Genomic DNA, 144,179 nt, shown 5'->3' with positions numbered 1-144,179 from the left:
TGGGGGGGGGGGAATAATAATTAGTACCGACAAATACCATATAATTACAATTTTCTAAGCAATGCTACTCACAAATATTTTACTCTTAATCTAAATCATTATTCACTGCCTTTGAGTGTTTTGGCAACATCTGTGTGGAGTTTGTATGTTCTCCTCGTGTTTGCGTGGGTTTCCTCCGGGTGCTCCAGTTTCCTCTCACACTCCAAAAAACATACTAGTAGGTTAATTGGCTGCTATAAAAATTGCCCTAGTCTCTCTCTCTCTGTCTTTCTATGTGTGTGTGTGTGTGTGTGTGTGTGTGTGTGTGTGTGTGTATGTTCATCATCATCATCACAATTTATTTATATAGCGCCACTGATTCCGAAGCCCTGTACAGAGAACTCATTCACATCAGTCCCTGCCCCATTGGAGCTTACGGTCTAAATTCCCTAACATACACACAGACAGAGAGAGAGAGAGAGACTAGGGTCAATTTTGATAGTAGCCAATTAACCTACTAGTATGTTTTTGGAGTGTGGGAGGAAACCGGAGCACCCAGAGGAAACCCACGCAAACACAGGGAGAACATACAAACTCCACACAGATAAGGCCATGGTCGGGAATCAAACTCATGAAGTACTAAAAACTTAGCCACCGTGCTGCCCATAGGTAATTTAGACTGTAAGCTTCAATGGGGCAGGGACTGATGTGAATAAGTACTCTGTACAACCTTTCGGAATCAGTGGCACTATATAAATAAATGGTGATGATGATGATGATAATTTATGGAAATAGCACAGAAAATTTAAACACACCAGCTGAAAGTCACTGTGTTCTTCTGACATTATTCTATCTACATTTTTTACTGTCTTGTCTGTCCACTGAATCGTGCAGTGACGGACCAAACACTTCAACACTTGTTTTGCACCTATTCAAAAGCTTACAAGTAAGCAATGCAGACATTACATTTACAAATATACAACTTTTTCAATCTTGAAACATGTCTCTTTTAAAACAGTAAAGACAGCCAAACATGGATCTCCCTCACATGCAGTAAGATGGAGATAAAACTCACATACAGAGAAAGAAAAATTATCTTCCAGCCTACTGCTGTGGAACTACATGTCCCAGCATTAAATTAAATACAATATGCTATTATCACTCAGCACTCTGGACATATAAGCATACTTAAAGAACCTTTTTATCAATGTTACATACATTGCCAGATAACAAAATACAGTCCTTCTTATCTCAACACACTGAAATCTTTTACACAGAATAAGGGAGGGGCACACTTCACTCTTTCAGCTGCGCAGCATCAAACATACATTTTTAGTACACAACCTACTTGATTCATTATTTTAGTCATCATATCATTTAGCTTGTGATACATTTAGCCTATCCACATATATTGCGACTTTCCAGATCTCTTAACTTTTCTGTGCCACCTCAAACAATCTCTTCGGGTTTGGTCTCAATACCCCTTTGTTCTTGTCACATTACCACTTGCAACACCCTTGTTTCTCCATTAACACATATCAATTCCTTCTTTGGCTATCCCCACTTTCTTGAAAATTACTTGCAGACCTTCTACTCCCCACACATCCTAGAAATCTGCGCATCATTTCTTTGGGGGGGGCGGGTTGCTGTCATCTATCTGCTTACTGTCTATATTCCCCTATATTGACAGTACTTTTGAGTCCCAATAGAGAGTCTGTTCTAGTTTCTGTGGGTTGTCCCAATAGTGGACGTCCCGTTCTGTGGACACCTTGGGGTAGATGTCCGGTTCTGTGGGCTCCAAACATTGGATGCCCCTTTTGGACTCCTTACACTGGATGTCCGGTTCTTTGGGCTCTGTACACTAGATGCCCCTTTTGGGCTCCATACACTGGATGCCCCTTTTGGACTCCTTACACTGGATGTCCCCTTCTGTGGGCTCTGTGCACTGGATGCCCCTTTTGCAGAATAGCCTGACAGCATCTGGGACGAAGGTCTGAAGACTCTTTCTAAACTTCATGACAAAGTTCTGGGGATGGTGTTGGTGTATCACACATGCACTCAAAATTCACTCATCTTTCAGAAATCTAATTACCAATACAATTACAGTAAACAAATTGAGTTAGTAATTCCTGTATAAATCTGAGACTTACAGATCTGCGTGCCTGATACCTTAGACGGACATGAGGAAGCTCTAAACAGAGGAGCCTGACGAGTAGAAAACTCTACTCACCCAGGTTATAGTCAGAGTCCTGTGTCCAGGGCGACCTCCAGTTTTTCTGTCCTTGGCTCAGGTCAGCAGTCTCGGTGTGGACCTCCAATGCTGTCGAATCTAAATCAGATTGTTCACCTGTAAGTGTCAGTTTATCAGTTATGAGCTCATCAGCTGGAGAGAATTAAATACACTGCATGGTTTGTGTGTACAATTAGCTCTGCTTTATTAGTTACAAGTCCATATCTATATAAAAAAATCACGTATTACAGAAAACTACGCCCAAAAAGGTTTTAACCACTCATGCTCCCTTTACACACATGTTGCTACATTCTTTCATTTTCACACAGGAATACTCCCCAGGGGGAGTTGGTTTATCTCCTGTTTCTGCTATAGTCAAGGTCATGGGCACAGACTCCTGCAAACAATGAATAACTCCTATAAACTAGCTGTATCTAATCTGTCTTTAAGCCAGGGCCGGACTGGCCATCTGGCACTTCTGGCAGATGCCAGAAGGGCCGATGGCCAGATGGGCCGGTTACTAGCTGGCCGGCCCCATCGCTCAGCACACAGACTGTCATGCCAGAATTCAGCATGACAGTCTGTGTGCTGAGCAGTGGGGTCGGCACTACACTTACTTCCTGGTGTGGTCGCTCCTCCCCTCTCTTCTATGAATGGCTCTGGAGATGTCACATGGGACGAGCACCATGTGATAGGTGCCGTCCCATGTGTTAGGAGAGACTGTACAGCGCGCTGCGGAGCGCACAAGGTAAGAGGGAGGGGGTAGTTTGTGTGACAGGGGAGCTATATGTGTGACAGGGGAGCTATATGTGTGACAGGGAGCTATATGTGTGACAGGGGAGCTATATGTGGACAGGGGAGCTATATGTGTGACAGGGGAGATATATGTGTGACAGGGGAGCTATATGTGGACAGGGGAGCTATATGTGTGACAGGGGAGCTATATGTGTGACAGGGAAGCTATATGTGGACAGGGGAGCTATATGTGGACAGGGAAGCTATATGTGGACAGGGAAGCTATATGTGGACAGGGGAGCTATATGTGTGACAGGGGAGCTATATGTGTGACAGGGAAGCTATATGTGGACAGGGGATCTATATGTGTGACAGGGGAGCTATATGTGTGACAGGGGAGCTATATGTGTGACAGGGAAGCTATATGTGTGACAGGGGAGCTATATGTGGACAGGGAAGCTATATGTGTGACAGGGGAGCTATATGTGTGACAGGGGAGCTATATGTGTGACACGGGAGCTATATGTGTGACAGGGAAGCTATATGTGAACAGGGAAGCTATATGTGGACAGGGGAGCTATATGTGTGACAGGGGAGCTATATGTGTGACAGGGGAGCTATATGTGTGACAGGGGAGCTATATGTGTGACTGTGACTGGGGATCTATATGTGTGACAGGGTATCTATTTATTTGTGTGACAGGGTATCTATTTATTTGTGTGACAGGGTATCTATTTATTTGTGTGACAGGGTATCTATCTATTTGTGTGACAGGGTATGATTATAGTATAACAAAAAATAACACAGAATTTACTGACAGGCGCCAATAAAAATGGGATCGACAAAGTTAAAAAATATATAAATCAAGCTCTGAATGACAATGAATACAAATTACCCAAAAAATAACCCCCCAAAAAAATATCCAAAGAATGACCTTTATGATTATAGTGTGTATGTGTGTAACAGTATAACTATAGTATGTGTGTGTGTGTGTGTGTGTGTGTGTGTGTGTGTGTGTGTGTGTGTGTGTGTGTGTGACAGGTTATGATTATAGTGTGTATGTGTGTGACAGTATAACTATAGTATGTGTGTGTGGGCCGGTGTATGACCATAATGTGTGTATGGGTAGCTCTTAATATAATGTGGGAGGTAGGCTGTTAATCTAATAGGGAATTGCAGGTGGGGGCTAATTATTGGGTGCTATTCTATTTGTGGGGTGAAGATGGGGGCAATTTAATAGTAGGGCCTATCAATTTCAGATGGGGTGATTGGATTTTTAATTTAATGCTGGGATGCTTTGGAGAGAGGGAAATAGTTTTATTTATTAAATGGGAATACTATTTAATGTCAGGGCTAGTTGGAGGGAAATAGATGTATTTATCAAATGTGAATACTAGTACTTTAATGTTGTGGCTGCAGTGAGGCCTAATTTTAAAACATGGATGCTATATTGATTTAACACCAGGGCTAAATTTCATCTGCTCATTTTTTTCTTTCAAATAGGGCATCCAAAATTCCAGGATCCAGACAAGCAGCAACTGATCTAAAGACACCAGCAGCCACAAGTGGTGACCATGACAAGACAGGTAGGAGAGACCAGGACAGTCTGCCAACTGTTCTGAATTTGATGGGTGACTGTCCCACTTAGTCAGGATTTGGTCTGACTACAAGGACAGTTGGGAGATATGTCCTGCTTCACACTGTACTGCTTGTTAAGGCAGAACTGCGTGCACCTAACAGTAGTGCACACTGTATTGCCTTTGTCAAAAATTGGTCTAATAGCCAAATTGCATCATAGGAGCCCCCCTGACTTAAGTGCCCGGGCCCCCTGAGCCTTAATCCAGTTGGTCAGCAGGAGGATCTGTGCTCCGTCCCGGACAGGGCACAGCCTGCAGAGCAAGCAGCGGAGCTCTAAGTCTCACGAGATTTATTAATCTCATGAGACTAAGAGCTTCCCTGCTCACTCTACAGGAATGTCAGCAGCATCAGAAGCATAGATAAGTACAGTGGGCTGGGGGTGTCATAATGTATCTGGGGGGGTGGCGTAATGTGGATGGGGAGGGTCTGATAAATGTAATGTTTTATTATAATGTATGTATCAACGTACCATTTTGACCACGCCCCCAACATAATGTAGCTACGCCTTTGGTGGCACCGCCACTGCACTGCGGCACACATTTTTTTTTCCAGCTTATCAACAGAGGTGGGCCTGTGTGCTTTAAATGCCAGGGCTGAATTTTAGTCCCAGTCCGGCCCTGCTTTAAGCTATAAGAGAACAAAATGGCTATAAGGCAACAAGATGGTGTCAGCTTAGCAAAATCACATTTCTCATGGCATACTAATCGCAATCGCATTGGTAAAACAATATTAATCAATTTAGCCGACTTCATCCAATTTTTTGACTTCCACATAACATTTACCTGTTTGTTATTAACACTTTCTTTCCCTACTTTTAGATGAGGCACAGTTGGCGGGAAAGCATTGCAGCGACTAATACATAAGGTGCTTCCGCTGATTGGCTACAGGTCACTGCCCCATATGAAGCAGTGTGGCTCTTGGTCCTTTTGTGTGGAGGGCCCCTTGACCTACTTTGTGTCGGAACATCATTGTGAGTTGAGAGGGGGTGTAGTCACTCTGATGCCAGATTTATGTTGTGATATGTTTAGCTGACATGCTTTCTCCGCCACCATTCTTGTTTGTTTAAATTAAACTTATTTGCCAAGTTTGCCTTGGTGTCAATGTTTTTATTTCTCACTTACAGTAATAAGTCTTAACATGTGTAAGAGGTTAGTGTGCAATGAAAAAGAGGCATCAACAGTATGCAGTTTATATACTGTGTAACCTGTGTTGTGTATTGTGTTCTCTTATTGCTCAGCTTTCTATATTTTATGTACCTACATATTCAGCAAACAGGCCCCAACATTCCAGGATCCAGACAGGAAACCACCAACAGCCTTATCCTTTAGCCCTCCTAACTTTGTTACCTAACCTCTCTTGTTATCTCTCTCTTGTTCTTTTTCTCCTCCTATCCTTTGCTGTCCTCTTTTTCTTACCTTCTGCAATGTACAGTCCATCCACCTGCTGTGTTTCTACCTTCCATCTTACTCACCCCTTCCCTGCCATCTTCTTATCCAATCTTATCCTCTCTCCACAGACTTTCAGGACAGTAAAAAACAGCTTGAGGTACAACGAGCAGAGAGTAACCACTAATCTTCACGTAAGTGAACACTTTACATTCTTCCAGCTGATGTTTGTCATAGAATAAATATTGTTTTTTTCCAATTCAAATTGCCCCCACCTGCTGGCCACTCCCTCTCCCCTGGCGCACTTCAGTACTAGGGGAGGACACTGGTGTTTCGGCCTCCATACTTCACCTCTGCAACCACCGGACGCAAACAGGAGGGGGCTGCCTGTTTAATTTGTACTAGGCCCCACAGTTTCTGATGGTAGCCCTTGCCCATAGTGTACTACAGTCCAGTGCCCAAGATCATCTTAAGCCAAAACTGCTTTTACATTCCCTTCTTACTGCCCTAAGTAGGGTCAAGGTGTATGTGGGCAATGCCAGATGCATTGATGATTACTAGCACTATTTGTGTCAATGATCAAATCCAGGTAATAATTAAATTAGGACATTTTGGATCCTTGTACATAGCTCATCTTATTTCAACAATAAGCATTCTCTGACGCAAATTATTCTGAATAATCTTTTGCAAAATACAGCATTTATAAAAATTATTACTTTTCACATCTTATATCAAATATATTGTACTTCTGTTTAGTTATATATAACTATTGTGGCTATGCTCTCTCTTGATCATTTTTTATTTTATTGTTTCACAACTGCATATCTGGCTTTGTGGTCACATCAATTTCACAGAGAAATGTGACTATGGGCACGATTCCTTTAATGCCACAAACTTCTTGATTTCTGTTGAGAGACTGAAAATTGAGAAAAGGCTTTATTGAATTTCTGAGTTTCAATGGGACGTTGCTATATGACATCAGTCTTATGTGTTTCTGGAAATCTGTGTATAATTTGTATCAAACGTGTGAACCACATTTCATCTTCAAGTTTGAGGCTTTTCTGCATACTGTAAAAATGTGTATTAAGTTATCTTATCTTTCTGAAACATAAAGGGAAGGATAGATTAAAATATTTAGCTACTAATCAGAAAAAAACAGAAATGTATAACTAAGTACTTCTGAATGTTAAAAAGTAATATGTGTAATCGTCTGAGGTTATAGTCATCATCTCCTGTGGTAGGTGGGGCAGAGAAGCCACAGTCACACAAGAATTAAATTACAGCCCAGCAGATATAGTGCAACTGACCACGGCTTCTTTTATTATACGGGTTGCAGTGTTCACAGAACAAGTTAGAAAGCAAAAGGCCTAATCTATATCTGTCTCTAGTTAGTTGAGGGATGAACACTTAGCATCCTAATAATACAAAGCTTGGGGGCAAACAGTAAGACCTGATTGACACAGCTTAGCACCTTCCATTGGAGCCCTGGCTTGGGGTAGGAACACCTCCAAAGCACCACAAATTCTGCTATTAGGCCAACGGCCCACATCAGGCACACCTATCCTCTCCATAAGATATAAGTGCACCTACCTTCTGAAGTCCAGACAATCCAGGCATCCCAGAGACATCAATGTTGGTATCCTGCAGCCTAGCCTGTTTTGGCATGAAGTGACCTGCGGTTGCTAACCAGGACTTCTGTGACCTACTTGGATCTCCTGGTGTGCGATGTGAGTGAACCTCCACAACTACCAGAGGCTGTGACACACCCGCCACCTACTTGACCCTCGAGCCTACATAAAAGATACATAAACCCAGCTGACTTGGAAGTGCCCTGTACAATCCCCAACTGGGACTGACCAGCTGTCATGCTCCCGAAATCCTTATCCACCACCTCACAGCTGGGCTCTAACTCGTGGCAGTGGATATGCAGCTTTTCCCCAACCATATATAAAAAGAGAAAATCACAGCCTGCAAGTACCTTGAAGGCCCTGACAGTATTTTAGAAAGCCCCGCACTGTGGAACTTGAAGAATTCTGCAAATTCCTTATTTTCCTGGCTCTTCGTATATAACTCCTTATTCGCTAACCTGCCTTAATGCCATCTACCTTAAAAAGACACCAACACTTTTGACATTCTTATAAAACAAGTAGTGTTCCACATAACTTTATTATGATAGTCCTCCTAGAACATACCAATTTCCTATACTTTGGCTGCCCAACAGCTGAAGACAATGAACTGTCCAATAAGAAGTGGGATCCCGTATCGTTTCTCCAGAAAACAAGTATCCTTAACAAGCTCTTACAGTGAGCCAGAAGAAATGATAGCAGATCCTTTCAAAAGGTTTTAAAAGGTTGCAAGCAAATTCGTATATTACTTAATTTTATGCATTTCTTCATAGAAAATGAAAACATTTAATGATTGTATATTTACAACTTTCATACCCCAAATGAAGTCCTTTCTCCCCCAGAGCAGAGGCTATTTTTAACATGTGTGCTATTGCTCTCAGTCACTGACAGTGTTGCTTCTGAAGATAACATTTTTAGCTGCCAACTTCCGTGACACATGAAACTAGCCAGAACAATTTGTTAAATGCGCCTAGATTTGCATTGAACAGGAAAAACAAGATTTCGTTTTGCAGGATTATTTAAATGAGCTAGTGTGGGGGGAGCAGACACATTTAGGCAAGTATTCCCTGGTCTACCTTTAGATGCACAGCTATTTACTTTCAGCGGACAGTCTGAGATGCTGGGAGTCTACGCATTTTACATCTTCCAGTGCATTCTGCTGAAAAGTATACTTCTATGCACATGTCGACCTCAAAAGTGTAATAAAGGCAGTTCCAATGTCCTTGCACGCTCATGATTAACTTCAGACACACATGAGGCAAAACTGTTCAGTATTTTAGAAAAAAATACATAAGTTTAAATTAATGAGGGAGCAGGACTTTGTAGTGAGTTTTCTTTTTAACCATGAGCAGTTTCTGGAATATCTGGAAACCACAAAATCTATGTGAATGTAAGAGCAGATTGCCTTTATGGAGGTGATTTCAAAGACGGACAGATAGCTGCTAGCTGGACACGTAGGTAGACTCGCGTAAATAAAGCAGCGTCGGCCTGCATTTTTGGTGCTCCGAAAATGAGCCTCACTGTGTGGTATTAATTTCCATTCTGTTTTTTTGATTTGACAAAAATGAATACAGTTTGACCAGAAAACCTACTAAAAAAGATGGGGCAGTTTGATTCTTCTACAATAAGCTGTAAAATATTTTTTTTTGCTACACAGTCCCCTTGTAATGTCACTGATTGAATAAACATGTCTGTGGACATTATCATTAGTAAGATAGAAAGTTCAGTACTCTTAAAACATTAAACAGACGGGGGCGCTTCCATAGTGTGTTATCCAAGTAAGGTTTTTATTAAAATAGTAAAATTTCACGTACCAGAAAGGATAAAGTTTCAGACATAGATCACAAAAACAGCTAACTTCTAATTTCCAATCACAGACATCCTAAACGAGATAACTCTTTGTCAGAGTATATCCACAACCTCCTCTACGCGTTTCATCTCGTAAGACTTCGTCAGGAGGAGTGGATCTCAACACTGGTGATCACCTTTTAAAGGGTTATACTAATTTCTTCACAGGTGAGCAAAACATGCTCATTCATTACCTATCACTACATATATCACTTAATACATAATTTATATAATATGCACATATAGATCAACACTTTAAAATATACATTTGTTAATCTAATATCACATTCCATTAAAAACATGATAACACAACAATTAATAAAAAACATAGCGCTAAAAAGAAGCTTGATCATTTAAAAATAAAATAATTAAGATAATGACAGCTTCTTTTTAACGCTATGTTTTTTATTGATTGATATGTTTCCATGTTTTTAATGGAATGTGATATTAGATTAACAAATGTATATTTTAAAGTGTTGATCTATATGTGCATATTATATAAATGATGTATTAAGTGATATATGTAGTGATAGGTAATGAATGAGCATGTTTTGCTCACCTGTGAAGAAATGAGTATAACCCTTTAAAAGGTGATCACCAGTGTTGAGATCCACTCCTCCTGACGAAGTCTTACGAGATGAAACGCGTAGAGGAGGTTGTGGATATACTCTGACAAAGAGTTATCTCGTTTAGGATGTCTGTGATTGGAAACTAGAAATTAGCTGTTTTTGTGATCTATGCCTGAAACTTTATCCTTTCTGGTCTGTGCAATTTCACTATTTTAATAAAAACGTTACTTGGATAACACACTATGGAAGCGCCCCCGTCTGTTTAATGTTTTAGGAGTCTTGCTTTCCCCGAGGAGATCGGGTGGTGGAAGGGGAGAACGCGCAGATCAAACTCTGCTGGTGTTGACTTTTTTTGTGGAACAAAGATTTACCACGGACATTAATTATCACCATACCTGTTGGATTGTATGTTTACAAGTTTTTAGTATTGCAGCTGTGCGCACCGTGTTTTCTATTGTTAGTTCAGTACTCTTGTGCAACTAACCAGAGATCAAACTGTTGTAGGACATCTCCCTTTTGCTGTTAAAGAGAATCAAATAGAGCGTTGGTCTACTGGAAGTGCTTGCAGCACAATGAACCAAGGAGAAAACCGGACAGAAATGTTCCCTCAAACCCTTTGATGGATCAGCTTATAATTTATAAATCCAACAGATCTTGGTTTTCAATAGTGTTTTAGTTTAGACTGCTCCTTTAGGCAAAGGGAGTTAATAATTGATCAGAAAAATAACTTGAAGAGAAAGGGTGGTGCCCCAAGTTATAAAAATGTGCACTGGTTTATATGGACTCTGCTTCTCAAACATCAACCAACCGTAGTAAAAACTATTAAAAAACAAATATAACATCCAGTGAAGGTGTGTGCAATGTGAAGAGAACATAAAAATAAAAATAAAAGATCAAAAGAGAGTGCCAACTTAACTTTGATTTATGTTGCAAAAGTTATAAACACAATAGTTATTATATAAAATTCTCACACACATTTGTTTTTATCAACTGTTAAAATGTGATTTATTTATTTTTTTAAAACTAATTTTAGTTTATCCTAACTGAACTTTTTTTCACAGGCAAACAATAGAATGTACAATTATTTTGATAGAAATAAAACATCAAGAAAATCCCTACTTAGGTGGGCCAACAGAATTGAATGTTAAAAAAATAAGGCAGTCTCCACAAATTTCACATCAAAACTTGGTACAGAATGAGCTACCAGTCTGGTATAGTGTCCAGCAAAGTGGCACAGTGGTTAGCATTGCTGGGTTCATGGGTTCGATTCGGACCAGGGCTCTATCTGTGTGGAGTTTGTATGTTATCTCTGTGTTTGTGAGGCTTTTCCCCAGATACTCCGGTATTGTTCCATAATCCGAAAAAACATTGGTAGGTTAATTGGCATCTGACAAAATGGACCCCAATGTATGTGTGCGGTACAGACTTTAGACTGTAAGCTCCAATGGCGCAGGGATTGATGTGAATAATTACATATTCTTTGTACAGCATTGCGTAATAGGATTGGTGCTATATAAATAAAAAATAATTAGAATAATAGTTTAGCTAATAAACAAATTATTCTGATTTTTGTCTCTTTCTGCTCTAAGAAGTTTTGCAGAAATAATTTAAGTATGTAGCGAGTTTATAATACTCATTTTCATTTTCTTGTAATGTCTTGCTAAGACCTGATAAATATCTGTCCATAACTTAATAAATAAAATCACTAGGGCACAGCTGTTTAGTAAGTTATTGCAGTAATCAGCGATGGGTCACAATAGCAGTTACAATGGGTACTTAGTAAAAAGACATCTTACGTTTTTCAAAGTAGGAGAAACCTGCCAAAAAAGGAAGATTTGGACTCCAAAACCTATACAGTATATACCAAAGTATATTTTTCCTATTCTTCCAATTTATATATATATTCCAAAATAAGATTTTGCATTTCTACAATTAATTAATATCTACACATTTTCTAAAAAGATTCAGGGCTAGATTTACTAAGCTGCGGGTTTGAAAAAGTGGGGATGTTGCCTATAGCAACCAATCAGATTCTAGCTTTCATTTATTTAGTGCTCTCTACAAAATGACAGCTAGAATCTGATTGGTTGCTATAGGCAACATCCCCACTTTTTCAAACCCGCAGCTTAGTAAATCTAGCCCTCAAAGTTGATATTCCCATAATTGGTACCCGATTGGTTCACAGTCTCTGAAAAATCAGAGCTCAATTTAGAATTCTGAGGTTCTTCTGTGATATTGAGGAATCCATTTATTAACATTTATATAGTGCCAATAGTGCTTTACAATTAAACTAGTTTTTAAGTTTATGATCCACTCAAGATGAACATATTGTGCATTTTTTTTAAAAACGAACATAAATCCGTCATACGCACACCTAGACTCAATAGAAGCAGATCTGAAGAAATGTCTCCTGTTGAGTACGCGCTGCTTATAGAGACAGACACAATACACTGCAGAATATGTATAATACATATGTGGAAAATAAAGTCCTAGCAGAACGCAAAGAAAAAAGGGTATTTTTTCTCAACATTTTTTTTCCCATAAAATACATTATATTATCAGGATGTCATTAATGTCTACTGTACATAAAATGCATTATTATAGTTGCTCCTGATTGGAAACACATGTTCTAGCATGTACACACGACCGTTGTCACTATCAATCAACACTTACACCCGTCCTGTATCTGGTGCAAGTGACAGAGAAACACCTGAGAGATGCACAAAGCTTGCACGGACGCTGCTGCGAGCTTGGCGCGCACTTACTGTACAATGGTTTGTGCAGGCGCCACTTTCCCACCCCATTCCGTCCATTAAATCATAGCATGTAGTAAGTGTCCTTTATGCGCTCGAAGATGTATTGCATACACTTACTTTCCCTGGCTTATAGTTCATTTCTTGTTATGCACAGAGAAACATAACGCAGAACACGGCACATATCGCCACTTACGTTACTTAATGAATTAGAATTGTGTCTCAGAGAGGGTAAAATTATAACATGAAAAAAAATGTCCCCACAAAATTTAAAACACCAATCGGAAAGTACTGGAATCCCGAATGTAAAGAGGTTTTATATAAGGGTGGGGTATGCTTTCACTTGTCCATTTATACAGGAAAGACAATAAATGACGGAATCATGGAAAGAATCCAAAGATACATCTGAACAGTTGTATCAGTCTCAAAAGATTACATTACAAATAAAGCACTTACTTTTGTGATTTCACAATCTGTATTTCTCACATCAAAGTAATTATAACAAATTGAGAGTTGTAAGTCTACAGAAAATTGAAAACAGCATACTTGGCAGAAGTAACGACTTTTGCAACAGAAATAAAGATGGATCTACCACCTTGGATTTATTGCCTCCTTGGGGGATTAACAGAGAACTTTCCATATCATTTATACATTACATGTCTTCAATACATATTACAATAGAAGTTCCAAAAATGTTTTAATTCTCAACCTCTTTTTATGTATAGCCATTTTCACCATTCTGCCAATTTCAAAATGGAGTAGTTTAAAGAAATCGAGATTTTTTTTTTTTACTTTTTCCAAGTGGATCTTTGTCACTCTCAAATTAAAGACTGCTTGAAAAGTGATCCACGAGGGGCCTGAGTCATTAAGGAAAGTAAGGCAAAAAATGGAGTAAATGTTCTCAGGGATAAACCATGTTACAATTCAAAGGGGTGCAAATTACTTTATTATTTTGCACATAAGTTAAATACTGGCTGTTTTGTCATCTAGCACACAAATACTTGATAGGTTCAATTTTTACACTGAAATATAAAGTTGATCTGGAACATGCCCTACCCCATCTATAAATCTATCCCCACATTTTAAATTTACCTCCCCCTCCAATGCAACATGGTTTTGCCCAGGTGAAAAGTTACTTATGCTTTGCTCTCCTTAATGACTCAGGCCTGAAAGGTGGAATGTTGAAGCATTTGAGAGTTTTTTGCTTAAATTATGTTTCTTTTACAAATTTTGAGAATTGTAAGTGTGAAACAGTAGCATTGAAATCTAAAATGTCGGTGAAGAGAAGGTAGCATAAGACAGCTATGTAATCTTTTGCCACCTTGCCCTCATTTATTGTATAAAAAATGTATAAAACAAATCATGATGTCCTCTCTCTGCCCTCCTCCACCATGCAAAATCATTTAGATGCTCTCCTTTAACCTCCTGTGCTGTGGGATCCAAGGAATCATAATTCAAATCCCTTGGTTGCAACTTACACAGAACATATTTGACATAGCGTTGTGGAGAGTCTCTTTAGACTTAGTTCTGGTTGGATTTAACCAATCAGAGATTGGAATCTTTGAAATATTTCACCAATCAGAGCATAGAACATAGTCTATATAGAAGAATAGTTGCTGAGACTCTCTTAGGTTGTATCAGAATCGCCCTGAGGAAACAAGAAGGCAAATGTACAGAAGACTGAATAGAGAAGAAAAGCAAATGAGCAATAATAATAGTATGGCAAAAAAAAGAAGAAAGAGGAGAATGGGACGAAGAAATAATACTAGAAGTAAAAGAAAAAGTAAACAGATGAGGAGTGGGTTGTGGTCTTTTAGTCTTTTGGACCCACCGTGGAAAACACATGTGGCCTAGAGGGGTGGCATAAAGGAACTTAGAGGATGTTCTTGGTGTCAACATATTTCCTAGGCACTACTGTATCAGGATGTCCAAAAACAGGCTCCTTGCTTTCTTCTCAGCTGAAAGCAATCTGTCCAGTGCTGAGATGCTCAGAATTTCATAACCATGTTTGAGGGGTGTGTGATTTTTATTCCAAAAGAACTGATAGTTAGCCCAGGTTGGCAAGCTCATCCACTGCCATGTAAGACTGTCTGACACATAGGGCCCCCTATTGGTAGATATGTATTTAGCCAACACCCCACCAGGGTGGATATTAAAAGCCCCTATGCATTTTAGTCACACTGCTGGTTGTAAATAGTAGAGGGGAGCTGACCTTTACTGCATGAAATCAGCCCAGTAATGTAATCTTGGTAAATAGACCAGGGTGGATGAGCAGGGTCTACTGAGTAATGGACAAGGACTCTTGTGGACCACTCACTTTTACAAAGAGCCATAACAGATGTAATATAGTTGGTAGGAGATTGGGCACATGCAGAGGTAAGGGGGATGGATAATACTTTCATCCTCAGAGTGACCCTAACACCAGCCACTACTATGGACAAGTAGAGCATTGGAAAGCACAATGTCCAAACAGATCAACAACTGAACCCTAAAATGTTCAATCCCAATGTCTAGTTCCTGGATCCAGTGGCACAACCATTGCTTCATTTCCTTTAGCAGGTCCTTCAGTTACTTGTACTATACTAGGGCAATGGATTGAATGTTTGATAAACACAGGAGCCTGTATTGAAATCTTCAGCATTTGCTTCTGTACCACTCTCTTCTGAAACTATAAGTGTCATCTGTTATGGTCTATTGCTACAGCGATCCTTGTTTCTATGTTTTATAAACTCCTTCTAATTTCCTATGCGGTCAAAGTTAGTAAATATAAGGATTCATTAAACAACATGAAATTCCAACCAGGCCAAAAAACAAATCAAATCTCATAGAGATTATCTATGGCTCCCATATTGCCTAAGGACGTGTGTCTGTGAGACAATTCCTCTTCATTTGGAAATCTCTACAGGACATACAGAATAACCAGTTTGGATGTGGTCCAATCACCAAAGTTCCCTATCGGCCTTGGAATGCCATTGTTGGCTTAGCATAAACCTGCCAGACAAAATCCTTTATATCAGTTCACTGCACTCAAAAGTGCTTATAAATATTTAACTAGTTAACGGATATTGTTGATGCTTCAATTAGTTTGATGACTTACCTTGATCATGGCATCAATGAAAGAAGCAAGCCAAAGCCTTGCCATCTCATTGGACTTATGATTGTCTAGTTGACCTGTTGCCAAGAGCCCAGATTCCACTTGTGCATATTTACACATCGTTAGACTTACTATAACTCTAGGAATATATTGATGAAAACCTGCGTTGTCTATCTTTTTCATGGGCAAGAAGTAGAAAGGTCTTCTGCGATGTGACAATTATAGAATCCCAAATGCTATAACCCATTGTCACTGATACTTATTCAAATCCATCTGGGTGATGAAGAGAAAACAGCGTTTCTCACCAGATATAGGCAATTCAAATATCTAGACATTCCTTTTGGACTAGCTAATGCTTCAGTTGCTTTCCAACACTGTGTAAACTACCAATATGCGGTAGTCTAACTGGATGATATTCTTATCTATTCACAAAGTTTTTTGAAAGACAAAACACATCAGGTCAGAGTTGGAGCATCTAAGAACACATAGGCTCTATGTGAAGCTGAACAACTCCACATCAATTGAGCATAACGTACAAATGGAGCCTGCTAAGACAAGAGCCATTAAAGACTGTCTAACCCCTATAAACATGAAGGAAGTCCAGTGATTCATCATTATTTATTTACATAGCGCCAGTAAATTCCGTAAAGCTTTACACAGTAAAACAGAAACAGTAATAAAACATTAATGGGCAATAAAGATAGACAGAGAGGTAAGTAGGCCCTGCTCACAAGCGTACATTGGTTATTATTAAAGGTTTTTATACAACTTCTAATAATTTGCCGTGCCTAACACATAAAGGCGTACAGTTCTCATGGATGATTGCTGCCCAACAAGATTTCTCTCAATCAACCTATTCGCTACTAAGCCCATTTTTGCCCTTTTGGGGTTGGGCACATTCAAATCCCAATATCTGTGTTTTGTTTTGTTTGTGCAGTTCCCCCCCAAAAAATGTTTTTTCAGAAGACTTTGAATTTTTCTGAAAATACTATTAGTTTGTTTATACCTTCCGTCACTGCAAAACAAATCTACCTAAAATGACCACAAAAGTGTGTTATATTGAAATTGCAAGGAGGTGAACTAAAAGCAAATGTGTGCTTACAATCTCATTAGGATTCGTAAGGGAGACGAGTGGAAAATTGCTTTCAACACCAGAGGTCCCTATGAATACCTGGCTGTGCCATTTGGGCTGTGCAATGCCCCAGCGGTCTTTCAAAGTTTCGTGAAGTCTTTAGGTATCTCCTTCACTCCTCGGTTGTAGTGTATTTGGACAACATTTTAATTTTCTCTAAGGACCTTCCATCTTATCATCAGCATGTAGCTGTGGTCCAATCTAAATTTTGTGAGAAACAGTTGTTCTGCAAACTGGAGAAGTGTTCATTTAAAACCACCCAGATGTCCTCCCTAGGTTATGCTGTGTCCAAGGCGGGTTTACAAATGGATCCCGAGAAAGTTCAAGCTTTGCTTGAAGCCTACCAATATGCAGAAATAGTTCTTACTAACACTTGCACTTCTCCTTGTAATGCTGAGCATAAGATCCATCGCTGACAGGAGAGTAGTAAGGCTTTCCAGCCACAGATCCAAGCTCAACTGCCTAAAGAACTGGACAAAGTGCCACTCGACCTAGTTTGATGATTGTTTATATGTGAAGAAAATCCTCCTTGAAACACTAGTGGAAAAGGCTAATATTATGTTCTTTTAAGACAAGCTGGTAAAGAGAAATTGATACAGGTTTGTGCACTAGACTACATATTTTACACAATAAAGTTCCCATCCTATCTCGAGCTGTGGCCTTTGATGTCTTGAAGTCTAAAGAGGATCTTCAAAAATGTGTCGTCTGGATTTGCCACTGCAATTAAAATGCTGGTAATATTGGTCCACCAGGGTTTTTTTAGTCCATAGTTGCCCTGCAACCATGTGCCAAAACCCTTAACAAAACTAACTGTTGGATATGTGCTCACATGCCTTACCATTCCAAGGGAGGTACACCAATGATGTCTGCTCAGTTCACTTGCACAGAGTATTGGCAATACTCTTCCAGGGGAAGCAGCCCAACAGTTTGCAGTACCATGGGATAAACAGCAGGTAGGTTACAAAAATGATCATGGACTAGAGCTAAAGATTAAAAAACTGTGTTTCTCCAATCAGCCACTTCTGTTTCTGGCTTAATTTGCTCTGTTATAAAAGGAACTCGGCCAGTAGGAAATAGACAATTGAATTGTCTTCAATGTCTATATGAATAATGGACTATTATATTATAATATATATAGTGGCAATTGGGACACTTTGCCACCTTCTAATAGAGGCCTAAACGCACAGAGAGGGTTAAATCTACAAACACGCACACACTCACTTACACACACACACCAGGAGACCAGATGGAGCACCTGGTCTAATCAATTAAGGAGTCAGTCAGAGCAATGCCTGACAGGAAGCTTAAAAAGCTGGGTTTGAGCTCTGTGTGGGAAACTGCTGCTAAAAAGTGGCCAGTGACCAGTTAGGGACCTAACTGTGATAACCAGCGTTTAGGGCTATTGAACTGTTTATTTCTGTGAATGTTTCATTTGATTGTTGAAGACACTGCCAAGACTGTTTATCCATCCTGAAAAGTAAATAAACGTCAAAGTGCTTCAGAAAAACCTGTGTGAGGAGCCATCTGTTTGCACGCTTTTTCAAGTGGTGTCATTGTGGGATGTGCAAATAACAACTAGATCACTGCTGTCCCCCAAGCCAACAAATCCAGGGAGGTGAGTTATGCAAAACCCCCTGACTACAATGTTTGTTTGCTGCATGCAAGAGCTGTTGCAATCTCTGAACTCAAAAGCGAATGCATAAAGGTTTTTTTTTTGCTTGCTAGTACTGCAAAAGCCTGCTTATTTCAAATGTTTGTTCACAAATGTATAAAACTGTTGACTACAAAATCTTTGCTGCAAATGTATGGAGTTTATAGATGATTCAAACCTCAAACACAAAGCAGGTGTATGAAATTGATTGATGGTTGTCTGTTGTGAACTACAAGTGACATACAGCCTTTCCCACAAACAAATCTGTTTAATTTATGCTTAGGGAAGCAAAGTTTAATTTTCCCTCGCACCAAAATAACAATATGGAGGAACTCTTGAGGGCTCTGGTGAATGTGACCACTAGGCAGCAGGAACAGCAGGAGGCATTACTAGCTGTAGCTGCTACACAACAAGCACAGCAGGCCCATATGCTGCAGGTTGCAGAGGCCCAGTTAGAGAATACCAAGCTCTTGCGTAAAGAGCTAGCACACGTAAGGCAGGTGTATGATGTGGCTGAGGTGCCTGTTTTGTAGAAAATGACCGCCCCAGATGATGTGGAGGCATATCTCTTAGCCTTTGAGAAAGTCGCCACGAGATTAAAATGGCTGCCAGGGACCTGGGCGGAGAAGCTGGTGCCATGCTTGAGCGGTGAAGCTCAGCGTGCTTTGTTTTATCTGATGAGCAGGCTGCTGTCTATCAGGAAGTAAAGGCTGAAATCTTGGCCCAGATAGGTGTGTCTAAAGCAGGGAGAGCTCAGCTCTACCAAGACTGCCGTTATCTCCCAGGAAAAACGGTTCGCTCACAGATGACTGATCTCTCTAAAGTGATAAAGTGTTATGGACGTAGCTGTAATAGCCAGAGTTTAGGGCTATGGGACTATTTATTTATGTGAATGTGTCGTTTGATTGCTGAAGGCACTGCCAAGACTGTTTATTCATTCTGACAAGTAAATAAACGTCAAAGTGCATCAGAAAAACCTGTGTGAGGAGCCATCTGTTTGCACACCTTTCACTAAACATATATATATATATATATATATATATATATATATATATATATATATATTTATTTATTTATTATTGTGACAGAAGCACTGGGAAAGTCCCAGGTTGTCTGTCCTATATGATTTTACAGCCCAGCGATATTGCTTTGTCTGGGAACGAGCTTCTGTAAGGGTGTTCTGTTTTAGGTAAAAACTGGTAAGGGACCCTGGGGTTGTAAATGGTGATAGAAGGGTGGGCTCTGCTTACAAGGCCCAACTCTATTGTTTTGCCAGTATGACAACAGACTGATTAGTGGTTGCACCTGTGAGGAGCATTTAAAAAGGATGTCAGTTTGGTCAGTCTCTCTATTAGACCTGGAAAGGAGGCTGGATGCCTTCAGAGAGACACTGCAAATGGTGACCTGTAAGTTTTTTTTGTGTGTGGGACACAAGGTCCTTCACAGGAGAGAGGGTGTTCTTTTGTTAGTGCCTGGGCAACAGCCAGGACACTCCTGATCTATTTGCCGCATCCCAACACAGAGGTAGATTGCTGATGCACGTGCGTGGGGGCATAATTAATCTATTATTTGCTGACTGTGGCAAAGATTAGGTGCCCTCTGGCCCCACTCTGATTGGCTCTCTGTACTATTTAAGGCTGGGAAGGCTTAGCCTCCCTGCTGGTTATTATGTTCATCACTGTGGATTGCTGACCTGCTTCTGTATAGTCTTCCAACTCCTGAATGATTTACTGTTACTGACCCTTGGCTTGATCTGGACTGTATGCTGATTGCCCTGACCGCTGACTTGTTATTTTGATATTCCTGTTCGCTGCCAGCCCTGATCCTTTGCCTGTTTCTGACCACTCTATATGCTACGGACCCCTTACCTCGACCTGCTTCTGACTACCTGCTACCATCCTGTCAACTGCCTCCAATTTCCTTTCTGCAATATTGTTCATAATCTTACACTACGCAAGAGTTAAAGACCTGGAGGCATCTGAGTACCTGTGAATGCGACAAGCTCTACGGGAAAGGCAGCTGCTATTGACGAAGACCTCTATTCCTAGTTCTGCAGTCTTATGACAATAGCCGCTGGACCTAACACAATTTCCATGTTGCCTTGGAAGTATGTCAGTGGTCGCTTTCTATTTGATTAGTCATCAAAGTATATATGCTGTACAAAGTCACTTTGATAATCGTGTTGTTTATGGATTTGTACACTTGGATCAGTATTCTCCTGTGTCAGACGATTGACAGCTGTCTGAACTATATTTACAAAGATTTGACTTTATCGTTGACTAAAAATAAATTTTATAAGAATGTTGTTTTTACAAAATTGTTTTTCTTATTTACTTGGTGTTATAAAAGCTATTTGGACTTGAGATATAGGGCCTGATTCTTGAAGGCACGCAAAACGAATATAAATTGTGTGCCTTAATTCAGGCGTAAGCAGGTCTGTATTCAACAAGGAGTGGATCTGAAGAGATGTCTCTTGATGAATACGGGTCTAGGTACCCTCAGCTCTGACAGATACGTCAAATACGTATGTGGAATATATAGTCCCAACAGAACAGACAAGAAAAAAAATATTAAATTAATGTCATCTGTTAATAATATAGTCATTAATAAAAAAAAAAAATTTAAAGTTTTACATTTCTTTTTTTTCCATAAAATACATTTATTAGTATGTTGTTAATGTCTACTGTACATAAAATGGATTTTTATAGTTGCTCCTGATTGCAAACACATGTTCTAGCATGTATATATGACTGTCATCACTATCACTGGGCACTTACAGCTGGCTCAAATCATACAACAGAAAAACACAAAGCTTTTAGATGCCCACAGCTGCTGCGTGTACCTGAGCTTGGCACATCCTTACTGTACATTGACGATGTGCATTTGCCCAGTCACTTTCCCATTCCACCCATGAAATCGCAGGCTATCAATAAGGTCCTTTGAGCTTGAAGGTGAACTGGATGTTGCTGTGGACACTGGTGTATAGATATAGTCCTGTTCTGGGCATGCACATCGACATTACACAAAACACGGCACATATCAGCATTTACGTTTCTTAATTAATCAGGCCCGTAATATACACTATTTAGTGAGATCTGGATGTCTAAGTTGGACTGTCAATCACTGTGAATAGGTATATAACAGACTTCACGTTTGCCATGGTTTATATATGCCATTTAAATGTTATTCCGTATTTTATTAGTTTTTTAATACTAAATGTGATTATAATGCATACATGTTTTTTATTTTTCATTTTTTTTGTTTTGTTTATATTTTTGGAGTAGCTCTTTCATTGGATATGGTGGGGCTATGGGCCAATGTTGCGTGAATATGCAGGCTAGCATCATCGCCTAGCAATTTATCTTGCAACATTGTAGCGTCATGGTGTTGCATCTATAAAGAGCTTAGCGGAATCTCTACCGCTAAGATATTTATAGAAGTGCTATTAGTATTTTTGGTGATCCTGAGAAAGGTTTAGCTACACATACACATAAATATATACATAAACAGTGACATAAATATTTAAATAGCTGTTCTAATGCATTTAATTTGTTTGTATTGTTGTAGTCTTTTGCATTATTTTAAGCAGTTTAGGTATTTAAACTTGTTACAACTAATTAAGGTCAATTGGATCTCAATGGAAATCACTACAGTGAAGTACCGTAACTACGATTTGAAATGTCTCAGGAGAGACACTGCCCGTTGTTAATTAGCAAAGCTGGTATGTATTAAGGGTAAACATTCTAATCCATAAACACTCTTCACCCTACACTAGTTTGCATCATCAATATCACATTATATAATATCATATTTGAAAATAGTTTTCACAAGGGCAGCAAATTACAAATACATCAATGTACATTATTAAATGGTTGTTTTGTTTTGCAAGTTATAAAAAAACTAAATTGATATGGTCAGGATTCCACTGGGGATAAGGAAAACAAATAGCTAGTTATATAAGCTTAAATGCAAACAAAAGCAACACAAATATGCAAAAATATTTTGTGGATGCATTACAATAGTATATTCTGTGCATGCTGTACTTTATCTTGTGCATGTGCATGCTGTACTGCAACTGATCTTGAATTCAGATTTTCTTTCCAAGGTTGTCTCTAGCCCTGGGGGCGACCTCAGAGGTACCCTCCCACAATCAAAGGTGTCCCCACCCTCGCCCCTCATGCATTACTTAGCAGGCTCTAGGTGGGTGTGGCATCTTCTCCTCCTGGGACTGGCAGTGTGGTGTTTTACAGTGATATGTTAGCCAACTACCAGGGGCCGCCATCAGGGGGGTATGGGGGGTACTGTTGTACCGGGCCCGGGCTCACCAGGGGCTCGGTACAACAGCGCAGCACAGACTTACCTGGTGCCCCGGTGGTCTCCGCCACTCTGTCTTCAGCCTGACTGTCACAGGCAGATCACATGATCGCAGGGGGAATGATTCCTCCACCCCTGCGATCACATCCTGGTGCCTGGCTGTCACAAAGACAGAGTAGCGGAGACCACCAGGGCCCCAGGTAAGTATGTGTTGCTGTTGCTTATGGGGGGGCGCTCATTGGGAGGGGAGGGGGAGCACTCATGGGGCACTCATGGGGGTCCCGGGGGACAAGGGGGGCCCGTACTGGGCTCCATGATTGCTGAAGGCGGCCCTGCCAATTACCACACTCCAGCATAACAATCAAATGAAGGAGCAGCAGCTGCACATGTAAAAAGCTGCTTGATGTCACGGGCGGTGGTCCATGTGGGCAGGGGCTGGCTTTCAAATGTTAGCCCAGGGAACATTTTAAAGGGAAAAAAATGCAGGTGGCCCAGTTACCCAGCACAAAGTAGCCCACTATGGGACCCCCTGCCCCCAGCCCAGCCTGTTGCTGCATGTGGCAATAAAAACATTGGGTAAATTACATTATGTCACTCATTCATTGTCTTAGGTCCCCCCTAATTATTGGCACCTGTAGGAGGAGAGCCCTGGCGTGATGGATATACGTATTAGCCTGGTTTAGAGCTGGCCAAAACAGAGGCGCGGAGTCTAATAGGTCCCCCAGTCTTCACCAAGAACCGGCACAAGGCAGGATGGACTTTGCAGCTGGGAACATGCAGGTCGCGGCCCCCTTATACAGCGAAGAGAAAGGGAAATCCGAAAACAGGTCAGCTAGCCGAGGACTGGTACACTGGTGATAGCTAGGTATAAGATCAGAATGCAGAAGGGAAGTCCAATTTCAAGCCGAGATCTGGTACACAGACAGTAGTGCAGCAAAAAAGGCTCAGAGAGAGAGTGGGCAAAATGAGCAAGGACTGGTACACAAGGGGTTAACAGAGAGATAAGCCAAAGGAGAAGCACAAGTAAGCTCAGCTTCTCCAGCAAACAGGGAGTCAGACCGGCAGGTAAACCTACTACTCTGACACTGCTGCAGTGTCAGAGTAAGCTTTATATACTCTGCAGATTTTAATATGCCACCTTCCAGCCACGATCATGTGACCTCCTGAACCAGGAGGTGCTGACCTCTACACAGAGGCAGAGGAAATTGGCAACACAGGAGTGTGGAGCAGGTAAGTTTTGTGACAACACCATAGGCAATGTTCTAGTTTCACCTAATGGTGGTGGTGACATCCCTCATTATTTCTTGGGGGAAATAGTACAGCAAGGTCCTGGAAGGAAAGTGTATTTATTCCAGATTTCTGACCTCAATCGGAAATTAATTCAAAATAACCCATCGACAAGGTAATTAAGTATTATTATTATTACTACTACTATTATTATTATTTGTTAGAAAACTTACCTGCTCCACCTTCTCCCGATCACTCCCACCCACACTGTATATCCAAGCGGGTGACATGGCTCGCTGGGGTCATGTGACCATGGGCAGGGAATTTGAATTTTCCTCTGCTCTTTCAGACACACTGCCTGTGTCACAGCAACAGGTTTTCTGCCTAGCATCTGGTTCTCCTTGTGTTCCTGCTTTTGTGTATTCTCATGGTTCCCTGTGTATGATCTTTGTCTTATTTTGACCCTGCATCTGGATATCCCTTGTGCTGACTGTTCTCTAGTGTATGCGGCCCGGCTATCCATACTGACCATGGCTTCTGGATATTCCTTGTGCTGACCGTGCTCCAATGTATCCACCTTGGCTCCACTTTGGCTACGGTTTTGGACTCTCCTGTGTGCAGTGTTGCTTTAGTGCAGGGGTGTCCAACCTTTTAGCTTCCCTGGGCCACATTGGAAGACGACGAGTTGGTTTGGGCCGCACTTAAGATACACTAACAATAACGATAGCTGATCACCCAAAAAAACCATAGAAAACATAGTTAACATATATATATGAGAAAAAAAGTGAGATATATATATATATATATATATATATATATCACTTTTTTTTCAAAACCTCCTATACTTACCTTTCAATTGCCCTGTTCAAAAAATCCTCACTAGTTATTATACTATAATCACTTTTTGTATTGTTTCGATGCAATATCAATAAAGTGCATTTAAGCCATGCATTGTATATCAGGGTGCCCTGACCAGGCCTGCGGTACCTGACATATACATCACTGTGACCCCAAATTGTGACCTGTTTTGCTAATTACACCACTATGTTAGCTAAGGGATAACAACTTATAATGGGCCAAAGAGAATAATATATAATGCCCCATTAGTATTACAAGTAGAAGTATGTAGCAGGGAGATAAGGTCCATGATGCTCCAGGACCAGGTGACTTTTATTCACTGGTCAGCGTCCCTTGAAATAATAGAAAAAATCCCCCTTAATTTACCTTTTAATCGGCTTGTTCTCCTGTCCTCTTCTCTTCTTTTCTCCAATTCTGTGCTGCTGATTGTTCTTCTCGCGCGGGTGACTCCTCTGTGCTGCGCTCCGCAATGGATGTTGGGCGTGATGACATCACGCCCGAAATTCACTGCGAGCACCGCACGGAGGAGGAGACAAGCGAGGGAGCCGGAGTACCAGCTGACGTGACCGCGTGACCGCAAGGTAAGTATTTTCTTTTCTTTTTTTTGCAGGATTTTTTTTTTCCATTAACAGTGCTGCCCCCTTGCCACAACCAAAACTCCTTCTGGGCCACATTTACAGGCGTGCTGGGCAACCCTGCTTTAGTGTATAAGACCAGGAAATCCTGACTACGGCTTCGGATAATTCTGTGTGTGCTGTGTCGCTTCAGCATACTACAATCCGGCTTACCTGTACGGGTCTTGCCTGCCTTGCCTCGCTACACTACATTGCCGCTAACTTGAGTCTGTATTTCCCTGGGCCAGCCTTTAGTCTTCAACTACTACCAACCGTCTATCACCTATCACGTCAGTGGGCTAACCTAAGGACCGTGACCTGAGGGCCTCCGGAAGCAAAATCCATCCCACCGTGCGGGGGTTCTTGGTGAAGATCGGAGGGATCGTTAGACTCCGCACCTTAGGAAGGTCAGCGCTAACCCTGACTAACAGAAATGTGCAGTGACCGTAACAGTATTATTATTATTATTATTATTATTATCATTATTATTATTAACATTAGCTCTCACTGCTAATGTAGATTCCGTGTTCTGTCTTTCCTGATATCAGTTGTCATTGGACATTTTTTAAGTAGAAAGTAGTGTTCTCTCCCACAATGTTACTGAGAAAGCGCCAAAATTATTTTGCTATTGCTTAACCAGTCCATCCTTAAAATACTCTAAGGCTAAATCCTAACATGTTTCCATAACAATCAAAGGCTGTCACCATTTAGGGGAGATGTTGGTTCAATGAAAACAAAAAACATATTCTACAACTGTTATTATGTTTTCTGCTGCCTAACGGTTCAAATAACACATTTATCAATTTCTCTGAAGGAACAAGGCTTGTCCAATTCTATGGTGGCGAATTGGGGAAAAAAAACAGATGGATGTAAGAGCAGAAACCTTAGATTAATTATATCAAGTGGCCTAAACTGTAAGCCAAGCCTTAAAGTTGTCAACAGCACTAAATAAACTCAGAGCACTTCCCCCCGAGTGTAGTGATTTTTGGGGAAATAGAGTTTAATAGCTCTCATAGATTGGTCTCAAGAGACTGCTCACAGATTGGGAAATGGTAGATGCAAGTGAAAGGAATATGAAGGTGCAGATTACTAAGTATACTTATGTGAGGCCGCACGTCCTAGTGGGTTTTTGGAAATAACCTAGGCAGTTTGCTACAACCAAAATGCAGTTTATTCTGTAGAAGGAAATACAGACATGTGGATATACAATCACCAGACAGAAGCGGTTCTCCGCAGGTATAGCCTACACATGTGATGGAAGCACCGTTCCTAGTCACCAGTACATGAACACACTTAGTACAGTTAAAATACAGGTTATATCCCCTTCAATATTGCCAAGGTGGTGGAGCTAGTGGTTGGTGGACTAGGAGAGGCAGCCAGGCTATGATTGGTGGGCCAGTGATAAAGCATAACCCTGAGTTTTCCTCCCCCATGGTGATTGGGGACCGTTGGGTCCCTATGGAGGTGCCTAGGAGTCTAGGTATACTAGTATAAATATGACTTGGTTGACTAAACAGGAGAGATTTGCTAGCATTATACACCCATACACCAATTGTTTAACCCAGACATATCGTCCTCACTTATCCCTGATTTACATTCCACCTGGTATCATTTAATAATACACTGTCTGGCTTATGTAACCATGTTTCTATTAACATAAATATGCACGGCATACAAATACATATGTTAAACAAACACACTTGAACAATAAGTGCAAATAATCTGTAGCGCAGTGAGACGGTGAAAGTTCACAGTCTGCAGATAGAGCGATGGAGTGTGAGAGTCCCTCTGCTTTATTCGCACTAGTCCAAAAACCGCACTGCGCCCTTTCACAACTTGAGAACAAATAATACTATCACTAATCCAACTACATTTTAATGGTTACCTGTCCTTTAACAGCACAGTCAGGAGGGCTGGATGTATCTATCTATTCTGCTGTGATACTAAAAAAGGGTCTTCAGATAAGAGTCATTTGTTCTCCAATAACCTCCTTTTCACAGAGTGGTAGAATCAAGGGGATTCCGAGCCCATTACCACCAGTTCAATGCTATTCTTACCCATTTTCAAAGGCTGGCGGCTAAGACCGGTTAGAAAGTAAACCATGGGCAATGAGTAGTTGTAAATGAAGTTGAAGGAACAAACCACGGCACCGGACAATCTGCTTCCTCAACAACCATTCAATATATGTCATTTGCTTTCAAATGTATCCTGGCTGTTAGCCTTCTATGTGTTACTTCCCTTACTGGGGGGTCCTGGGCATGGATGGAGATAGCTACTTGTTTATAGGCTGAACTAATGTCAAAGAGAATTAGGACCCGCAGCTTTACGGTTTATGGAACGGAGTTTAATAGGAATAATGACTTTTACTTTAAGTTCTCCTCCTCCCCGAACCAGCTACGAATGTGTTAAAAACACTGGATGGAATCAGAGCCAGTACAGATACATTAATATATGCTTGTAGCTGGCTTAATTCTTCATGCGTTTCATAAGCCTGTTATTGCAGCGTAGTGATAAGAGTTAATTAGTGACACATTTCAGCAATAAATTAAACTTACGAGAAATTGTGATTATTCATCCTATGGGAAAAAAATATAGTTTGTAGCATTGTATACAGTCAGACTCGGATCTGATTAAAGAATTCTGAATTGGAACATATTGTATATTTTAAAAATATATGTGCGTGTGTTTTTGTAATCCTATCAATTTAACAAAGTCACAATGAGTAAATGTCAGCAGCAGAGAGATGGATGTATTTTGAATGTGTGTAACTATGATTGCAAAGTTCTGCAACTCCCAGCAGCTGAGGCTTCTACCAGCTGTCAAATTGGACTGATACCTCATCAATTCTGGATTGTGCAGAGCTTGTTGGCTGATCCCAGGAGGGACGAGAAGTGCATTGGATTGAGTAGAAAGGACATTAGCTCCCTAGAAATCATATTGCCTTCTGGGCTAGGTCAGAATTACCCAACAAGTCTACAGAATAGAAGGTAACTAACCAAAATTGCATAGGATCCCATTTATTTATTACTAGCCCTGTGAATTTTTCATGAATGCATCAGCTGGAGATGTTTTAGATGTCGGGGGCTTTACTGGAGCTCCGGGTGAAACTAGAAACTGTAACAGAGCTTAAATGTTGTGAATGTGAAACATTAAAATAATACTTGAATATTATAGTTGTATCTCGATAATAAGTAAGCAATGCTCCTAGGCATTTGGCCGCAAAAATTCAAGGGTGGTACTTGGCTTTTAGTGTTTCCAGTCCAACCCCACCCAAAACACCCAACAGAATGAATTGACCATCACAATACAAGTTGCATTCATACAGTATAATGTCCACCAATGTGGAATTGCAGGGCAGTGAAACAAAAGTGGAACCGAAATATTATATCGGCAGAACCTTGCACCTCTTCAAAATGCCCTGTTCCCCCCATAAATCTGAACATGAGCAAAAGTTATAAAACATTGTCTATTAGGGCCTGATTCATTAAGTAAAAAAATGACTAAGTATTCTCTTGGGCAAAACCATGTTATAATGCAAGGGGAGCAAATTAGTTTTCTATTTTGCACATAAATTAAATACTGTCTGTTTTTTCATGTAGCACACAAATACTTGATAACTTATTTGTACACTGACATTTTAAGTTGATATTTGTGTGCTACGGGAAAAACAGGCAGTATTTAACTTATGTAAAATAGAAAACTAATTTGCACCCCTTGCATTGCAACATGGTCTTGTCCAGGAGACTACTTACTCAATTTTTTTACTTAACTTCCCTTAATGAATCAGGCCCTTACATAGGGGAAAATAAATAAATATATATATATATATATATATATATATATATATATATATATATATAAAGTCATTTATCATCTGCACTCACCAAACTACCAAACTACAAACTGGGGTGCAAGAGGAGCGTGCCCTCACTGTCCATTGGCTGCTATTGCTTGGGGAGAGTTTGCCTTTAAAAACTATGTGCAGCTCCGCCTCTACCCAGAAAAATAGAATGGCAATGATCATTTTAAAGTTCAGAATTAATTCATGGTTATAGTTAGCATAGGATTGGCCAGATGGGGTCTACTTTGGCGGGAGTTGGTCAGCGTGAAATATATTGCAATATGTGGAACTAACATTCCCTGATTATACTACAGAAAGGAAATTAGAACAACATTAGTTCTGTGTACGTGTATATATATATATATATATATATATATATATATATATATATATATATTGCGGTCAAAGTGGGCTATATATGTATGGTAGTTAAGATCGTTAATCAATAAATTAATGAGACTGGTAGTTTCTGTTTAACATATATTTTATTTATTTTTTTATTTTTTTATTTATTTTGTTAAGTGTTTTTCTCTTTTTGTTTTTGCTTTTCCTTGTGTTGGTTGTGTTTAGATTTTAGTGGCAAATGTTTTCTCCTGTACTCTCTCAGCCCCCTCTCTTTCAATATCACTCAAAGAAATTATGGCAAGCGCATGATGTTCCTTTTAATGCATTGAAAAATGCAGATGGGTCTTTGTAGCCCACTTTGAAGTTGCACATGTTCTAATTTGTTTTTTAATCTGTTAAGAGAGGTTAAATATACTAGGGTCCTGAGCTGCATGCTGCATGATTGTATTGTTTTTTAGCTTTCCTATAGTTAGATAGTTAGATTCACACCAACAATAATAACAGCTGGTAATGTGAGCATTAAACCAAAGAGATTATCATATCCTTAGAAGTTCAGCCGCCAATGCCAACAACTTCTACAAGCCTTACTTTGAACTATTTTCAAATAGGAAACAGTTTCTTTTCTATTATTAAATCACAGTTTGAGATTGGGGTATACATGGCAAAATATTGCCCTCTAGTGGTGTGAGCTGTTTATCACAACTGAAAACTGGCAACTGCCTTTGCTTTCTGTTTACAGTCTCAGATTTTGAAGACCATTTTTGCTTGTTCTTTTAAGCCTGACCAGTAACACAGAGGCACTTGTTTTGCATAGTTTATACAATATTTAGGATAAATTATTGTTCTGTGTGCTGTACTTTGTTAAGTTGTTTTGAAGGAACATGTCAAATACAATATAGTTGTATTATAGTCATATTGAGATAGCAATTTATTATTCACTTAGACTGCACTGTATATCATGTGTCAATATATAGCTGCCTATTGGGCAATCTTTAAGGGACTCAAAAAAATATGCGATTGCTAAGAATACATGACAGAGTAGGTGAGACTTCACTTTTCTGCCTCAAAGAGCTTACAATCACTTGTAGCAAGTATTGTTCTATACAAGGGGCACTAAACACATCATCATCATCATTTATTTATATAGCGCCACTGATTCTGCAGCGCTGTACAGAGAACTCACTCACATCAGTCCCTGTCCCATTGGAGCTTAGTCTAAATTCCCTAATATAGACACACACACAGAGACTAGGGTCAATTTTTGATAGCAGCCAATTAACCTACCAGTATGTTTTTGGAGTGTGAGAGGAAACCGGAGCACCCGGAGGAAACCCACGCAAACATGGGGAGAACATACAAACTCCACACATATAAGGCCATGGTCGGGAATTGAACTCATGACCCCAGTGCTGTCAGGGAGAAGTGCTAACCACTAAACCACCATGCTGCCCCACCTAGTCCCTTCTTTCCTTTTCTCATTTGCCCTCATGAAGCTTTATGATCACAACCACTCACTGGGGGTCAATCAAGCAGTGTTAAAGATATTACAATGCAGCATGTTCTATTTGTCAAACGTTTAACATAGTGGTAAAGTTTACACTTCAATAGTGTAGCTATACCATTAAAGTGTATGTCTTCTTTTTTTTAACACTCTGTCATCTTATCAGAGATTTGTCAATAAGCCCTTTAGGCTGCAGGCCGACTGGCATCTATTTTATGCATTAATTTGAGTTTACTAGTGTTCTTAATGTAAGTACAACACAAGTAAGTGTTTCCAATGTCGCCTTATCCACCATATTTCTGGGGGCATTGCTATTGCGGTATCTAAATGCATCTTGTTCTATTCAATGCATTTACCACAAGCGTTGGGGAAGCCTACAGTGACTTCCAATGGCCTGCAAAGGTTAATAAAAATGCTATAAAAAGGTTTCTGGCTGTCTTTTTAAAAGCAAAATATAAACCAGTGGATACAAGGCCTCATAGCAGTATTACAGCTGCCTGTAACAACTTTACCTGTCAAGTTTCTAATCTAATTGGTGGTGTCTTCCTCTGAAAGAGAGAAAGTGACCTGTCTAAGGTGCTTCCAAATATCCAAAGAGAAATATCATCATCATCATCTATTTATTTATATAGCGCTACTAATTCCGCAGCGCTGTACAGAGAACTCACTCACATCAGTCCCTGCCCCATTGGAGCTTAGAGTTTAAATCCCGTAACTTACACACACACATACTGAGAGAAACTAAGGTCAATTTAATAGCAGCCAATTAACCTACCAGTATGTTTTTGGATTGTGGGAGGAAACCGGAGCACCCGGAGGAAACCCACGCAAACACGGGGAGAACATATAAACTCCACACAGATAAGGCCATGGTCGGGAATCGAACTCATGACCCCAGTGCTGTGAGGCAGAAGTGCTAACCACTGAGCCACCGTGTAAATATCAGGGTAACACTCCTTCCATGAAGATTGAACTTTATTATTATTTATATTATTATTATTATTATTATTATAATATCATTTAGATGTATAATTTGCACACACATAGAAACTTATCATCAATTAGCTTTTTTAATGGCTTTTGTTAGTTATTGAAAGCAAGTGTCTGATTTGTGGCAGATTCTGTGAAATCAAAGAAAATATTTGGTGCGTTGCCATGAATAACTCCACCTTTCCTTTGCACCAGTCTCTATAAATGCCCCAGCAGAACTAGAGGATAATTCGCCCCCCAGCCAAGCCAAGAACATTAGGTGAGATGTGAAATAGAAAAATGTCAGTTGCCTGTGTTCCCCTTTCCCCCAATCCAACAGGTCTCCAACGCTCCTAGTAGGAAACCATCTCTTCTATTTGATGAAGGCTTTTTTGAAACTGCTTGAGCTTCCCATTCGTTCACTGTGTACGATGAGGTTTGTGATCATTTTTTGTGTTCCAAACAGCCTGAGGAATGCCCCAAAATCAGGATCAAATTCATATTTGCACCACCCCTTCCTAATCATTTAAATACTTTATTTCTCAATTTCACTGATCCTGCAATTTCTTAGGCACATTTTTAGCTCACTCCACATCTAAAAAGGGACACCTAACACCCCACACTGTGCTGTCAATCAACACACGCAAGGGGGTAAATGTATCAAGCTGAGAATTTTCCAGCGGGTTTGAAAAGTGGAGATGTTGCCTATAAGAACCAATCAGATTCTAGCTATCATTTTGTAGAATGTACTAAATAAATGATAGCGAGAATCTGATTGGTTTTTCAAACCCGCAGGAAAACTCTCAGCTTGATACATTTACCCCAAGGTTTGTTCATTGCCTTATAGCGGCCAATTTGTAGCACAGAAACATGAGTTGATTCTTCGCAATGGTCTTTGTGAGTCTGCTGCATGAGGACCCTCTTTCTAAAATGACTTCCACTTGCCATCTATTTTATGGCAGCCTAGTATTATATCCTGATTCGGTACAGGTATTATTAAACCAAAATGACATATCCTGGTTATTTATTTACCAATAACAAGATATTACAGGCAACAGAATTTATTGGCCACATATATGTCCAATGCAAGGAATGTTATTTGAGTAGAGCTGAAGGTGTCATAAATGGCTAATTTGATTTTCACAAGAGATTGCCGGAATCATCATCACCATTTATTTATATAGTGCCACTAATTCCGCAGCGCTGTACAGAGAACTCATTTGCATCAGTCCCTGCCCTATTGGGGCTTACAGTCTAAATTCCCTAACACACACACAGACAGACAGAGACAGACAGACACAGACTAGGGTCAATTTGTTAGCAGCCAATTAACCTACCAGTATGTTTTTGGAGTGTGGGAGGAAACCAGAGCACCCAGAGGAAACTCACGCAAACACAGGGAGAACATACAAACTCCTCACAGATAAGGCCATGGTCGGGAATTGAACTCATGACCCCAGTGCTGTAAGGCAGATGTGCTAACCACTACGCCACCATGCGGAATCATGATGCTAAACTTTCAGCAGCAAAGTTCTATGTAATTGTAAAGCCTGGGGTCATAATCATTTAGCAAAGCATAATGTAGGATGCAATCTATCTATTTATTGCTGTTATTAGCCGCACTCTAAATCCATGAGATTTTTTGAGCTGAAAAGCAATGAATTTGAAGGACAATTTATGGTGCTCCTTGTAATACATCCCAGCATTCTAGAAAGAATCTTTTGCCAATTCAGCTGGATTTGATGGAGTGGGGACACACCGATGGAAAACAGTCATTCTTAGAAATGTCATTGAGTAACAAAGCTTGCAGGAAAAATGACTTTCTTCCCTCAAGCTTTACCTTTCCTTGATATTACCAAAAAACTGTCATTTTTCTCAATCTATAAATCGTACACATTGCACTAACTATCTGGCCATACACTGATAATTGACGGCTGGACTTGCAGAGGTTACACTGTCCTTGTACAGCTAAGATGAACAAGTAGGATTTTAGCTGGTCTTACATAATATGTGCTTGATGCTGTATCATCTGTTTTACTATATATTAATTGCCTTTTTAATACAATATCCTGCTGTATATCTGGCAAGTGGCTTATTAGAGCTCAAAGGAGTGGAAAATAGTGATAGCCCTGATGAGATCATGCTGTACAGCTCTCAGCGTGATATCTGCTGCAGATTAACAAATTATGCAATACAGCCCAGAGTTTAGAGGGAAAGGCGGTGAGGAAAAGCAATCTATGGTCTGTGAAGTGTAGCAGGTGTGAGAGCATTTAAATGCAAAACTCTATGTAGGTCTCTTTATTAGGAATGAGACAAGCTTTACATGATATTAGTTGAATACCGCTGACACTTGATGTATGGGTTGATGTATGCTCCTTTTATATCTGCTAAACAACTCATGTTTCAAAGAACAAAAATAGCATAAAGGAAATGTAGATATAAAGCAGAACAAACATATTTACTATAAGGCAGATGCTGAATTTTTTTGGCTTTGCATTCTTAGAAACATCCTCTCTACCACTTTGCATATTAGCCTGGGGGATCGCTAGTGATAAAAGACCTATGTAATTCCCTCCTCTAGATACTGTATATTTATTCACTGAAAATATATACAATTACCTAAGCACGCTTATGCAAGCTCGTACCCAAACACGCTCAAAATCACCCATAAAAAATTCCATTGCCTAAGTTAGGATAGTGAATTCATAGCCCGGGGCTATGCATAACCCTATATAACATCAAACATGAGTCTCATGCAAATAAAGATTAAATTGAGTAGCTAAATAAAGCAGCAGTAATAATATTTATATGTAGTATTCTTATATATATTTTTTGTTATTATTTTACTATTAAAACAATGCAGAAAATAAAATACTGGATGTATTTAAAAGGTGGTTTTATCATGTACCATTTATTTTATGACTTTGAAGCAGACATTAAACTATGTAGTGCTGGACAGTCAGAGTTACAAATATAGTATAAATTATATAGAATATATATATACAAATACAAAATACATACAAAATACAATGGCACGTAAAAAGAAAACAAGTGCAGATGATGTTGACAAAAGGGGTGCAGACTTGAGACATAGGGTAGAGAGGGCTGTGGTCACAAGAGCTTACAGTCTAGCGGCACCGAGCAATGCTAAGACAAGGTCGAGGTCACGCACATGCAGCCAATTTAGGTTCAGGGCATCTCTTAGGCGCATGTTCTTTGGCTGTATCACTTGCACCGGTTACAAAACTGAGTGACACTCATACTGGCTGTCAGCAGTAAGAGTTCACTTATCGCCTCGCTGGTCAGTCTTGGATGTCAAACAAAAAGAAAAAAATACCCAGCGCTGGTTGAGATTATAGCTGTTATATAACTTAATTACACTGTTATAGCAGGATAATTCAAATGAATGATACACACACTTGCAGCCAGCCACAAATGACGAGTACTGGTCTTGTCAAACTTAAACACAGAATCTAGCAAAAAACAATTGGTATCTAAAATGTATCTAATTTTATTATACCAAAACTCTGATGAAACCGCCCACTTTGGAGGCGGAGAAACGCGTCAGGGGGACGTGGAAGAGCTGTTGGATACACCTGCTGCTTGGATCCTCCTTGTATGCATGCTTTCAATATTGGTCACTGCAGTGATTGGACTTATAGCCGTAGGACTTCAGAATATAGCGATACAGGAGGATTCTTTATATGAGAGCTTAAGGGCTAGATTTACTAAACTGCGGGTTTGAAAAAGTGGGGATGTTGCCTATAGCAACCAATCAGATTCTAGCTTTCATTTATTTAGTACCTTCTACAAAATGACAGCTGGAATCTGATTGGTTGCTATAGGCAACATCCCCACTTTTTCAAACCCGCAGCTTAGTAAATCTAGTCCTAAGAGTGGATTCTGGTTCCAGCAAGGTACTGTACTTTGCATTTGTGGATTATGAGATTTTCCTCTGCACTAAATGTGCTAGGAGCATGAGAGCTTCACCTAATGGATGTTCCTTTCCACAACTGACTATCTATATTTGCATTCTATCCTATTGAGGAGTTTTGCAACCCTAACAAGAGAAATATTGCTTGAATAATTTTTGGATTGCGTTTAAACTATCTCACTTCTGGAGACTGTTTATTTGGAACCTTGATGCACTATATGCTCTCTATCTATATATGCAGCTATTTCTAGTGCATATCTATTTATATATAGTGCTCTAGTATCCAGCTCGATCCACGTATCTATTAACATTTTTAATAGCTCGCATTTGGTATAATAAAATTAGATACATTTTGCATACTAGCACTGCCACTTGTTTTTTGCTACAGTCTTGGATGTATCTGTACATACGTGACCCGGCTTTCACACACGCACACCTTAAAATAAATGTAAATGCAATAAAAAATAAACGTTAAAAAATATATAAAAATGTGTTTTTTAAAAAAAGTAATTCTGCTGCAGCTATTCAATATATACAAAAATGCTTTATTTAAATAAAGCATTTTTTTCTGGCTGGCAAACTTTAGCCTGGCCGGGGGAACAGACAGCAGTGGGCCATAGTGCATCAGCAGCGGACCATCTCTTTAGGTGATTTTAGGTAACATGATTATAATGGCAGTTCCACTTGAAGTGTATCATGTGTCTGGCTCTATATAACTCCAAAAACATACTGGCAGGTTAATTGACTGCTATCAAATTGACCCTAGTCTCTCTCTGTGTATGGAGCTTACGGTCAAAAATCTCTAACACACACTAGGATCAATTTGATAGCAGCCAATTAGCCTACTAGTATGTTTTTGGAGTGAGGGAGGAAACCAGAGCACCTGGAAGAAACCCACATAAACACGAGGAGAACATACAAACTCCACACAAATGGCCATGATCAGGAATTGAACTCATGACCCCAGTGCTGTGAGGCAGAAGTGCTAACCACTAAGCCACCATGGTGCCCAGTATAAATTGCTGATGATGAAGGGTAAGGTCCAGCTTCTCCTCTGGCAGGGCATGCAGTGCTTTGTGGTTCGCCAACAATGAAGAGATAGAGGCACTGATAAAAGTAAAGTGTCATTGACTGAAGGCCCACCAAGTAGGTCTGTCTTAACGTTGAGCACGCTGGGCAGTTGCCCGGGGGCAAGTGGAGCATAGGGGCCCCATAGGCTTGCCAACATTTCAGCATATTATTCCGGGAGATTTATTCAGAACCTTCAAACCCTCTTTATTAAAATGTTTAGGTGGACTAATCACCTCAGTATCAGCTGTTATCTGTACATGTGATCTTGCTGTTGCGAATACATATCATAACCTTAATAAAAACAACGTACACATACTAATTGTACATCAGTGGGTGAGTGGTTGTGCAGATAGTGCACTACTTTGCCCAGGGGCCCATAATGTTGTTTAGATGGCCCTGCCACCAACCTTGCAGCTTGTATACTGGCCTGTCTGTTTCTCCTCTGTAGCTTCTCTGGAGCAGTACAGGGGAGTAGAGTCCATCCACGTGGGAAGCTTGTATTGGTATACAAAATAAATATGCTATGTAATTGCAAGTCTTATATTTCTCACAATATTAAAAAAGACATCTGTTACAAGAACTACATTTAAAAGAAATCATTTATTGATCATTTGTGTTTTGATAGAACCATAATTTTGATAGAACAAGTCTAAACTATCGTTACCAAAATCAGTGGTATTGATTGATTAATTGTATTTTGGTTAAAAGTAATAGAGATCCTGTTCAATTATATAAGGGTCTATTTATCTTGAACAGCCCCTTCATGAAAATATGTAATATATTTTTTATAGCTGCTCAATACGGTGATAAAAGTCCTTTATCGCCATAATTTCTCCAAAAAATAACACACAGTTAACTTACCGTTTTGCCAGGCCAGTTTTTGCAGATGCATACATTTGTGAGTCAGCTTGCCAGATTTAGGTTTTCAGTTCCACAGAAGTATATAATATAATATATAATATTTATTTTAAACACATTTCAAATATTTAAAAACCTTTTATATATAAGAAAAAATCTTTATTCAAAGAATTTTACCGCCATCTGCCCTGTTGCTGTTACTGTTTATGTTATTCTGAGAAGTAGTCTGGTGCATGCTGCAGGTTCAGGCAGTGTCTGACTGGGACATGAAGGGCTCACAGGGGAAATACAATTGTAGTGGCCAGCCACAAGAGAAGCGTAACTAAACCACTAGAGATAAGCCCACAAAGGACAGCTAGCACCATAGTGTAGTATATAAAGAATGCAGTATGTATATACAGAGTACACAGTCTGGACCTGTCCCTTAGATTGGGCAGAACAAACATTGAAAATCGGGATTGTCCCACTACAATCAGAACATTTGACAGACTATACTGCTCTCTCCTACCTGTTCTTGTCACTTTCATCTCCTGTGACTGCTGGTTTCTTTAGTTGCTGCTTGTCTGGATCCTGGAATGTTGGGGTCCCTGTTTGGGGGGAAAAATTAGTACATTTGGAAATTTCCAACCAGCTTCGCTGTTAATCAATAGGGCCCACGATTAATACTTAGGCCTTCCTCCAGCCCCAACATTAAAATAATAGTATTCACATTTAATAAATATACCTATTTCCCTTTCTCCAAACAGCCTGTTACGAGCCGCGGCGGATCTGGCCACCGTCGCGACTCACTTCCGGGTACTGGGCAGCGTCCCAGCCGTCATCATGACGATCGGGGCGTCATTTCCTCCAGCTCCCATCCGTCGCCTAGGCAATGGTCGAGACGCTCATTGCCCTCAGCGCCGCGTCCCGGCATCTAGGGCAGCTGGGCGCATGCGCACATCAGGTGGTTTACAGCCCAGCTGGGCTAGATTACCGGGTAGGAGGAATTATCATTGGTGGACATCTGTTTATAAGGCAGGAAGGGACAAGCCCTCCCTACCGGTTATAGTTCCTGCTTGCTGCTGACTAAGCCTGCTCTGTTCCTGGTTGCTGTACCTTTTGGATTGATTTCTTGTTGCCGACCCCTTGCCTGATTCCTGACTTTGTTTGTTTACATGTGCCCTTTTGAACTTTCTGCCTGGACCTCTACGCTGCTGATTTGCCTGTGACCCCTGACCTTGGTCTGTGTACTGGATATTCTGTTTGCTGCCGGCCTCGACCCTTGCCTGTACCTCACTCTGCTTTTGCTCCTATCCTCTATCGCTAGGTTCTCCCCAGTCAGCGCACAATTCACGACCCTCAGCTGCCTGCGGCCAAGTCTGTCCCCACCACTAGGGGCTCCAGTGAAAACCAGGCTTCTGGGTAGACTCCGGGTTTTGTGTTGCTGGCTGTGGGGGTTCCTAACATTATAACCGGCCCAAAAGAGTTACTCTTGAAGTGAGTGAACAATCATCTCGGTCCTATGGAACCCAGTCCGGCTCAAGTACTGGCGGGACAAATCCAGACCCTGTCCCAAATGGTCCAAGAATTGTCTCAGCGGCAAGCCGCCCAAGAACAAGCATCAAGAGCCTCACAGGCCGCTCAGCCTTCTGTGGTAGAACCTAAAATGAACCTCCCAAATCGCTTTTCAGGAGACCGCAGACTCTTCCGCAATTTTCGTGAGAGTTGTAAGCTCTATTTCAAATTAAGGCCACTTTCGTCTGGATCACCTCAGCAAACAGTGGGAATTATAATCTCACTTCTTCAAGGGGATCCTTAATCCTGGGCATTCAGCTTGGATCCTAACAGTCCTCAGCTGCAATCCGTGGACGCATTCTTTCAAGCTCTTGGTTTGGTCTATGACGACCCGGATCGAGTGGCTTCTGCAGAAGCGCAACTGCAGTCCTTAACGCAAGGACGACGTTCTGTTGAAGATTACTGCTCAAATTTCCGGCGTTGGTTCTCGGACTGTGAATGGAATGACTCGGCTCTTCGTAGTCAGTTCCGATTGGGTTTGTCCGAACAAGTAAAAGATGCGCTTGTCCAGTATCCTACTGCTGGGTCACTAGAGGAACTCATGCAATTAGCCATTCAGATCGACAGACGATTCAGGGAAAGGAAAGCTGAGAAAGAAAATCCTTCGGCCTTTCCTCCTATGCTTTCTCCTACGTCTCCCATTGATCCAGTGGAACCAATGCAACTGGAAATATATCGGTTGTCCTCGGAAGAACGCACCCGGAGACGCAATCTGGGCCTCTGCTTAAACTGCGGAGAGAATAGCCATTTGCTCCGTGCCTGCCCCGTCAGACCGGGAAATAACCAGGCCAAGTGAAAACGGAAAGAGTTCACTTAGGTCTACAGGTAATCTCTCAGAAGAATTCCTTACTAATACCTGCCCAACTCTCGCACGGCGGACAGGAGATTTCTATTCCTGCATTTGTGGATAGTGGAGCCGCTGGAAACTTTTTAGACTTGACACTTGCCCGGTCCCTGGGTTTCTCAGCAGTCCCTCTGGAAACCACTATCACTGTGCACGGGCTAGACGGGAACCGCCTGAACAAAGGTGAGATCCATCATCACTCACCTCCTCTTCTGCTAAAGATGGGTGCCCTGCACTCCGAGATCATCTCATTGTACCTAATCCATTGTCCTTCATTACCTCTTATCCTGGGTTATCCGTGGTTGGCCCTCCATAATCTCAGAATTGATAAGACTACGGGTGAGATAATCAAGTGGAGCTCCCTGTGCTCCTCTTCTTGTCTATCCTTGCCACTTTAGGGTGACTCATTCTTGCCCATTGCAGCTACCCTTTCCGTATCGGGAATTCCTCAATTTTTTTCCAAGAAGGAAGCAGATATCCTGCCTCCTCACCGGGAGTATGACTGTACTATTGATCTTATCCCTGGGGCCAAATTACCTAAGGAAAGGTTGTACGCCCTGTCCATTCCGGAAACATTAGCAATTGAATCTTATGTAGAGGAGAATCTGCGAAAAGGCTTTATTAGGCCTTCCAAGTCACCTGCAGGGCCAGGCTTCTTCTTCGTAGGTAAGAAGGACAGCAGCTTGAGGCCCTGTATTGATTATCGAGGTTTAAATAGAGTAACTATTAAAAACACATACCCTTTGCCACTTATTTCGGTCATCTTTGACCAGCTGAAGGGAGCCAGGATCTATTCAAAGATTGACCTTCGAGGAGCATATAACTTCGTATCCGTGAAGGCGACGAGTGGAAAACGGCCTTCAATACCCAAACTGGCCACTACGAATACCTTGTCATGCCCTTCGCTCTAAGTAACGCTCCAGCCGTCTTCCAAGACCTAATTAATGACGTCCTTCGTGAATTTCTGGGCTCCTTTGTAGTCGTCTACTTAGATGACATCTTAATCTATTCTCAGTCCCTTGAACAACATCGTGAACATGTACTACTGGTTCTTCAGAAACTCCGCCATTATCACCTCTACGTGAAATTAGAGAAATGCGAGTTCGAAATTTCCACAGTCTCATTTTTGGGGTATGCCATCTCCCCGGAAGGATTTGCCATGGATCCCGTGAAGTGCAGGCCATTCTCGACTGGGTGCACCCTCGAATCTTAAGGCTATACAGAGGTTCCTAGGGTTCGCCATCTATTGTAGAAAATTCATCAGGTCCTTTTCTGCTCTCGTTGCTCCTATCACAGTCTTAACTCACAAGGGAGCTGACTCAAAAAACTGGTCTCCCATCGCTATCTCTGCCTTCAAAGCCCTGAAACAGCCCTTTGTATCAGCACCTGTGCTCAGACATCCAAATCCAGACCTTCCATTTATCATTGAAGTGGACGCCTCCGATGTAGGAGTGGGAGCAGTACTATCCCAAACGGATTTGAGTGACCATCGCCTTCACCCCTGTGCCTATTTATCCCAGAGATTTTCTTCTGCCGAAAAGCATTATGATGTTGGCAATCGGGAGCTGCTGGCCGTCAAGTGGGCATTAGAGGAATGGCGCCACTGGCTTGAAGGTGCTAAACATGTAATTACAGTTTACACTGACCACAAGAACTTGTCCTACATTGAATCAGCTAAAAGGTTGAATGCTAGGCAAGCGCGGTGGTCCCTCTTCTTCTCCCGTTTCCGCTTCATCATCACCTACCCGCCAGGCTCAAAGAACCTTAGAGCTGATGCCTTGTCTCGCTGTTTTGTATCTTTTCAAGCTCCAGCCTCGGAACCCTGTTCCATTGTTCCCGCTTCCTCTATTTTGATTGCCTTCACGCAGGAGCTTGGTAAAACCCTTCAACAGTTTTAACCACAGGCACCTCCTGAAACTCCAGTGGACAAACTCTTTGTGCCGGTACATCTCAGAAAATCGGTCCTCATAGAGTGTCATGACAACAGAACTTCTGGGCATCCCGGTGTTGCTAAGACCATCAAAATCGTTTCTCGTGTTGTCTGGTGGCCTTCATTATCTGCAGATGTCAGAGAATATGTATCATCTTGTGATCTGTGTTCCAAAAATAAGAGTTCCCGAAATTCTCCTTCTGGATTAACAATTCCGTTACCAGCCCCAATCAGACCTTGGACCCATTTATCCATGGATTTCATTGTTGATTTACCCCTTGTCGATCGATTCAGTAAAATGGCCCATTTTATTCCGTTGACCAAGTTACCCTCAGCACGCTCTCTGTCTGCCTTGTTTATTAAACATGTTTTTCGATACCATGGGTTTCCGGAGGATATTGTATCAGATCGAGGATCACAGTTCATTGCAGCCTTCTGGAAGGCTTTTTGCTCCCTCTTAGGTATTAGACTCAGTCTTTCATCGGCCTACCATCCACAGTCTAACGGGCAAACCGAGAGGGTGAATCAGTCCTTGGAGCAATATCTGCGGCTATATATTTCAAAGAATCACGACAATTGGTCTGACCTTCTCCCATGGGCCGAATTTGCGTACAACAACGCATGCCATACTTCTCGGTACTCTCCCTTTTATTGTAACTTTGGATATCATCAGAGTCAACTCGTTGTCTTCGATATCTACGGATACAGCATCCGAAACCAAGACCACGGCCACCCGGCTTAAGAAGATCTGGAAATCAGTTCATCAATCTTCACTCCGAGCATCTTTTAGATCTAAAGTTTTTTTCGGACCTGCATCGCTCGGCTTGTTCCTTCAAGGTAGGAGATTCAGTGTGGCTTTCTACGCGGAACATAAGACTCCGTCAACCTTGCAAAAAATTAGGACCCAAGTTTATTGGCCCGTTTTCCATCATAAAACAAGTCAATCCAGTGGCCTTTAGACTGAAGCTTCCTGAATCTCTAAAAATTCCCAACACGTTCCACTGTTCCTTGCTGAAGCCTGTCCAGTCGTCTCAAAATTCAGACCTCGACAGTCCTCTAGGCCTAACCCAGTCTCAGTGGATGGACATCAAGAATTTGTTGTCGGGAAAATCCTCGACTCGAAAAAAGTCCAGGGTCAGGTTCACTTCCTCATTCATTGGAAAGGGTACGGTCCTGAGGAAAGGTCCTGGGTACCACAAAGAAATCTCCACTATGATGAATTACTTGCTGATTTCTTTAAAAAATTTCCCGGAAAACCCGGGTGTCGGGGTTGTTTGACCCCTCCTCAAGGGGTGGGTACTGTTACGAGCCACGGCGGCTCTGGCCACCGTCGCGACTCACTTCCGGGTACTGGGCAGTGTCCCGGCCATCGTCATGCCGACCGGGACATCATTTCCTCCAGCTCCCGGCCATCGCCTAGGCAACGGTCGGGACGCTCATTGCCCTCAGCGCCGCATCCCGGCATCTAGGGCAGCCGGGCGTGTGCACACATCAGGTGGTTTACAGCCCAGCTGGGCTAGATTACTGGGGTAGGAGGAATTCTCATTGGTGGACACCTGTTTATAAGGCAGGAAGGGACAAGCCCTCCCTGCAGGTTATAGTTCCTGCTTGCTGCTGACTAAGCCTGCTCTGTTCCTGGTTGCTGTACCTTTTGGATTGATTTCTTGTTGCCGACCCCTTGCCTGATTCCTGACTTTGTTTGTTTGCATGTGCCCTTTTGACCTTTCTGCCTGGACCTCTACGCTGCTGATTTGCCTGTGACCCCTGACCTCGGTCTGTGTACTGGATATTCTGTTTGCTGCCGGCCTCGACCCTTGCCTGGACCTCACTCTGCTTTTGCTCCTATCCTCTATCACTGGGTTCTCCCCAGTCAGCGCACAATTCACGACCCTCAGCTGCCTGCGGCCAAGTCTGTCCCCACCACTAGGGGCTCCAGCGAAAACCAGGCTTCTGAGTAGACTCCGGGTTTTGTGTTGCTGGCTGTGGGGGTTCCTAACACAGCCCCAGCAATAAATGTATAGCATTTGCATATAATAAATATGCCTATTTTGCAAAACTGTCACTGCCGTTAAATAATTCATATTCACATTTAATAAATAGACCTCATGCTCCCCAAACTCAGCCTCACATTCAATTAATAGCCCCCAAACCACCCCATTTTAAATTAATTGTCCCCACTATAAACACACACACACACACTACATTGCCACAAGCCCCCTGTGCAATCACACACACATACTACATTGCCACAAGCCCCCTGTGCCACCACACACACACACACTTCATTGCCACAAGCCCCTGTGCCCTCACACACACACACTACATTGTCACAGCCCCCTCTGTCATCACACACACACACTACATTTCCACAAGCCCCCTGTGCCATCACACACACATACTACATTGCCACAAGCCCCCTGTGCCATCACACACATTACATTGCCACAAGCCCCCTGTGCCATCACACACACATACTACATTTCCACAAGCCCACTGTGCCATCACACACACACTACATTGACACAAGCCCCCTGTGCCCTCACACACACATACTACATTGCCACAAGCCCCCTGTGCCATCACACACATTACATTGCCACAAGCCCCCTGTGTCATCACACACACATACTACATTTCCACAAGCCCCCTGTGTCATCACACACACACACTACATTTCCACAAGCCCCCTGTGCCCTCACACACACATACTACATTTCCACAAGCCCACTGTGCCATCACACACACACTACATTGCCACAAGCCCCCTGTGCCATCACACACACATACTACATTTCCACAACCCCCCTGTGCCATCACACACACATACTACATTGCCACAAGCCCCCTGTGCCATCACACACACACTACATTGCCACAAGCCCCCTGTGCCATCACACACACATACTACATTGCCACAAGCCCCCTGTGCCATCACACACATTACATTGCCACAAGCCCCCTGTGCCATCACACACACACACTACATTGCCACAAGCCCGTTGTGTCATCACACACACATAATACATTGCCACAAGCCCGTTGTGCCATCACACACATTACATTGCCACAAGCCCCCTGTGCCATCACACACACACACTACATTGCCACAAGCCCGTTGTGTCATCACACACACACACTACATTGCCACAAGCCCCCTGTACCAGCACACACACACTACATTGCCACAAACCCCTGTGCCATCACACACACACTACATTTTCACAAGCCTCCTGTGCCATCACACACTACATTGCCACAAGCCCCCTGTGTCATCACACACATTACATTGCCACAAGCCCCCTGTACCATCACACACACACACATTACTGTTCCCCTTCATCACTATGCTGTGCGCCCTTATGATCCCACTGTGCCCTCCATGCTACTTTTGCTCCTCCCTTCACCTGTCCCCCCTTCATCACACTATGCCATGCTGCTTTTGCTCCCCCTTCATCACTCTGTGCCATTCTGCTTCCCCCCTTTATCACTCTGTGCCATTCTGCCCCCCCCTTTCATCACTCTGTGCTATCCTGCCCCCCCCCCTCATCACTCTGTGCAATCCTGCTTTCCTCCCCTTCATCACTCTGTGCCATTCTGCTTTCCACCCTCTCTCCCCTCATCACTATGTGCCATCCTGCTTTCCTTCCCATGCCTCCATTTCTTTACTTACCTTTCTATTGGCTTCTTTCTTCTCTTCTCTTCTCTTCTCTATTCTTCACTTCTTGTCTTCTGTCTTCTTGCTTGCTGGCTGCTCTGTGCTCTGCTCCTCACTGAATGTCGGGCAGGACATAATGACGTCCCACCCGACATTCAGTGCGACCGGAGCATGGATTAAGAAGGAGGGGTGCCGGAGCCAAGATCATGTGAGTATTTTTTATTTTTTTTAAAGTGCCCTGCTTCCACCACCAATGAAGAGGGCGGAGCCAACAGGCACCAAGGCCCTCCGGGGAATACCCCAGCTCCTCAGTGGGCCAGTCCGACCCTGGGTATAGGTGTAGATGAGTGGTTAAATGGCCTGACAGAATACTGCTCTAAGGTAGTATAGACTTACAGGAGACACTAGTTTGAATGCCTGCTCAGTTCTGTGTGGCCAGTGTTGGGCTGGCCCATGAAGGACTCACCGGGCAAACCAGTGGTAGGGGCCCACATAGATGCATGTGCAGCCGCTAAGCATCCTTAACATAGCCTTGACTCACCCTTATCCCAGCATGCCATAACAGCCACTGACATGACATGCTGGAACACGCAGCTGGTTTATATATAGTGGATACAGAATTACTGGGAAGAAAACAGGACACCTATTTCCACCATGCATCTATAGTCCATAGTAATTTTATATACAAGAAGTTGAAGGGACATGCTATGAATTTTGTGGGCCTGTGTGCAAGAGTAGTACATGCCCCCATCACCCTTATATGTTACAAGGGTAGCATGTGGGGGTACATACGTGACAAGGGGAGGGCATGGAGAAAATATGTGTCATACACCCTCTCCACTGTCCCCTTGTCACTTTATCTCCCAAACCATTCTCCCCTTGTCATATGTGCCCCAAGTCCTCTCTCCACCCCACAGGTTCATACCTGTTGCTGTCTCCCACCAAAGAGTTACAAAGCTACCAGACTGAGATAGTGATAGAGTGTTTCTCTACTTTATTTTTTTTCCTGTCCTTTCATCTGAGTAGGTCTGATGTTTGTGACTTTTCTATGAGTGGCTTTGGATTTGAAATATCAAGAAAACCTGTATTATTTCATCATGTAGTCTAAAATCTCACCTCCTAAGGGTGAATAAATGTATAACGTGTACTCGCCTCCTCTATGTGTACGTGTGGTGTCTCGACTCCCAGTTTCGCCTTCTTTGAAATGATTTACACTTCTGCACTTAAACAGGATTGGCATGAGCAATGTAATAGTCACAATGTATGCATCTGCTTTAATCCCATCCTTGTGTCACACTTAATTCAGCCACTCTGTCTATCCTTTGTTCGACACAGGATATGTTCGTCTACATACACTGCCATGTAATCGATTTATATCACTTTTCCTTTATAACTCGCAGCACTCCTGTGTTCCTGTACTTTTTATTTGTGATTTAACTTTATCATGTGTTGCTTGAATTAAATTACCTACAGTGAGATCATCTGCCAGAAACAATTTTCCCTGCATTTGTTTTGAATTTGATCCTACTGGAATTCTGTCTTGTACCATATCATCACTGTCCTGAAACAAATTCACTGGCCTTTGCTATAAAGAGCAATTATATAACTCACTTATAAATGGATTCTGTATGTCTCTGATGTATCTCATGGAACAACATTCTTAGTACACAAATACTGACCTCATGAGGTCTCCTATTTCTTGTACTTGTTGTTGTACTTGTTAGCTATGTTCCATATATACTTTTTCCTATTGCTTAAATAAAATACAAATATAAACATGTAGTAGCATCCTGCAGTTACTCCTATGCATTTTGTACTTCTTTATATGGGTATGTGCTAGGGATGTGCACCGGCGACTTTTGAGGTCTCGTGTTTTGTGTTTTGGATCCGGATTTTCGTTATTTTTGAGGTTCGGATTTGTCTCGCAAAACACTTGACGAAAGGTCTCGGTTCGGATTTAAGGTATTGGATTCGGATTTTTTTTGAAAAAAACATAAAAAGTTTAAAAATCAAGTTTTTGGGCTTATTTTCACTCCTAGGCTATTATTAACCTCAATAACATTCAATAACAAGCATTTCCACTAATTTACAGTGTATTCTGAACACCTCACAATATAGTTATTAGTCCAAAACGTTGCAAAAAGGTATCTTTCTGGACTGCGTAGAGGAGTGGGTCACCACAATATCTTAAAAACCCTGAACTTTTATGATTCGCACCAATAATTGTACCTGGACTGCGTAGAGGAGTGGGTCACCACAATATATTAAAAACCCTGAACTTTTATGAATCGCACCAATAAATGTACCTGGACTGCGTAGAGGAGTGGGTCACCACAATATATTAAAAACCCTGAACTTTTATGAATCGCACCAATAAATGTACCTGGACTGCGTAGAGGAGTGGGTCACCACAATATATATAATAAGAAAACCATCAACTTGTTTGATTCGCACCAATAAATGTACCTGGACTGCGTAGAGGAGTGGGTCACCACAATATATTAAAAACCCTGAACTTTTATGAATCGCACCAATAATTGTACCTGGACTGCGTAGAGGAGTGGGTCACCACAATATCTTAAAAACCCTGAACTTTTATGAATCGCACCAATAAATGTACCTGGACTGCGTAGAGGAGTGGGTCACCACAATATATATAATAAGAAAACCATCAACTTGTTTGATTCGCACCAATAAATGTACCTGGACTGCGTAGAGGAGTGGGTCACCACAATATATTAAAAACCCTGAACTTTTATGAATCGCACCAATAAATGTACCTGGACTGCGTAGAGGAGTGGGTCACCACAATATATTAAAAACCCTGAACTTTTATGAATCGCACCAATAAATGTACCTGGACTGCGTAGAGGAGTGGGTCACCACAATATATTAAAAACCCTGAACTTTTATGAATCGCACCAATAAATGTACCTGGACTGCGTAGAGGAGTGGGTCACCACAATATATTAAAAACCCTGAACTTTTATGAATCGCACCAATAAATGTACCTGGACTGCGTAGAGGAGTGGGTCACCACAATATATTAAAAACCCTGAACTTTTATGAATCGCACCAATAAATGTACCTGGACTGCGTAGAGGAGTGGGTCACCACAATATATTAAAAACCCTGAACTTTTATGAATCGCACCAATAAATGTACCTGGACTGCATAGAGGAGTGGGTCACCACAATATATTAAAAACCCTGAACTTTTATGAATCGCACCAATAAATGTACCTGGACTGCGTAGAGGAGTGGGTCACCACAATATCTTAAAAACCCTGAACTTTTATGAATCGCACCAATAAATGTACCTGGACTGCGTAGAGGAGTGGGCACTGGGCACCACAATAAAATATATAAAAAACCTTCAACAGGTCTGCATTACACTACACATACGGCTGCTCCTCCATCCTCTCCATCATATACATGTTGGAGTTTTAGCGTGTGACAACCTCTTGTTTTTGATAATGTCAGTGCATTTTGAATATTTTTCAATTTGCCCCACACCACTGAATGTACTTTATCTATGATACGCATCTATCTATCTTGACTGCGTAGTGTGGTGGCCCCGGTACACAATTTGGTACCGAGGCCACAATATAATTAAAAAACCCTCCACGTGTCAGAATTCCACCAAACAAGTATCTGGACTGCGTAGTGGGGTGGCCCCGGTACCCAACTTGATACCGGGGCCACAATAAAATAAATACACCCTCCACGTGTCATAATTCCACCAAACAAGTATCTGGACTGCGTAGTGGGGTGGCCCCGGTACCCAATTTGATACCGGGGCCACAATAAAATAAATACACCCTCCACGTGTCAGAATTCCACCAAACAAGTATCTGGACTGCGTAGTGGGGTGGCCCCGGTACCCAACTTGATACCGGGGCCACAATACCTCCTCCAAACATGCTACAGACAATTCGTCATTGAGATCCCATCAAGTATGTTAAAGACAGACAGGGTCCAAGTGTTATTAGTTGACTTTGTAAAGAAAAAAACTGTCCCTGTTGCACATAGTCGTGCAATGAAGACTTACTTTTTCATTTAAAGGCACGATCTTTCAAGTGTAGTGTTTGTAAGTCTAAGTCATATTATACTTTTGGTAAAATTGGTTTTTTTGGTTCCTCTTTATGGTAATTAATTAGTAATAGAATTAAAGTAGGAAATAGAATTAAATAGAATTAAAGTAGGAAATAGAGTGGTATAGAGTTGTAGTGTGGTATAGATAGAGTGGTCCACACAATATAATAATAAAACCCTCAACTGGTCTGAATTCCACCAAACAAGTATCTTGACTGCGTAGTGTGGTGGCCCCGGTACACAATTTGGTACCGAGGCCACAATATAATTAAAAAACCCTCCACGTGTCGGAATTCCACCAAACAAGTATCTGGACTGCATAGTGGGGTGGCCCCGGTACCCAATTTGATACCGGGGCCACAATACCTCCTCAAAACATGCTCCAGACAATTCGTCATTGACAGACCCCAGACAGACAGGGTCGTAGTGTTATTGTTTGACTTTGTAAACCCAAAAAAATGTCCCTGTTGCACTTGCACATAGTCGTGCAATGAAGACTGACTTTTTCATTTAAAGGCACGATCTTTCAAGTGTAGTGTTTGTAAGTCTAAGTCATATTATACTTTTGGTAAAATTGGTTTTTTTTGTTCCTCTTTATGGTAATTAATTAGTAATAGAATTAAAGTAGGAAATAGAATTAAATAGAATTAAAGTAGGAAATAGAGTGGTATAGAGTTGTAGTGTGGTATAGATAGAGTGGTCCACACAATATAATAATAAAACCCTCAACTGGTCTGAATTCCACCAAACAAGTATCTTGACTGCATAGTGGGGTGGCCCCGGTACCCAATTTGATACCGGGGCCACAATACCTCCTCAAAACATGCTCCAGACAATTCGTCATTGCCAGACCCCAGACAGACAGGGTCGTAGTGTTATTGTTTGACTTTGTAAACCCAAAAAAATGTCCCTGTTGCACTTGCACATAGTCGTGCAATGAAGACTGACTTTTTCATTTAAAGGCACGATCTTTAAAGTGTCAGAAAGAGAGAGAAGACACAGGAGAGGAGAGTTGTAGCTGGGGACCTGGGGTGGAAGCTCCCAGGCTCCCCCAGCATTGCCTGGAAGTCTGAGCGTGGTGACTGAGCCAGGGCAAGGAATGTGTGCCCTGGATGAGGGGGAGAACTCCATGCCACTATAGTGAACCCAAGAGAGAGGGGGACACTGCACATGGAAGAGGCCCTGGAGTGAGGGCTGCTACAAGAGGCATGGTAGCTGTAGTGTCAGATCCTGAGGCTGAGAGTACACAGAGTGACGTGTCAGAGCACAGGAGACATTATCCCCGCAGAGGAGGGATGAGCTGCAGTTGAGAGGTCTGTTGTTGAAATAGGACATGCACACTTTAACAAACCAATCATTTCAGCGACAGGGCCTACCAAACAACTTTGACTGAAATGATTGGTTTGTTTGGGCCCCCACACCAAAAAAGCTATTCATCTCTCCCTGTACAGACTAAACAGGCTCTACTGAGGCAAGATGTCGTCCTCATCCTCAACCTCTGATTCCTCTCCCCCTACAGTGTGTACTTCCTCCTCATCACACATTATCAATTCGTCCCCGCTGGACTCCACAACCACAGGTCCCTCTGTAGTATCTGGAGGGCAGTGCTGTACTTCATTGAGGAATTGATTATTCATTTTTATAAACATCATTTTTTCAACGTTGTGAGGAAGCAACCTCCTTCGCCGCTCACTGACCAGGTTCCCCGCTGCACTAAAAACTCTTTCCGAGTACACACTGGAGGGGGGACAACTCAGGTAAAATAGAGCCAGTTTGTACAGGGGCTTCCAAACTGCCTTTTTTTCCTGCCAGTAACAATATGGACTGTCTGACATGTCTACTTGGATGGTGTCAGCAAAGTAATCATCCACAATTTTTTCTATTGTGACAGCATCCAATGCAGCGAGAGTAGACATGTCTGCAATGGTTGGCAGGTCCTTCAGTCCGGACCAGATGTTATCAGCATCCCCGCCAGTGCCTCTTTTGGGAAAACTGAGCTTTTTCCTCGCAGCCATAGATGTGGAAGAAAATGAGGGTGGAGCTGTTGGCATGTCACGGTCCTCTTCAGAGGACAATCTCCTGACCAGCAGGTCTTTGCACCGCTGTAGATTTGTGTCCGCCGGAAACAGAGACCCAACATACGCTTTAAACCGAGGATCGAGCACGGTGGCCAGAATGTATTCCTCTGACTTTAAAAGAGTGACCACCCTCGGATCCTGGCAAAGCGTACGAAGGGCTACATCCACAAGAGCTACATGCTTGCTGTAATCGCAATGGCTTACCAGCTCCTCCCTCACTTTCTCCAGCTGCTTCTGCAACAGCCTGATCAGGGGAATGACCTGACTCAAGCTGGCAGTGTCGGAACTGACTTCTCGTGTGGCAAGTTCAAATGGCTGCAGAACCTTGCACAACACGGAAATCAGTCTCCACTGCGCTTGACTCAGGCGCATCCCCACTCCTTTGCCTATGTCGTAGGTGGCTGTGTAGGCCTGAATGGTCTTTTGCTGCTCCTCCATCCTCTGCAGCATATAGAGGGTGGAGTTCCAGCGCGTCACAACCTCTTGTTTGAGGTGATGGCAGGGCAGGTTCAAGCTTTTTTGATGTGCCTCTAGTCTGCGGTAGGCACTGGCTGAATGCCGAAAGTGTCCAGCAATTTTGCGGGCCACCGCAAGCATCTCCTGCACACCCCTGTCACTCTTGAGGTAATGCTGCACCACCAAATTAATGGTGTGGGCAAAACATGGGACGTGCTGGAAATTGCCCATATTTAATGCCCGCACAATGTTACTGGCATTGTCTGACACCACAAATCCCCATGAGAGTCTAAGTGGGGTAAGCCACTGGGAGATAATTTCCCTCATTTTCTCTAATATGTTGGCAGCGTTGTGCCTCTTATTAAAGCCTGTAATGCACAATGTTGCCTGCCTTTGCATGAGCAGCCATTTTGTAGATGCTGCTACTGATGCAGCTGTTGCTGTTGCTGCGGAAGGGGATGCATCTACCCAGTGGGCTGTCACAGTCATATAGTCCTTCGTTTGCCCAGAACCACTTGTCCACATGTCCGTGGTTAAGTGGACAGTGGGTACAACCGCATTTTTAAGAGCACTGAGGACACTTGATCGTACTTCTCTGTACATTTTTGGTATCGCCTGCCTAGTGAAGTGGAATCTCGAGGGGATTTGGTACCGGGGACACAATACCTCCATCAACCCTCTAAATCCCACTCCACTGATGGCGGACACCGGGCGCACGTCTAACACCAACATTGCAGTTACAGCCGCAGTTATACGCTTTGCAATAGGGTGACTACTATCGTATTTGGTGGTCATGGCAAACGACTGTTGGACGGTCAATTGTTTGGTGAAAGACTTAGCGGTCTTACGACTTCCCCTCTGGGAAGATGACCGACTAACAGCAGCAACAGCAGCAGTGGCAGTAGTAGGCGTACCGCTGCAGGATTCCTCGGATGAATCCCGTATTGAGGAGGACTCAGTCTGGCTGGTGACTTGGGCTGCAGGACTGAATCTGATGGAGATTGTGGAGGAAGTTGACGAGGAGGGTGTTGCTGGTGTGTATCCAACTGGACCACGGGATTTAGGTGTCCCTGTACCAATGAGGGTCCTAGCCCCAGTTCCTGAACTAACCACTGAACTATGAAGGTTATTCAGGTGACGTATAAGGGAGGATGTTCCTAGGTGGGCAAGATCCTTACCCCTGCTTATTTGAGCTTTACATAAGCTACATATTGCCATACATTGGTTGTCTGGATTTGGATAAAAATAACTCCAGACCGAAGAGGTGCATTTTTTGGTCTTCTGACCAGGCATGACGATGGGCTTTTTCATCCCATGGACATCAGCTGTTTCCCCCCCTGGTGCCTCATTTACAATAACCACATCACCATCCTCATCATCAAGTTCCTCCACAGCGCCAGCTACATCATCAATAGCCTCCTCCCGAGCCACCTCTTCCCGTACAGTGATGGGAAGGTCAGGCTTGACAACCACCAACACCCTTGGACTCGCCTTGGGGATTTGTGATAATTTCTCTTTAGAAGGCAGAGTTGTTTGCTGTTTTGTTGCTGACAGCATAACTCTCTTCAATTTTTTGTAGGGGGGGGGAGGAGGAGGAGGGCTAAGATCCGTGGGTGAAGCTGAACCACTAGTCATGAACACGGGCCAGGGCCTAAGCCGTTCCTTGCCACTCCGTGTCGTAAATGGTATATTGGCAACTTTACGTTTCTCCTCAGATGATTTTAAGTTTCTCTTTTTGCTACTTTTTCTTAACTTGGGCTTTTTGGATTTTACATGCCCGGTACTACGAGATTGGGCATCGGGCTTGGAAGACGACGTTGATGGCATTTCATCGTCTATGTCATGACTTGTGGCAGCAGCTTCAGCATTAGGAGGAAGTGGGTCTTGATCTTTCCCTACTTTATCCTCCAAATTTTTGGTCTCCATTATATGTAGCACAAGATACTGCAGAATGTGTGAACTTGGTAATATTGCAGTACCAATGGACTTATAATGCTGGATTGGTTTTGCAAATTTGGTTATAATTATTATATTTTTTTTTTTTTTTAATTGTTTATTTTTTTTTACTTTTTTTTTATTTTTTACAAACTTGGGAATAATGGGGAAATAACTATGCCCTTAGAAGCACAGAGCACAGGACACAGCACCACTGGACTGAACAGGACACGGCACAGGACCCAGCAGCACTACGGAACTCAGCAGGACAGAGCACAGGACACAGCACCACTGGACTGATACTGCAGAATGTGTAAACTTTGTAATATTGCAGTACCACTGGACTTTTACTGCTGAATGTGTGAACTTGGTAATATTGCAGTACCAATGGACTTATAATGCTGGATTGGTTTTGCAAATTTGGTTATAATTATTATATATTTATTTTTTTTTTTAATTTTTTATTTTTTTTTACTTTTTTTTTATTTTTTACAAACTTGGGAATAATGGGGAAATAACTATGCCCTTAGAAGCACAGAGCACAGGACACAGCACCACTGGACTGAACAGGACACGGCACAGGACCCAGCAGCACTACGGAACTCAGCAGGACAGAGCACAGGACACAGCACCACTGGACTGATACTGCAGAATGTGTAAACTTTGTAATATTGCAGTACCACTGGACTTTTACTGCTGAATGTGTGAACTTGGTAATATTGCAGTACCAATGGACTTATAATGCTGGATTGGTTTTGCAAATTTGGTTATAATTATTATATATATTTTTTTTTTTTTAATTTTTTATTTTTTTTTACTTTTTTTTTATTTTTTACAAACTTGGGAATAATGGGGAAATAACTATGCCCTTAGAAGCACAGAGCACAGGACACAGCACCACTGGACTGAACAGGACACGGCACAGGACCCAGCAGCACTACGGAACTCAGCAGGACAGAGCACAGGACACAGCACCACTGGACTGATACTGCAGAACACAGCACAGCACAGCACAGCACAGCACAGCACAGCACTAAACAGCACAGCACAGCACAGCACTAAACAGCACAGAACTAAACAGCACAGAACTAAACAGCACAGAGGACCACCTAACACACCCTCCCTCTACCCTGATCAATGCCCGAGTGAAGATGGCGGCGACTAGCGGGGAATTTATAGGATCCGAGTATCGCGAGATCCGACAACGGGATTATGAGTCAGAGCCTCAGTTTCACTTTTGAATTTGGCGCCAATACCCGGATCTGTCTCGGATCCGACTCGGATCCGCAACGTTCGGGTGGGCTCGGATTTCAGAAATCCGAGCGCGCTCATCCCTAGTATGTGCTGGATTTAGCGTTTCAAGATGAGGGAAACTGTGGGGATTAAAACATGAATTATTTTTGGTGCAAGGAGCTGATTGGTGTTATGAGTCACGGCGATCCGCGGCTCGTCTCCCCTGGTCGTGTCCCAGCTGTCATAGCATCATCCGGGACGCTCTGCCTGACAGTGCCGCACTCCGGCATTAGAAACAGCCGCGCACGCGCGCACAGATAATTAATTTACAGCTTCATGTGGCTGATTAAACTCCTGTGCCTCCCTATTTCTGATTGTGCGCTCTAGGTATTTAAGGCATGGACAGCTTAGCCTCCCTGTTGGTTATATCGTTCACGTCCTTTTTTTTGCTGACCTGCTATTTGCCTTCTGAATTTTGATTGGTCTCCTGTTGTGACCCTTGCCTGATTGCCTGTAGCCCCAACCTTTGCCTGAATATTGGATTTCGCTATTTTGTTTGTGGCCCTCTGTTTGAATACTGGACTTGCTAGCTCGCTGCAAGGCCTGGATCCTTTGGTCTGTACCTCACCTCTCTGCCTGCTATGGACCATAACCCCAGCCTGTCTTAAATATCCGCTCCTACCATGGTTACTGCCTCCTATTCACCAGATGCGGTATATAGTATATAAACTTCCACTACGCAAGAGCTTAAGATCTGGGGGCATCCAAGTACCTGTGAGCAAATAAATATTAAAGGGGGTTGCTATAGGCAAAGACCTCTGTCTCCTGTTCTGGAAATTCATATCTATAGCCACTAGCCGTAACAATTGGATTATTATTATTATGATTGGATAGTGGTGTTTCATAAAGAATGTGGGAAAGGAGCATTTCTGTGCCTAATTAAGCACAGATTCAAAATCAGAATTTTGTTTGGCAAGGCCAGAGATATCCTACTTAACTTGAAAGGGGGAGATTGGTTATTTTGGGGTGCTCGAAGTGTAGCAGGAGCTTGAAAAACCATTTTGCACACACGCAACAACTTGTTCGTCTGAAGTGGCAGTGATCAGATGACTGGTGGCTTGCTTTGTGAGGGGCTCACTGGGCAGTCTGACATCCAGTAGACTCCTTTGCGTCACAGTGGCCGATCCACTATGGGCCAGGTTGGAGAGCCAATCAGGGCTCACCTCCCAGCCGTTTGGACATTTGACGCCGCAACAAGCCAATCAGGGCTCGCCACGTCACCACGTGGCATTGCGCCGATGCCGCATGACGTCGGCGTGCTGTCTGCATTTAAGCCGATGTGGATGTCACCATTTTATTCAAATGACGGCGGAGACATAAGAGGACAGGATCCAGTCGGATTAGAAAGAAGAAGAAAGAAGCCGTGAAGAAGACAGCAGATGGCAGTAAGAAGACAGAAAACGCACAGAGGATGGCGCGGCAGAAAAAAGAAGAGACAGGGGAGGCAGAGAGCCCTTGTCAGGGCTAGGAGCTACTCTGCCTCCTGAAGAGCGGACAGAATCAAGAACAGAAGAGTCCGGGGACCTGGTAGCCGAGTGTTGAGGATGGTGGCAGAGTGGGGGATCCCTGGAGAAGACCCCCAAAGACATTGGAACCAGGTAGGCACCCTGAATGTACTCCTTCTTCCGGGTCCACACCCACACCCCTCTTTCTTTTTTCATCACTATAAGGCAAAAGGCCCTTGCACAATTTGGGCACTAGGCCCATGGGCAAGTGATGTGCACAAGGCCCTGCTCGTTTAGGAAGTAGGTAGGGCTTAATGGGGCACTAGGCCCAATAGGTTAAGTTGGGGCACTAGGCCCAAGAGGCTAAGTTGGGGCACTAGGCCCCAGAGGCTTTGGGGCAATAAGCCCAATAGGTTAAGTTGGGGGCACTAAGCCCAATAGTGTAGCGGGGCACTAATATTTGGGCACTAGGCCCATAGGTATCTCACAGGGCACGAGCTCCTCTATTTAGTTTGGCACAAGGCCCTTAGGATTGAAGAGAGCGCTAGGCCTTGATAGGATAGGGTAGAAGGACATTAGGCCCTCATGCTTAGAGAGACATTAGGTCCCTGTTGTTAACTGGGGGCAGTAGGTCCTTGATGATAGGAGGACAATAGGCCCTTGAGTTAGGAGGGTATTAGTCCCTCATTGATAGAAGGGCACTAGGCCTTATTAGTTGGTAGTGGACACGAGGTCCTATGTAGATAAAAGGATACTAGGTTCTATTTGCTTAAGCAGACACTCGATCCTTCATCTAGTGAGAAACTTGGTCTCTTGTGAGTGAAGCTAGGTCTTAGGCTATCAAGAGTGGCATACGGTGCCCTTCTCTCCAGTCCAAAACGGCACCAAAAGTCCTCAGACTCTCTCCTTCTATCTCTATTTCTCATAGACTGGGGGCATATTAAATCTGTTTTTTGTGGGTATTTTTGTATCTAACTTATTTTATCAGACAACAACTATGATTTACAAGAATAATTTTAATACTTCACACTCACAATCTTATTACAACATTTAAGCTCTGTCACAGTTCTTAGTTTCAACAGGCAGAGGGCACCAGTAAAGCCCCCAACATCCAAAACGACTCAAGCAGATGCATTCCAGAAAAATTCACAGGGATAATAATAAATTAAAGGGATCCTATGCAATCTTGGTTAATTACCTTCTATTTTGTACAGCCATGGCGAAAAGCTTTGAGAATGACACATGTATTGGTCTTCACATAGTGTGCTGCTTCAGTGTTTTTAGACCTTTTTGTCAGATGTTCCTATGGTATATTGAAGTAAAATTACAAGCATTTCATAAGTGTCAAAGGCTTTATTGACAATTACATTAAGTTTATGCAAAGACTCAATATTTGCAGTGTTGACTCTTCTCTTTAAAGACCTCTGCAATTCGTCCTACCAAGTTGTCAATCAACTTCTGGGCCCTATACTGACTGATGACCTCCCAATATTGCCTAATCAATGCTTGTAGTTTGTTAGAATTTGCGGGCTTTTGTTTGTCCACCTGCCTCTTGTGGATTGACCACAAGTTATCAATGGGATTAAGGTCTGGGGAGTTATCTTGATGATCCAATAAATGTTTGATTTAGGTGCGATCTTACTAGCAGCAATATCCTTGCCTGTGAAGCCCTTTTTGTGCAAATCAGTGATGACTGCACATGTTTCCTGGCAGATAACCATGGTTAACAGAGGAAGAACAATGATTTCAAGCACCACCCTCCTTTTAAAGCTTCCAGTCTGTTATTCTAACTCAATCAGCATGACAGAGTGATCTCCAGCCTTGTCCTTGTCAACACTCTCACCTGTGTTAACGAAAGAATCACTGACCTGATGTTTGCTGGTCCTTTTGTGGTAGGGCTGAAATGCAGTGGAAATGTTGCTTGTGGGATAAAGTTCATTGCCATGGAAAAGAGGGACTTTGAACTTAATTGCAATTCATCTGATCACTCTTCATGACATTCTGGAGTATATGCAAATTGCCATCATAAAAACTGAGGTAGCAGACTTTGAGAAAAATAATATTTGTGTCATTCTCAAACCTTTTTGCCATGAGTGTAAACTTGGTGGACAATTCTGAGGCAATATGATTTTGAGGAAGCTAATGTCCTTTCTGCTTAATTCAATGCACTTCTCTCCAATGCACTCCTCAGCTGCAGTGAGTTGGACTTTGCAATGATAGATACACATGCTGTTGACATTGTAACATTAATAATGTGGACAAAACCTTACCTAACTATCAAGTCGCCCACTCTTCATGACCCCTCCACTCAACACACAATCCAGCATACCCAATCAGTAAACCTGAGCTCCCGTCTGTCACATCTGGGCCCACTCCCTGTTGATAACCACCAGCAACCAGATTAGTGTGTGTTACAAGCCGCAGCCATCCACGGATCGCTTCCTCCATCTGTCATGGAACAGCCGGGATGTCACTTCCTCCTGCTTCGTCCTGGCCATCACCATGGCAACAGCCTTTCCTAATCAGCGCCGCGTTTTGGCAGCTGTAGGCAGGCGGCACATGCGTATTAGTTATAAATTAATTAATCACCTTCTGGAGCAAATTACTATTCACTGGGGCAATGGCTCCTGATTGATCAGTATTACTATTTAAAGCAGGGAGGGCTTATCCTCACCGCGGTTATATGGTCTATGTGCTGCACAATTGCTGACTAGCTCTGTCCTGTTCTGTCCTTTGGATACTATGCATTTGACCTGTTGGTATATAGGAAGTAGGGATGAGCGCACTCGGATTTATGAAATCCGAGCCCACCCGAACGTTGCGGATCCGAGTCGGATCCGAGACAGATCCGGGTATTGGCGCCAAATTCAAATGTGAAACTGAGGCTCTGACTCATAATCCCGTTGTCGGATCTCGCGATACTCGGATCCTATAAATTCCCCGCTAGTCGCCGCCATCTTCACTCGGGCATTGATCAGGGTAGAGGGAGGGTGTGTTAGGTGGTCCTCTGTGCTGTTTAGTTCTGTGCTGTGCTGTGCTGTGCTGTGCTGTGCTGTGCTGTGCTGTGTTCTGCAGTATCAGTCCAGTGGTGCTGTGTGCTGTGCTCTGTCCTTCTGAGGTCAGTGGTGCTGCTGGGTCCTGTGCTGTGTCCTGTTCAGTCCAGTGGTGCTGTGTCCTGTGCTCTGTGCTTCTAAGGGCATAGTTATTTCCCCAATATTCCCCTGTGTTTAAAAAAATAAAAAAAAGTTTTTTTAAAAAATACCAAAAACTACTTTAATTTTTTTTAATTACCACAAAATTTGCACAACCAATCCTGCAGTATAAGCCCATTGGTACTGCAATATTACCAAGTTCACACATTCAGCAGTAAAAGTCCAGTGGTACTGCAATATTACAAAGTTTACACATTCTGCAGTATCAGTCCAGTGGTGCTGTGTCCTGTGCTCTGTCCTGCTGAGTTCCGTAGTGCTGCTGGGTCCTGTGCCGTGTCCTGTTCAGTCCAGTGGTGCTGTGTCCTGTGCTCTGTGCTTCTAAGGGCATAGTTATTTCCCCATTATTCCCAAGTTTTTAAAAAATAAAAAAAAAGTAAAAAAAAATAAAAAATTTAAAAAAAAAAAAAATATATATAATAATTATAACCAAATTTGCAAAACCAATCCAGCAGTATAAGTCCATTGGTACTGCAATATTACCAAGTTCACACATTCTGCAGTATCTTGTGCTACATATAATGGAGACCAAAAATTTGGAGGATAAAGTAGGGAAAGATCAAGACCCACTTCCTCCTAATGCTGAAGCTGCTGCCACTAGTCATGACATAGACGATGAAATGCCATCAACGTCGTCTTCCAAGCCCGATGCCCAATCTCGTAGTACCGGGCATGTAAAATCCAAAAAGCCCAAGTTAAGAAAAAGTAGCAAAAAGAGAAACTTAAAATCATCTGAGGAGAAACGTAAAGTTGCCAATATGCCATTTACGACACGGAGTGGCAAGGAACGGCTTAGGCCCTGGCCCGTGTTCATGACTAGTGGTTCAGCTTCACCCACGGATCTTAGCCCTCCTCCTCCTCCCCCCCCCTACAAAAAATTGAAGAGAGTTATGCTGTCAGCAACAAAACAGCAAACAACTCTGCCTTCTAAAGAGAAATTATCACAAATCCACAAGGCGAGTCCAAGGATGTTGGTGGTTGTCAAGCCTGACCTTCCCATCACTGTACGGGAAGAGGTGGCTCGGGAGGAGGCTATTGATGATGTAGCTGGCGCTGTGGAGGAACTTGATGATGAGGATGGTGATGTGGTTATTGTAAATGAGGCACCAGGGGGGGAAACAGCTGATGTCCATGGGATGAAAAAGCCCATCGTCATGCCTGGTCAGAAGACCAAAAAATGCACCTCTTCGGTCTGGAGTTATTTTTATCCAAATCCAGACAACCAATGTATGGCCATATGTAGCTTATGTAAAGCTCAAATAAGCAGGGGTAAGGATCTTGCCCACCTAGGAACATCCTCCCTTATACGTCACCTGAATAACCTTCATAGTTCAGTGGTTAGTTCAGGAACTGGGGCTAGGACCCTCATCGGTACAGGGACACCTAAATCCCGTGGTCCAGTTGGATACACACCAGCAACACCCTCCTCGTCAACTTCCTCCACAATCTCCATCAGATTCAGTCCTGCAGCCCAAGTCAGCAGCCAGACTGAGTCCTCCTCAATACGGGATTCATCTGAGGAATCCTGCAGCGGTACGCCTACTACTGCCACTGCTGCTGTTGCTGCTGTTAGTCGGTCATCTTCCCAGAGGGGAAGTCGTAAGACCGCTAAGTCTTTCACAAAACAATTGACCGTCCAACAGTCGTTTGCCATGACCACAAAATACGATAGTAGTCACCCTATTGCAAAGCGTATAACTGCGGCTGTAACTGCAATGTTGGTGTTAGACGTGCGCCCGGTGTCCGCCATCAGTGGAGTGGGATTTAGAGGGTTGATGGAGGTATTGTGTCCCCGGTACCAAATCCCCTCGAGATTCCACTTCACTAGGCAGGCGATACCAAAAATGTACAGAGAAGTACGATCAAGTGTCCTCAGTGCTCTTAAAAATGCGGTTGTACCCACTGTCCACTTAACCACGGACATGTGGACAAGTGGTTCTGGGCAAACGAAGGACTATATGACTGTGACAGCCCACTGGGTAGATGCATCCCCTTCCGCAGCAACAGCAACAGCTGCATCAGTAGCAGCATCTACAAAATGGCTGCTCATGCAAAGGCAGGCAACATTGTGTATTACAGGCTTTAATAAGAGGCACAACGCTGACAACATATTAGAGAAAATGAGGGAAATTATCTCCCAGTGGCTTACCCCACTTAGACTCTCATGGGGATTTGTGGTGTCAGACAATGCCAGTAACATTGTGCGGGCATTAAATATGGGCAATTTCCAGCACGTCCCATGTTTTGCCCACACCATTAATTTGGTGGTGCAGCATTACCTCAAGAGTGACAGGGGTGTGCAGGAGATGCTTGCGGTGGCGCGCAAAATTGCTGGACACTTTCGGCATTCAGCCAGTGCCTACCGCAGACTAGAGGCACATCAAAAAAGCATGAACCTGCCCTGCCATCACCTCAAACAAGAGGTTGTGACGCGCTGGAACTCCACCCTCTATATGCTGCAGAGGATGGAGGAGCAGCAAAAGGCCATTCAGGCCTACACAGCCACCTACGACATAGGCAAAGGAGTGGGGATGCGCCTCAGTCAAGCGCAGTGGAGACTGATTTCCGTGTTGTGCAAGGTTCTGCAGCCATTTGAACTTGCCACACGAGAAGTCAGTTCCGACACTGCCAGCTTGAGTCAGGTCATTCCCCTGATCAGGCTGTTGCAGAAGCAGCTGGAGAAAGTGAGGGAGGAGCTGGTAAGCCATTGCGATTACACCAAGCATGTAGCTCTTGTGGATGTAGCCCTTCGTACGCTTTGCCAGGATCCGAGGGTGGTCACTCTTTTAAAGTCAGAGGAATACATTCTGGCCACCGTGCTCGATCCTCGGTTTAAAGCGTATGTTGTGTCTCTGTTTCCGGCGGACACAAATCTACAGCGGTGCAAAGACCTGCTGGTCAGGAGATTGTCCTCTGAAGAGGACCGTGACATGCCAACAGCTCCACCCTCATTTTCTTCCACATCTATGGCTGCGAGGAAAAAGCTCAGTTTTCCCAAAAGAGGCACTGGCGGGGATGCTGATAACATCTGGTCCGGACTGAAGGACCTGCCAACCATTGCAGACATGTCTACTGTCGCTGCATTGGATGCTGTCACAATAGAAAAAATTGTGGATGATTACTTTGCTGACACCATCCAAGTAGACATGTCAGACAGTCCATATTGTTACTGGCAGGAAAAAAAGGCAGTTTGGAAGCCCCTGTACAAACTGGCTCTATTTTACCTGAGTTGTCCCCCCTCCAGTGTGTACTCGGAAAGAGTTTTTAGTGCAGCGGGGAACCTGGTCAGTGAGCTGCGAAGGAGGTTGCTTCCTCACAACGTTGAAAAAATGATGTTTATAAAAATGAATAATCAATTCCTCAATGAAGTACAGCACTGCCCTCCAGATACTACAGAGGGACCTGTGGTTGTGGAGTCCAGCGGGGACGAATTGATAATGTGTGATGAGGAGGAAGTACACACTGTAGGGGGAGAGGAATCAGAGGTTGAGGATGAGGACGACATCTTGCCTCAGTAGAGCCTGTTTAGTCTGTACAGGGAGAGATGAATAGCTTTTTTGGTGTGGGGGCCCAAACAAACCAATCATTTCAGCCAAAGTTGTTTGGTAGGCCCTGTCGCTGAAATGATTGGTTTGTTAAAGTGTGCATGTCCTATTTCAACAACATAAGGGTGGGTGTGAGGGCCCAAGGACAATTCCATCTTGGAACTTTTTTTTTGGCATTATATGACCAATCAACAGTCGTTTGCCATGTTCAAAAAGTAAAACCAAATCTTAAAAAATTCAAGAAATTAAACCAAAAGTAAAATGCCGTGTCATAATTTAAAACAAGAGTTTTTGACGTGCTCTAAAACTACTGTATTGTTGTTTATATTTTATAAACACTACACTTGAAAGCTTGAGTCTTTCAATAAAAAAGTAACTGTCCATTGCACGAATATTTGCAACAGGGACAATTTTAGGGTTAAGAAAGCCAACTGATAACACTTCGACGCTGTCTGTCTTTATAAACACTACACTTGGAAGTTGGAGGAGGTATTGTGGCCCCGGCACCAAATTTACTACCGGGGCCACTCCACTGTGCAGTCCATATTTAGGTGTATCAGATATTAAACAACGGTGACAGTTGATGCCCAATTTTTTAATTATATTGTGGCCTCGGTACCAAATTGTGTACCGGGGCCACCACACTACGCAGTCCAGATACTTGTTTGGTGGAATTCAGACCAGTTGAGGGTTTTATTATTATATTGTGGGGACCACTCTATCTATACCACACTACAACTCTATACCACTCTATTTCATACTTTAATTCTATTTAATACTTTAATTCTATTTCATACTTTAATTCTATTTAATACTTTAATTTTATTTCATACTTTAATTCTATTTAATACTTTAATTCTATTTCTAATTACCATAAAGAGGAACAAAATAAACCAATTTTACCAAAAGTATAATATGACTTAGACTTACAAACACTACACTTGAAAGATGGTGCCTTTAAATGAAAAAGTCAGTCTTCATTGCACGACTATGTGCAACAGGGACAGTTTTTTGGTTTACAAAGTCAACCAATAACACTTGGACCCTGTCTGTCTTTAACATACTTGATGGGATCTCAATGACGAATTGTCTGTACCATGTTTGGAGGAGGTATTGTGGCCCCGGTATCAAATTGGGTACCGGGGCCACCCCACTACGCAGTCCAGATACTTGTTTGGTGGAATTCTGACACGTGGAGGGTTTTTTAATTATATTGTGGCCTCGGTACCAAATTGTGTACCGGGGCCACCACACTACGCAGTCAAGATAGATAGATGCGTATCATAGATAAAGTACATTCAGTGGTGTGGGGCAAATTGAAAAATATTCAAAATGCACTGACATTATCAAAAACAAGAGGTTGTCACACGCTAAAACTCCAACATGTATATGATGGAGAGGATGGAGGAGCAGCCGTATGTGTAGTGTAATGCAGACCTGTTGAAGGTTTTTTATATATTTTATTGTGGTGCCCAGTGCCCACTCCTCTACGCAGTCCAGATACATTTATTGGTGCGAATCATAAAAGTTCAGGGTTTTTAATATATATTGTGGTGACCCACTCCTCTACGCAGTCCAGGTACATTTATTGGTGCGATTCATAAAAGTTCAGGGTTTTTAATATATTGTGGTGACCCACTCCTCTACGCAGTCCAGGTACATTTATTGGTGCGAATCAAACAAGTTGATGGTTTTCTTATTATATATATTGTGGTGACTCACTCCTCTACGCAGTCCAGGTACATTTATTGGTGCGATTCATAAAAGTTCAGGGTTTTTAATATATATTGTGGTGACCCACTCCTCTACGCAGTCCAGGTACATTTATTGGTGCGATTCATAAAAGTTCAGGGTTTTTAATATATTGTGGTGACCCACTCCTCTACGCAGTCCAGGTACATTTATTGGTGCGAATCAAACAAGTTGATGGTTTTCTTATTATATATATTGTGGTGACCCACTCCTCTACGCAGTCCAGGTACATTTATTGGTGCGATTCATAAAAGTTCAGGGTTTTTAATATATATTGTGGTGACCCACTCCTCTACGCAGTCCAGGTACATTTATTGGTGCGATTCATAAAAGTTCAGGGTTTTTAATATATTGTGGTGACCCACTCCTCTACGCAGTCCAGGTACATTTATTGGTGCGAATCAAACAAGTTGATGGTTTTCTTATTATATATATTGTGGTGACCCACTCCTCTACGCAGTCCAGGTACATTTATTGGTGCGATTCATAAAAGTTCAGGGTTTTTAATATATATTGTGGTGACCCACTCCTCTACGCAGTCCAGGTACATTTATTGGTGCGATTCATAAAAGTTCAGGGTTTTTAATATATTGTGGTGACCCACTCCTCTACGCAGTCCAGGTACATTTATTGGTGCGAATCAAACAAGTTGATGGTTTTCTTATTATATATATTGTGGTGACCCACTCCTCTACGCAGTCCAGGTACATTTATTGGTGCGATTCATAAAAGTTCAGGGTTTTTAATATATATTGTGGTGACCCACTCCTCTACGCAGTCCAGGTACATTTATTGGTGCGATTCATAAAAGTTCAGGGTTTTTAATATATTGTGGTGACCCACTCCTCTACGTAGTCCAGGTACATTTATTGGTGCGAATCAAACAAGTTGATGGTTTTCTTATTATATATATTGTGGTGACCCACTCCTCTACGCAGTCCAGGTACATTTATTGGTGCGATTCATAAAAGTTCAGGGTTTTTAATATATATTGTGGTGACCCACTCCTCTACGCAGTCCAGGTACATTTATTGGTGCGAATCATAAAAGTTCAGGGTTTTTAATATATATTGTGGTGACCCACTCCTCTACGCAGTCCAGAAAGATACCTTGTTGCAACGTTTTGGACTAATAACTATATTGTGAGGTGTTCAGAATACACTGTAAATTAGTGGAAATGCTTGTTATTGAATGTTACTGAGGTTAATAATAGCCTAGGAGTGAAAATAAGCCCAAAAACTTGATTTTTAAACTTTTTATGTTTTTTTCAAAAAAAATCCGAATCCAAAACCTTAAATCCGAACCGAGACCTTTCGTCAAGTGTTTTGCGAGACAAATCCGAACCCCAAAAATAACGAAAATCCGGATCCAAAACACAAAACACGAGACCTCAAAAGTCGCCGGTGCACATCCCTAATAGGAAGCGCCTTGCTCTGTCTCCCTGTTCATTTCCATAGAAACCACTGTAATTCCAGTTGGTCTAGAAGAAAACAGGGAGTGGGGCAGGACACCATTGTCTGATTTGCGCTACTGCGCATGCTCAGACCTTGCAGACCGGAAGCTCGGCTTGTCATGCCGAGAGTTCCATCAGACACTACAGTGAACAGACGCATTAACTAGTAGCTGCGCTCCGTATTTGTATATAAGTCCCCCCAAACTTATTGGAAGGTGACCGGAAGCTCTCTGCTCATAAAATGAGTCTGTGCCCACAGCATAAACTGCATGGCTGTGCAGTATAGTAAAGCTATCTATCTATCCTATCTATCTATCTATCTATCTATCTATCTATCTATCTATCTATCTATCTATGCATACCAGCCAGCATCTATATAAATATATATATATATATATATATATATATATATATATATATATATATATATATATATATATATACACATGTATATACTACATAATACTGTTACTGCCTGATTACTGAAACTCTGCTGTTGAATATTGCTGTACTTCAAGCAACTGTGAGTAACTGCATTAATCTGTTATATCCTTTAATAAACAGCAACTTATTTAAGTTACAAAAGCGTTGTATCAGAAGGTACAACCAACATGACCCAATTCCTGTTGTGACCTTTGGCTTTGACATTGACCCTGCTTGAACACTGATTGGCCCTGACCTCGGTTATCCTCCATCCCGCGCTACGATTATTCTGATAAGCTTTTACTACTCTAGGGTTAAGTCCTGGGGGCATCCGAGTACCTTTGATCAAGTTCAGTTCTACAAAAAAGGTGGCTGCTCTAGGTAAAAAACTGACAATTAGCCTGGTTCTTATCTTATCAAGTAGCCATTAGCCTAACATTGTGATCATCACCTAGAGCAACCTCTTTCTTTTAAAGTAAAGTTGTGCTTACTGATGTCAGATGTCCCAGGACTTATGCATGAGGTATTTATCATCAAGAGATATAGGGTACCAGACCAAGGAATGGCAGCCTTTTAACTGACATGACAAACAGTCAGACATGGTCAAAACACCAAAGAAGCACAAGTAACAGCACCCAGGAACCTAATAGATCCAGGGCAACATCTTACCTGGACTATGCCTAGGTTAGAGTGGCCAAACATACTTCAGTGAGTCTTCCTTCCAATTAGTAATGGCCAGTCACACTGGTGTACAAACCACCAAGCCAGAAATATGCCAAGTGAGCAACTGTGCCTGCTGTGACAAAACTGGCAATACCCCCTCCCCACCCATTGGAGCAGAGTTTCTATAATCATCATCACCGTTTATTTATATAGCGCCACTAATTCCACAGTGCTGTACAGAGAACTCACTCACATCAGCCCCTGCCCCATTGGAGCTTACAGTCTAAATTTCCTAACATACACAGACAGACAGAGAGAGAGACTAAGGTCAATTTTGATAGCAGCCAATTAACCTACTAGTATATTTTTGGAGTGTGGGAGGAAACCGGTACACGTGGAGGAAACCCACGCAAACACGGGGAGAACATACAAACTCCACACAGATAAGGCCATGGTCAGAAATTGAACTCATGACCCCAGTGCTATGAGGCAGAAGTTCTAACCACTTAGCCAACCATGCTGCGACCTAAGCCTCCCAGAGTGCTAGACTTGTCAGAGTGGAATTCTTTCCAAAAATTACTAACATGAAGATTGTGAACAGGTTTAAAGGAATGTTCCTCCAGACTACATCAGACCAAATATTGCAATAAAACAAGATTTCCTGGATTCTAAATCTCCCTGCACTAGATTGGGTGATGACTCTTGAATTGACAGAACTATGCATTTTTCTCCACAGCGACTCTATATTTAAATCATGTTGCATACATTTAAAAAACATTTCCATAATAGGTACATATCTTACACAAGACACTGCAAAAACTCTAATTCATGCACTCGTCATCTCCCACATTGACTATTGCAATTCCCTCCTTACTGATCTTCCCCAAAACAGACTCTCACCCTTGCAATCTATTTTGTACGCAGCGGCCAGATTGATTTTTCTTGCAAATTGTTCTCCTTCCTCTGCTGAACCACTCTGTCAGTCTTTACATTGGTTGCCTGTTTTGTTACTGAAAGCAATATAAAATACTTCTACTAACCTATAATGCCGTCAACAAAACTGCACCAACATACATCTACACACTTGTCTCAAAATATCTCCCAACTCGACATCTCCGTTCTGCACAAGATCTGTGTCTCTCCTCCACTCTCATTACTTCCTCCCATTCCCATGTTAGCAGCACGGTGGCTTAGTGGTTAGTACTTCTGCCTCACAGCACTGGGGTCATGGGTTCAATTCCCAACCATGGCCTATTTTGTGCGGAGTTTGAATGTTTGCGTGGGTTTCCGTCAGGTGCTCCGTTTTTTTCCGACACTCCAAAAACATACCAGTAGGTAAATTGACTGCTATTAAATTGCACTTAGTCTCTCTCGGTGTGTGTGTGTGTGTGTGTGTGTGTGTGTGTGTGTGTGTGTGTGTGTGTTAAGGGATTTAGATTGTAAGCTCCAATTGGACTGATGTGAATGAGTTCTCTGTACAGTGCTGTGGAATTATAATAAATAGATGATGATTCCCATTTACAGGACTTTTTTCGAGCTGCACCCACTCTATGGAATTCACTCCCTTGCACAATAAGACTATCCTCTGGTCTACAAACCTTCAAGAGTTCTCTGATAACTCACCTCTTCAGGCAAGCTTATAATATTCCTCTTAACCTCACTAGATTACCCTATTACCACCCTTTACACAACTGAAACAAGGCACCAACCCTCTCACCCACTGACCAACATTGCTGTGTGACTGGATCATATAGCATACTAATCACTTTTTACCTTTGCAATCTGGCTGGACTGAAATGCAATATGTAGACATAACCTCCTGTATCCATCTTCCATTGTCCTATAGATTGAAAGCTTGCGAGTAGGGCCCTCTTACCTGTTTTTCTGTATTGAAAGAGAAAAAGGCGCGCTTCTTTAAATTGATGAAATGTGTACAAGAGAATAAAATCATTTGAGGCGGCAGCCAAGGACAAATAAGACCAATGTGAAAGTGCAAATAAAAGAAAAATGTTGTCCAGTGCTCAGTAACAATATATAAAAATCACCATGTATTTATACATAAAGGAGAATTTTGTGCACAATATAGCTATATTGGGGTTAAGCTCACCTGCCAGTGTCAAGGTGTCATGGCACATCCTTCCTGCTTGTGTCATGGCTGACATAGCAACAGCTGGGACATCACTTCCTGTTTCTAGGTCCCGGATGTCACCGTGACAACGGCCAGGACGCTCTCTCTGGTTGCATCGCATCCCGGCATTAGAGACAGCCAGGCGCTCATAGGTGCAGTTTTACATTTATTATGAATTAGCAGTCAGGTTGCAGATTAACCTCCAGCACCTCCTCAATTCTGATTGGGCTTTCTATGTATTTAAGGCAGGGAGAGCTTAGTCTCCCTGCCGGTTATAGCATTCAGTTCCTGGCTGCTGACCTGCTCCGTTCTACTGTGCTTATTCCTGTATTGTTTTTCTGTGTATGACCTTTGGCTTGTGTTCCTGGACTTCTGATTACTTGCTCATGACCCTGACCTTTGCTTGTGACTCGGATACCATTGTTTGCTGCTGGCCCTGATCTTTGACTGAACCCGAGTTCGCTAATTTCTCCTGCCCTTGGACCCTGGCTTGTTCCTGACCACGTTGCCTTACTCATAAGCTTGCATTACGTTGCGTTTAAGACCTGGGGACATCTGAGTACCTGTGAGCAAATCCAGCTCTACGGGAAAGGCAGCTGCTATAGGTGAAGACCTCTGCCGATAGTTCGGTAAGCTTATGATAATAGCTTGTAGCTGTAACATTATCATGTTCAGTGTAGGGACCATATATTTATAGTGACCCACCAGTAGACGTCTCGCAATTCAAAGTTTTCTATGGATTTTAAATATCAACATAGTCAGACATTTTTGAGGTAAAGAAATCGATCCCTGCAGATATTAATGGATGTACGTTGTAAATACTCAATAAATTTGAGGTCTGCATATTAAAGTCACCAGACATTTTGTAGATCTACATACATTATAAAGCTACTAGAGCAGTGGATCCCAAACTTTGTCAGTTCAAGGCACCCTTAGGGTCTCCATAATTTTTTTCAAGGCACCCCTAAGCCAAAATATTTATCAAGTAGTCCGCCGCCTTGCTTACTACTGGCCCTGGCACCCTTGTGAGATCACAGAGGCACCCTTAGAGAGCCTAGGCACATAGTTTGGGAACCACTGTACTAGAGCATTAAAGTCTGCATTGTAAAGCCTAAACATATGCAAGGGGTCTAGATTTAGCACAGATTTGTGGTTTACCTTTTAAAGACACCCAAAATTAGGGTCAATAACTTCTCTTCTATCCTTTCTCCCATCTTTTCCATGTTACTTATTGTAGATAAGTGTGTCCCCATCCCCCATTGGCTCTCTTTTCCACCCCTTCCCCTCATTCTCTCTCCTCTCCTACCCTTTCTGGTTATCTTTCGTTTCCTGCTTCTCCAGTTTTATATATATCTGGTTCTCTCTTCTTCCTCTCTGGATTTCTGTCTTCCGCACCTACTCCATTTCTCTCTCCTCTTATTCCCTCTTCGGTTTCCTCTGGTTCTGTATCCTCTCCCCCACTCACATTTCTCTCCCTCTGGTTATATCCTCTGCTCCCTCTCCAGCTTTGGCTCCCCATGATTCCCTCACATCTCCTGTTCCCTCTCCTCTCCACCCTTTTACAATTCTCTCTCCCCCTCCACTCCACCCTCCTCCTCTCCTACTCTCTCTGGTTCTCTCTCTGCCCCCTTCCGGTTCACCTTTCCCCCCCTACCGAGTTTTCTCTCTCTCTCTCCTCAACTTTCTCCTATACTTTCTCCTCTCTCCAACTTCCTATTCTTTCTCCCTCTCTGATTCCTCCCTCCCTCCCCCGCTGGTTCTCTACTTTTCCCACTCTCTGGTTTTCTCTCCACTCTAATTCTCTCTCCAGCTTCCCCTGGTTTTCATTCCTCTACACCCCCTCCCCTCCCTTCCCATCCTCTCCCCAGCAGCTCTCTTAACTTAGGTCCAGATATTGGTTCATCTCCTCTAGAATGCAGAGCCGTGGCTGTTGTAATGACACTGCAGTGCTTAAAGGTGAAGTTGTAGCTGTGCATTTTTTATATTACGACGTTACCATAATACTGCTGGTACTCTAGGGTCCTGTGCGGTGGCACCACCCAAAAAAGGCAGCCCTGTCCACATGCCATGACAAGCAACATCACATGCAACTGCCATGTGGCTCTGAGTTTGTATTGGGCCAAAGAACCTTAAGCTATGCCAATGTGTGTTTGTGACTGAAAAATTCATCATACACTTGAGTATTCTCGGGTTCATTTTTTCCACTACAAATCTTTAAACTACAGTGCTCATTTTTTATTCTTTATTCATGTAGATCAGCAGAATCTAGATTCATACAGTTGATCTTCAAGTGTAGGCAACTAAAATAAGAAACATTTGTGCTGTCCAGGTTTTGTTTAAAACCAGGGGGTTCTAATTATAACTAATGCTGGCTTTCATTGGATTTTCAGTTAAACATCCACCTCAGCAGATTATTATTCAAGCTCTTGTTTACTTTTGTGAAGTATTTATTTTTCCTGCCAATTTATAAATAACAAACTGTACCGAACATTCTTAGGGAAGTACAAATGTGAAATGAGGTTAATGTGTCTATTTTCTGTCATTCTATGCATCAAAATAAATTGTATTATGTTGTATATAATGACTATATTGTGTCTTACACTTGTATTTATCTACAGCTGTTTGTTTTCAGGCTTGTGTTAGGTTGCACTGATATATTAGACATAGTTTAGCTCAAGTGCACAAATACATTTCTATCTAATTAAACATGATCCACTTACCATTTTATGGTAATACAGCAGCTCTTTTATACCATCTAGTGGATTTTTCTCACAACTAAGAAAGGAAAAAAAACGTAAATAAGTCCTAATTTAGAGACAGATGTAATATGTTTATATCTAATAAACTACTGCGCTGAGGTTACTTTTATTCCTACTCTATTATTCATAAATACAGTAGCTGTAATATGTTGACTTTTCCCAATACACAAACATATGCGTCTATGATATGGCTGTATTTTGATTGTGTAGCGTTAAATCTAGCGCAAAGATGCATCCGGCACAAAGATCTAGAGCCCGATTCATTAAGGATCTTAACATAAGAAACTTCTTATTTCAGTCTCCTGGACAAAACCATGTTACAATGCAAGGGGTGCAAATTAGTATTCTGTTTTGCACATAAGTTAAATATTGACTGTTTTTTCATGTAGCACACAAATATCAACTTTAAATCAGTGTACAAATAAGCTATCAAGTATTTGTGTGCTACATGAAAAATCAGTCAGTATTTAACTTATGTGCAAAACAGAATACTAATTTGCACCCCTTGCATTGTAACATGGTTTTGTCCAGGAGACTGAAATACGACGTTTCTCAAGTTAAGATCCTTAATGCATCAGGCCCTAGGTCCTTGAGTTTGATTCTGACTGGGGTGATATTTATGGAGTTTGCATGTTGTCTTTTTGTTTGTCTTGTTTCCTGCCAGTGCTCTGGTTTCCACTCATATTCCAAAGATATCATGGTAAGTTAATTAACTGCTGGTTAAATTTGGCCCTAGTGTTTGTGTGGTTATTTATGAAGTGTAAATCAGTACATCAGCAGACCAACTGGGCCCCTTAGTTTGCACATGTGAGCCTATAATCCTACTGTGATGAATTCAGGACCTGATCAATCATTAGGCTCATAAGGCTGCAGCCTGGGGTGCTGGGTCCCTGGGGGGTGCAGCGCCAGCACAATTAACAAGCTTTTTTTTTTTAATTTTTTTTTTTTTTTTACCACCTATTCAATTACACTGATGCAGGCAGCTAACAGCACATTCCATGCTGTTAGCTGCCCTTTCAGTGGAACTGCGTGCTAAGCTTAGTGTGGTCATGTGAGATGATCACATGAACACACTAGTCACAGAGCCCGCGCCTGCACTGACAGGGCAGCTAACAGCATGGGATGTGCTGTTAGCTGCCTGTCAAGAAGACAGAAGTACTTGAGAGAAGAGGAGCAGAAGACTTCAAGGTAAGTTCTATTTGTTGCATATAAGGGGGAGGTTAATGAAGTGGCGGGGGGGTTAATGAAGTGACTGGGGGTGTAAAGAAGTGGAAAGGGGGTTAATTAATTGACCGGGGGGATTCATTAAGTGACTAGGAAGGGTTAATGAAGTGACTGGGGGTGGTTAATGAAGTGAATGGGGGGGTTAATGAAGTGAATGGGGGGGTTAATAAAGTGACTGAGGGGAGGGTTAATGATGTGACTGGGGAGTTAATGAATTAACTGAGGGGATTAATGAATTGACTATGAGGGAAGGGTTAATGAGTTTTGGGGGAGAGTGACAAATTGGCTAGGGAGGGTTAATGAATTGACTGGGGGGGTGAGCAAATGAGTGGTTGGGTGGGTGATGAAATTGATGGTGGGGGTCATAAACATACTGGTGGGGGTTGATAAAAATGACTGGGGGGATGTAGTGGCTGGTGGGGGGAGCTGATGAAATAGCTTGTGGGGGCATGATCTCTGTATTGTGTGGCAGTGACTAGAATGCTAAATACTAGACAGTCAGGGCTGGTAGATGTTAGTATATGATTGTAAATAATTTTCATATATTTTATTGTCTATGTGTGTACTAGGGGGTTGTTTTATATGGTCATAATAGAATGCTGTGTTTGAATCATTCAGGGTTTGTTACAATTTTGCACTATAATATAATTTTTGCACATTTTAATTACAGGACTCCAAGTTTCCAGAAGTCAGCCAACGGACAACGCTCCAAGAACAAGCAAGAGAGAACATCAGGTCGTCTACGCTGCAAGATCAGGTAAGAGATGAAGTGCAGAACGAAGTGTGGTTTATGTATTAATTAATATTGTACAATTTTGTTTATATATACAATATAAATATACTTGAATATATATATATATATATATAGTTACACACACATTGGTGGGAGGTGAGGTGGGGTGGGGAGCGGCAAGGTGAGGGGCGGGCGTCAACCTGTGTATTAGCCTAGGGCGGCTGTGACCCTTAATCAGTCCTGGATCAACTGGTTTGCAGAGCAAGGTGGAGGAGCAGAATTTGGGTGGTGCTGGGTAGAGTGAAGGCATTCCTAGTGTAGTATGGAGTAAGTGCACTGAAAATTGGGGGACCTTGTTGGCCCTCAAGTGTGGGGTCACCCCCTGCACATAGCTGATGCCTCTAGGTGGGAGGATCTCAAAAAATATCATGGTCCCCCAGAGGCTTTTAGCCCCACACTGAAATGCATTAGTGCTCTGCTCTGCACCCTGGGCTGTTGGGACTGAGGTACACAGGACAGGGTTTCATAACACAAAGCAAATAACTTTAAAATATGCATTAATCTGAATAAAACTATCACCACTTTTTAAAACAAAAAATAAAGCATTGTCTTATTTCTTTTTATTTTTTGTAGTCCAAATTTAAAAAAATCAATGCCAAAAAATAAAATCTCACCCGCGCACTATGACTAACATGAAATGATTATTCTCAGAATAAACCGGGACTCCTCTCTGAAGTCAGACATTCTCAAGCGTTTATCCCCTACTGGCTGCTTGTGGTTGCCGGCCTGGGAGCCCTCTTTACGGCCAGTCAATCACAAGTGATGTGTTAAGTGCATTGACTTAGTAGTAGTGTGTCTGTAAATGCACTTCTCCGACAACAGGTCCCATTAAAAGTACGAGACAAGACTTAATCTCCACCAGTCTGCAGTGAGGAAATCCATTTCTAGATGCAATAGGAGCAATTTAATAAATAGATGTAAATGTGTATAAATATTGAAGTGTGTAATGTATTAAAGACATATTTAAGCCATAAATAAGACTAAACCGAGCAGTATGTTAGGAGAAAACAGAAATGTTTATTTAATTGAAAGTGATGGTACTAAAAAGGTAAGAAGAATGGACTTTGGAGTGATATTTCACTGTTGTATAGTGCACCTAATAAAGATATTTACACCCCCAAGTGCAGACAGTGGGCTTGCGCCTTGATGAGCGCTGTGTTGAGCATTGAGGCGCCTTGATGCAAAACCATACTATTTTAAAGGGTAAAAATTATTTCACTATGTGCATTTATCTCTTTGATCCTTAGCTTTTTCTAACGTAGGATGGCCTTATGTCTATCCCATGCATGTTTAAACAACCCTACAGTATTTGCCTCTACCACCTCTATTGGGAGGCTATCGCAGCTAGCCATTACCCTCTCTGCTCCAAGCCATATATTTTTGATCATTTAGACTTTTCATGGTAATGTATTCATATATCTATAAATACATTCTCCTCCATCGATGATGTGTCCATAATGAGACAGCTATCCCAGGCAGCAGGATTTGGGAAAGCACAATGCAGGCAAATCAGTAAAACATGCCAAATGTCTGAATATTTGGTAGATATAATAATGCCTGAAGAGTACAGCCCATACATTACAGTGTGAACCAGCAGGAAAGTTTATCATAGAAAACAAGATTCCCTCTTTTTTGCCCCCAGTTTCATTGTGCTGATATGTGAATGGAGAGTAAGATGCTACTATATATACAGATGAAATGTTGGGAGGTATATGCAGGGCCGCCATCAGAAATCGTGGCGCCCAGTACAAATGAAGCAGGCAGGGCCCCTCGATGACCCGACCCCCCCATGAACCGCCCCCACCAACTCCAGTAGCATTCAAAATGTTTTTTAATAATTAGTTGAAATAAACAGAAAAATAAGAAAAAAAGGTGATAATAACATTTCTTTAAAATATACTTACCAAGATGTTGCAGCTGCTGCTCCTTCTTCAGCGGCGGCGGGAACATCAGTGTGACGTCAGGTCACACCACACCATCAGTCACCGACAGGAGAAGGGAGGATTACATGATCACAGGGGCGGAGCAATGATTCCCCTGCGATCACAATTGACAGCTGCCTGACTGTCACAGGAAGATCACATGATCGCAGGGGAATGATTGCTCCGCCCCTGCGATCGCATTCTACATTCTTCCTTACCAGGGGGCCCGCTGTCCTCCAGTTCCAGCATCTCCGCTGCTGTCTTCAGCCTGGCTGTCACCGTGACATCCAGGCTGAACACAGCAGCGGAGACGCCGGGACTGGAGGACAGCGGGCCCCCTGGTAAGTGTGTGCCGCCGGGCCCCCTGGTGAGCCCGGGCCCGGTACAAGAGTACCCCCTGTACCCCCCTGATGGCGGCCCTGGGTATATGAACCATAGTGGATACTGCAGTCTTTTTATGATTGCAAAGTTTCCACTTTCTACATAACGTGTTTACAACACAAACTAAACCCCGCTTCTCCTTTCACTACTGGTGCGTCTATTCTAATAAGTAGCTCTGCAAGGGAAAGAGATGACCTTGTCCTGTCAGCTCTCTGACAAATGTAATCACCGGGTCTACTGACAGCTTGATCCAATATACAGGTCAACTTGCAAATGAAACTGTTGACTGGAATTCTGTGTCCTTTCCCGGCATTTCTGATATCAGTAGAATGGAAAAAAAAAATCAACCCTATTTATTTTGACCTAAAAACATATTAATTCTCAAGAACACTTAATCAAATTGAGTGTGATTGAAATTATGGCTTGTCTGTACAAGCGTTTCACATGCTTTGTTTGAAAATAATATTACAAAAGAATTTTTTTTAAAGAAGAACAATACAAAATTGAACAATTTTGTGATTGCTTATGTTTTATGCAAATGTGGCAGTAATGTCTATGCATTTAGCCTTTTATATTCTGGCCTATTTGCATAAAATCAGTCTACAGAGAAGCATATACGCTGGAGGGTGACCTGTGTTTCAGTTCATTCATTTAACAGTATCTAATTTAATAGAGATGAAAGTGCATGTGACTCTTACAACAAAGGATACATTTGTACGCTAACGCCTGATCTTACATAAAATAATATGCATGAAGTAGATGTGGTAGAAAAAGTACTTTAGCAGCATTTTTTTTATTTAAGTAAAATACTATGGCTTGCATATTTCATTGTAAATGTGGAGGTGCATTTAAACCATGATGGAAATATTTAGGTTATAATAAAATACTAAGCATTGTCTAAAGAATAATATCATAAGTAAAACATATTAAATAAATAATATATTTTATTTTAAAGAAATAAATTGGTTCGTTGCTAACATTGTGCTGCATTGCCAGTTCTTTCTGCACAGAGGAAACACCCAATCACCTCTTATCATTTCCCATCTTGGTCACTGCGCCTGCAGTTTGCCTGGCCTACTTCTACATTTATTTTTGAGGAACCACAAAAATCCACAGTGTCGTACATTCTGTATTTATCTCATCTATAGCTTTTGTAACTCCTGAGAAGATGGATCCTAGGGGTGTAATATAGTAATTGTAGATCCACATAATTTTGATGTTTTCAGTGTCTTCACCCATATCAGTCCTGAATGGTCATTCAACAGGAGGCAAATATAGGTTTTCTCCCAAGAGGGCTCCAAACATGATAACCTCTTCCTGTCCCATCCACAACACCGAGTAACAATACAAGTGTAATGGGGAGAATCAGAATGGTACTTTTATTTACATTAAAGGGATAGGGAGGATGGCGGCAAGGGCAGATAACCAATACATGGAAAGTGAAAGCAAAGGGGTAAAGCAGAATAACAGTGCTGTACGGAACAAATGTACTCATTACCTATGCACTGGTCACTTTCAAGGAGCGTTCAGTTACATGAGCATACATGGAGACTTACCTTACCACCACCCCACAGTTAATGAGCAACGTTGCAGTCAAGGTGGTGCACATGATCTCAGTGACACTATGCCTCTTTCAGACTGCTGGCCAAGATGGGCCCATCGTTGGCTGCTTACAACTCTATCAAGCTTCATTCACTTTTAATATACTAATCTATACTTGTATGTGAGGAACTTGCTCCCAACTCTGAACTCGGGAGCGCGTTCTAACAGGTTTTGACACATTTCATTAAATTGTCGCAAGATGCCAATGTCAAGAAACCTTTATATATATGGAGGACTCTGTATTCAATTCTCACTGCACAGTATGGCAAGCATAGCTGATTCAAGTTTACTGAGATGCAATCAGGTGATCGCAGGCATTACAGAAGTAGGGAGTGGAACTTCCAAACAGTATATAAACCTGCTCTGCCTGTCATTCCCAGTCAGAGTATCAGCTTATCTGTTCTGAGCTCCTGAACATCTTATCCTGTTTACTGCTTGATTCCTGATTATTGTCCCAGCTTACTCCTGATTTTGTAATACCTGCATCTAAAATTTGTACTGCACTGACAGATTTGTTTTGACCTGACTATTACTCTGAATATCATTCAGGGTTTTACTCTACAAGTGGGGTGTCTTTGCAGATGGAGCCCTCCTTCTGGTGTGTGTGTGCATAGAAAGTGTCCAGGAACGCTGTGATATTCAGGAACTGGTATCTATCTACTTCATTTTGTCGGTGTCTAGCTCACTTTTATCCCCTGTGATGGCTGGGCTTTGTAGTGCTGCACACCAGAAGAGAAAGATGGCCCATCTGTATGGACTTTTATCTGATCCTCCCGTCACTCCTTGTAGCTGATGCTGATAGATCATAAAGTTTCTCCAGTTGACTATTAATGGAAGGTATTTTTGAATCCCAGGGGCTGTCCATGGATATGCCTGGTGGTTACCTTCCAGTATCACAGGTACATAATATACATATGTAGTAGCCAGGGGTTCACTTGTATTTCTTCATATCTGTGCCAGCACCTGGACAAACAATTCAATGACAAAATCCTGCTCTTACAGTTCTTAATGCCTAGATCCTTCTCATATTTCTGCAAGAGAATGCATATAATGCGGCAAGTGCAGGCAATAGGTTTAGAGAGGCAGAATAAAAGGGGAATTACTATAAAAATGCATATTTTGTTACTGAAAAACTCTAAATTTGTGACTTGCATATTCATATACAAATGCTCATGTTAATATTAGTACAAAGTCATAAGTTGCCACTTCACACAGTAGAATGATTGTGCCATACCTCCCAACTGTCCCTATTTGTGCAGTACAGCCCTGATCTGAGGGAACCCTTCTGCCATCCAGCTGGATGGCACATTTGTCCCAACTCCCTGGAAGCTGGGAGTCATGTCCTTGGTCAGCATGGTGAGCAAGTGCTGCATGTGCCTCTGACTGTAGCATGTGTCAACTCAAGGGGGAATTAAAGGGAGGGGAGGTGAATTGGGGACAGCTACACCCTTCTGAAGCACTAAGCAGACCCCCAATGTGACATGGCCACTCCCTTTATTCTGTGAGAGTCTCTGCTATACGGTGACACTCAGTACTCGTCGCACTCAGGAAGAATCCTAATGTAGGCAAGTATACTATGCGCACCCATTCTTTTCTGCATGACTCTGATGTGACCTTTTCTATGCCTATGACTGATAACTATCATTGTCATCACTATGATTTCTACTTACCTAGCTATGTGTACAAGCTGGTAACTACACTTATCCCCACAGTGCAGGTTAGTACAGGACAACACAGGTAACAAGAGCCTACCTTTAATGGGGGCCTGACGTCTTGCACCTGGAAACAATTATGTAGCGCACCAACAATACAGTATACAAGCAATACTCGCTACACAGACAGAATAAAAACAGTAATACAGTATTTGGCAAGCTACTCATCAGCTGCTAGCCAACCAGCCGGTTGCTACAGCACCAACAGGAGCCTTCGGCTCTACTGTACCTCCTACTCTCAGTGTACTCACCACTTACACAGGACTACGCCCTACACTCATAGGGCTCTCACGCCTCTGGTCACAACCAGGGCCTTATACCTCTAACTAGGGCCTTGTGCCATGTATCCCAGGGGACACTAGCCCCTGCCTAACTAGGCCTTGTGGCCTTCCTCACTAACTAACTATAAGGACCTTGTGCCCTTGTACACTTTGGGCTCGTAGCCCCTACTTAACTAAGGGTCTTGTGCCATATAAACACTTTATGGCCTACTGGCCCACTACTTAACTATGAAGGGCCTATTGCCCAGTTCCCTGGGCCTTGTGCCCCTAATTAATGCCCACAGGCCTTGTGCCCTACTGTGGCTGCGGGCCTAGTGCCCGAGTGTATAGGATAAGAAGAGACTGCGGGTGGGGGAGATCTTCTCCGGGCTCTTTTCCCTCTGCCGCCGCTTCAAAGCTCTGCCGCCGGCTTATTATCTTGAGCCCGACGGTCTTTAGGTGGTAGAGGCACTCTTAGCTCTGACAAGGGCTCTCTACCACCGCTGACGATCTCCGACAGCTTCTTATCTTCTTTTCTTGAGTGCGGAGGTCTCCGTGGGACATCCGCTTCCTTGTGGCTCCACCGTTGAACTGACAATGGCGGCACGTGCGCCGACTTAAATAGTCGGCGGCGTGCTGACGTCATCACGTAGCGTCGACGTGACGCTATGCGATGATGTGGCGGGTCCGGATTGGGCCGCCGCCGCCCTGTAATTTAAAATGGCCGGGGGGTGAGCCCTGATTGGCTCCCCGTCCCGGCCGAACCAAGGGGACCGTCGCCACCCGACGAACGACGACAGGTAAGTCCCCCACACCATTGTTATTTCTGTTCTACGCCACATCATGACGTCTTCAATGTTGTACTATAAAAGGCTCAGTGACACTAAGTACTGCTGTGGGAAAGCAGGGCATTTCGGGGTCTATTTATGACCCTTCGGTTTTTTCTGTAGAAACTTTTCAATCCTCATCGCATAGATGCGGATTGAAAAGTTTCTCATATGTATTAAAAATCAACACAGGAACAGCCGTTCCGAAAAACGGCTGCTCTTATGAAGTGTTTCACTTACCTTTCACTGGAGTCTTCTCTTTTCCTCCATGTGCGGTGCTGCTCGCCCCTCTTTTAATCCTTGTGCGCGTGCGCCGACCGGTAAACTCGGGCATGCGCACAGAGATCCCTGTCTGAAGGAACCTGAGGCATATGATGGAGGGATCATGTGATCCCTCCACACATGCACTGTGCAGCTCTGCTCTTCGGAGCAGAGCTGTTTTCAGTGAAATGTTTCACTTATGTTAATGTATGGCAGCTTCAGATGGCGTACATTAACATGTAAAAAAATAGAAATACTTCACCTGCCACACTTACATACATAGCGTTACTGAGCACTTCCCATACATTGTTATGGGGAGTGCTCAGAAAAACGCTAATAGATGCAAAGCAGCAGATATCTGAGATATCTGCAGCGATGCTACTATAATACATACTGATTTCACGGTAAACCCCCGAAAACACTTGTTTTCGGGGATTTTCAAGGGGGGGGATTACTTTGATAAATAGGCCCCTTAGAGAGAGAGAGAAAGTGAGAGAAAGGGAGAGAAAAGAAGAGAAAATAAAAGGAGTGGGAGAAAAAGAAATAAAGTGAAAAGGAGAGAGATTAACAGGAGAAAGAGATAAAGTAAAAAGGAGAGGAGAGAGAAAAGTTAAGTGAAAAAAGTAAAAAGGAGAGAAAGCAGAGAAAAAAAGGTAAAGGGGTCCAGAAGGGAAAATAGAGAGAATTACCCAAAAAACATTTACTTTTTAAATAAACTTACCCATATTTTTCAATGGGCAGTTCTGGCAGGGGGTTCAGTTTGAGAATGGACTTTGACAACCACAGTGATGTGGGTTGGACAATGCACAGTGGAAATAGCTTTGACAGTCTCATCAGCTGTAACTGGTGCTTCGAGCAGCAGTAGTTGCTGCATCTGGAAGTAGAACTGTTTTAAAGGAAATGATTTCACAGAATTAAAAGCTGGCAAAGCAAATTTGCAGCCTGTAGCAAATGTATAGCCCTTATGTGCCTAATGCAATTATAGCATTTGACATAATAGTCCCTGTTGTTGAGACAAGCGTGGAGGTGTGGGATAAGCCTCATTAGAACATCCAGTGAGCCTTTGTTCTAGTGGGCAGTGACCTCAATAGAACATGGGGCTTTGTCTTTCAAGCATGTGAGGTTAAAGATGCTAACTCCATTCCTATCAACCCAAGCACTGATTCTGGTGTTACAAACTTCCTTCTCCTGCTTTTCAATAATCCAAAACTCCTGACTTTAGCATGTCTGTCCAATATCAGTCTTAGCTGCTATGGCCAAATATCATCACCCCTCTTAACTCCCAACCTACCCATCCAGTCATTTTATGTTAGCTCCTGCCCCAGGATTCCATTTCCCTAATTTATTGATCAGCTATCTCTGCTGATCATTACAGTGCTTCAGTTGATTTAAAAATAAATACATATCTGTGAGAGGTCTTACAGTTGGTTAGTGAATTTCCAAACGAGAGATTCATCATGAACATCAAAGATCACACCAAGCAGGGAATGGATAGAACAAGATTTCAAAGACTATTAATATGTAATATTCATGGGAGCGCTGTTCATCATAAAGCTATGGCACAACAAACCTAACACTGTGCATAATCTCATCAACATTATCCCTGACATGATAAGAGGATGGTTCTGTGCTATGGGGACTGGAAAGACTTCCCCAACGGTTTACAATGCCATTTTCGTGTTTTAAGCAGAAATACGAATACGTATTCTCCCTCCTGGAGGATGTGGTGATGATTGCCTGAGGAGTAATGCTGATGTTTCTTCTTTCATAGACACGATTCATGTGTTCAAAGCATTGAAAAAGAAGTTGTGGACAGAACAAGCCGATGTTTAAAGGCATTTTAGTAAAGTTTATCTCACTGAAGAAGGTCCCTGGACAAAGAGACTGTGATGCAGGCAAACAGGCTGGTCTGGAGGCGTTACACCACAGGAGTTGGAGAGGCATTAATCAGTTTGTGCACAGTACAGTCAAACAGAAGCAAAATATTTAAATGAGGGAGAGAAGGGAGATGGAAAACGCGTGTGTAAGGACAGAGGGATATGGAGAAAGAAAGGTGGGGGAAAGACTTCAGCCAGGGATGTGAAAATGTTATGATCGTTGACTGTTATCAGTAACTATGTTTTTTTTCTCATAAAGTCTGATATTTTACTGACAAAAATAGTCTTATAATTTATTGACAAAAAGCGGGAGGAAATACAGAGGACAGGGGAGGGCTGGCAGACTTCAGCCTGGGGAGCAAGCACACAGCACTGGCCCATAAGTAGCGGTCTATCCTTAAAGGGTTGTTTTTGCTATATATATTTATCAATATAAAAAAGAGGTTATTTTAGTGTTGCTTAATCCAGCTGTGCTTTTATTATTATAAATGTAAATCTTAAATAATGAAAATAAATAATGCAACAAAAAACAAACCTTCCTTCATATTGCATTTTATTTTTGTATATGTTCCTCCCTTTATCACATACCTGTCTGATTATAATGGATTATATTCTGACACCCTGGGAACATCAATACTGTGGCGATCACACTCACACAGTCATTTGTTGCTGCAAGGCTCCTGTAGTCTAGGGGAGGAGCACTGTACACTGTCATTTGAGAAACGAGGTGCAGTTTGCTTACGCAGTCCGCGCGTAAGTGGCCATCACATAATGCTGGATTCGGCCACATCACCCATTGACAGAATATACAGCTTGTAGTACAATAATCTGTCAATGGATGACACGGCCGTATAAAGTAGTACATGATGCTGCTTACTATGCACGGACTGCATAGGCTCCTGCACCGAGTTTGCCACTGGACCACTAGGTTCTCTCCATACACAACGTACCTTTGTGGTAGTAGATGCTGCCTCTCAGCGGTTACGCATCACCGGTGTCTTTTGCTTGCTGGTTTTATGCTCCGTTGCTGCTTGCTGGATCCTGGAATGTTGGGGTCCTGTTTGGATAAGAGATAGTTATTATTCACCCTTTGAAAGGTTGAGCAGTGAGTGAAGAATCTAGGCCTCCCTCCCCACAACCAGACAGACGTTAAATCAGTAGTTTTTTCTGTTTAATAAACAGGCCTACTTCCACCCAATCAGCTCCAGAATTTAATTAATAGCATTTAAGTGTAATGTCTATTTTCCTCCATATAGCCCCGACATCAAATTAATAGCACCCATGTTTAATAATTTGGCCTCCTTCCCCCTAACCAGCCAACATTAAATTAAAAGCCTCCTTCCCCCCAATCAATCCGCTATAATAAATTATTAACATTTAATAACATTCCCATTTAATAAACAAACATAACCTCCCCATCAGCCCAGACATTAAATTGATAACCTCTACATTTAACAAACAGACCGATTTAACCCCTCACTATCCCCGACATTAAATTATTAACATTCCCATGTAATACACATGTCTATTTCCCCATCAGCCCCACAATCAGAGACTTACAGGCTGAGGGGGCGACAGAAGGGACAGGACACAGAGACTTACAGGCTGAGAGGGAGACACGAGGGAAGGGAAGGGAACGATTTACAGGCTGAGGGAGAGACAGAGGATGAAACAAACAGGCTCAGAATTACTTACTTACATAGTTGGAATACAGGCAGGTCTAAAATGGAGAAGGAACTAGTGGGTTGTCCAGAGGGCAAAGACCTCTCCACTGAGTACTCAGCATAATCATACAGTAGCTTGTTGTGCTGGACCAGCTGGTGGGCTGTCCAAGCAGGAGGAGCGCCTTGTCCAGATTGCCGAACAGCACTAGGTTGGAGGTGGGCAGATCGGCCTCTGGGAGGAACGTCCTGTGCTACTCTGCACAGTAGCTCCATAGTCCACTTTCCCTATATGAAGGCAATAGCGAGCAAAGCGCCCCCCGCTGCTCATACCGCTAGCCCTCACTCTGCAGCAGCCCCAGATGTATATAATAACAGGCGGCTGTGACACCCCTCGGTCTTGCTCCCTGGGCAGCTGCTGCCTGTACGTGTGTTTGAATGTAACTTACAATTAATTTTATTGTTTTGGGTTTGAAAGATCAGGGGACCAAGCTGGGTGTATGAGCTTTGTGCATGTAGCGGTGTGTTTGCCACCACAATCTTACAGCGTCAGTGTGACACTTCATCTCCTAAAAGTTTGTATATAAGCAGTTTGAAAGAATGAACACAAAAGCTGCTCTGACCCTAGTCAAGCTCCCCTAGAAAGGGGGTACGGAGGAATAGAAGAGGCGGTAGAGCATTTAGAGGAAACACAATATAGGGGTAAATGTATTAATGTCCGGATTCTTTAACTCCGGCGTGTTCAGCGTCTTCGGCGATTAAATTTAAAGCGGCGTTGCATTGTAAAGGGAAACTTCCCTTTAAATTTAATCGCTGAACACGCTGGAGTTGAAGAATCCGGACATTAATACATTTACCCCATAGAGTTAGATGGGAAAAGTTGTAGACAAACATAACAACAGAAAAAATATATAATCTGAACAAAGAGGAGTAAGAGTTATTGATAGAGAAAATTGACCAAATTAGAAAAATTAAAATGAAAAGGAGTTTTATTGAAGGGAAATACTGTATATTAATCATCATCATCATCATCAACATTTATTTATATAGCGCCAGCAAATTCCGTAGCGCTTTACAATTGGGAACAAACATTGATAAGACAATACTGGGTAATACATACAGACAGAGAGGTAAGAGAACCCTGCTCGCAAGCTTACAATCTATAGGACAATGGAAGTAAGAAACACAAGGGCCTGTGCTACATCATATTGCACAATGGACCAGCTAGAATGCAACGGTAAAAGTATTGAGTGGGCTGTGTGTGTGGCAATGTTGGTCAGAGGGTTGTTGTCTTGCGTTAGCTGTGTAGAGGATGGTAATAGGGTAATCTAGGGAAATTAAGATGGTGGTTGAGGAATATCATAACCTTGTCTGAAGAGGTGGGTTTTCAGTGAACGCTTGAAGATTTGAAGACTAGAGGAAAGTCTTATTGTGCGTGGGAGGAAATTCCACAAAGTGGGTGCAGCCCAGAAAAAATCTTGTAACCGAGAATGGGAGGATGTGGTGAGAGTGGAGGAGAGACGTAGATCTTGTGGAGAACAGAGGTGTCGAGTAGGGAGATATTTTGAGACAAGTGAGGAAATGTATGTCGGTGCATATTTGTTGATGGCCTTGTATGTTAGTAGAAGAATTTTATATTGGATTCGTTGAAATACAGGCAGCCAATGTAGAGACTGACAGAGTGGCTCAGCAAAGGAATAACGGTTTGTAAGAAAAATCAATCTAGCCGCTGCGTGCAAAATAGATTGTAGGGGTTCAAGTCTGACTTTGGCAAGACCAGTAAGGAGGGAATTGCAATAGCCGATGCGGGAGATGATGAGTGCATGAATTAATGTTTTTGCGGTGTCTTGTGTCAGATATGTGCGTAATGTTCTTTAGGTGTATGTAACATGATTTAGATATAGAGTTGATGTGGGGAATAAACGACAGTTGTGAATCAAGGATTACACCTAGGCAACGAGCTTGCGGGGTGGGATTTATGGTCATGTCATATTAATAGAGGTAAATTGTGGAAAAATATAAGGAAAAGGGTATTTGATGAGTAAGAGGCATCAAGATATAAACTTATTTATATGATAAAGCAGTGTACAGTACTACTGAACAAAATAGCAACATCTCATAGCAAAAAAAAAAAAAATTGGTACATTTGTACATTGAACACAAGGTGGCACTAAAGTGCAACCTAATACTCCTAATAAAGATAGACCGTATCCTGATCAGAGGTAACATAAACACTGCATTCTCGCTGTGTTTGGAGCATTAACTTGTAATCACAGAACACGGCTCATAGAACAAGATAATTTCACTTTTTAGAAACCTTTTTATTTTTGGACAAATTGATGAAATAAGTGCTCTATCTGGACATAATTTACAAAATTGTTGTACAGTTTAAATGTTCTCTACAGACTATGACATGACCCATGGATCTCCAGTGACTTGGCCCAGTAGTAATTTCGACTCATAATTATTGCTCATGTTATTCTCTGCCCTGTCCCTAATTCCCTTTCATTGAAAATAATGTTACATAATGAAATTTTTTTATTTTATTGTTAAATAAAACTTATTACACGACAGAACAACTCACAGAATATCTATATTTTTCTTTCATTTTTGTAAGACATTACACCTGGCAAAAAAAAGTGCCTTAATGTTATCAAGAGAGCTGCTTCCTTCACATTCATTTATGGCTGTCTACAGAATGGCAAAATAGTGTCAACAAAACATTTACAAACAGACACAGTGTGGCAACATCATCAGGAGTGTACTTATAATGAGGCAGCCAATTATGTTACTACAAAGGTCTAAATCATAGTTGCCTACTCTCCCGGAATGTCCGGGAAACTCCAGAATTTCTGGGAGTTCTCCCGGAATCCTGGGAGAGCAGGCAATTCTCCCTGAACCTGGCCGGCTGTGTAAACTAAACAGAGGGGGTGGGGCCTAGTGACATCATGGACCCAGCATTGTGGTCCCGCTCCATGTTTTTATTGGTTCAGCGTAGTAATGTCCGTTTTAGGGGCGGGGCTAATGACACAATTCTTTGAGCCCCGCCCTCCCACACACCCACCTGCATCCCGGACCTCCCGGGAATCATCTTGCCCATGTTGGCAAGTATGGTCTAAATTAGTATTTGCCTTCTTCGTAGACCTAATAATGCTTACTATGGCGATACCATTTAAAGTGCACACAACGCAAATATACAAATGTTTCAGATAGATTGTATAAGGAATAAGACATGCTGGGTTTTTTGCTGCGGCATCAGGCGGCAGAATGGCGAGGGAAATCCCTGCGTATCATGTGGGGGCATTGGGACAGTTTGACATCTTGTCCTCAGGTGCACAAGAATCATGTCTGTCTCCTGATTTGTACACAGTCCACCAAATATCCACAACTAGATCCCACAGTGTTTCTTTATAATGGATAATGCCTCCTGTAGAACAGTGTCCATTGAAGAGCCGGCATCAATGATGATACATCCTGGGTTCTCCATTCTTCTGTACGCCTCTTCCACTCTAGGACCACAAGGAGAAAAGGTCAATAAACTGTTTTTATGAAGAAGTAAATATATACACAAGTGTTTCCGCCATGAGGAACATTGTATGGGGAGCAGCAATGATTATATATTTTTTACTTATTAAACATTTTATTTATATTTTATGTATTTTATTATTTTATTTATTTTAACATAATTTATATTTATTAAATAAAACCCTCTCCTGCTTGTTACCTTCACTCTCCACATACAGATGCAAGAGGAAGCATATGGTGATAGCTCCGATAGAGGTACCATGGAGGAGGAAGAATGTCACTGAATGACGATACTAAGCAAGTGTTCACCATTATTACAGTTCTGTGATAATTGTGTACATCTGAGCATCGATTGGTGGGTATGGATGGTATTTAATTGTACCGTGGCATGCAACAATGCAGCAGCTTCCTTTCAATATGATAAAAGCAAATTTTCAGAATATTAAATGGAATTATGTTTTACAGAATAATTGTGAACAAATAAAGTGCCATAAAAATGAGTTAAATTCATTTCCTGGATAAACTTGTATGAAAAGATGGTACACCACAGCCCCCTTACTCTCTACCATTCTGTACCTCCACCCTACTACTGTCACTAAAGTTATAGCTATCATCACTAAAGTGGTCAACAACAGGCTCTGTATTGAACAGTGGTCAACAGAACAGGGTCTGGATAGTAAACAGGTCAATTTGGCGGCTATATCTTGTAGAATAGTCTATCCTCAAACACTGGTATAATATTGTGGTCATTAAAAGGTTCTTATAAGAGAAATGTCTCCAAAACTCCTCTACTCGTATTGTATAATGGACTTTATGGGTAATTTACAAATGTGCACATGTGTATGCTCACAGCTCATTTGCCGGCTTGTGATGTCATAAGCCAGGATGGCGGCAACTGCAGGAGTGTGTATGAAAAATGTGCATATTCTGATTCTTCGGAATAAAATATTTAGAGCCCGATTCATGTTGAAAAGGCAACTTGCATGTAAGTTGTGTGTAAAAAAAAGAGCACGGAAATTGTGAGTAATTTCGACCGTATTCTACACACAGGCGTATATTCTCCAGGTGCTCCGGTTTCCTCCCACACTCCAAAAACACACCGGTAGGTTAATTGGCTGCTATCAAAAGTTGACCCTAGTCTCTGTCTGTCTCCCTGTCTGTGTGAGTGTGTGTCTATAGTAGGGAATTTAGACTGTAAGCCCCAATGGGGCAGGGACTGATGTGAATGAGTTCTCTGTACAGCGCTGCAAAATTAGTGGCGCTATATAAATAAATAAATAAATGATGATGATATCAAGACACATTTCCATTTGAATCTGGGTGTAAGTTCTGCCTAAACAGTACTTGCCGTTACGTAGACACAGAACAGACGCACATGCAATGTACACTAAAAGGTCACATCAGAATGTATCAAAAAAAAATTTGGGCCATAAAATAAAATAATAAACGTTATCAATCTAATCATTTATATATAAAATGTTAAATATATATATATATATATATATATATATATATATATATTACATTATTTACATAAATAAAGATGCTTTCAATAAGTACTGTAAATACAATACTTTTATATTGTCTATCTCAGTTGCATACAGTTGTTCTGTGACAAATAGTGATCCACACAGCAATGTTGGTTTGGGGGGGGGGGGCAGATGGTTGTTTGAGTGTAGAAGGAGAATAAATGTAAGTTTGGAGAGAATGTAAAGGGGTGAAATAGCCTAGGGAGGTTAAGAAGATGGTTTGGGAATTTTATAAGCTTGCCTAAAAGCACTTGCTGAATGAGGGAAGGAATGCCACAGATAGGGCACTGCAAGAAAATAAATGCTGTATCCAGGAATGGGAGCAAGTAATGATTATTGATGAGCAGAGCAGAATTTAGGCAGAGCGGATGGGTCAAGTTGGGAGACATTTTGAGACAAGGAAAGAGATGTATGCTGGTGCATTTTAGTTATTGTCTTTATGTGTTAGTAGAACTGTTTTATATTGGATTTGGTAAATTACAAGCAAACCAATGTAGGGACTGACAGAGCTGAACAGTGGTAGAATATTTTGAAAGGATAATGAGTCTAGTCGCTGCATTCAATATAGAGTGTAGTATTAAAAGTCTGGTTAGGGGAAGACTAGTAAGAAGGAAACTTCAATAGTCAATGCGGGAAACGATAAGTGCACGAGTTATCGTTTTTGCATATCTGTATGATATACGTGCATGTTCTAGAGATGTATCTTAGATTTATATAATAGGATTTAGATATAGCCTTGTTGTGGGAAACAAAGGACTGTGATGAGCAAACGATTAGCTGGAGCAGTAGAGTTTATTGTCATGTTGTCAACAGAAATAGAGATGTCCGGTAGGCAGCTTCTGTTGACTAGAGGAAAGATTATTAGCTCTATTGTTTTAAAGATTTGTTTGAAAATTTTGAGTTTGAGATGGCAAAAGTATATTCAAGATGGAATGTTAGAAAGAAATTTAGTAATGCAGACCAACACCAATGGTTAGAGATACAGAGGGGAGAGAGTACCATCTGCATAGATGTGATACTGAAATCCAGAGAAGCTTAGTCCCAAGAGAACTGGCATAGATAGAGAAGAGCAAAGGGCCTAGAATGGAACCTTGCAGTATTCAAATGGAAGTGGAGAGGAGCAGGATAGAGGGAACCAAACATTCAGGGAGTGGTTTAATGACTATTATGAGAACTAAGACATGACAGTGATCTAGGGAAGGCAGCGTTTCCATGAGAAGTGAGTGGTCAACAGTGGCAGATGCAGCAGAGAAGTCCAGGAGAAAAAGATGCAAGTAGTGTCCTTTAGATGTAGCAGTGATCGGATCATTGACAGCTCATTCGCAGTGCAGTTCCCTGGTTTGTGGTGGCTGTAGAGCCTCTTTCTTCCCAAAAAAGAACATGACTTTTATCGGCTCTGAGGAGTTGTTGGTAATATAGAGTCATCCTATACTTTCACAGACTGTGGTTTTTTTTTTAACCATCCATGAGCACAGGTGCATGCATGCTATATGTAACACATACACATATAATAAAAATACAAACACACAAAAGGGACATATGTTATAAAGAGAGCCCCAGTGTGCCCTCCGTCTTATGATTAAGATTAAAACAATATTTTAGTAAACAAATTGCAGTTTAATTTAATGAAGAGGTTGGTCCTAGAATGACTGTAGGCAGGGCTTACAAGTGACATATCCTTGTCCTAGAATGACTGTAGGCAGGGCTTACAAGTGACATATCCTGGTCCTAGAATGACTCTAGGCAGGGCTTACAAGTGACATATCCTGGTCCTAGAATGACTGTAGGCAGGGCTTACAAGTGACATATCCTGGTCCTAGAATGACTGTAGGCAGGGCTTACAAGTGACATATCCTTGTCCTAGAATGACTGTAGGCAGGGCTTACAAGTGACATATCCTTGTCCTAGAATGACTGTAGGCAGGGCTTACAAGTGACATATCCTTGTCCTAGAATGACTGTAGGCAGGGCTTACAAGTGACATATCCTTGTCCTAGAATGACTGTAGGCAGGGCTTACAAGTGACATATCCTGGTCCTAGAATGACTCTAGGCAGGGCTTACAAGTGACATATCCTGGTCCTAGAATGACTCTAGGCAGGGCTTACAAGTGACATATCCTGGTCCTAGAATGACTGTAGGCAGGGCTTACAAGTGACATTTCCTGGTCCTAGAATGACTGTAGGCAGGACTTACAAGTGACATTTCCTGGTCCTAGAATGACTGTAGGCAGGGCTTACAAGTGACATATCCTGGTCCTAGAATGACTGTAGGCAGTGGAAGTGGAGAGGAGCAGGATAGAGGGAACCAAACATTCAGGGAGTGGTTTAATGACTATTATGAGAACTAAGACATGACAGTGATCTAGGGAAGGCAGCGTTTCCATGAGAAGTGAGTGGTCAACAGTGGCAGATGCAGCAGAGAAGTCCAGGAGAAAGAGATGCAAGTAGTGTCCTTTAGATGTAGCAGTGATCGGATCATTGACAGCTCATTCGCAGTGCAGTTCCCTGGTTTGTGGTGGCTGTAGAGCCTCTTTCTTCCCACAAAAGAACATGACTTTTATCGGCTCTGAGGAGTTGTTGGTAATATAGAGTCATCCTATACTTTCACAGACTGTGGTTTTTTTTTTAACCATCCATGAGCACAGGTGCATGCATGCTATATGTAACACATACACATATAATAAAAATACAAACACACAAAAGGGACATATGTTATAAAGAGAGCCCCAGTGTGCCCTCCGTCTTATGATTAAGATTAAAACAATATTTTAGTAAACAAATTGCAGTTTAATTTAATGAAGAGGTTGGTCCTAGAATGACTGTAGGCAGGGCTTACAAGTGACATATCCTTGTCCTAGAATGACTGTAGGCAGGGCTTACAAGTGACATATCCTGGTCCTAGAATGACTCTAGGCAGGGCTTACAAGTGACATATCCTGGTCCTAGAATGACTGTAGGCAGGGCTTACAAGTGACATATCCTGGTCCTAGAATGACTGTAGGCAGGGCTTACAAGTGACATATCCTTGTCCTAGAATGACTGTAGGCAGGGCTTACAAGTGACATATCCTTGTCCTAGAATGACTGTAGGCAGGGCTTACAAGTGACATATCCTTGTCCTAGAATGACTGTAGGCAGGGCTTACAAGTGACATATCCTTGTCCTAGAATGACTGTAGGCAGGGCTTACAAGTGACATATCCTGGTCCTAGAATGACTCTAGGCAGGGCTTACAAGTGACATATCCTGGTCCTAGAATGACTCTAGGCAGGGCTTACAAGTGACATATCCTGGTCCTAGAATGACTGTAGGCAGGGCTTACAAGTGACATTTCCTGGTCCTAGAATGACTGTAGGCAGGACTTACAAGTGACATTTCCTGGTCCTAGAATGACTGTAGGCAGGGCTTACAAGTGACATATCCTGGTCCTAGAATGACTGTAGGCAGGGCTTACAAGTGACATATCCTTGTCCTAGAATGACTGTAGGCAGGGCTTACAAGTGACATATCCTGGTCCTAGAATGACTCTAGGCAGGGCTTACAAGTGACATATCCTTGTCCTAGAATGACTGTAGGCAGGGCTTACAAGTGACATATCCTGGTCCTAGAATGACTGTAGGCAGGGCTTACAAGTGACATATCCTGGTCCTAGATTGACTGTAGGCAGGGCTTACAAGTGACATATCCTGGTCCTAGAATGACTGTAGGCAGGGCTTACAAGTGACATATCCTGGTCCTAGAATGATTGTAGGCAGGGCTTACAAGTGACATTTCCTGGTCCTAGAATGACTGTAGGCAGGGCTTACAAGTGACATTTCCTGGTCCTAGAATGACTGTAGGCAGGACTTACAAGTGACATTTCCTGGTCCTAGAATGACTGTATGCAGGGCTTACAAGTGACATATCCTGGTCCTAGAATGACTGTAGGCAGGGCTTACAAGTGACATATCCTGGACCTAGAATGACTGTAGGCAGGACTTACAAGTGACATATCCTGGTCCTAGAATGACTGTAGGCAGGGCTTACAAGTGACATATCCTGGTCCTGGAATGACTGTAGGCAGGGCTTACAAGTGACATTTCCTGGTCCTAGAATGACTTTAGGCAGGACTTACAATTGACATTTCCTGGTCCTAGAATGACTGTAGGCAGGGCTTACAATTGACATTTCCTAGTCCTAGAATGACTGTAGGCAGGGCTTACAATTGACATTTCCTGGTCCTAGAATGACTGTAGGCAGGGCTTACAAGTGACATTTCCTGGTCCTGGAATGACTGTAGGCAGGGCTTACAAGTGACATTTCCTAGTCCTAGAATGATTGTAGGCAGGGTTTACAAATGACATTTCCTGATGAACCTCTAGTCCTGCATAAGTAGGTGCAGGCTGATGTTGTCGGGGCAGATCCAATAAGCAGAATGTGAGTATGCACCAATGTATGTGTGAAGTGGATAAATAGGCACATATGTGCACAATACATCTATTATATATCTCAAGTCCAGATAGTATTTATTACACTTACTTCTGTCGAAATATGCTGTTAGCTTCTAATTCCTTTTCCTCTGCTGTTTCTTGAAGCCCCCGCTTGCGTATACGACGGATCCGTTCTTCATCACAGACAGTCAAAAAAATGACGAGGTCAGGTTTAAGAAGATCATCTGGCCAACTGTAAATGTCATGGTGGAGATCTGGCAGGTTGTGAACACCACCTCCGATCTCTGTGGCTAGAGCATAGGCAGCTGTACTATGCCAGAACCTACAAAGATTGTACAGATATTTTATATAAACATCTTCACATGAGACAAATCTGTCCATTAAATCCAATATTGCTTTAAACGAACCTGTCCACAATTACCGGAGACCTTTGCGATGCTTTCGCTATTTCCTCAGCTCCGATGTAGTTACCTAAGGCATAATATGCTCTTTTTATCAGTGATGTCTCCTCATCAAAGGTCTTCCTCCACTGGCTAATACATTCTGGAGGTGATTTAAGCAATGCCGCTTTCAGGTGACACTTGAGAGACTCAGTCAGTGTAGTTTTTCCTTCAAGAAAGAAGATGACAAATTGCTTATACACATATCTAGGTGTATTGTATATTCACTTACTGTTAGGCATTCCACACTAGAAGAGTTTTGAAATCATGTAACATAAGTGGAAGAGAGATGTTTATTCCAGTATATGGACAGAATGATAGATCCGGTAAGAGTATTAGGCGTTTTATGCCCTGGCATAACCTTGCCGTCAGGAACCTTGGGCTTCTTGGGGGGACACGACAGCCTCAGTACAAGCCATGGCTGAGAGCCTTCCCCTATCAAAGCCTCATGTTTATATGTGTCTTTTTGTCAGTTTTTGTTGTAAATTGGGACCCTTACAAAATCTTGCCAACAAATGTCTAGTCATGCCCATGTGCCCACACAGCCCCAATCCCCCCTCTCATCCCTCCCAGTGCCTCTGATTATGCAGTAGTATGAAGTGGTTAGCACTTCTGCCTTACAGCACTGGGGTCGTGAGTTCAATTCCTGACCATTGCCTTATCTGTGTGGAGTTTGTATGTTCTCCCCATGTTTGCGTGGGTTTCCTCCGGGTGCTCCGGTTTCATCCCACACTCCAAAAACATACTGGTAGGTTAATTGGCTGCTAACAAATTGACCTTAGTCTGTGTGTGTGTGTGTGTGTGTGTGTTAGGGAATTTAAACTGTAAGACCCAATGGGGCAGGGACTGATGTGAGTGAGTTCTCTGTACAGCGCTGCAGAATTAGTGGTGCTATATAAATAAATGGTGATGATAATGATACCCAACTAATATATCTAATATCACATTTTAAGAATTAATATGGGCACTCAGAGGTAAACTTATGAAGCTGCGAGTTTCTGGCAGGTTTGAAAGGAAAAGATGTTGCCTATAGAAATCAATCAGATTCTGGTTATCATTTAATTAGTACGTTCTCCAAAATGATAGCTAGATTTTGATTGGTTGCTATAGGCAACATCTCCACTTTTCAAACCCGCCCTAAACTCGCAGCTTGATAAGTTTACCCCTCAGACTTCATTAAAAAAAATGAATTACTCATTACACATAGAAAGCGAAAAAGGACAAAATAATATGTAAAGATATTAAAGGTGATTGAAACAATAAATTAAGATTCAGGATGTGAGCGATTCATCGGGTATTTAAGAGTAGGCTGACTTTGAATATCGGTTGGAATATCTGACAGGTGAAATTGATAAAAAAAATATTAAATATATGTGATTCTCCAACTATTTGTAGAGAAAAGTCGAAAAAAATGTATGTTGTCAAAAACTTCACTGTTAATATAGGTTCTTTCATTTTAACTTGCCCAAATAAACCCACAATTGGAACTGAGGGAGTTTCACATATCTCTAACAATATATAACTACCAATGATACTTCCAAGATGCTAATACCCAAACACCCATTGTTTCTTACCTGTGGCATCAAGTCCTTCTATAACAATGATAGGAAAGTGTCCTCTTTCTGGAAAATTATTCTTATCAATTAATTCTAAAACCATTTTAGCTTCCGGGATAACTGTGGAACTCTAAAGGAAAAAATAAATAAAAATGTACAAGTTATGTTTCTTTTCATTATTAGAATGAGCAAAGTTGGCTATAAGATGTGGATATTAGTACATTGAGACAGTCATAGCAATAATAAAACAAAACAAGTGCATGCATTGAACACTAGTCAAGAAATTATTGGAAGATTGTAAAAGGTCTAGTTGTCAAGTTCATAGAGCTCTATAGTATTTATTTAAAGGACCTGTATGCTTAATATCTGTATTTGCTTAACTGAGATTTGCATCAAGCAATGTACATTAAAGACGTACGGGTATTATTTACTAAGCTGTGATAAGACAAAATCTGGAGAAGACAGCTGTATTCTCCAGAGAATGTCCATCGCAGCTCTGCCACTAGCGTTAAATGTACCGAAATAATGGTAATTATGCGCGCTATTACCGTAATGACGGTAATAGTGCGCGCGCCGCATTACTTTTCCATGTAACGCCAACAATTGAATATGCCCCTAGGGATCGTACTGCATCTCTTTTCCTGTTCAGTGTCATATTTTTGGTCCTTTCTGCACCTGTCAGTGCCCACAATCATTTAATGCCTCACCCCAATGATATTACTGGGCCTGGCTTCCAAACTACAGTATTGTGATAGGATTACCACGCTCAATAAGACTGAAAGGTGATCCCTAGGAGGGGATAAAGATATTATTTTAAGCATACTTGCTGACGTCCCCACCCAGTGGCGGGCTGGCCCGGGGGGCAGGGGGGCATGGGCCCCACGGGCCGCTCGGTCAGGCCGCTATTAGGGCCGGGGGGTAGGCCGACCGGCCGCCCCCCGGCTGCAAAATACAATTGTTTCCCCCCGCGGCCGCATGACATCAGATGCGGCCGCGTCAGCGCACAGGCGGCCGCATCACATGACAGGGGATGCGGCTGCCTGTGTGCCCCCCGGCCACGCCTCTCCCAGCCCGCGTCTGTCCCCACCCACAAAATAGTGGATGATCTCCTGGGGGTATATTTACTAATCCAAATAATCAGATTCTAGCTGTCATTTTGTAGAATGTACTAAATGAATGATAACTAAAGTCTGATTGGTTGCTATAGGCAACATCTCCACTTTTTCAAACCCGCAGTTTAGTAAATATACCCCCTGGACTCCCGAGAGAGTCTGGCAATCGCTTAACCAGAGAAGATGTGGGAGGAGCAGAGTGTGATGGTGTTAGTCATGCCATCACTCTATGCCCAACACGGAGCACCACTTATTCTTCTCCACCACTGGGGAGAAGAACAAGAGTGCTGGCAAGCAGAGGCCATTTTTTGTAGCACTGCTTCGCCTGGAAAATAAACTAGCTCCACCTAGTGGAGCAGGACATGCCCCTTCTTAGCGCTATGATGGATGGAGCTAGATATGCCCTTTGGGTGGAGCAGGATGTGCCCCTTTCAGCCGTAGTGTGGTGCCTAGGTGTTCCTTGCATTGATTTTTCAAAAGTAGACAAGGGAAGAGAAGAGAAACAACTACACGCTAATGAATGATTAGTTATCTAAGATTACTAGCACCCTCACAGAAAGTAAGTAAAGTGTTATGACAGGAATAATTTGATAAATTATTCCCTAAACAACTATAGAGGGAAAGAATGAGAATAAAATCCCCTTTTAACAGTCTGGTGCAAAGGACTGTAACCCATAGCAACCAAACAGATATCAACTTTTAGCAGTCTAGCACAGTCAGACTACTGAAAGCTGACTGGTTTCTGTGAGTACAGCACATCATTGCATTTTGCATTATATTAATAAAATACCATTATATGCTACTAAATACTGACATTTTGTAAGGGTTGATTTAAAGAAACTAGCAAATCTGTTAACCCTTTGAGCACCATCTTTTAAGTATGGGGGTGTATGTGGTGGACATGAGACTGTGTCTAGTGAGCATGGTACTGTATATAGGTACATTGGGCTATGCATAGAGGACACATTGGGCTGTACATTCAGTTAATGTTATGTAATGGACATGGGGCATGATGGAGTCTATGGCTATTGGGTCTGCAGTGCACAGTATATACCAGTGATCCCCGGCTCCTTCCTGTTATATTATCAGATATGATTGTTATAGCTGGTAACACTTATTTAAAATACATACTTCTATGATATTAGACAGGAGTCTCTTTGTTTGATTAAATGTATTGTTAAGACTTATTATTGAGATTGAGGGTAATGTGCGGCTCTTTGAAGGTTAGAGGTCACACCTGAAGTGTATCAGCGTGCCCGTCACAGGTATATACTTTTTGCTGTCTGACACAGTTAGTATATCAGTTTTACTTGTAATAAAGCACACTAAATATATCCATTTTACAAGTACCTGCGTTTCAGACTCACTATTCTTTGAAGTCAATGTGGCTCTCTCTGCTATGTATGACCAAAAAACTTTGGCACCTACTATATACAAAAGTAGGACAGCCCTGTGCTAAGATCTTATTACAATGTTATGAAGCTCATCTTAAAAAAATAAACTGTTATTCCATATGAAGTAGGTATCAGCAATGACTACAGCAGTCACCATGTACATTATATCTCACCTCTTGCAGTACAGCACAGGCATCTTCCAGCGAGTAGAACACTGCAGAACCTTTGATGTTCTCCACAAATGGGGATGACGTTGCTTTGTCCATTCTCCTCACCGGTGACCTCTCTACTTCCTTCACTCCCCCATTCAGCTCCCACAGACATTGCCAGATCTGGCTCTCTTCCCCTTCCCTGTAACTGCACAACTGGATGTCCTGCTTATACTCACTGAGGACACTGTATAGCCTATTCTGGGTGTCAGGGCAACAGTGGGGATCCAAAATCAGAAACCCCCTCTCTAGAGAACCACGGAGGTTCTCTGGAATATACGAGATAAGATTTAATACCTCACCTCCTTGAAACAATTGAGATAGTTGTTGCCCCAATGACTTGTGCAATCTCGCTGCCCTAACCCGGTGTCCTATAGTTATACACACTGAATAAGCACAGCCCCCATGATCCAGCATTGGCCAGGTATTAGCAGTCACAGAGGGAATCTGGCATCCATTGTCTGCGGATGTAAAATAGAAGGGATGAGAATAACTATTACTTTCCACAGCAAACAGCCGTGACTTCCTTTCTACACTGCACTGACGGACAGAACTGGCCATAACTCTGCTGTGTGTAAGTCCCGATCTTATGTGTGAGATGAGCTGCAGGTAAAGCCTCTGAGTGCTCCAGCCTGGCATTAGGAATATCTGGTATATGACACGGAATCACTGAACATTCCATTAACTACAGCAGAGAAGGAAAGTGAAAGTAAATTAGCCAAAGAGAAACGAAACTCATATGTCAAAACAAGCAGAGTAAGATAACACATGATCAGTTTCTGTTTCCTCACTTGTGGTCATGACTTCAGATATCATGAGTTCTCTGGGCAGATAAACTGATCTATTTCATATCCTGCAAATAGAGAAGAGATAGTAACATTTTTAAAACTGTTTTGTGAATTATTTAATTCACTCCAACATATTACATGTGTGCTGACAGTATTTGGTCTAAAGTTTTCTAAGAAACCACATCACACAGAATTAACCATCTTCATCTCAGCTCTAATTATAGACTATAAATTCAGTAAAATGTGAGTTTATGAATCCAGTATGAAATATCCAATCTGGAGGATGGTGAATCACAAACAGAGCTTATTGTACTTCGCACCTTTACCGGACTGTTTGCGCCAGAGTGAAATTTTAATCACACAAAATTTCAGCCCTCATCTTTATAGCAGTAGAATACTGTACACACAGCACTGAATCGGATGTCAGGAAATTAAAGTTTAAGTACATGAGGACAACGTGTTTCTTTAATAACATTTCTGAAGCGCAAAACTAGAACTGCAGATTACCCAGTAATCTAGGGCCTGATTCATTAAGGATCTTAATGTGAGAAACTTTTTATTTCAGTCTCCTGGACAAAACCATGTTTTGTGCAAGGGGTGCAAATTAGGATTTTGTTTTGCACATAAGTTAAATACTGACTGTTTTTTCATGTAGCACACAAATACTTGATAGCTTATTTGTACACTGAAATTTAAAACTGATTTTGTGTGCTACATGAAAAAACAGTCAGTATTTAACTTATGTGCAAAACAGAAAACAAATTTGCACCCCTTGCGTTGTAACATGGTTTTGTCCAGGAGACTGAAATAAGAAGGTTCTTAAGTTAAGATCCTTAATGAATCAGGCCCCTAATTCTTACACAGGTGGTCTCCAATCCAAGTACTAACCTGGCCCGGTCAAGTCTTTCTGTGGAGTTAAGAAAGTGCAAGGACAACAGAGGAGGAAGGTTTCCAGATATTTATTAGCACAAATAGAAATGAAGTTAATATACTCTTTAGGTACATTATCCCCTAGAGGATTAAATAACGATTTCAAGCTCAAATGGTTCCTTCAGAATTAAACTTGTTTATTAATAAAAGATTAAAAGGGATATATCTTGAGAAAAATCATGTATTGAACTGAACAAGTTCTGAACGTTTTTTTTGTTTTAAAAATATATGTTGTAAGTATTTGTGCATCCATTGATCAATAGGCTCAGATTAGAAAACAAAAGTTTATTAGTTCAATCCCAACAGAAATAAGTTGGGTGTATATAACGTAATGATGTTCCCACATACTCATTTTTTTTGTGAAAAAGCCTCTTAAATAATAAGTGATGGAAGACGCATTTCAGGAATAAAACTTCTTTGAGAGGATGTTATAATAATGGATGTACAGTGGTAAAAAGCACATGATATTCTTTTTAATATACTATGTAACATGGGATAACATAAGATGATTGTAAAGGTAGATTTATTTTCTAAAGAGTTATTTTTCTCTTGTATACTCAGAGATAAATTATGTATTTGAATGGACTAGTTCAGGATGCACTTAAATGTACATTTTGCAAGTGTTAAGAAATCTATTTACTGAGGAGTCTATTAAAAGAGATGTAGTAAAGATGGTAGATGTTCTGGTGGGGAATGAAGAGATTACAAATTGGAACCCAACAGAAGAAGGTTTGGTGTAGAAAATGTATTTTATATAAAACTAAATGCGTCACAGAGGTATTTTATTTTAGGATTAAGCCCTCATTATTATAAATGTATTAGATATATTAATATGGGATTCAGATGAACGCAATGGGCCTTAATTTAAGGCAAAAAAGGAGTAAATGTTCTCTGGAACAAACCATGTTACAATGCAAGGGGTGCAAATTAGTTTATTATTTTGCACATAAGTTAAATACTGGCTGTTTTTTCATCTAGCACACAAATACTTGATAGCTTTATTATTACACTGAAATTTAAAGTTGATCTAGGACATGTCGTACCCCAACTATAAATCTGTCCCCACATTTTAAATTTACCTCCCCCTCCAATGCAACATGGTTTTGCCCAGGTGCAAATTTTACTCCTTTTTTAGGCTTTGCTCTCCTTAATGACTCAGGCCCAATATGTTTTTTTGAGATCAAATACAAGATGAATGTTACTGCAGAGATAAATGTATTAAAAGAACAAATGTGTAATATAATGGAAAAGATTATCTTAACTATTCAGATGAACCTATGTAAGCTACATAGTGATTGGTGTATAAAAGTATAAAAGATTGGGGTAACCCCTTCTCCCCCACACCTTGAGAAAGATTCACAGAATCGAAACGCGTTGGTGGTGAGAATGGGGGATCCGATACCAGGCAGTAACTGCTCCTGAAAGACTTGCGGGACTGTGGGGCAATGTGGTCAGCACCTGCTGATATCATCTCGGAGTGATTGCACTCCTTACATGCCTGTTATGTGCTTAATGGGGTGAGAGTCCACCTTCATAGGGACCGGAGAGAAAATATTAAAACTGGATGTTGAAATGTGTTTAGATTTTTTATATATTGGGAAAAATAAAGAATATTTGTTTACTTTTTAAGCCTTGCATTATTTGTTTATAAACCCAATCTGTGAAGTGATAAGCGAAATGAAAAACAGAAATGTCTGGTTCAGCTGTAAAAAGTAAATAACTCCTATAAAGTCAGACCTCTCTAAGGGGCCTATTTATCATCCATCTTTTTTTGTGTTGAAACCTTTCAATCCTTATCTCCTTGATAAGGATTGAAAGTTTCCGGCAATGTATCAGGAAAGATCTCAGGGACAGCAGTGCCGATAACCTGCTTTCCTTGAGAAGTGACTCAACTCTTTATCGCAGTCTCTTCTCATCCGAAGAAAGCTGCTCTGATCTTCTCCTCTTTTTTTTTGTTAGTGCACTTGCACCGACCGAAAACCTCGGGCATGCGCACAGAGATCCTGGACTGAAAGAAGGTGAGTCATGTGACACGGAGGGATCACATGAATCCTCCACACATGCGCTGTGCAGCTCTGCTCGTCGGAGAAGAGCTGTCTTCAGTGAAAGTTTTCAATTATGTTAATGTACGGCAGCTTGAGCTGGCGTACATTAATATGATTGAAAACTTAATTTCGATCATTGTTACATAGCGTTACTGAGCACACCCCATACACTGTTATGGGGAGCGCTCAGAACAACGATAAGAGATGCAAAGCAGCAGATATCTGAGATATCTGCTGCGATGCTACAATCATACAATGCAATTTAGTGGTAAACTGTTATTTTGGGAGATTTAACAGGGGGGAAAGCTTTGATAAATAGGCCCCTTAGAGAGGTAAGTAAAGGAGATTTATATAACACTTGTGGATGAGAACATTTATGAGTTTGAAATATAGTTGGATTATATCTGCTGTGAAGTTAAATCAGAAGAAAGATTGCAGTTGTTTGGTTTCAAAAGTTAGCATAGTTTGCACAGTGATCTTTTTGTTTGTTTCTTTAGATGTAACACTGGAGTAATAAGAGGAAGTGACACACCTTTATTAAGAAGAAAGCATACATCACTTTAAAAGGACATTGTGTCAATATACACCTACAGGCACACCACTCTGCACAAGCCCAGTCTTGTCTGATCTTGGAAGCTAAGCAGGTAGGGCTGGGTGAGTACATGGATGGGAGACCACCTCAGAATACCAGGTCCTGTGGGCTAAATTATAATTAATGAAATTTTATTTTTAGTGCATTGTATAATGGACCAATAGCACACAGTACACTTGTTTGCTTTTTGGATACTTTGGCACCAACTCTTATTCTTTGCTTTATGCCTCGCTGATCTAATTAAGTAGGCGTTGGGGCTCGGGGTGCATCCCAATTTAAAGGTAATGTGCAGCCCTTTTGGAGATTATAGGGATTCACATGTGGCCCTTGAAGTGTGTCTGGTTGCCCATCACTCATGTATAACATGTTACTAATACTGGAACTAGTGGCACACACAAGACATATAAATGTAGAAATGGTGGAGATGTTACTTATGGCGTTACCGATGACTGGCTAATAAAGATTCACTTCTCATGACTGGATCATAGTGATGTCCTATTGTCTGCTGTGACAGTGTTTCAGCGCTAGTGTTACTCCCCCCTCCTCTCAGCAGACCTATAGCTATGCAAAAGCCTGCAGTGAAGTACCAGCTGTTCTCACAATGGGATCAGCAATTCCAAATTCCTCTTCCACATCTTTCCACGACTGGGGAATCTCAATCCGCAGCCAATTTCATTGTTTACTCTGCTCCCCAACTCGCCGCACTTTATAGGGTTTTGCTGGTTGTCAGCGACTAGTCATCGTCGACTACTCCTAATGATGCTGCTTGGTCAAACCAGCTACTCACTGGCTGTATCAACTGCACACCAAAGTGTTGTCCCCAGCTGTAGAAGGGTATGGCTGGCACCACCAGCACCTGTAACTGCTCACACTTCTTGGGTAATGTGTAGCTGCTACTGTACCACTTTACTGCTCGCTGACCGCTTACTATGGACCAGGGCTGCTGGGTGGCTGGCAGAGAGCTGACTCGAGATGATGACCTCGCATGTGTTAGAGAGGCAGGTGTCAACCAGTATTTTAATAGTAATGTTATTTATTGGCTCAAATAGCTCTTATAAGATATGTTACTTTAAGTGCATATACACCACAAGAAACTAGCCCTTCATTTATACTTTTTATAAACACAGGTCTGATAAACCGGCCCTCAGCCACTTTAACCAATCCAGCCTGACCGCTTTATCTGTATACAAGGGTCAGCTTGGAAATTTACTGTAGTGGCAGTGGGTGTCCGCTCTCATGTTCACGTACAAATGGTTGTAAGGATTTCTGCCCAGACGTACATCATATGCTTTGTCCCCAGGGTCTAGCTCCACCTTCAAGATGAATACAACTCCAGGAGGCTTGGGGTTAGATCAGAGCATAATCTGACATTGCTGGCAGATGGACGTCACAGAGCGCAGTCTAATACCACCATGCTCTCCCGGACCTAACCATAGCACCTGGTGAGCATTATTTCAATTATACATATACAGTTTAGCTTATGTCTTTTCACAAAGTGCCTAATGCACCTAATATTGAGTAAAAACATTTCCCCCAGTATGTGTGGAGGCAGGAAGGTGATGAAAGAAGGCTCCTATTGTCAAATGTGTTTCTTCACGTACAGCGATTTCATCAGAGGCATGCTGTTACTTATACTGTTTACTTGTATTTATTTGTCATATACGGTGGCTAAGTGGTTAGCACTTCTGCTTTACAGCACTGGGGTCATGAGTTCAATCACTGACCATGGGCTTATCTGTGAGGAGTTTGTATGTTCTTCATGTGTTTGCGTGGGTTTCCTCTGGGTGCTCTGGTTTCCTCCCACACTCCAAAAAAAAACATACTGGTAAGTTAATTGGATGCTAACAAATTGACCCTAGTCTGTGTATGTTAGAGAATTTAGACTGTAAGCCCCAATGGGGCAGGGACTGATGTGAGTTCTCTGTACAGCGCTGTGAAATTGGAGACGCTATATAAAATAAATGGTAATAACAATATATAGGAGACACATACTTGAGAGGTTCCTTTAATGACATTCCAAAATGATGCCCATGTCTTCCACTGAAAGTGCATGTTTGAAGGTTCTTCTCACATAGGTGCAGAGGACCCTTGCTATTTTTTTTAAGTAATGTAATGTGCTGTATACAGGGGCACTCGCAGCATTGGGGTTCAATTTGCCTCTCAACAGCCCTGCCTGTATGTGTCATTCACACTTACTTCACTATATCCTCACTGTTTTTGGTCCTGATTTGAGAAATTTTGCAGGTCAGAACATTTGTCCCTATTTCAGCACAGTCATGAGGTGTGCCCCTTCAGTGAGTTACACGCCATTCAATGGGCATTTTTAGGGGAATGGAAGGGGGCTGGGTGCAGACCAGCTCTTCGGAGTGTGGCACTCCCCAAAGTGGCATGACCACACTCCATTCTCATAGAACAACACCATCCCGATTAGGGGCATCTACAAGTTGGGAGTTATGGTAGAACAGCAACATTTGTTTAGTAGTCAAAGTTACTTTGCAGAATCATATTGCAGGCAATATAAACAAAGTCCGACTATAACATGTTATACTGATAATGTGAAATACAGTATTATAAATAGTAAACAGTATGGTATATTCCACGGAAGAAATAAAGCAAAGTTCATTCATAAAGCGCGTGATGAATTTTGCTTTCTTTTCTTGCCTGTTTTTCAGAGAGCTGCGTGAATTAAATAAAGGATTAATTTATCCATGTGTTTGGTCACCGATTCAATGGCTTTGTTTCATAAATATGTTACTGGATCTTAGGGTACGACGTGCTTAGTGATATATTTCATGAGAATGGTTATTATTTCAAAGAAACTTTTGCTTATTGGACAGTCCCACCATACATACAAAGAAGTACCCAGCTGACTACAATTTCTCCAACAGTCCAGAGAAACCAGGGGACAAACCCTTACCGATCTGGGCCAGTATAAACAACTTAGTATCGCTCAGGTACCTCAGTGACATTTTAATGATAAATAGCGGTGATATGTGTATTTCTATAGCTATGGTAAGTATGCCTTATCGCCACAATTTAATAAATGACCCCTAAATGTCTTGGTCCAAATCTACTCATATGTCTATGTTCCAGGCCAATAGAATTAAATATGTAGACTCATTTGGATAATAAACTATTGTATAGCTGTGTTTAAGTTAATGTCGTTGTTTTTTGTCTGTATTGTTTAAGTTTATATGTTCATTTTTCTGCAGGGTTGTTTTGCTTTTATCTTTTGTTTTTATTTATATTTTATTATTTTATTTTTTTGGTCTTTTTATTTTTCCTGTTATTAAACTTTTAAAATAAGAAAAAGTTACCATTTGCACATTGAAGAGTAGGTGGAGCTATGATGATATATCCTGTTCAGAGGTAGCATAAACACTGTGTCTCAGCATTTACTGTAGTGTTTTGGATGATATAACGCATACATGCCAACTCTCCCGGAATGTCCAGGAGACTCCCGAATTCCGGGTAGGTCTCCCGGAATCCAGGGAGAGCTGTCAATTCTCCCGAATCTGCCGGCATGTATGGGTGAAAGGGGGGCGGACCGCCGCGATTCGAGTCATTTTGGCCTCGCCCCCTGATTTGGGTCTTTTTACCACTGTAAAAAGACCCCAAAAAGGCATCACGAAGCCCCAACCCCCTTCTGCCCTCCCTTCACACCCCTCTTCAGTGATCTCCCGGAGGGAGCCAGTCAAAAGCAGGTAAGTCTGATATAGTAGGTAAGTATGGGCAACATGGTGGTGTAGTGGTTAGCACTTCTGCCTTATAGCACTGGGTCATGAGTTCAATTCCTGACCATGGCCTTATCTGTGTAGAGTTTGTATGTTCTCCCTGTGTTTGCGTGGGTTTCCTCCAGGTGCTCCGGTTTCCTCCCACACTCCAAAAACATACTGGTAGGTTAATTGGCTGCCATTAAATCAACCCTAGTCTCTCTCTGTGTGTATGTTAGGGAATTTAGACTGTAAGCTCCAATGGAACAGGGACTGATGTGAGTGAGTTCTCTGTACAGCGCTGCGGAATTAGTGGCGCTATATAAATAAATGGTGATGATAATATAACGCGTTCAACCTTTTGTATTATGGTGACCACAGAACACAGAACATTTCAGAACCTTTTTTTTTTATTTTAAGACAAACTGATGAAATAAATGCATTGTCTGAACATAATTTAGTAAATCGTTCCACCGTTTATATGGTCTCTGCAGAAAATGACCTGAAACGGAAATGTGACAGGCTCCCAGTGACTTTTCCCAGCAGTAATTTCCACTGTAATCCGTACCCAAGTTATCCTCTATAATATCATGTAACCAATCACTTCATTTACTATTATTTTAAATAGCTTATTAGAATTGTAAATGATTATTAGACAAATATTTAATTATGTCACAACTCACAGAATAAGTGTATTTCCCTTTCTCCTGATTTATTTTGTTAAAACCGTATAAGAAGTAATGTTTGAAAAAAAAATGCATTTGTGATAACATGTAAACTGTTGTCCTATAACTTTTAAGATTAATGTCTGGGGGGCATATTTACTAAACTGTGTGTTTGAGAAAGTGGAGATGTTGCCTATAGCATCCAATCAAATTCTAGCTGTCATTTTGTAGAATGTACTAAATAAATGATAACTAGAATCTGATTGGTTGCTATAGGCAACAATCTAGCCCTGGGTGTCTACAGGATGATAAAATGGTGACAGCAAAACATTAATACACTGACACATTGTGATAACGTCATCATGGTTGTACCGATAATGAGGTGACATGAGGCAGCAAATTATCTTACTGCAAATAACTAAATGAGTTGTATTTGCCTTCTTGGTGGGTCTTCTATGCTTAGTATTACATTCACCTTCTAAACTGCACACAACACATATACAACTGCTTCTGATAGTTTGTATAAGGAATAAGATGGACAGCGTTTTCAGTTGATGGGAAGCAGAATGGAGAGATACACCCCTAAATATCATGTGGGGGCAAAGGAACAGTTTGACATCTTTGCCTCAGGTGCACAAAAACCATGTCTACCTCCTGATGTACACACAGTCCTCTAGATATCCACAACTATATCCCACAGTGTTTCTTTATAATGGATAATGCCTCCTGTAGAACAGTTTCCATTGAAGAGCTGGCATTCATGATGATACATCCTGGGTTCTCCATTCTCCTATACGCCTCTTCCACTCTAGGACCACAAAGAGAAAAAGTCAGTAAATGAGGAATACTGTGTCCCTTTTTATGAAGAAATATATACAGAAGTGTTTCCGCCACAAGGCATATTGTAAGGGGGAGCAGTAATCATCATCATCATCATCATTTATTTATATAGCGCGCCACTGATTCCGCAGCGCTGTACAGAGAACTCATTCACAACAGTCCCTGTCCCATTGGAGCTTACAGTCTAAGTTCCCTAACACACACACACACACACACACACACACACACACACAAGTAATGACAACCTATCACTGTTAGACATTAATACATTTTACCTATTTTATTATTATTTGATTTATCTATTTATAATCAATTTTTTTTTTACTTATTATATTAAAAAATAATCTTTCCTAACAAGTTTTCAGGCTTGTTGACATGCCCTCCCCATGCTACTGGCTCAAACAGATGCAGGAGGAAGCACTTGGTGATAGTTGACTGCATGCTGCTTCCTACATCTGTTTACACCCTATCACTGAGGAGGAAGAAGAACACGTCTATCTCTTCATTACAGGAAAAGGTGGCTCTGACATTTCTCTGTGACCGTCGTGCCGGTGATAGGTGGTTGCAGTACTGGTTAAAGTCAGATGTGTTTTATGTGTTTGTATATTTTTAAAGAATAAACAATTATGGGAAGAGAGTACGGGAGGGTGTGATGGTGGGGTTATGCGATGAAACAAGCTTACCTCACGCTGTCCCTAGTACAAGTGTGAGAAAAAGTCTCACACATCCACAATGACACTGAATGACAATTCTAAGCCGGTGTTCCCACCACTTATAGTGGTGGGAACACCACTATAAGTTATAAGTTATAGTGGTTATTAGTTATAATTGGTACATCCGGGAACTGTTTGACTGGAGTGTATGGATGATATACTATTGTACATTGGCCACTTTCATTAATTAAGTTAATAAATTTGTTATGCAAAAACTGTGCCACAAATATGCAAATAAATAATATATGTAACTATGGTTTTTAGTACAACTGTAGAGCAATTAAGTGGGATAGAAAGAAGTTTATTAATGAATTTCCTGAATAAATTTGTATGCAAAGTGAACAGAAACAGAGTTTAAATTTGATTTAAGTCTTTCATCGGCAATCGAAACAGCAAACCGAACAGACCAAAAAAAATTTAGAGCAATACTTCTGATGCGTTATGTGTTATCTATGTGATTACCTACAGCAGAGTTTGCTTATAACAATGCTAAACATAGTTCCACTACCCAAAAGCCATTTGTTCAGAAATTACATCCAGCTTCCTTTCCCGGTCTTCACATTGCCATTACTATTCCTGCTGTTACTGGCAGACTTACAGCCTTACAAAAGAACCAATAGCTGCTTCCCATATCCAGTTTTTCACTTAGCTCTTTTGAAAATGTTCCGGGGGGTTTCCATGTGCTGGGTGCTTAAATTTTACACCTGATCCAGTAAGGGATGACGGAGAAGATGAGCGTCTGTTGGAAAGAACTGTTAATTCAAGAATATTTCAAAATAAGTTATAGTACCTGGTCCAATAGGCAGGCCTAGAGCAGAGATATTGAGAGCTTTATAATCTCACAACGAGCTTCACCTGTAACAACCAATCAGAGGACGCACTGGACTATTTAATCCTAATAGCTTCCTGTTTCCTTTGTCGGATTATTGTGTTTCTTTAATCATGATCTTGCCTTGCTACTTCAACTATTGTTACCAATGTACCAAACCGATTTCTCCTTGAATTTGTTTTTGCTTAATTACCTGTCTACTAACATTGTCTTCTTTAATTACACTCCATTTCTACATGGCAACTGGACTCCTTCACTGATACCAGATCTTTCACAAAGTGTTATAGAACAATGTATTTTGTAATGAATAAATGCCTTCATTTATAAGTCAGTAGTTTATCTTGAATGTTGAAAACTCCAGTTGCTGAACATAGGTCTACTATTTGTTTGTAGAAGTCTTTAAAAGGTCTTTCAGATCTCCTTGAAATAATTATTTTTCTAAAAGCTAGTTTTTCTTTTTCTAAGAATTCTCTTTCTAAAATGTGCCAATGTTTATGGGAAGTGCATGTACTAGTCAAGATAACAGCATCTGTGTGTGTGTTAGAATGTTCATCATATGATGGAAGGTGCTGGACGGATTGGGGCGTTTCTAGCCAAAAGAGCATGACTTGTGTCCCTGTCCAATAAAATAATTTATTTTTTGAGACAAGAGGTTTCTATGGGAGTCAATAGGTGACAATAAGGGCAGGTCCCTGGTTTGTGGTGGCCTTAAAGCTTCTTTCTCCCCACAAAAGGGCATGACTTTTATGGACCCTCAAGAGATGCTGGTAATCTGCAGTTGTCCTATATCTTCACAGACTCCTAGTTACCATCCAGGAGCGTGGGTGCACACATATACATCAAGACCCATATAATTAAATAATTCAAATCTACAAAAGTTGCAGATTTTATAAAGAAAGCCCCAATGTCTCCTCCCTCCTATGATTAATTGGAGATAAGACTTAAGTCAACAGTATTTTAGCATCGAATGTGCAAGTGACCGGGTCACTGCTGTCCGACGAGTTGGGCCCTGACTGAGTCGCGCAGAGATGGTGCAGAGTGGGAAACAGAGTGAGGAATGCTGGGGAGAAGAAAGGCGAAGCTTGAGAGAGGAGGGAGGAGCATGTGTGAGCCGGGCAGAGAGACAGGAGACAGAGAGAGAGAGAGACAAGACTCGTTAGAATTGAAGAGCAGAGTTGGTGATAGAGGCAACTGAGAGTGAGAAAAAAATATTGGTGGAGGGAGTGAGGAGCGAGAAGAATAGGCCATTTGGTGAGGAGTGGATGTGACTGCCAGACTCCATACCTGAGAAAAGCCATGCTGCCAGTGGAAGCTGGAGACCAGTTAGATAAGTAACAGACAATTGTTATATTACTTATTTACATGGACTGAGTCTTGTATTACTGTTAGTTAGGCAGCTCCGTACAGTAGGGAAAAACAGTACATACATAAAACAGGAACATACAAGGTAGACAGTATATAGTATCTAGGGTATAGTGCAGGGAGAGATAGGACTGAAATTTAAAGAGAAAGAGGGTGTAAACCCCTGAAAGCAAAGCCTTTTCAGTGGAAAGCATTACTGGTGTGCATTGTGGTAGAGTTTATAGAAAGGAGACAGTGAGCTGCGTTATCATAGGAAAAAGGAGGGAACAGCCAGTATTTACTAGATGTCTTTCTGCATCCATTTTGGACGAATCTTATGGGAAAGAGAAGGAGAGTTATTTAATAGACCTACATGAGAAATACATTATTCAACCAGGAAAAGATACCAAACAGTGCAAATGCTGATGATCTTTTGCATGTAGTCAAGCCCGGTGACTAAGAGGAACTGTGACATTGATTCATTCCTTCATATTGTATTTGTGCACGTCAGTCAGGAGGAAGTAACAGGGAGGAACATCTTTCCACTTTCTGACATCAAGGATTTGTACATATTTCTAAGTTGTATTGTATGATTTATATTACTGTACTAAAAGTTAGAGTGTGATAACAGTTTCTTATCAAAAGAATATTTATGTGACAAGATTCTTGTTCATGTTTTCACAAGTTTATAGATAAGTGGGTCAGAGGTACCTCTAAGTGAGAGTACAAACGTACAAATTGTGTTTAAGTATTCATATACATTTTGCTGTTGTCTTAGAACATTGCTCTGTTAATTCTTGCCCGAGGTTTAAAGCGTTTTCATTTGTAAATTAGTCTTTTCTACGGTGAAGTATATATTTCATAACAAAACTAAAAACTCCACCGCAAATAATTGCGCCGGTGTGGCTTTAAAAGACCAGTTTGGAGTATTGGAATTTTCATTTCTGTGTCCGAGGTCGTAAGTAGATGGGCAGAGGGTCCGTTAGTCTCTGGTGTTGCAGATCCACTCAACATAACCAAACGAAGATACTACTGAATCTGACTAAGGTGGAGGCATTGTGCAGAAGATATTAAGGTGAAGATTGATATTTAGTAAATGTAAAAGTACACACACGTCTTTCCACAGACACACTGGGGAAAGGGGTTTTATATTTATTAATGTAAATCGGCAGGGTTTTAATCTTTTTACCTTGCAGACTTCCTGGTGAACCCCTAATCCCACAAAAGCAGGTGCAGGCTGTTTTGGTAGGGGCAGTTACACAAAGCATGAATGTCAGCATGCACCAATGTATTGTTTCAAAATATTGCCTTATTGTCATAGCAGCTGTCCATTAAGCCTATTTAAGGCACATTTGGGTGTGGCTCACAAGCCAGCCCTTGCTAGATGTAAACCCCTACACCTGGGAGGTGAGTGCATATGATTTTGAACTGCATTTTAATGGTGTTTAAAGCATATAGGTCAGTGTAGGACCTGCATATAATGAGGTGCCCTTGACGATGGAATGCAGGCTTAAATGTTTTGATCAAAATATGAACTAATACCTCATGTTTTTCTTTTGTTACATACACACAGATATGCAGTGTAAAGGATAAGCGCTGACAACTGTCTTTTTTTTTTATAATGGGCATTTATATTGCCACGCAGCTGGTACCATATACAATATGGGATATACCGAGCGCAAGCTTATTGCCAAGCCCCCGGTACCATATATAATATAGGATATACCAAGAGTGGGCTTGTTTTTTCTCTGGTTTTGTTTCGAAATATTGCCTTATTGTCATACCAGCTGTCCATCAAGCCTATTTAAGGCACATTTGGGTATGGTTCACAAGCCAGCTCTTGCTAGATGTAAATCCCTATACCTGGGAGGTGAGTACATCTGATTCTTAACTACATTTTTATGGTGCTTAAAGCATATAGTTCAGTTTAGGACCTGCATATAATGAGGTGCTCTTGACGCTAGGATGCAGGCTTAAATGTTTTGCTCAAAATATGAACTAATACCTCATGTTTTCCTTTTGCTAGATACACACAGATATGCAGTGTAAAGGATAAGCGCCGACAACTGTCTTTTTGTTTTGTATGCACCAATGTATGTGTGAAGTGGATATATAGGCCCATTTGAGCACGATGGTGCTTTTTGCACTATTCTAAATTACTTTTATTGTAGGTTTACATGTATATAACACTATATGGTTATCTGATGTTTTAAAGTGTCTCTTCTACACATCTAGTGCATATCCCAGAGTTGTTGATATAACAAGTATTTATTAACACTTACTTCTGCCGATATACCACGTCAGCTTCTAATTTCTTTTCATCTGATGTTTCCTGACGCCCCCGTTTGCGCATACGACGGATGCGTTCTTCGTCAGAAACAGTCAATAAAATGACGAGGTCAGGTTTAAGAAGATCATCTGGCCAACTGTAAATGCCATGGTGGAGGTCTGGCAGGTTGTGAACACCACCTCCGATCTCTGTGGCTAGAGCATAGGAAGCTGTGCTATGCCAGAACCTATAAAGTGTTATATAGATACTTTTTAAAAATCTTCACATGAGACAAATCTGTCCATTAAATAGAATATCACTTTAAACTAACCTGTCCACAATTACCGGAGACCTTTGAGATGCTTTTGCTATTTCCTCAGCTAAAATGTAGTTACCTAAGGCATAGTATGCTCTTTTTATCAGTGTTGTCTCTTCTACAAAAGTTTTCTTCCAATGGCTAATGCTTTCTGGAGGTGATTTAAGCAACGCCGCTTTCAGTTGACCCTTGAGTGCCTCCGTTAGTGTAGATTTCCCTTCAAGAAGAAACATAAAAGTTGAGTATACAAATATCTAGTTGTATTGTGTATTCATTTACTGTTAGGTATTCTACAGCAGAACACTGGTATAGACACTGTATGGACAGACAGATGGATCAGGAAAGCATATTAGCTACATCATGCCTCATGCCAAACAAACCAATATCTAAATCCACATTGGAAGGAGTAATCATCATGCTTAACAAGAAACTGTAATTAATTGTTGCACATATCACTATAAAGCAATAAAGGACACAATAATATGCAAATATATTAAAAGGTGACAAAACAGTCATGTTACAGGTTATGAACGATTCATAGGTAATTTGTGAGCAGGCGGCACTTTAAAAATCAGGGAAATATCTGGCAGATGAAATCAATAAAGATTATACGTTAACATTATGTGTTTCTAAAACATTTTGTTAAACATATGTTGAAAAAAAAACAACATAATTTTAAACATTTTTTTTTGATAGTCAACACATCTTTTTGAAATCAAAATGAAACTACCAGCCAAATTCAACCCACAAAAAAATTGTGAGAGTTTCAAACATCTCTAAAACATGTTGTTTGAAAATAATATATCCTGTAATTATACTGTAGATGATTTGATGATACAGGACCTCATGCAGAGTCGGACGGTATTCATGCCAAAAGCATAGGCATAAATTCCGTCCGTTAAAATTATTTCATTTACTTAGTATGCAGAGCTGGCACATATTTTAAGATAGCTTGACTCTGCAAAGTAAGCAAATTGTCTACATTTCAGTCAGATATGCTTAAAGTGTAAATTACACTACAGGCCATAAACCTAAAAAACTAACACAAATAAAAATAATAAAAACAAAACAAAACAAGAAGGCTCTTAAAAAGCCAAACCAGCTCTAGTGCTGCCAGCCTCTTCTGGTATCGGCAAAATCAAGATGGCAAAAACCTTGGGGTTTCCCTGAAATTGCCAATACCAACCCTAGATATGTCAGCCATGGCTGGTGGCACTATAGCAGGAAAAACATTAGCATGTGGTCCCACTTTCCATAGTGGCAACTAGCCTTAGGCCCATCATCTAGATTTTGTCAGTATCAGGCGGTTCAAGGGCCATGTGGATGTTCATTATCATCAGAACAGATCTTGCACCAGGGGTTTAGTAGGTACAACAGATATGTCTCTACATAGTATGTAGGGTGCGTTAACACGCCCTTAGTGTACTTAGATTCCGCTGTCGGCATAGAGACTAAGATGTACACCATTTTACTACGCATGTGCAGTACAGAAAAACACATTTTTTCCCACATTGTTTCTTACCTGTGGCATCAAGTCCTTCGACAACAATGATAGGAAAGTGCCCTCTCTCTGAAATATTATTCTGGCCCATTAACTCTAAAACCATTTTTGCTTCTGGGATAATTGTTGAACTCTATATAAAAATAAAAAAATATAAGTTACTCTTCTTCACAACTCATGCTGAAGGTCCAAAACCTTCTTGCATTCGATCTATGATGTTTTCTCATAGAATCCACCCTTCCATTTTGACGCGTTTCATTATTAGACGTGAAAATCAGCAATGCTGGCTACAAATTTGTGATATTAGTACACAAGGATAATCCCAGTAATAATAAAACAAATCTTACTAAAAAAGTACACATTGCAATGAACACTAGCCAAGAAATGACCAGAAGCTGTTTGTTCATAGAGCTCTATAGTATTTATCTAAAGGGACTGTAAGCCTAAAAACTGAATTTGCTTAACTCTGAATAGCACAGGCCAATTTATATGCAAGACATGGTATTATATTATCGCCTCTGCAGTCTGTTCAGTATCATACTTTTAAAGCCTTTCAATACTGGCAACTCCCACAATCATTCCTCAATCTCATCTCAAAATACTCTCCCTTGCCCTTGTACAGCTACCGCTGACCGGTGCCAACTACTTACCAGTCCTGAAAACGCCTGATCAGACTTTCCCATATTATTATTATTATTTATTTATTTATACGGTGCCACAGATTCCATATCGCCGGGTACAGAAACAAGTAAAACATAGATGAGGTAATATGTATAAGTAGCACAGATGAGTGTGAGGAATGCTATGGAGACTCACACAAAAGAAGTGACAGGACAAGTGGGGGAATCAGATAGTTGATAGACGTGAGACAATAAGTAGAAAGGACCCTGTCCGCGAGTGCTCACATTCTAGAGGGAGGGGGGGGTGAGAGAGAGTAGGACCAACTGAGAGGAGATGGAGATGGTAGACGAGGAAGAGGAGGTGATGGACAGAATGGTTAGGAGGTGGTAGGATAGGCGAGCTTGAAAAGGTGAGTTTTGAGTGAGTGCTGCACGAACTGAAGGTTGGGGGAGAGTTGAGTGAAACGGGGTAGGAAGCTCCAAAGATTAGAGGTAGCACAGCAGAAATCTTGGAGGCGAGCATGGGAGGAGGTAATGAGAGGTGAATTGAGGCGGAGGTCAGAGGCAGAGCGGGTAGGTATGTACCTCGAGACAAGGTCAGAGATGTAAAGAGAGAAGTGTTTGTAAGGGCTTTATAACTTAGGGTAAGGAGCATGAACTGAATTCTGAAATGGATAGGGAGCCAATGAAATGATATATGCAGAGGAAGAGGTGCAGTGGAAGAGGAAGATGAGCCGAGCCGCAGCATTGTGTATGGTTTGAAGGTCAAAAATGTGAGTCAGGAAGGCCAGTGAGAAGGAGGTTGCAATAGTCGAGACGAGAAATGATGAGTGAATGCACCAGAAGTTTGTTTTGAGAGAGGAAGGGACGGATTTTTGTGATGTTACAGAGGAGCAATGGCAGGATTTGGTGAGAAACTGGAGCTGAGGGCTGAATCAATGGTGATTCCATGGCAGCGGGCTTGGGTGACAGGAGAAAGAGTGATGGTCTCAACCAAGAGGGAGATGTTGGGAGGGATAGCAATATTGGCAGGAGGAACGATGATGAGCTCGAATTTGGATATGTTGTGACATCCAGGTAATTACAGCAGAGAGAGCTAGATACCTGGGTTAGGAAGGTGGAAGAGAGGTCAGGGGAGGAAAGATAGATTTTCGTGTCATCAGCATAGAGGTGGTATTGGAGGCCAAATGATTGAATGAGTTCACAGAGAGAGATTTTGTAGAGAGAGAAGAGCAAAAGGCCAAGTGTCAAAAGCAGCAGAGAGGTCGAGGAGTATGAGAAGGGAGACCTTTAGTGACCTTTAGCCTTATCTGAGAGTACGTCAGTTACTTTAGTAAGGGCAGTTTCAGTTAAGTGAATGGGACGGAAGCCAGACTGGAGAGGGTCAAAAACAGAATGGGGAGGAAGAAAGTGGGTCAGACAATTGAAGACAAGTCGTTCTAGAATTTTAGAAGCAAAGGGAAGCAGAAATATGGAGCGATAGTTGGAGAGAGAGGATGGGTCGAGGGAAAGTTTCTTAAGAATAGGGGAGATGAGAGCATGTTCGAAGGTTGAGGGGATGATATCAGTGGAGAGAGAGGTTAATGAAAGGTGACAACAGACAGTAGAAGAGAGGGAGTGGAGGAACTTGGAAGGGACAGGATCGAGAGGACAGGTTGTAGAAGAGGAGGAGGAGAGAACAGAGAGTATCTCAAGCACAATTATAGGAGGGTAGGAGCCAAAGGTTGCAGAGTGAGTGATAGAGAAGACAGGTGGGGGAGACAAGTCTGACAAGAACAGATATCATTGTGGATAGAGTCAATTTGGTTTTTTAGAGGTAGGTGGCAAAATCAAGAGCAGTGATGAATGAGGGGGGAGGATACAGTAGAGAATTAATGGAAGCAAAGAGGCGTCGGGGTTTATTGGACATGGAGGAGACGAGGGATGTGAAATAGGTTTATTTAGCAAGAGAGAGGGCAGAATAGTAGGAAGAAAGAAAGAATTTAAAGTGGATGAAGTCAGCAATAAAGCGGGATTTCCTCCATTGGTGTTCCGAAGAGCAGGAGCATTAGTAAGATTAGTAAGAGGGGAGTGCCACGGTTGGGGATTTGATTGGCGAGGATGAAGGGGAGTGGCTTGGGCTGCAGTATCAAGGGCACCGGAGAGTGTGGTGTTGTAAAGAGAGACAACAGCGTTTGGACATGATAGGGAAGAGATGGGAGCAAGTATGGGTTTAAGAGAGGATGCTATTGATGGGACACAGTGTGTGAGCGACTTTGGGTGAGAGATGGGGGCGAGGGGTAAAGAGAGGGTAAAGGAAAAGAGATTGTGGTTAGAGAGGGGGAAGACAGAATTGGAGAAGTTGGAGATGTCACAGAGATGGAAGAAAACGAGGTCCAGAGAGTGACCATCACGGTGGGTAGAAGAAGTTGTCCATTGGGAGAGGCCATAGGAGGAAGTGAGAGTTAGGAGTTTAGAGGCAGCAGTAGTAATAGGAGAGTCGGTAAAGATGTTAAAATCCCCAATGATAATAGTGGGAAGGTCAGAATAGAGAAAATGGGAAAGCCAGGCGGCAAAGTTATCAAGAAATTGAGAGGAAGGGCCAGAGGGACAATAGATGACAGTAATACAAAGGTGGAGAGGAGAGAAGAGGCAGATGGAGTGAACTTCAAAGGAAGAGAAGAGAGGGAGGGTTCAGGGGAAATAATGCTGAAGGTGTAGCCAGGACACAGTAGGACGCCACACCACCTCCTTGGCGGCAGGGCCATCTTAACAACATTATGGGCCCCTGGGCAAAGCAGTGCATCGGGGCCCCTATATATATATATATATATTATATATATATATATATATATATATAGATAGATAGATAGATATAGATGTATAGAGATACAGATATAGATATATAGAGATAGAGATAGATAGATGTACTTGCTCAGTGACCCTTGAAGGTTTTTTTTGCAGGTTTTTTCTTTTGCAGGATTATTTATTCTAATTAGGAGCCCTGCCTATGGGGCCCCCATGCCCGTGGGGCCCCCGGGCACCTGCCCATCGTGCCCAATGGAAAAGATGGCCCTGCTTGGCGGTACCCAGGACGGGGAGTGTGTGAGAAGGAGAGACCCCCATGGGAGAGTGTAGCAGGGGAAGCAGTATCAAAGGAGGAGATCCACGTTTCTGCAAGGGCCAGTAGACCAAAAGAATGGGAGAGGAAGAGGAATTAAATGAGAGTGAGTTTGTTGCACACAGATCTTGCCTCCAGAGTGCACAAGAGAGGGGAAGGTGAGTAAGAGGAAGGATGGGGATCAGGTTGACGGGATTGGATTTTTTAGGAGGGGACAGAGTGATATGTGGTCTCCCATAGCCTCCAAATCTTTAAACGTTCTCTAAAACCCCATTTCTTTATTAGAGCTTACACTACTCCCAGTCCCACCTATACTACTCACACTGGTGCCCCCTCACAACTGTCCCAATCTCCACTGAGTCACACTAACACCTCTTGTTGCAGCAGTGCCCTTTCCCATTAGCTTGTAAGCTCTCTCTTTCTCATGAGCAGAGGCTCTCCTAAACCTTTCTTTTCAAGTCTGCATTTATTTTGTCTATCTTGTATGTCCCTGTTTTATGTATGTCCAGTTTACCCCACTGGCTGGCACTGTGGATCTTTTCCTTTTCCTTTACTGCGTTATTCTGTTATTAGTCAGTGCAGGCTAAGGAGAGGATGATTGCAGTATCCTTTAATGGGATTAATGACAGAAAGTCTGATGTGTGTGTAAATATATCTCCAATCGCGATCACAGCTTCTGAAATACCTTTAGTTCTGATTAGCTAATGAAATTTTTACATATGTATTTGTGAACATTATTAGCAACTCTTTTATATAAGGCAACTTTCAGGTATCAGTGGTCCCCTTACACATATTATGTGAATAACCTATTATTTTCTTCTATATTCACCTTCACGTCTCTGACAATATTATGGAAATTTCAATCAATAGTAGATGTTCATTGTAAGAAAAGCTGATAGAGGGAGAATCTGGTTATCATTGTCTGTGGCTGTAAAATAGATATAAGTACATTCCAACAATTATATTTCACTACAAAGAGCCATGACATCCATACCACAAACATCTATTGACTGTACTTACAGAAAGGGCATTATACATTTTGGCTTCAAAGCACCAAGGACCACAGCTAAGAGAGGGCAAACAAGGTGCCGGGAAATAGCTTTATTACAGCGGGGAAGAGATTTTTATATTTACATATTGTGACTAGGGAGACTTTAGTGGTTTACTGATCATCTATGAAACAAACTTGGCAGAGGGCTGGTTATTACATTGGATGTGAAAATATTATGCTGGGTACAGAACAGTACTACAGAATCTATATGTAGTGGGCATGGGACAATATGTGGTGGGCATGATGCTGTTATGTTGGTTTTGGACAGTGTACTGTGGGTACAATGCTGTAATGCAGGAATAAGGAAATATAAGGTGGACACGAGACAGTATGTGATAGGCACACTAAGGTGGGCATGTGGCTTTATGGAGTGGGCATGAGGCTGTTTCTAGTGAGTATGCTATTGTATATGAGGGGCATTAGGCTGGGGTGTAATGCACATTATTTATATTCTATATGACTCTGCTATAAATGACCAAAAAGTATGGCACATATATACAAAAGTAGGACAATACTTTAAAGCTAATTGTAAATAGTTACTGCTTGGCATGTGTAAATAATGTGTATTAAATACTGCCTGATATAAAGAATAGAGCACATCATAAACTGTTATTTCATATGAAGTAAGTATCATCAATGACTACAGTATTCACCATGTACATTATATCTCACCTCTTGGAGTACAGCACAGGCATCTTCTAGTGAGTAGAACACTGCAGAACCTTTGATGTTCTCCACAAATGGGGATGACGTTGCTTTGTCCATTCTCCTCACTGGTGACCTCTCTACTTCCTTCACTCCCCCATTCAGCTCCCACAGACATTGCCAGATCTGGCTCTCTTCCCCTTCCCTGTAACTGCACAACTGGATGTCCTGCTTATACTCACTGAGGACACTGTATAGCCTATTCTGGGTGTCAGGGCAACAGTGGGGATCCAAAATCAGAAACCCCCTCTCTAGAGAACCACGGAGGTTCTCTGGAATATACGAGATAAGATTTAATACCTGATCTCCTTGAAACAATTGAGATAGTTGTTGCCCCAATGACTTGTGCAATCTCGCAGCCGTAGTGTGGTGCCTAGGTGTTCCTTGCATTGATTTTTCAAAAGTAGACAAGGGAAGAGAAGAGAAACAACTACACGCTAATGAATGATTAGTTATCTAAGATTACTAGCACCCTCACAGAAAGTAAGTAAAGTGTTATGACAGGAATAATTTGATAAATTATTCCCTAAACAACTATAGAGGGAAAGAATGAGAATAAAATCCCCTTTTAACAGTCTGGTGCAAAGGACTGTAACCCATAGCAACCAAACAGATATCAACTTTTAGCAGTCTAGCACAGTCAGACTACTGAAAGCTGACTGGTTTCTGTGAGTACAGCACATCATTGCATTTTGCATTATATTAATAAAATACCATTATATGCTACTAAATACTGACATTTTGTAAGGGTTGATTTAAAGAAACTAGCAAATCTGTTAACCCTTTGAGCACCATCTTTTAAGTATGGGGGTGTATGTGGTGGACATGAGACTGTGTCTAGTGAGCATGGTACTGTATATAGGTACATTGGGCTATGCATAGAGGACACATTGGGCTGTACATTCAGTTAATGTTATGTAATGGACATGGGGCATGATGGAGTCTATGGCTATTGGGTCTGCAGTGCACAGTATATACCAGTGACCCCCGGCTCCTTCCTGTTATATTATCAGATATGATTGTTATAGCTGGTAACACTTATTTAAAATACATACTTCTATGATATTAGACAGGAGTCTCTTTGTTTGATTAAATGTATTGTTAAGACTTATTATTGAGATTGAGGGTAATGTGCGGCTCTTTGAAGGTTAGAGGTCACACCTGAAGTGTATCAGCGTGCCCGTCACAGGTATATACTTTTTGCTGTCTGACACAGTTAGTATATCAGTTTTACTTGTAATAAAGCACACTAAATATATCCATTTTACAAGTACCTGCGTTTCAGACTCACTATTCTTTGAAGTCAATGTGGCTCTCTCTGCTATGTATGACCAAAAAACTTTGGCACCTACTATATACAAAAGTAGGACAGCCCTGTGCTAAGATCTTATTACAATGTTATGAAGCTCATCTTAAAAAAATAAACTGTTATTCCATATGAAGTAGGTATCAGCAATGACTACAGCAGTCACCATGTACATTATATCTCACCTCTTGCAGTACAGCACAGGCATCTTCCAGCGAGTAGAACACTGCAGAACCTTTGATGTTCTCCACAAATGGGGATGACGTTGCTTTGTCCATTCTCCTCACCGGTGACCTCTCTACTTCCTTCACTCCCCCATTCAGCTCCCACAGACATTGCCAGATCTGGCTCTCTTCCCCTTCCCTGTAACTGCACAACTGGATGTCCTGCTTATACTCACTGAGGACACTGTATAGCCTATTCTGGGTGTCAGGGCAACAGTGGGGATCCAAAATCAGAAACCCCCTCTCTAGAGAACCACGGAGGTTCTCTGGAATATACGAGATAAGATTTAATACCTGATCTCCTTGAAACAATTGAGATAGTTGTTGCCCCAATGACTTGTGCAATCTCGCTGCCCTAACCCGGTGTCCTATAGTTATACACACTGAATAAGCGCAGCCCCCATGATCCAGCATTGGCCAGGTATTAGCAGTCACAGAGGGAATCTGGCATCCATTGTCTGCGGATGTAAAATAGAAGGGATGAGAATAATTATTACTTTCCACAGCAAACAGCCGTGACTTCCTTTCTACACTGCACTGACGGACAGAACTGGCCATAACTCTGCTGTGTGTAAGTCCCGACTTGCAGACAAAGCCTCTGAGTGCATCAGTCTGGCATCAGGAATATCTGGTTTGACACTAGACTTTTTGTTGCAGAAGAGAAGGGAAATGAAAGTAAATTGGTCAAGGAAAAACGAAACTCACTTGTTCAAACAACCATTGTTCTTTCACAGGATGAGTTTCTATTTCCCCACTTGTGGTCATGAGTATTTTGCAAGGAAACCAATATGATAAGTTATCTGTGCATCTAAATTGCTCTATTCCATATCCTGCAATGAGAGTAGAGATAAACTGTTGGAATATTAACCTCTCTCTGCACTTGGCTGCATAATTGTGCACATGTCATCGGCAGAATTTGACCTATCCCTACTACACCACACAGCAGAATTAATTGACTGTAATCATGCCAACTTTATTTATAGACTATACATTATGCGAAATGCAAACCTACAGATACAGTGCAGAATGGCAAATCAGAGCGCCAACATTATTTGGGCAGAATGTTCGCACCTCTGCGGGATATCCTGTTGCTACACAAAATTCGATTTATGGGACATTAAGGCCTATTTATTAAACATAAAGCCTCTGTTAACCGCAAAAATGTCATTTATCCATACTTGCCAACTTGCTGAAGACTTGCTCCGGGAGCCTGCCGGGGGAGGTGGGCGTGATAGGGGCGGGGCTCCAACATTTGTGTCATTTGGCCCCGCCCCATGACGTAATGACGCAAGCACGTCATTTGACAGTAGGGGGTGGTGCCAAATGCCGTGATTCCCGGTGAATCGCGGCGTTTTGGACTTAATTCTGCCCACTTCACTAGGAAGTGGGCAGAATTCTGCCTGATGAGGGAGATTGCCACACTCTCCCGGGAGTCTCTGAGACTCTCGCAAAATGCGGGAGTCTCCCGCACATTCCGGGAGAGTTGGAAAGTATGCATTTATCATCATTGCATCGCAGCAAATATCATAGATATATACTGCTTTGCACCTGTCTTCGTTTCAATGAGCAGTCCCCATAAAAGTGTATGGGGACTGCCCAGTATCGCTATTTATCAATGGTAGAAAAGATTTTTTTCTCTTTTTTCCCTTGTTAATGTACGCCAGCTGAAGCTGGCATAGATTAACATAATTGAAAACGTTCACTGCTGTCAGCTCTGCTCCGAAGAGCAGAGCTGGACAATGCATGTGTGGAGGGATCATGTGATCCCTCCCTGTCACATGACTCACGTTCTTGCAGTCCGGTATCTGCCCGAGGTTTTCAGTCGGCGCAGGCGCACAGGGATTGTAAGGAGGAAACATCATCACAGTCTGCATCGCATGAGTGGAGAAGAGAAGAGACAAGTGAAAGGGGAGTTTTGCACTTCACTGGAACAGCAATTTTTCGCATTTTGCGAGAGTCTCCCAGACTCCCGGGCGAGTGTGGCAATCTCCCGGATCTGCCCACTTCACTAGGAAGTGCCCACTTCCTAGTGAAGTGGGCAGAATTAGCTCCCAAACGCCACGATTCCCACTCCCCCGCTGTCAGATGACGTGTTTGCATCATTGCGTCATGGGGCGGGTCCAAAATGACGCGCATTCTGGAGTCCCGCTCCCTGCCACGCCCACCTCCTCCGCAGCCTCCCGGAAAAGAAGAATATAAAGTTGGTAAGTATGACTTTAATGTTAGTATATGTATGGAGGATCATTTCACCACACAGCTTTTTTGTTACACCCATGAACCTTCCAAGAGAGGGACAGCGGGAATGACGGAACACTAAAACTGGGACAATCTACTGCCAGTTTATTGTCTTTAAAAAAAAAAAGCTTTATTTCAATATTTTATTATTACTGAAAAAAACTATTTCCAAGACAGGAAGGATCTTGCTATTTAAAAACAAAAATATTGTACACCGATTTTTTTATTAATTTATAATGCATTAATTAATCTTGCAGTGTACTAAAAAGTAGTATATAATGTTTCATTAGTTATTGTGCTCATAGCTGCCCTGTGACACCGTACACTGTAATGTATTATGTATGTTTTTTGTATCTTTATACAAAAATAAAGTTATAGTTATAAAGTTAACTCAAATATAAACCATCATTGTCTAGTGAACGTTCTTACTACAAACTAAAAATAAATAAATAAACAAGACAATAGTAAGTATGCAACTATGAAGAACTGTAATATAGTAGTTACTATTATAAGAGAATTGTGGCTGGTTGAGAAACAATTAAATCCACCACTAGAGGCGCTAATGAGTAGAAGAACGGAGCTGTGTGTGTTTTGTTTTTGTTTTTTTTAACTTGGTTTCGGATTTTGTTCTCACTTTGCAGGGAATGGAAACTAAAACTAATAATTGTTTTGTTATGGGTGGGGCAGTACCAGCCAGCCTATATAAACAGCGATGTAATGTAAATTGTACATTTGCGGCTCTGTGGCAGATTAAACACAATTTGGCAAGATGATGTCCCTGTGTTTGCTGTCAGTTAGGACAATACTTGCACCTGTCTGGGGGAACATGAAGTTCATATTACAATGTATGGAGATGATGTTCTCATGTTGGTGGTGGCAGAAGGTCTTTGGAGCACAGACTGTATCTTATGCAAAAGGCAAAATAACCGATGAGGACCCCGACACAGTAAAACCCACCAGTGTCAATTATCACTTCACCAGACAGTGTAATTATAAGTGTGGATTCTGCTTTCACACTGCAAAGACTTCGTTTGTCTTACCCATAGAAGAAGCCAAAAGAGGACTAACCATGTTGAAAGATGCAGGTAAGTGACTGGTAGTGACTTTTAACTTCTAATTATATAATAAGGTGTGTGTGTGTGTGTGTGTGTGTGTGTGTGTGTGTGTGTGTGTGTGTATGTGTGTAGTGAGTGTAAGAGAGGTGACATGTGTATAATGACAGTACGACATGTTGTATGCGTGTAGTCACTGTAAGAGATGTGCTGTGTGTAATTACTGTGGGGCATATTTAAGAAGCACCGCAAAAAATGAAATTTAAAATGGCAATGGGCCTGATTCATAAAGGATCTTAAATGAAGGAGTTTCTTATTTAAGTCTCCTGGACAAAACCATGTTACAATGTAAGGGGTGCAAATGAGTTTTCTGTTTTGCACATAAGTTAAATACTGACTGTTTTTCATGTAGCACACAAATACCTGATAACTTATTTGTACACTGACATTTAAAGTTGATATGTGTGTGCTACATGAAAAAACAGTCAGTATTTAACTTATGTGCAAAACAGAAAACTTATTTTCACCCCTTGCATTGTAACATGGTTTTGTCCAGGAGACTTAAATAAGAAACTTCTTAATGTAAGATCCTTAATGATTCAGGCCCAATGTCTTTAAAGGCAAGTTTTACCTTTAAAGACATTGCTGTTTTAAATTTGCCCTGCAAAGTCACCGAATATCGGCTACTTGAAACAACCGCAGTTTAGTACCCTTACTTGCCAACTTGCTAAAGTTGGCTTCCGGGAGCCTGCCGGGGGAGGTGGGCGTGATGGGGGACAGGGCTCCAAATTTCGCATCATTTTGGCCACGATTCCCGGTGAATCGCGGCGTTTTGCACCTAATTCTGCCCCCTTCACTATGAAGGGGGCAGAATTCTGCCAGATGTGGGAGATTGCCACACTCTCCCGGGGGTCCGTGAGACTCTCGCGAAATGCGGGAGTCTCACGGACTTTCCGGGAAAGTTGGCAAGTATGCATTTATCCCCAGCAGTTCCGGAGAAACCCAATACTGTGCTCTGCTACCAGTTAATACCTATGTTTGAGCTGCCCACTTCTGCAAATAGCCTACGATGTACTTTGTTGTGATGAACTTCATAAAACCTTCTGTCTTCTAGGAATGGAAAAAATCAACTTTTCCGGAGGAGAGCCCTTCATGCAGGATAGAGGGCACTTTGTGGGAAAGCTGGTGGAATACTGCAAGCAAGATCTACAGCTGCCCAGTGTCAGTATTGTGAGCAATGGCAGTCTGATCACGGAGAAGTGGTTTAAAATATACGGTGAGTGACTGAAACACAGTTGTGTTATTATATAGGGCTATAGCTGCAGAGACATTGATGTAAGTTATCGTCAATGTCAAATGAATGTTAACATATTTATTTACTCACTGGTTACTATTGGGTTAATAGGCTGAATTGACATATAGCGACAACAAACAGAGAGTTGCGCAGGAATTGCCTGATAAAACATTTATTAAATCAGATCATGTGAGAGCAACCAATGTAAAGCTTTCATAGATCATTAAATAGTGATCTTATAACAGTAATAGCATATAGAATATATAAAGATATAGATAAAAATTATGCTTATAAAAAGCAAGACATAAAACAATCATATTACATGGCTTTCAAAAGAGAAAAACTTTGCTATCAATATATAATTAACCCTTATTAGACAGTATCCAGTTAGATAAGGGTATCCAACAGCTGAATCAATAACATTTGCAGGTGCTAGTAACCCTTAGAAGATCCTAAGCAGCCATGGAGAAAACCAATAGAATGTCAATTCCAATAAATCATCTGTAGAAACAGAAGTTGTCTCTTTTGATAAAGAGGAGTACAGTAACTTTAATATTGCGATGTTGCCTCTTTTAGTGAAGAGGAATACAATAACTTCAATGTCACAAAGGTAATTGTATATTCATATGTCCGTATACAAGTAATATCCGTGCAGCTGGGGTTTAAGAGTAGTAAGGATATGTGGTAGATGAAAGCTTCTTACCATCTGGACGGCTAAACATCGGCAGACATTGCGTCCCTCCACATAAGATATATAGATATATGTGTATTCTTACCCCCAGCGGATAATGTCCTCACATCAAGGAACAATGCTATATTAAGCCACTGTTTAATGGAACAATCCGGAGACAGGTTAAAGGTCCTCTTCGGTGCGCACCAATCCGGATAAGCTTTTCAAGTCACGTGACCAAGGGTTCGGTTTATGATACAAACTAACTTATCCCTTTGTTAGGCTCACGATAACTCAGGTGATATAAGCATAGCAAAAATAGCAACTCAAATAGATAGAAGTTCCATCACAAGCAGAGAACAATTCTTTCCCATCAGTGCACGAACAGTGTCTAATTGACAATTCAGGCAGCAAACACAAGGCGACGCGTTTCGTCTGATATACAGACTTTCTCAAGCACATAAGTTAAATACTGACTGTTTTTCATGTAGCACACAAATACCTGATAACTTATTTGTACACTGACATTTAAAGTTGATATGTGTGTGCTACATGAAAAAACAGTCAGTATTTAACTTATGTGCAAAACAGAAAACTTATTTTCACCCCTTGCATTGTAACATGGTTTTGTCCAGGAGACTTAAATAAGAAACTTCTTAATGTAAGATCCTTAATGATTCAGGCCCAATGTCTTTAAAGGCAAGTTTTACCTTTAAAGACATTGCTGTTTTAAATTTGCCCTGCAAAGTCACCGAATATCGGCTACTTGAAACAACCGCAGTTTAGTACCCTTACTTGCCAACTTGCTAAAGTTGGCTTCCGGGAGCCTGCCGGGGGAGGTGGGCGTGATGGGGGACGGGGCTCCAAATTTCGCATCATTTTGGCCACGATTCCCGGTGAATCGCGGCGTTTTGCACCTAATTCTGCCCCCTTCACTATGAAGGGGGCAGAATTCTGCCAGATGTGGGAGATTGCCACACTCTCCCGGGGGTCCGTGAGACTCTCGCGAAATGCGGGAGTCTCACGGACTTTCCGGGAAAGTTGGCAAGTATGCCATTGTACCAAAATCTATTTTCTAGAGTAACTATTCTGTAAATTTTAGCCATGTGTAGAAATGCCTAATAATTTGATGAACAAAAACGATTATATGATGATGTATGGCAGAAATGAGGGAATATTCTGAAACTGGCAATCAAATGTTTGTTTTTACTCTTGTGGGTGTAAGTTATTTTGGAAATATAACAGATTGCTTTATGTTACAAAATATGGCTTTATAATTTCTGTGATGTAACATTTGTGTCGCAATTGATTTAGTGGCTACAAAACTGAATTTGTCTCTACGAAATCCACTTAATTACAAAATCATTCTTGTTCAGTTTTGTGTCACATTTGCTTGATGCTACAATTAATATTATGTAACACAACTCCAAAGTCTGTGGTCTCAATTAACAGTATTATTTGGGACTGTACAAAATAAATTATATTACCTTACACAATGGGGCACATTCAATTGTTTAGTTTTCCCGCTGCGTTAAAAGTATTACCGTTATTATGGTAATACTAAGGCGGATTTTCAGCGAGCTGAAATCCAGTGTGAAAAGTACCGTAATAACGGTATTTATGCGCACTATTACCGTAATTACGGTAATAGTGCATGCGCCGCGTTACTTTAGGCAGGAACGCCAACAATTGAATATGCCCCCCATCAGTTTTGTTCATATAATTCCAAAAACATGCTAGTAGGTTAATTGGCTGCTATCAAATTGACCCTAGTCTGTGTGTGTGTTTGTCTGCATGTTAGGGAATTTAGACTGTAAGCTCCTATGGGGCAGGGGCTGATGTGAGTGAGTTCTCTGTCCAGCGCTGTGGAATTAGTGGTGCTATATAAATAGCTGATGATGATGATGATAATTGATTTTGTAGACAAAATGTACTGTGACCAAACAGCATCTCATGCAGGACTGTCATGATGTTTTACTGACCAGCGTCACGTGGTCCTGCAGTTGGCACGTGATGGTGAGGCAGGTTTAACCAGCCAGTTACACACAAATGTAAATTGATATATGGATGGCGGAGGGGGGCGTAAGAAATGGGGAAACACGGTGGAGAGCCCAGCAACGCTTTACTGTGATCCTACCTAGGAATATATCAGCTCCAATAGCTGATTAAGAGGTAGACTTGAGCTGAGAAGGACTACGTATCTGTGTGCTTACTGAAAGTTAAACGGCCTACCTCTGTTTCAGGTGAACATTTAGATATTCTTGCCGTGTCCTGTGACAGCTTTGACGAGGATGTCAACAAGCTCATTGGTCGAGGACAAGGGAGTAAGAACCACGTGGGAAAATTAATGACGATCAGAAAATGGTGCCAGGAATATAATGTCGCCTTTAAAATAAATTCTGTTATCAACCATTACAATGTCGATGAGGACATGAGCAAGGAAATTACAATGATCAATCCAATACGCTGGAAGGTAAGTTAGTAGCTGATAGCAAATGTCTGTATGACTGATTGTAGACTGAGTGGGAAATATCACATTGTAAGACATCACCTACCTTACACTATACACTATTTATATACCCAGTAATGCAGCAAAGGCTCACGTGCATTTTCTGATTGCACTTTTGATTTGTTCTGCAGGAATTCACTATAAAGTGTATTAATGGTGGATCAGAATCAAAATATATCAGAAACATTTGTTTTTTCTTTTTAATCACTGAGCTGGAATCAATCAGATAAATATAATGCAACATGTTACAAATCTTCACTTGGGTACAAACTTAATCACATATAAAGTAGAGATGGTCACTGACCCCCGTGTTTTGGTTTTGGATTCGGTTTTGGATCTGGATTACCGTCGTGTTTTGGTTTTGGTTTTGGTTTTGCAAAACCTCCATTGCGTGTTTTGGTTTTGGTTTTGGTTTTGTTTGGTTTTGTTTTGCTATTTTTTGGGAAAATCCATGTTTTTGGGCCTAAATTAACCCAATTTAGTGCTCCAACTGTTTTAGAGACAAGTAATCTAATTGTTGAGGTAATAAATCATCCCAAAAAACAGTTTAATTCTTCGTTGGTAGGCCTATTCTACACACAAAACAGATTGTCTTCCTCTCCATCTATGCATATTGGCAATGCAGCCATCGTCTTTGAATGTATATTACACCCTACACTTATAGTTAAATATGTAAAGAAATGGAAAAAGCCAGTTTGGTTTCTGTCTCTCAAGGCCCCCCTCCACTTGTATAAAATACCAAAAAATTCAGCCATTATAGACTGTACAATATTAATTGACATGGAGAAAGCCAGTTTGGTTTCTGTCTCTCAAGGCCCCCCTCCACTTGTATAAAATACCCAAAAATTCAGCCATTATAGACTGTACAATATTAATTGACATGGAGAAAGCCAGTTTGGTTTCTGTCTCTCTAGGCCCCCCTCCACTTGTATAAAATACTAAAAAATTCAGCCATTATAGACTGTACAATATTAATTGACATGGAGAAAGCCAGTTTGGTTTCTGTCTCTCTAGGCCCCCCTCCACTTGTATAAAATACTAAAAAATTCAGCCATTATAGACTGTACAATATTAATTGACATGGAGAAAGCCAGTTTGGTTTCTGTCTCTCTAGGCCCCCCTCCACTTGTATAAAATACTAAAAAATTCAGCCATTATAGACTGTACAATATTAATTGACATGGAGAAAGCCAGTTTGGTTTCTGTCTCTCTAGGCCCCCCTCCACTTGTATAAAATACTAAAAAATTCAGCCATTATAGACTGTACAATATTAATTGACATGGAGAAAGCCAGTTTGGTTTCTGTCTCTCTAGGCCCCCCTCCACTTGTATAAAATACTAAAAAATTCAGCCATTATAGACTGTACAATATTATGAAAAATGGACAAAGCCAGTTTAGGGTCACTCTGTCTATGACACCCTACCCTTAAGGATAAATTGCCCTAACAGCAGCCTTTCAAGATGGTATGTGATATGGAAATGCCACAAGTCCCTTTCCTCTTTGGGGGTAGATTGCACCCTACACTTACATAGAAAGTTTTAAAAAGATGTTATCGGCATCATCTTCAGCTTCATCCTCACCCTCATCAGTGTTATCGTCATCATCACAGACTATCAATTCATCGCCGCTTGAATCCGCCATTAGAGAACAGTCAGTGCTTGCATGTCTTGGATGGTGAAGGCCTTCCTCGTGGAAGATGTAGTTCATTTTTATAAACATCATTTTCTCCACATTTTTGGGAAGTAACCTTCTACGGCGATCACTGACTAAGTTCCCTGCTGTGCTGAACACTCGTTCAGAGTACACACTGGAGGGTGGGCAGCTTAGGTATTGCAAAGCAAGTTTGTACATGGGTTTCCAAATAGCTTGCTTTTCTTCCCAGTAAGGAAAGGGACTGTCTGACATTTCCATATCAACTACCTCTTGAAAGTAATCCTCCACCATCCTTTGCATGTTTATACTCATATTGGATGGACTTATGGGCAAAGTGACACTTTTTTTTGAAAAATCCTTCAAACCAGCCCAGATGTTAAATTGTTCTCGTCTGCCCCCTGTGTCTTCCCTGCTTCTTTTTTGGAAATTTAATTTTTTACGAGCAACAGCTTGAGAAAGTGAAGGAGGACACGTCGTCAAGCCGAGGCCCAGTTCAGCGGCCAACTTGCTGAGCAATAGCTCCTTGCAAAAGTTCACATCTCGCTCATTTACAAGTAAAGACTCAATGTAGGTTTTAAACCTTGGATCAAGCACAGTGGCCAAAACGTACTGATCCGAGTTCAAGATCTTAATAACTCGAGGATCATTGTGAAGCGAATTAAGTACTTGATCGACAAGGCCAACATACTTTGCTGAATTGCTTGCTTTCAGCTCCTCCTTCATTTTCTCAAGCTGCTTTTCCAATAGTCTAATTAAAGGAATGACTTGGCTCAAACTAGCAGAGTCTGCACTGACCTCACATGTCACAACTTCAAATGGTTTCAGCACCTTGCACAGCACTGAAAGGATTCCCCACTGTGCAAGAGTGAAATACATCCCCCCTCCTTTCCCAATGTCATGACTTGTGCAATATGCTTGGATGGCTTTGCGCTGTTCCTCCATCCTCTGAAGCATGTACAGGGTGGAATTCCACCGAGTTACCACCTCTTGCTTAAGTTGGTGGCAGGGCAAGTTAAACTGCTCTTGGAGCTGCTGTAATCTCCTACATGCTGTGGCTGAATGCCTGAAATGGCCTGAAATTTTACGGGCCACCGAAAGCATCTCCTGCACCTCACGGTTGTTTCGTAGGAAGCTCTGCACCACCAAGTTGATGGTGTGAGCAAAACAGGGAATATGTTGGAAATCACCCAGCTGTAATGCTCGCACTATATTGTTGGCGTTATCTGAAATGACATACCCTGGGGAGAGTCCGAGTGGTATAAGCCATGCATCAATCACATCTCTCAGTTTGCGTAACAAATTGTCAGCCGTATGCCTGTTAGTGAAGCCGGTGATACAAAGAGTGGCCTGCCTGTGACAAATGTTACGTAGTGGTGTACATGCTGCTGCTGTTCCTGCTGGTGAAGGTGAATGACCAACCCAGTGGGCTGTCACAGTCATATAGTCTTTGGTTTGGCCACTTCCACTTGTCCACATATCTGTGGTTAAGTGAACAGTGGGCAGAATGGCATTTTTCAGCGCAATCTCTACATTTTTACACACTTTTTGGTATAGTTGTGGAATAGCTTTACGGGAGAAATGGTGTCGCGATGGAATTCTGTAACGCGGACACAAAACCTCAATTAACTGTGAAAAACCAGCTGCGTTTATGGTGGAGATTGGACGCAGATCTAACACTAACATTGCAGCCATGGCGTCTGTGATTCGCTTGGCGACTGGGTGACTGCTGTCATATTTGCTTCCCCTCGCAAAGGATTGTTTCACAGTTAATTGCTGAAATGTAGGACTGCTCATTTTATTCACCTGCCTCTGGGATGACGATTCACCCCCAGCAGCAGCAACAGCAGCAGCAGGACTAACGCTTTCTTCAGAGGAATCAATAATAGTGCCGGAGTCATCCAGCCTTAAGTGGGATGCCGGGCTAACTCCGAGCGCTACTGAGGATATTGATGAGGATGGTGTGGTGGGTGTATTTTGTGGCCGTCGGTATGTCGGTGAGCGGAGGGTCTTAGCTGATGAGGGAGTGCTTGTATTCTTTTGGGAAGAACTTTCAGCTTTTCCCAACACTTTGCCATGAACTCTCGTTAAATGGCGTAACATAGACGAGGTTCCAAGATGGTTAAGGTCCCTCCCTCGACTGACTGTGGCTTCACATACACTACAAATGGCTATACAATTGTTGTCTGGATTTGGGTAGAAATAATTCCACACATAAGAAGTGGATTTTTTTGTTTTATGCCCAGGCATGACAATGGCCTTTTTCTTGTCACGTGCCAGAACTGCTGCCACTGGTGCAGGACTTACACAAACAACCTCATCCTCATCAACATCCTCATTAGCGCCCTCGTCGCCTACACAAATCTCCCCCTCATCCTCTTCTAATTCCAAAGTGGCATCCTCAATTTGGGTATCACCGGCTACACTCGGGCTATTAAGGCACACATCAGCAGAATGCTCACGATTAGACATCCCACTGTTGGATGGACTCTCCACAGGGATTGTTGTCATTTGTGAATCAGAGCAAATATTCTCCTGTAATGCCTCACTGGTATCTTGCAGCTCAGCTTTGACGCGTAACAGTAGTTGTGCACCAATTGTAGGCTGGGTAACTTTTTGGGATCTGCCACTAATAGCCAAAGGTGAAGGCCTCATTCTCTCTTTGCCACTGCGTGTGTAGAATGGCATGCTTGCAATTTTTTTTTTATCGTCACTTAACTTTTGCTCAGTTACACTTCGTTTTCGCTTCAATACAGTAAATTTTTTTTTGGTTTTTGTTTTTTGCACTAATTTGAAAACACTCTGTTGTTTGACATCGCCTTGGCCAGATGACGTACTGGGAACACTAACATCAGGACTGGTGACAGAACCTGGTTGCTCATTTAGATCATATGTGGACTGCTTTGAATCCATTGCGTAGATACTGCTGACAGATATGACTTTTGACAGCCAGAAATATTAATGCACAATTAGGGAGGACACCCCAAAAACACTGAGGAGTGCTAAAATTTATTGAGTAGATACTGCTGACAGATATGACTTTTGACAGCCAGAAATATTAATGCACAATTAGAGAGGACACCCCAAAAACACTGAGGAGTGCTTAAAATTATTGAGTAGATACTGCTGACAGATATGACTTTTGACAGCCAGAAATATTAATGCACAATTAGAGAGGACACCCCAAAAACACTGAGGAGTGCTAACATTTATTGAGTAGATACTGCTGACAGATATGACTTTTGACAGCCAGAAATATTAATGCACAATTAGAGAGGACACCCCAAAAACACTGAGGAGTGCTAACATTTATTGAGTAGATACTGCTGACAGATATGACTTTTGACAGCCAGAAATATTAATGCACAATTATGGGGGACAACCCAAAAGCGCTGGGGAGTGCCAAATATGAAGAAAAAATAATAAACCTCTATCCTCCTCTCTGCACTAGCGATTTTGGTTAGAGCAATTGCAAGAACAATATTGTATTCTTTCTCTGTCCCTGCTCTAATTAGCCTATGACTACACCCTGCTCTCTCCCTCTGTCAAATGGCGATGGATTGCTGTGGAGGCGTGTATTTATAAAGTTGAAGTATCGCGAGAACCGAGTCCCGAGATCCGACGACGTCACAATGACGTTCGGCCTCGATTTGGATTCGGAATTGGCGGGAGAGTACCGAGCTGCTCAGCTCGGTACTCGGATACCCAAAGTTCGGGTGGGTTCGGTTCTCGGAGAACCGGACCCGCCCATCTCTAATATAAAGGCACATTATACATCTATGTAACATGCCTCTGTAAAAAAAAACAAAAAAACAGTGTTCATTCATCCAATGTTATATAATTCAAAAAATCAAAGTTACCATTAGCTTGTTCCACAGATGTGAAATAATACAGCACTATGGAGTATGTTAGGGCTATATGAATACTATACAGTGTTCCCCTTTTATAATGCCAGCTTAAAACACAGACCAAAACTGGCATTATAGTGAGTACATTATAAAGAGTGTTTCATATAATGGAATGAACACATTTTAGTGCACTAAGCTATAAAGGACATAGGATATTCTGCTCTCCTAGTGTAGCCCATAGCACCCAATCAGATTCTAGCTATCATTTACTAGAATATACTAGATAAATGATGGATAGAATCTGATTGGTTGCCATGGACAACACCTCCATCGTTCCTTTTTAGAAGCACCAGTAAATCTACCCTAGAAGTGGGATCTGATATTACTTACAGTTACTTTTTCTTCTAAGCAGTAAGAAATGTCTTGTGATTAGTAAGTGGATGTCCATTTATGAATATTAATATTAGTTCTTTTGTACCACCAGGTGTTTCAGTGTCTCATTATTGAAGGTGAAAACTGTGGAGAAGATGCATTGAGACAAGCAGAAACATTTGTCATCTCTGACGAACAGTTTAAAAGTTTTCTGGATCGACATAAGAACATTAAAGCTTTGGTTCCCGAATCTAACCAGCAGGTAATTATGTCCCCCAATTAATGTAAAAAATATCCAAAATATCCATTTTTCTTGTCAAGTGCCAGAGATACGTGCAAGTTCCCATAATAATGGTTTGATAGAATACATTGGGCCTGAGTCATTAAGGAGAGCAAAGCATAAAAAAGGAGTAACATTTGCACCTGGGCCAAACCATGTTGCATTGGAGGTGGATTTAAATTTAAAATGTGGGGACAGATTTATAGTTGGGTAGGGCATGTCCTAGATCAACTTTAAATTTCAGTGTAAAAATAAAGCTATTAACTATTTGTGTGCTAGATGAAAAAACAGCCAGTATTTAACTTATGTCCAAAATAATAAACTCATTTGCAACCCTTGCATTGTAACATGGTTTCTCCCAGAGAACATTTACTCCTTTTTTGCCTTAATGACTCAGGAATTCCAATTTATTTTTGCAATTATATTATTATTTTGGAGCACTAAAACCCACAGAGATTTAAATATTGTGGCACAGAACCTTCAGTGGGGTGGTCCCTAACCTTTCTACAGCTCTGCTAAACAATTTTCATTTAGGATGTTTATTCAGAAGATCCAGAACTAACTTCCCTGCTTTTCCCCGAGAACCAGATGGGTCATTGAGGCCCCAGACAGCATACCCCTTCCTTCCTCCAATCCAGCCAATGTAAAAATACCTTTCCCACGGCATTCACTTGCCCCTTTCCGTACCTCACAAAATTTAACAATGAAAAAATGGGGAACACCTAAGCCCCGCCCGCTATCTAGCAAAACACGCCCACTTTTTTGTCATGCCCACCTGCTTCTGTACCAGCTCTACCCATAATAAGGTCCACAATTTGGGGCAGTTGAAGGTATGCCTTTCCCCCATACCACTCAATTTTTCAGCATTTCCTCTTTACATGCCCCCAACATTATTTCTCCTTTGTCCACCACAGGTTCACCATTATGACATGTATATATATATATACCTATAATCCCCCAGACAGCTCGCACTTAAGCCCCCCCCTCACATAAGCACGAACATAGAACTCCATCCCTCACCACCCTCATCCAAAGCACAGTCACAGTGTCACTCGGCATACCCGGCATGCTGGAGGTTGTAGTTCCACAGCAACTAGAGGATAAAAGGTTACATAATCCTGGCCTGCTTAATTTGACTATAATTCCAATAAGTGTTAGGAGTGGATTGGGTGCACACTGCTCCCCCTTCACGAGCAGAGCAGCATTAATTGGGACATATCTGATGACTGTCTCTGCAATTGGGACAAAAGTTATGTTGAACAGTCCCTAAAATCATCACTGTCCCACCAAAATTGGACAGTTGGTGTACTGTGGCAGACCTGTTTTTACAGCTTTTACTGCCAGCTGTGTCTTAAGCCCAGTTGCTACTTGCCCCGATATTAAATAAATGTCCCCTCCCATTTTATAGGAATCTCGTATTGCATTTACAGGCCCTGCAATATATCAATAGCCCCATTAATAACATTAATACTGCCACACTCACACACACACAACAATAAGCCACCCCCAAGACACTTAACTGTCATTGAAAGCTGTGGGAGGCAGACACTGTGTAGATGGGAGGGGTGAGGAGGGAAGGATGAAGAAGGAGATGCAGGAGGAGAGGGGTGGAGAGGAGCTGAGGAGATGGACGGGGGGTAATGATCACTGACCCACAGTGTAACTCATAGGTGGATCATCATAGACGAGGGCCCAGCCACTAGGAAGCACAACAATGGCGGGCTGGCCTCCTTTAGACCATTTTTTTTTTTTTTTTTTGTTTATTGAAAGCCTAGGTAGTCTAAAAGACTCCAATCAGTGCTCTCGTGCCCAAGTGTCCGAAAAAATAAGTGAAAACTTAAAAAACGTGCACAAGGGATGCAGAACTGGCCCTCCTCAATAAAGGAAAGGCCCTAGTCCCCGACCCCCGGATCCATAAGGACCCTTAGGGGGCAAGGGTCTTCAGACCCCCGTTGCTGCGAGGCTAGGGGGGTTCCTTTAGCCCCTGGGATCCGCCGAAGCTTCGCCCAGGGCTCAATAACTGTCCACCCCCTGAAGGGAGGACCAATGATGTTTTCAGGGGGGCCGGAACCTGATGGCCACACAGCCCCCCCTAGATCTTCGGGGGTATAGAGCCCATAAGGACCTTATCCGCACCCTAGAATCCGTGAATAAAACATAGAAAAAAGTGGAGTGACAAAACAGGTGAGAAAATAAATAGTGCCGTGTATAACGGCCCCAGCCTTTCGGCCGAGATGTTTAAAAATTATTCCTGCCTAGCCAAAAGGCCGGGGCAAGGAAAGGTGTGTGGCTTGAAAGTGGGGTTTGTGCAAAGTGCCGTGTCAAGTGAGGGTTCCACGCCCCAAGTGATTATGGCACCCCTGGGTCACCACTCCAGGGGCACTAGCCCAGGCTTTCAAAGCCACCGGCCTTTTGGCCAGACCAAGCTTTCCCATGGTCCTTTCAGGCACAGGCAAACCCTACTCAGACAGGTACTCACTTGATCTTAGCCAAAAGGCCGAGAAGCCTCCTTTAGACCATTGCCAGCTCCAATACATCCATGGTTGCCCAGACTAGAGCCAAGGGTCTAACACAGCTCCCCCCATATCTCCGAATTAGGGCCCCCACTTACACTAAGTGAGAGCTTCAATGTAATATTAAGAAACGGGCAGTCTTAGTGGTGGGCAGCAGGCAGATGATCCGCCACTGCCAATAACTCTTGTTTATTCACTTTCACCCCAGCATCCATACTAGTTTATGATATGACTAACATTATCAGCAGTGACATCACTAGTAGTGCTGTGTTATAGCTGAGTGCATGTTTGACTGCAGGTAATTAGCCAGATATCTCCAATGAAATAGCCATGGTGCACATTTACACACCTCCCCCTGACAATAACCATTGTAAACCAAATCCAAAGACTAATCTATATATGTCCTCCAAGTAGCAATGTATAAGTATTCAATACTCAGCATATTATTTATACTGTCCATTTCATTATATCTGCAACTTTCCTAACCTGTGTCTTTTTTTTACATCATCTTATTTTAGATGCGGGATTCTTACCTGATTTTGGACGAATACGTAAGTTTATAAAATCAAATTTCATGTATGTTACAGTTACGTGTAGTGTAATATAATTATTGTAGTAGTGTAATAAGTAAAGCAGGACATACTGAGAGTCTTTTATAAAATTCTATGCAAATGAATGTATTCTCAAGTATGGCGCGATACCTGTGCACACATTTTTTTTATATGTACCTTATTGAAACCAACGTTGGCAGAGGAATAGCAGAAGTATGCAAATGAGAACCTTAATGTAATTGCAGAATTCTATGAAAGCTAATACTGTATATGGTGGCCGACATATGATCATGTGACCCGTGATATGTTAAGCATGAGCTTATAACAATACTATACTGTAGCAGAATAGGGTTAGTGCATAATACGTAGTTTATGCTACTGTCAGGGGCGTAAAGAAAGGGGGTGTGACAGCTACGGGCCCAGAGGTGAGGGGGGCCCCTCCCATTCCTAGGCATCCACTCCCTTGCAAAACCTATAATGTTCTCTGAAAAGATCGGAGACCTCTACACGGCATAATCGCTGGACCTCCCATGCTCAGTCCCACCCTGCTCTATTGAAAGCAGTGCAGGGGCCCTGGGAGACGAGAATGTCATTGTCAGGCTGTTCTATTCATTAATCTACACTATTGTTTTGATGGTATTTGTGTATTCGATGCCAGTATATGTCTTTGCCTTTGCTAGCTGATATGCTGGTTTTCCTTTTAGCTTTTAACATTTTGGGAATGTTAGAACTTTTTTATTTCATTTTTCCACTAGATGCGTTTTCTTGACTGCAGAAATAACCGAAAAGATCCTTCCAGGTCCATTTTGGATGTAGGTGTTGAAAACTCCATAAAGTTTAGTGGATTCGATGAGAAGATGTTCTTTAAAAGAGGAGGAAAGTACGTGTGGAGCAAAGCAGATTTGAAGTTGGACTGGTGATCACTGTGCGTTCTCTTACAAAGGTCTTCACACAGGACAGTTGTACATCAAGGTGTGGAGTCCCTGGCAGATTGGACTACACTTTATATGTGTTCCAGAATTCTCTGTCAACTTGACATGCTGAAAACATGCTCTCCAGCCTCAATAGAAGAGAGAAGTCTTGTTTGTTTGCTCGCTCACTCAGTATACATGTAGTGAAGAGGAAATACTACCTCTGTAAAGTTTTAAAGTGTTCTAAGATACGTAGAAAACACAAATGTTCAAAACTTTTCCATGAGAACCATACAACTTGAATTTCACCAGCTTAATTTGTTGGGTAGCTTTAAGGAAACCTAGGAAAAGCAGCAGCTTTAAAGTAGATAATTTTACACAACATTGACCTCAGTTGCATTTAGGCCTCCAGCCAGGAGCTGAATAGTGCATAGCCTGGCCCCATAGCAAAATTTGGGTAGAGGCTCGGTGATGCCATTCTTGCCTGCACCATTCAGAAAGGGTACCTGGAAGCAGAGAACTCTGTGAATGGGTGGTGGTGGAGTGGTCAAACAGCATTGCTTTAGTGTTTTAATTTATTGAACTAGATGTACATAGAAGGTTTTGTTTTCAATACTTTTTAGATTATATATTTTGGTTTTGATGTGGTTATGTTTAATAGTATTAATCTATCACAAGAGGCGACCAATGAGTTGTTGTTTTATCAGAATTATTATACTTATTTATTATACCACAATCTAAATGATAAATCATACATAGGAAAAGTAAAACAAAAATACAAAACAACCCCAGTTTATTGGACATTTTAACAGGAGGGGGAATTTATCAGTTTGGAACCCAGCCAGCAAAATATATAACCTGGGATGTTAGTAAAGCTGATTTACCATCTGGAGCGAATTTTCTCGTTCCACTACCTGAGGCCTCAGAGGCTGTTCCATGCAGCCATTTATTCCAGAGTTCCATGGTTCGTCTCACAGTCCAGGCTGAAACCCAGGGGTGTGAACGGGAGGACCAATCACAAGCCACAATCACATACACCGTGGCTTACGGGCTTCTCTAAGGATAGGATGTTGATTAAATTATACACTTGTGATTGCTCTGTTATATGTTTGTGTGTATGCTATGCATATATGAAGAATAAACTGACATTTAGAGGGCAAGTAATTTTAAGTGAGGGGGAATATTGAGATAATGTTTTCATTTTATTCATATTTTTTTATTCTGCCTTGACCGAACAAAAACCTTTTTAAAAAAAATAAAATAAAAATACAATTATATTGCACAGAATGTGCTTTGCAAGGAATAGAAGTTGGTGGTCACATGAACAAGCAGACAGACACCATTGTGCCGAAAATATTTTTCCTAAATACACTGGTTGAATAGCAGCCATAAAAATAATGCACTTACTCCAGTAGAGACATGCGGTTTTATATACCGATGTCTAAAGCTGCCTATACTCACTACAATTTATGTTGATTAATTAAACCAAGCCCACTCATGCCTGGAGAGGGAGGACGGGGGAGGGAAGGGTTGTTCTGCCGTAGGCAAAGTACAGTAATGCAGTACAATTGCAGCTTTTTTAGTGAACGCAACTTGCACCATGGTCAGCCCTTTAGTTTCAAAACGCTGCTACAGATCGCTTCTGATCCATTCATTTACATTTTTCATGCACTTTTAACAACAGAATCATCATCCCCATAAATTCAAGTATTAACATACTATTTTTATGGTCATGTACTGTGTATTTATAGTTTGTATATAGGAAATTGCACTTTCCAAGTGTCTTGTGTTTTCATTGCTGTTTTGTTACTCAGAAATAAAGTTTTAATTCTCTTACCCTTCTGCTTATTATTACTATTGTGAAGTTCAAAACATCAGTGTTAATATCTACATTAAAGGAAATTCATGTCCTGTTGGCTTTAATTGAAGGTCAGTTATGAAGGGCAGAGAAGCACTTTGATTAATTAGTCAGTACAGAGCACATCAGGATGTGCACCTACACGCCACTCTTGGGAGACACACACTAACTAACCAGAAGCAGCCTCATTTAAGGCTAATCGCAAAAGTAGGGAGACATCCGGACTGTCTTTGTTACTTGCCACTTTTGTGTGTGTGTAGCTTTTTATGACGTTTCCTAGAAATTAACTTTTACACTAAAATGCAACATGATTAAGCCGGTAACTGTAGGTAGTCCTTTCCCTAGTGAGACCGTGTCCAGTCTGTCCCCATTGTAAGGTATAATAGTTCTGTCACCATTTGTGTGATGGTCACCTTAGGATTTTGCACGTAATACCCTGCATTATATGCACAAGTGTATCTATTTAAGTATATTCCCCTGTAGGATCTAGAAGTCAGGCCACCATTAAAGCTAGGCTTTTGGTATTCGGTAATGTCTGTATTATTGTGATTGGTGCGTTAGAGCAGAGCACTACACCCAGTAGTAGTAGTAGTAGTAGTAGTATTAGAGTTGCTCAGCGGCCGATCACAGTTTGTTGGTAAGATCAGAGCGCTGATTTGTTTTGCTGTTATTGTTTGTTAGAGTTAACGCTAGTGTGGGATGCACATTAGAGCTAGGAGCCTAGCTCTGTGCAGTTGTTCTGTGTCTAGGTTGCCCCTGTTTCTAGGTTACAAGCTCTGCGCGCAGA

General features: G+C 41.7%; 3 protein-coding genes across 5 annotated transcripts; 1 reads left to right on the top strand and 2 right to left on the bottom strand.

Moving 5' to 3' along the window:
• Positions 1-86,878: 86,878 nt before the first annotated feature.
• On the bottom strand, positions 86,879-100,806 carry LOC142143556 (UMP-CMP kinase 2, mitochondrial-like). Its single transcript, XM_075201482.1, has 5 exons — positions 100,065-100,806; positions 97,404-97,515; positions 95,797-95,998; positions 95,478-95,711; positions 86,879-89,416 (listed from the first exon to the last, which is right to left on the bottom strand). Exons 1-5 carry the CDS (start codon positions 100,737-100,739, stop codon positions 89,296-89,298), a joined length of 1,344 nt encoding a protein of 447 aa, XP_075057583.1. The 5' UTR covers positions 100,740-100,806; the 3' UTR covers positions 86,879-89,295.
• Positions 100,807-108,911: 8,105 nt separating this feature from the next.
• On the bottom strand, positions 108,912-124,293 carry LOC142143555 (UMP-CMP kinase 2, mitochondrial-like). 3 transcript variants are annotated; one of them, XM_075201481.1, is made up of 6 exons: positions 123,610-124,293; positions 116,664-116,775; positions 115,157-115,358; positions 114,839-115,072; positions 110,985-111,125; positions 109,574-109,641 (listed from the first exon to the last, which is right to left on the bottom strand). In XM_075201481.1, exons 1-5 carry the CDS (start codon positions 124,204-124,206, stop codon positions 111,032-111,034), a joined length of 1,239 nt encoding a protein of 412 aa, XP_075057582.1. In that variant the 5' UTR covers positions 124,207-124,293; the 3' UTR covers positions 109,574-109,641; positions 110,985-111,031. The 3 variants fall into 3 exon arrangements, with proteins under 3 accessions (XP_075057579.1, XP_075057582.1, XP_075057581.1); XM_075201478.1 differs by lacking the exon at positions 110,985-111,125 and having other exon boundaries at positions 108,912-109,641; XM_075201480.1 differs by lacking the exon at positions 109,574-109,641 and having other exon boundaries at positions 109,781-111,125.
• A 2,282-nt stretch (positions 124,294-126,575) lies between these two features.
• On the top strand, positions 126,576-143,444 carry RSAD2 (radical S-adenosyl methionine domain containing 2). The gene is made up of 6 exons (XM_075201477.1): positions 126,576-126,968; positions 128,050-128,211; positions 131,143-131,372; positions 137,392-137,541; positions 140,591-140,623; positions 141,379-143,444. The coding sequence occupies exons 1-6, from the start codon at positions 126,653-126,655 to the stop codon at positions 141,541-141,543; spliced, it is 1,056 nt and encodes a 351-aa protein (XP_075057578.1). The 5' UTR covers positions 126,576-126,652; the 3' UTR covers positions 141,544-143,444.
• Positions 143,445-144,179: the final 735 nt, after the last annotated feature.

This window comes from Mixophyes fleayi, chromosome 3 (assembly GCF_038048845.1).
Source record: "Mixophyes fleayi isolate aMixFle1 chromosome 3, aMixFle1.hap1, whole genome shotgun sequence".
Lineage (NCBI taxonomy): Eukaryota > Metazoa > Chordata > Amphibia > Anura > Limnodynastidae > Mixophyes > Mixophyes fleayi.
This window is presented reverse-complemented; position numbering and strand designations above follow the sequence as displayed.

What these genes read in the sequence shown, in the direction of transcription:
- LOC142143556 (XM_075201482.1), bottom strand. Translation starts at nt 100,739, where the DNA reads ATGCCAGGCTGGAGCACTCAGAGGCTTTACCTGCAGCTCATCTCACAC. An exon ending in CCTGTGCTGTACTGCAAGAG is followed by an intron (nt 97,516 to 100,064) that starts GTGAGATATAAT and finishes TTTTTCCTTTAG; the next exon opens with AGTTCCACAGTTATCCCGGA. An exon ending in AGAAGGACTTGATGCCACAG is followed by an intron (nt 95,999 to 97,403) that starts GTAAGAAACAAT and finishes TCTTTCTTGAAG; the next exon opens with GAAAAACTACACTGACTGAG.
- LOC142143555 (XM_075201478.1), bottom strand. Translation starts at nt 124,206, where the DNA reads ATGGCCAGTTCTGTCCGTCAGTGCAGTGTAGAAAGGAAGTCACGGCTG. An exon ending in TCTCCGGTAATTGTGGACAG is followed by an intron (nt 115,073 to 115,156) that starts GTTAGTTTAAAG and finishes AACACTTTATAG; the next exon opens with GTTCTGGCATAGCACAGCTT. An exon ending in GACGTGGTATATCGGCAGAA is followed by an intron (nt 109,642 to 114,838) that starts GTAAGTGTTAAT and finishes TTGTGGTCCTAG; the next exon opens with AGTGGAAGAGGCGTATAGGA.
- RSAD2 (XM_075201477.1), top strand. Translation starts at nt 126,653, where the DNA reads ATGATGTCCCTGTGTTTGCTGTCAGTTAGGACAATACTTGCACCTGTC. An exon ending in GAAGTGGTTTAAAATATACG is followed by an intron (nt 128,212 to 131,142) that starts GTGAGTGACTGA and finishes CCTCTGTTTCAG; the next exon opens with GTGAACATTTAGATATTCTT. An exon ending in ACCTGATTTTGGACGAATAC is followed by an intron (nt 140,624 to 141,378) that starts GTAAGTTTATAA and finishes TTTTTCCACTAG; the next exon opens with ATGCGTTTTCTTGACTGCAG.